Source organism: Hyperolius riggenbachi, chromosome 4, assembly GCF_040937935.1.
Source record: "Hyperolius riggenbachi isolate aHypRig1 chromosome 4, aHypRig1.pri, whole genome shotgun sequence".
Lineage (NCBI taxonomy): Eukaryota > Metazoa > Chordata > Amphibia > Anura > Hyperoliidae > Hyperolius > Hyperolius riggenbachi.
The window spans coordinates 491,709,481-491,853,659 of NC_090649.1; the positions used below are offsets into that span (position 1 = coordinate 491,709,481).

Consider the following 144,179-nt stretch of genomic DNA (forward strand, 5'->3'; position numbering starts at 1 on the left):
CGCGTCACCGCTCGATCACTGTGAGTGGTGACGTCACGGGCCGAGAGCGAGAGGACGCCGCCGTGCCTAACCCCGCCCCCTGTGAGCTCCAGGAAGGAGAGAGTTTGGAGCGCACGCCGCCCTGGAGACAGCGAAACTTCAGAAAGGACGACACATGCCAGAAAAGACTCATTTAGAGTCGCAGCAGGCATTGGTAAGCTTCTAGATGCAGGCTGTAACCAGACAACAGTCTTAAATAAGACACATAGGCAGGAAAAGCACAATTAGCACTCAGTCATAGCCTAAGTACAGCATAAACATATCCCATAGCCAAGCCTCCAAGACCAGCAGAACGGGGCATCAAGCTTAGCCCTAATTTATAGGACATGACAGGGGATCTTCACACAGGGAGGCAATGTGTGGGGACTGCAAGGAAACAGTCAGATAGGTGCAAAACAAAAGGTCAAAAATGTTCTGCAGGATTGCAGCCTCTGATCCTATGAGGTGAGGACAGAGAAAAAAAAGACAGTGAGCACCTCCTCTACTGCTGGTCCTATGGGGTAGGGGGGCGGGGCCACTACCCAATGTGCTGCCATGGAGGCATAAGGAAAGGTGAATTTCTTATCAGTGAGGGCCACACTGTAGTCACTTCAGTAGTAGTAGTCAGGACTGAGTCAGTCACTTACATACCTGATATTTAACTCTTTCAGGCAGAGAAAGAAAAAAAGGAACACAGCCTAGTTATTTGTGTGCTTGGCACTGTACATACCCATGTTTATATCACCATGTCACCTCGGGTATCCTTTCAAGTGTACCCCACGGGAACCTCGGGTCAAAAGTCAAATACTCACCAAAAGAGAGGGAGGCCTCTGGATCTGGTTTTCCACACAGTCTTTTGGCGCCGTGTTGCTGAATGTGAACCCCTCCCCCCCCAAAGGAACTTGACAAGTTCTTGTCAGATTCCAAGCTCATGACCCCTCATTTTCAAGCACAAGCATGGCCATACTGCGCCTGAACCAACATGCCCGCGCCTGCGCAGGAAGCCGCAGCTGACCGTGGTACTGCGCTCTCGAGGTTACAACATACAGGAGGCTTCCGGGCAACACTGGAGGGCCGGAGGATGGCCTGGATTTGAAGTCCAGTAATTGTATAGTTGGGAACTTGGGAGTAAAGTCCTTTTTACATATACAGGAAAAGGAGAAAAAAAACTTTCAGTCCTTTTTAGGGTCATCCACTTCACCCACTCGCAGACTTATGTAAATCTATTTACATAAGTCTGCATTTGAAGTCCATGGGATCCAGAGGCTTCTGTCTCCTTAGGTAAGTATTTGATTTTTCACCAGAGGTTCTCCTCTGGTCCCCTTTAAAGTGGACCTGAACTCTTGCACAGGACAGAAGGAAACATAGAGAAATCCACCCTGTATGTATTTAGAGAGTTTAGCCTGTCTAATGCGCCTCGGCTGTGCCTAATTGTGATGAAACCCTTCAATTCCTGTTCCCTTTGCTGCAGTTTACCATTCAGCCTCAGACCCTGAGGAATCCTGAAGGCATTCAGCACTGCAAGCAAAGTAACCTTTTGGATTGATTGGTGAGTCCATACACAGTACAATTTCCATACAATTGGTACAATCTGTGATCTCCTATAGAAATCAGGTATCTGCCACCAATTCGTTATTAGCGTGAGAATACGCAAATCTGACTCTAGCTAGTCCTGTAAGGAAAAGGGGTTATTTCAATAACCTTTCTAGAGATAGCAAAACATAGCAATATCGATAAAACGGTTATAGTAACTAGGGATGGCCGGTGAACGGTTCCCGGCGAACTTTGGTGGTTCGCGTTCGCGGAGAACCGCAAACTTTTCTGGAAGTTCGATTTGCCCACATAGTGCATCATGAGGGTCAACTTTGATCCTCTACATCACAGTCAGAAGGTACATTGTAGCCAATCAGGCTACACTCCCTCCTGGAGGCCCCCCCCTTATAAAAGGCAGGCAGCGTCAGGCATTGGTCTCACTCGTGTGCCTGCAGTAATTAGAGAAGGGAGAGCTGCTGAGCAGAGACCTATAGGGAAAGCTTAGTTACTTAGGCTCTTGTAGGCTTGTTAGCTTGCTCCTTGCTGATTCTTATTGCTAAAAAAAAAAGCATCCCACAACAGCTCTTTTGAGAGCTAATCTTGTTCTTGTGATCTATTTTTTTTGTGTGTGTGTGTGTCCCACAGACACTTGTGTTGCTCAGGCCCAGTGCACACCAAAACCGCTAGCAGATCCTCAAAACGCTAGCGGTTTTTGAAGCAGATTTCAGAGCGATTCTGGGCATGTTTAGAGATGTTTTCTAAACATGCCTAGTGTTTTGGGGAGCATTTTTTGCGTAGCAGATTACTAATATTGTTACAGTAAAGCTGTTACTGAACAGCCTCTGTTACAAAAATATGCCTGGAAAACCTATCTGATGTAGCGTTTTTCAGAGCGGTTTGGGTTTTTTCTATACTTTACATTGAGGCAGAAACGCTTCTGCGCCAATATTTTATTTGGAAATAAAGGTGCATTTTTTTCAGTTTTGCGTCCATCCCCAATTACAAGCCCATCATTTATAAAGTAACAGTACTATACCCTCTTAACATAAATATGTAGAAAGTTCAGTCACTAAGGTAACTATTTATTATTATTTTTTTTTTATTGTAAATTTTTTTTTTGTTGGTAACAATAGGTGTGGGAGGTAATGAGTTAATTTAAAATGTAAAAATATATGTATTTATGTATGAAAAATGCTTTTTATTGTAGTTTTACTATTTGGCCACAAGATGGCCACAGTATTTTTTTGTGAATGGTCCTGTAAGTGTAGTAAGTACGCTTACAGGAAGTGTAGTGAGGATGGGAAACTTTTTTTTACACAATGACCGCGCAGCTTCTCCTGGAAGCAGACGATCATTGCTGCGGGGACTTAGATCAAGAGCGGGAACTGTTTACGCCCTGGGCGGGGAAATGAAGTTAAAAGGGGCATAGATATACTGTACCCGGGCGGCGAAGTGGTTACGTTTTTACTCTTTCATTGTCTCTGCTCAATGACACCTTCATTGAAGTATTCCAGGGCTCAAATCTATGAATTATTGAACCCTTTGTATCTCTTTCCTGCTCTCAGAAGCCATTTACTGACAAGAAAGTGTTTTATGGCTTCAATTCCTTATCAGTAAAGGTTACGCTATAGCCTAACCCGGTTCCGACCCAGACAGGAACTGCCACTTACATACCTGATATTTAACTCTTTCAGGCAGAGAAAGGAAAAAAGGAACACAGCCTAGTTATTAGTGTGCTAGGCACTGTACATACACATGTCTATCTCATCATGTCACATGTCACTTCGGGTATCCTTTAAGGTAAGTTTCTGATTTTGATCCCGAGCTTTGGGTCAGGATCACTTTAAATGCTGCAGCTCCGAAGCTCTGCCATTGGCTGCCTACACACGGCTAAAAATACGCTTGTGCCGGGATTTGGCCATATTTTCACAGCTGGCTGAGTTGACCTTTCATAGTTTTACTCTTCTGGTAAAATTCCTTTGCGAGGCGGCAGCAGCAGCGGGTAGATTACTAAGTTTACTAAATTAGAAACTGTCCTTCTCAAGCACCTAAAGTATACTATAGTACTGGATCTTAATTCAGTCAATAATTGGGAGTCATTTTTTCTTTTCAATGCTTCAGCAATTGTGCACAGGCAGTGTATAATCTAGATCAAAATGCACAGTGCTTAATATGCAGGGATTTGCATGCAATAATCATGCAGCAGCTTGCACAGGGAGCATAGGTCTCACCAGTTAATACAGGCATAGTACTGATAGTGTGCTTAGATGATGCTGCACTGTTGCAGCCATGCGCAAGCAAGTCACAGATGACAGGCAAATCACTCAGTAATCAGGCAGGAGCTTACGCAGGAAGCATACCTCACACAGGAAGCATAGGTCTTAACAGCAAATACAGGTACAGTACTTATAGTTAGTGTTGGGCGAACAGTGTTCGCCACTGTTCGGGTTCTGCAGAACATCACCCTGTTCGGGTGATGTTCGAGTTCGGCCGAACACCTGATGGTGTTCGGCCAAACTGTTCGGCCATATGACCGAACTAAGAGCGCATGGCCGAACGTTCCCCGAACGTTCGGCTAGCGCTGTGATTGGCTGAACGGGTCACGTGGTTCGGACCCGAACACGCTCTGATTGGCCGAACGGGTCACGTGGTTCGGGTAATTAAGTACCCGATCCACATCATTTCTCCGCCATTTGTCTGTGGGTTCAGCTTTGGGTAGGCAGGCAGGGTAGTTCTCTCTCCAGCCAGGCTAGCCAGGGTCCCCCCAGTCATTGTGTCGCTGCTGGGAACAGTAGTACACCGCTCACCCACACTATATAGCATTGTGTTTACTGCCACTCTGTGTGTCTGCTGGGAACAGTAGTACACCGCTCACCCTGTATAGCATTGTGCTCTGTGTCGCTGCTGGGAATAGTAGTACACCGCTCACCCACCACTGTATAGCATTGTGTTTACTGCCACTCTGTGTCTCTGCTGGGAACAGTAGTACACCGCTCACCCACCCACCACTGTATAGCATTGTGCTCTGTGTCGCTGCTGGGAACAGTAGTACACTGCTCACCCACCCACCACTGTATAGCATTGTGCTCTGTGTCGCTGCTGGGAATAGTAGTACACCGCTCACCCACCACTGTATAGCATTGTGCTCTGTGTCGCTGCTGGGAACAGTAGTACACCGCTCACCCACCACTGTATAGCATTGTGCTCTGTGTCGCTGCTGGGAACAGTAGTACACCGCTCACCCACCACTGTATAGCATTGTGCTCTGTGTCGCTGCTGGGAACAGTAGTACACCGCTCACCCACACTATATGGCATTGTGTTTACTGCCACTCTGTGTCTCTGCTGGGAACAGTAGTACACCGCTCACCCACCACTGTATAGCATTGTGCTCTGTGTCGCTGCTGGGAATAGTAGTACACCGCTCACCCGCCACTGTATAGCATTGTGCTCTGTGTCGCTGCTGGGAATAGTAGTACACCGCTCACCCACCACTGTATAGCATTGTGCTCTGTGTCGCTGCTGGGAACAGTAGTACACCGCTCACCCACCACTGTATAGCATTGTGCTCTGTGTCGCTGCTGGGAACAGTAGTACACCGCTCACCCACACTATATAGCGGTCCCTTTTCCTGGAACCTCTCATCTGTATTACATTTATGACTGCATGCCGACAAAAAGCAAATTGCTATCCGCACGCTTCTTGTCCTCATGCAAGGCCTGGGTTGTTGTGTCTCAAAGCGTGGCCTTCTCCTCCTGCGCCACCCTCCTCCTGTTCCATCACGTGTGCTGCTGCTGGGTTAGCGTTACCGGTCCCTTTTCCTGGAACCTCTCATCTGTATTACATTTATGACTGCATGCCGACAAAAAGCAAATTGCTATCTGCACGCTTCTTGTCCGCATGCAAGGCCTGGGTTGTTGTGTCTCAAAGCGTGGCCTTCTCCTCCTGCGCCTCCTCCTGTTCCATCACGTGTGCTGCTGCTGGGTTAGCGTTACCGGTCCCTTTTCCTGGAACCTCTTATCTGTATTACATTTATGACTGCATGCCGACAAAATGCAAATTGCTATCCGCACGCTTCTTGTCCTTATGCAAGGCCTGGGTTGTGGTGTCTCAAAGCGTGGCCTTCTCCTCCTGCGCCACCCTCCTCCTGTTCCATCACGTGTGCTGCTGCTGGGTTAGCGTTACCGGTCCCTTTTCCTGGAACCTCTTATCTGTATTACATTTATGACTGCATGCCGACAAAAAGCATGTTACCTGTGCAAAGAAAACAGACATTTCCCGCATTTAAAAGACAGTTTTCCCTTTGAAACTTTAAAATCGATTTTCTCAAAAACTATAAGCTCTTTTTGCTAATTTTTTTCCCCTCTTGTACCCACTCCCAAGGTGCACATACCCTGTAAATTTGGGGTATGTAGCATGTAAGGAGGCTTTAAAAAACACGAAAGTTCGGGCCCTGATTGACTTCCATTATGTTCGGAGTTCGGTGCGAACACCCGAACATCGCGGCCATGTTCGGCCTGTTCGGCCCGAACCCGAACATCTAGATGTTCGCCCAACACTACTTATAGTGTGCTCCTCTTGTGCTCTTTACCGCCCAAGGCCACTGTCAGTAGCTGGCCCCTTCAGTATAGGTAGCCAGATGACCCCCCCCCCCCCCCCCTCCAGTTTAGACAGACTTGACCTCCCAGTTCCCTCCAGTATAGGTATCCTGATGATCCCCCCCCCCCTCCTAGTATAAAAAGCCAGATGACCCTCCCTCTTCCATATAGATAGCCAGCTGACCCTTTCCTTCCGCCTAGTATAGCTTGCTGCCCACCGCCCTTGATCCTGTGGTGCCCTAGGCCACTGCCTAGGCGGCCTTGGCCTAAATCCGGCCCTGCCTCTGTGCACATGTCTGTGCAACCTGGATGATAATGTAGCGTTGCAGCCATGCACAAGCAAGTCACAGATGACAAGCAATTCCTTCACTAATCAGGCAGCAGCTTGCACAGGAAGCATAGGGCTCACCAGGTAATGCAGGTACAGTACTGATAGTGTACTCCTCTGTCCACATAACCAGGCAGCAGCTTACACAGTAAGCATAGGTCTCACTGACTGGTGCTTTTAAGGTAACCCACGCAGGCCCAGAGTAGTGTGCAGATAGCGAGTAGGCTACAAGTGGCTGCCAGCCCCGCCCACCGACCACGGCTCATGTGTCTCTGACTGACGTATGATGCATGCACCGCCCACTTTCCACTATAGCCGAATACAGAATACCACAGGTGCCAAAAACAGGTTTACTATAACAGAAGTTCTATTATATCAGAGTTTACAATACCAGGCATTACTCCCATATGCTTATAATGGTGCTTGGCCAAGACCTGGACGTTTGGTTTACTATACCTGAATGTTTACTATACCAGAGTTTACCGAAACAAAATTATACTGTAGTGAGTGATAATAATCAGGGATTCAAACTGATACTAATTCAAGTTGGTGAGAAAATGTTTACTCCCAGAAGGAACAATTGTTTTTTTTTAACTTCTCTATAATTAAAGTATCTGTAGTTATATTTTTCCAAGTAAAAAAAAAAATTATAAGTTGAAATAAAAGTACACATTTACAAAACAAAACTGAAATGCTCCCAGGCTAAGCGAAGAAGGTAATTTGAGCGCTGACGTAAAATTGCAGTGCTGATTGCGGCTATGCCGGTGCTTGGGCGGTAATTTGAGTGCCCGATAATGATCGTGATTAGTCAGCGCAAATATCGGTGGAGGGCGAACTTAGTGGTGAGGGTGGCACTTATAGTGGTAGAGATTGCGGTACATCGGGTCTGTTAGGGTTAGGCATTGATAGATAGAGGCAGGGCCGTTTCTAGGGCAGTGCGGGCAGGGTGACCACCCTGAGCGCAGATCGGCAAGTAGAATAAGGGGGGCGCAGACCGGCAGGTAGAAGAAGAGGGGCGCAGGCAGAAGGACATAACCGCTAGGGAGCTGGTGACACGCGGTGCAGCCAAATGGAAGAAGAAAGAAGATTACCAGCTCGTTCACTTTCCTTGACTCCTCCCAGGCTTCCTGCGTCAGACGTCAAGTTATCACGTCACCCCTGCGTGATGACACCTGGTGTCCTGTAGCGGTACTGCAGGCTGTAAGTACGCGGCGCCCATGGAGGAGTCGGCTTTCTGGGCTCTCTTGCCTGTTTGTTTTCCTGGTCTTGCTTCCTCCTGGATGAGCGGCTGGTCACTGGTAGGTAGGCAGATCTACTTGTGACCTGTGGCTGTGTGACTGTCCCTAAAGAGTAAGGGTCAATGTTGCCAACTCATCCCTTTAATTACTGACACATATGAATTGTACAGGTTTTGTGGCTAGGTAGATGCAGTTAAGGCACTGATTATGTGCAAATAGCCGCAGAACCTGTATAACTTATATGTGTCAGTAATTAAAGGGATGAGTTGGCAACACTGGTAAGGGTTCTCAAGTCCACGAAGGGGGGGAGGGATGCAATTTTTACACCCTCGCCTTGGGTGCAATTTAGCCTAGAAACTGCCCTGGATAGAGGGTTCAAGTCACATTGGGGTCAGGTTAGGCAGTTGTAAGATATCGATAAAAATTGCTGATATTTTACTAAAGTAATTACATAGAGCAATATTGGTTATATTAGTGGTATTCTATTAGTGGGTATCCCTGGCACCCAAATGACAGCATGCCCTTTTTCCATGTATGCACCTTAGGGGTTTGGACTGGAGCAGCCCAGTGTGCAACAATGCAGGCTAGTGTGGACTCCCTGCCAGGCCCAGAAACCTGGATAAACCTTTTCAGAAAAAAATAGATATGCTCTTTAAAATTAAAACATATTACAATAACTTGCTTAACGAATTACTGCATAGGATCCTAATAAACTTTTTTTTTAAAGCATGTGTATGTGAATTTTTGTTCAGTTAACCTCCCTGGTATGATTATTTCCAGATTTTAGGGTCTTTTTAAAACGTTTCAGACCCTAAAATTAGGAAAAAATCATGTCGCCAGAGACTCCGCAGCAGCCCCTGCTCTCACTCACCTCCCTAGGCTCCAGTGCTGCAATGTTACCGCTGTCCTCCGGGTGGCACCGGAACTCCTTGGTGGGATCAATGACAGAGATCTCACCAGAGTGATTCAGAGCCTCCGAGGACAGGAAGGAGAATGGCTGCCGGCATCTGGATCCCCCGGGAGGTGAGTGAAAGCTCCAGCTGCGCGCTGTACTCTGCATGGAGCTCTTGGTGGCAAGCCCAATTACCGCCAGGGAGGTTAAAGATGTTATTGTGTGCTTGGTTACATGTGTGTTGTATTGTTTTTCTCTAAGAAGAATGTATACAGTATAGAGCTGGATCATCCACAACAGGGGCATTACTAGAAATCACTGGGCCCCCCTGCGAAACTTTGGATGGAGCCCCCTCCCACCAAGGGGACTGGGCGCTGTACACAAGAGCCTGATGCACACTGAATAGGGACTGTCTACAAATCTTTGTCTGCAAAACTTTGTAGGATTCCTTATCAGTGGCTGACCAGATGCAGTCATTAGAACAAATGTGCAGAGAGCAGAAAGCTTCTTCTCTCCTTGCCCATGGTTTTCAGTCTCTCAGGATGGGGCCCCCTGTGGCTTCTGGGCCTCCCTGCGACTGCATCCCTTGCAGGGTCTATTGTTACGCCCCTGATCCACAAGGCAAACCTTGGCACCTGCCTAGGGCCTGGAGAGAGTCTAGGGGCATGGTGGATGCTAGCCACCACCAAATCTTAGTAAAAAAAAACAAAAAAAAAAAAAAAAAAACAGGTGACCACCATCTCCTGAATCAAGAGAACAAAATGCATCCAAAGAGATGAACTCAAGCAGACCAAGTAAGTAAGTATGGCAAACCTCACAAGTTTACCTCGGGCTGCAAACAATCTAGAACTGGCCCTGGCGGTAGGCAAAATTATTCGCATCTCACTGACCATCTCCAGTCACTGAGCCGATAATGGTTCTCTGAACATTTTCAGTTTTGTGGCTATTTTTGTCTTTTTCTTCCATCATTTCCCATCTAGTCTTCTGACATTGTGACACCACTTGTGAAATTCTAATAACCTGAGAAACAAACAAGCAGAACTCAGAGTGGAGGAAGGTGACAGCTGCAGGTGGAAAGTGATTTTCTGGTTTATGAGCAGCAGCCCACTGGCGCCCACTGGGGTTACAGAAGCAGAATCACCTCTTTTTATCTTCTTCTGGTTCTATATTTTGCTGTGACAGTGACGAGCGTGTAGGCGTTGTGCAGAGGAGCCGCGTTACAACGCTGCCACCTAGTGGATGAAAACAGTTAGTGCTAGTGAATTTTTTCCAAGTAGCTTCGAAGAGCTACTCTAAACATACATTTTAGAACCAGAATCAGCTTTATTTACCATGTAGGAAGTTCTCCTACCCGGAATTATTGGTGGTACACTAAGCACTGGACATAGTGCAAAGGATGCCAGTGAGGACAACTTGTCTTCTTAAAGGACACCTGAATCTCCAAGGGTTAAAGTGGACCTGAACGCAGAACTCCTCTCTGCTCTAAAAGACACACAACAGCATAATAACCTTTAAACAAAAAACATTACTTTGTTACAGCTGATACAAATCCTGCAATAAATCTGCAGTGTGTCTACTTCCTCCTTTCATGGAGGCAGACATATTGTTTACAGCCTGTGCTTTCACATGGGCTTTATTTATTTATTTTAAGTATTTCTATAGCGCTGACATATTACACAGCGCTGTACAGAGTATATTGTCTTGTCACTACCTGTCCAAACTAATCCAAACTACTTGAACGCCATATACATGCAGAATTAAGCCATTATTTATCTGCTAACTCCCTACTTGATCAGTTCCAGTCTGGCTTTCGCTCTAACCACTCCACGGAAACAGCCCTTACCAAAGTGGCCAATGACCTCCTTACAGCCAAATCCAAAGGTCAATTTTCCATACTCATCCTTCTTGACCTGTCATCAGCATTTGATACTGTCGACCACACCTTACTCCTACAAATACTTTCAAATGTCGGAATAAAGGGCCTTGCTCTCACATGGTTATCTTCCTACCTCTCTGGAAGGTCCTTCACAGTCTCCTACTCAGATCAGATCTCTTCTCCTCATGCTTTGTCTGTCGGGGTTCCCCAAGGCTCTGTCCTTGGTCCCCTCCTCTTTTCCATCTACATGTACGGTCTTGGTGATTTAATCAACTCATTCGGGTTTCAATACCACCTCTATGCAGACGATACACAACTGTACCTCTCTGCCCCAGACCTTAACTCCCTCCTTAAACCTGTTCCTGACTGCTTGTCTGCTATATCCTCCTTCATGTCCTCTCGCTTCCTAAAACTTAATATGAGTAAAACGGAACTAATAACTTTTCCACCGTCTCTGGCCACCTCTCTGCCTGAAGTAACTATAAATGTTAATAACACTCCCATAACTTCAGTTCCCAAAGCTCGGTGGTGGGGTTGATATTCGACTCTTCTCTCTCTTTTATTCCTCATCTTAACTCCATAACCAGCTCCTGCCATCTCCAACTCAAAAATATATCTCGCATCCGTCCCTTTCTCACTCAAGACACAACCAAAATGTTAATACATGCTCTTATAATTTCTCGTCTGGACTACTGCAACGTACTACTCTGTGGACTACCTTCTAACAAACTGGCCCCGCTCCAGTCGGTACTGAACTCAGCTGCTCGTCTCATTCATCTTTCTTCTCGATCTTCCAGTGCTGACCCTCTCTGTCAGGCTCTTCACTGGCTGCCAATTAACCAGTGGATCCAGTTCAAACTCCTAACCCTAACCTACAAAGCTCTCCACTATCTCTCTCCCCCGTACATCTCCTCACTAGTCTCCAGATACAAACCCAATCGCAATCTCAGATCGGCACATGATCTTCTGTTGTCCTCCTCTAGAATCACCTCCTCACATTCCCGCTTACAAGATTTTTGCACGCGCTTCACCCCTTCTCTGGAATCCTCTCCCACAACGCATCCGTCACTCGCCAACCTTTGTTACTTTTAAACACTCTCTAAAAACTCATTTGTTCCGACAAGCATATGCGCTACCCTAGGCCACTTCCCTTTGTCCTAAGACCAAATTGCACTCCTACTAGTTATCCTAAAACACACTGCCTCTATATATTTTATTGTATAAACAAACACAGAACATTTATATCGCGCTTTTCTCCTGGCGGACTCAAAGCGGCAGAGCTGCAGCCACTAGGACACGCTCTATAGGCAGTCGTAGTGTTAGGGAGACTTGCCCAAGGTCTCCTACTGAATAGGTCCTGACTTACTGAACAGGCAGAGCCGAGATTCGAACCCTGGTCTCCTGTGTCAGAGGCAGAGCCCTTAACCATTACACTATCCAGCCATATACCCCTCCTCTTGTTTCCCCCCATTCCCTTTAGATTGTAAGCTGGCAAGGGCAGGGCTCTCTCCCCCTTTTGTGTCTTGGAAATCATTATACATTTTATTCATCATGTTACTTTTATCACTGTCATTACCAATTCTGTATTTTGTATTCTGTATGCTGTATCATTTTTTGTATTTTGTCACTAATTATGTATCTTGTATATTGGTGTACACCATTGTCTGTATTATTAATTACCCCATGTTTGTTTCTTACTTTGTACAGCGCCACGGAATATGTTGGCGCTTTATAAATCAATAATAATAATAATAACTTTCCCTCAGAGGGGCTCACAATCTAATCCCTACCATAGTCATATGTCTATGTATGTATCGTGTAGTGCATGTATCATAGTCTAGGGTCAATTTTAGGGGGGAGCTAATTAACTTATCTGTATGTTTTTTGGGATGTGGGAGGAAACCGGAGTGTCCGGAGGAAACCCACTGCAGACACGGGGAGAACATACAAACTCCTTGCAGATGTTGACCTGTCTGGGATGTGAAGCAGGGACCCAGCTCTGCAAGGCGAGAGCGCTAACCAATACGCCACCATGCTTATCTGCCTTAGGCAGTCACGTGACCCGGGGAAGAGATCAAATTACAACCTGTTAACATTTTAAAAGACACACTGTGCGCTGGCTCCAATGAATTACCTTCACTGGTTCACCCCCTCTGTGAATATTCAATAAATCGTTATCAGAGGTTGGCGCTCACAGTGCTTTATATGACACCCCACGGTTATCAATAGTTGTCCCCCTCCGCACCATATCAGATTACAATCTAATTGCAGTCAAATGAATGAAACACCCTCCACTTCAAATAAGATAATAGTTTCCGTCCAGCACATTATGATTCGCAAAAGTTCATACTAATTTACATAGATCAAGAGGAAATCACACATATATCATCCCCAAGGCTGATTCCACACAATAGTCCTACTATATGCTTCACCAGAGAAATCCCATATACAGTCCTTAATGCAGATTCCACACTATAGTCCTACTATATGCTTCACCAGAGAAATCCCATATACAGTCCTTAATGCAGATTCCACACTATAGTCCTACTATATGCTTCACCAGAGAAATCCCATATACAGTCCTTAATGCAGATTCCACACTATAGTCCTACTATATGCTTCACCAGAGAAATCCCATATACAGTCCTTAATGCAGATTCCACACTATAGTCCTACTATATGCTTCACCAGAGAAATCCCATATACAGTCCTTAATGCAGATTCCACACTATAGTCCTACTATATGCTTCACCAGAGAAATCCCATATACAGTCCTTAATGCAGATTCCACACTATAGTCCTACTATATGCTTCACCAGAGAAATCCCATATACAGTCCTTAATGCAGATTCCACTGGACAGGACAGCCTCCCCCACACCCTGGTGAGAAACACTCACCCTGTGGTAAGACCCTCTGATAGAGCTATTGGCGCCTTGGGACCGTTATCGGATCGTCCCCCCACCACACTCGCTATCTCCAAGAGCCTTTTCACCTTGCAGGTCTTCTTTTCAAATTTACCTCAATAAAAAGGCTTATGATAGTGTAATACTGTTTCTTTAATAAAAAATGTAAAATTGCAAAAACTGCTGTAAACTGTCAGTTTTCTATTTGTTCCTATGTAGCTGCAAAACCTTCGTTTCCGTTCCGCTGAGCGAAACGGTCCGGAAAATTGGGTCCTGCTGCATTTTACTGTTAGTTCGGCAGAACCGTACGGCCGGTTCCATTGGCGAACGCAGGTGTGAACCAGGCCTAAGGAAGAAACATGAGGTACATAATAGTATAAACAATGGCATACACCAATACATAAAACACAGAATTGATACAAAATACAGAATTGGTAATTTCAGTGACAAAAGTAACATGAGGAATACAATTAATTACAAATTCCAAGACACGGAAGAGTGATAGAGCCCTGCCCTTGCAAACGTAGTATCTAAAGGAATGGGGGGTAATAGATATGTATACAACCTAACCTGAAGTGAGTTTCATCACTTTTGGTTTTCTTTAACCTCTTGAGGACCGCAGTGTTAAACCCCCCTAAAGACCAGGCAATTTTTCAATAAATTGGCCACTGCAGCTTTAAGGCCAAGCTGCAGGGCGGCACAACACAGCACACAAGTGATCCCCCCCCCTTTTCCCCCCACCAACAGAGCTCTCTGTTGGTGGGGTCTGATCGCCCCCCCCCATGTTTGTTTGTTTGTATTTGTTTGTTTGTGTTTTTTTTTTCAAAAATGTCGTTTTTTTAAATGAATTGTAAACTTCCCTCCCTCCCCCCCCCGCTAGCCAATCCCTGTGATCAGCTGTCATAGGCTTCAGTCTATGACAGCCGATCACTGTCAGCTCTCCCAGGGGGACAGCTGTGTCACACGGCTGTCCCCAGTACAGCGCTGCTGCAGATCGCAGCGCTGTACATGTAAATAGGCAGCGCTGTACATGTAAATAGACAACGATTACGCCGTCTAACAGAGACTGAAGGCGGAGCTCCGCTCACCAAGCAGTAGATGCACGCACACCCTGCGCGCGATCTCCTGCAAAACACAGCCCCAGGACTTTACGCCAATTGGCGTTAGGCAGCCCTGGGGCTGCCGCCGCGGCCACGCCCATCGGCGTAACGCGGGCGTCAACAGGTTAAAATAATAAACACATGATGTACCAGCAAATGAATATTACCTACTTACCTCGCGTCAGTTCCTTGCAGAAGCTCAGCATTTTCTTCTTATAACAATTCCTTCCAGTTTTGACAAGATTTTGTCAGAATTTAAATATACCAGTTGCGGTTGAGGCTGCAGCCCTCCCTGTGTGCACCCAATCACACTGATCTTCCCCCCCCTGCCCTCTGAACGCCCACAGCACTCCTCAGACCCCCCCTGCCCACCCCCCAGACCCCTGTTTGCACCCAATCACCCCCCTAATCACCCATCAATCACTCCCTGTCACTATCTGTCAACGCTATTTTTTTAGGTTAGGTCCTAACTGCCCCCCCTGGGGGCTCCTGATCACCCCCCCCCACACCCTCAGATCCTCCCCAGACCTCCCCCCCCCCCGTGTATTGTATACATCTATTCTTTCCTGTAATCACTCACTGATCACCTTTCAATCACCTGTCAATCACCCATCAATCACCCCATGTCACTAACACCCATCAGATCAGACCCTAACCTTCCCCTTGCGGGCACCTGATCACCCCCCCACACCCTCAGATCACCCGCACACCCGCCCTCAGACCGCCTCCGAAGTGCATTGTTTACATCTGTTCTCCCCTCTAATCACCCATCAATCACTCCCTGTCACTATCTGTCAATGCTATTTTTTTAGGTTAGGTCCTAAACTGCCCCCTGGGGGCTCCTGATCACCCCCCCACACACACCCTTAGATCCTCCTCAGACCCCCCCCCCCCCCCATGTACTGTATACACCTATTCTTCCCTGTAATCACGCACTGATCACCTGTCAATCACCCATCAATCACCCCCTGTCACCACCTGTCACTAACACCCATCAGATCAGACCCTAACCTGCCCGCATTGTTTACATCTGTTCTTCCCTCTAATCACCCACTGAACACCCATCAATCACCCCGTCACCACCTGTCACTGCTACCCATCAGATCAGGCTCTAATATGCCCCTTGCGGGCACCCAATCACCCGCCCACACCCTCAGAACGCCCTAAGACCCGCCCTGATCACCTCGCCAGTGCATTTCTTGCATCTATTCTCCCCTCTATTCACACCCTGATCACCTATCAATCACCCAGTCACCCCCGTCACCACCTGTCACTGCTACCAATCAGATCAGACCCTAAACTGCCCCTTGCGGGCACCCAAACACCCACCCACACCCTCAGATCACCCTCAGACCCCGCCTGAACACCTCTCCAGTGCATTAATCACCCATCAATAACCCCCTGTCACTGCTACCCATCATACCCATCAGATCAGACCCTCATCTGCCCCTTTGCGGGCACCCAATCACCCGTCCACACCCTCGGATCGCCCTCAGGACCCCCCCCCCCCCCCCCCCGATCACCTCCCCAGTGCATTGCTTGCATCTATTCCCCCCTCTAATCACACCTTGAGACACCCATCAATCACCTCCTGTCACCACCTGTCACCCCTTAGCACACCTACCCATCAGATCAGGCCCTAATTTGCCCCATGTGGGCTCCTGATCACTCGGCCAAACCCTCAGATCCCCCTCAGACCCCCTTCCGATCACCTCCCCAGTGCATTGATTGCATCTATTCTCCCCTCTAATCGCCCCCTGAGACACCCATCAATCACCTCCCATATTCCGTTAGGTGTATGATGAGTTCATAGAAGATGAACAATAAAAATCTATTTCCGCTAACTTGTGACAAAAAATAGAATCTTCTATGAGCTCCCCATACTACTAACAGAATACCTTGGGGTGTCTTCTTTCTAAAATGGGGTCACTTGTGGGGTTCCTATACTGCCCTGGCATTTTAGGGCCCCTAAACCGCGAGGAGTAGTCTAGAAAACAAATGCCTCAAAATGACCTGTGAATAGGACGTTGGGCCCCTTAGCGCACCTAGGCTGCAAAAAAGCGTCACACATGTGGTATCGCCGTACTCAGGAGAAGTAGTATAATGTGTTTTGGGGTGTATTTTTACACATACCCATGCTGGGTGGGAGAAATCTCTATGTAAATTTTTTTTATTATTTTTTTTACACACAATTGTCATTTATGGAGATATTTCTCCCACCCAGCATGGTTATATGTAAAAATACACCACAAAACACATTGTACTACTTCTCCTGAGTATGGCAATACCACATGTGTGACACTTTTTTGCAGCTTAGGTGCGCTAAGGGGCCCAACGTCCTATTCACAGGTCATGGCCTTGGTGGGCAGCCCCAGGACCGCCTAACACTGATCGGCATAAAGTCCTGGGGCAGGCTTTTGCAAGAGATAGCGCATACTACTGCGTGCCCATCTCCGCTCCACCTTCAGCCTCCCATCGGAGACCGCTGCTAGGAGACTGTTAGCCGTCTAATTAGCTTGTACAGTGTTGCGAACCACGGCAGCGCTGTACTGGGGACAGCCGTGTGACACGGCTGTCCCCCTGGGGGAGCAGAAGTGATTGGTTTTTTTTATTCAAAAATAAACAAATAAATATTGATAAAAAAAAAAAAAAGAAACATTGGGGGAGCGATTAGACCCCACCAATAGAGAGCTCTGTTGGTGGGGAGCAAAGGGGGGGGGGGGGGGGGGGGGAATCACTTGTGTGCTGAGCTGTACCGCCCTGCAGCAGCGGGGCCTTAAAGCTGCAGTGGCCCTTATTGTGAAAAATGGCCTGGTCTTTAGGGGGGTTTAACACTGCGGTCCTCAAGAGGTTAACTACACGGGAGATAAGTATGACATGTGTATTTTTGACTTTATTTACTATTATTTTGACTTTTATTTTTCATTTATGCTTGCTTTAAAGAGACTCCGTAACAAAAATTGCATCCTGTTTTTTATCATCCTACAAGTTCCAAAAGCTATTCTAATGTGTTCTGGCTTACTGCAGCACTTTCTACTATCACCATCTCTGTAATAAATCAATGTATCTTTCCCCTGTCAGACTTGTCGGCCTGTGTCTGGAAGGCTGCCAAGTTCTTCAGTGTTGTGGTTCTGCTATGCACTCCCCCCTCAGGCCTGGAACCCACTGAAAACAGCAAACGCAAAACGCAATCGCTAGAGTTTTGTCTGAGCGGTTTGCAAGCGGATTCATGCGCGTTTGCGGTCGCGTTTTGCAACATTGTATTTTTTTGCTCAGCGGTTGTGTAGCGTTTTGCGTTTTGCGTTTTTATCCTGATTGGTCCTGTGAATTATTTTTAATTTTGTTACAGTGTGCTGAACCGCAAAACGCTAGCAAAACCGCTCAGTTTAAGTTTTGCTGAGCGTTTCTGCTAGCGTTTCAATACTTTACATTGAAGTGCTAACGCTCCCAAAATGCTGCAGGTCCTGCGTTTGCGTTTCTGGGAAACACAAACGCTCCTGTGGAAGTTGCCCCATCCATTAACATCAGCTGAGCGTTTTGGCAAAACGCTAGCGTATCGCAGCGCTGCCAAAATGCTCAAAAAAACGCTCTTGTGGGTTCCAGCCCTTCGGGGGGAAAGAAACACACAAATGATCTCTTGAGATTCAAAAAGAAGGGTGTATACAGCCTGCTTGTGTATGGATGTATTTTCTATGTGTGGACATGCTGTACATCAACCTACTTCCTGTTTTGGTGACCATTTTGTTTGTTTATAAACAAATTTTTTAAAGCTGTTTTTAACCACTTTTAATGCGGCGGGGAGCGGCGAAATTGTGACAGAGGGGAATAGGAGATGTCCCCTAACGCACTGGTATGTTTACTTTTGTGCGATTTTAACAATACAGATTCTCTTTAAAATAGAAGTGTAGTGCAATAATTCAGATTTAAAGAGAGTCTGAAGCGATTTAAAATACCAGTTTTTATTTAGCAGGCAGCTTCAGTGTTACAATCCAAACTGATTTGCTGATATTCCCGTGGCAAAACGAGGTCTTCACCCCCCCAAAATCCCTGCTATCCTTCCGGGTAGAGGCAGAGCTGTACACAGTAGCTCTGCCTCTACTGGAGTCAATCTTCACCGATCTCCGGCTCTCCCCCGCCCCCTCAGTCATCTTTCAGAGAGAAGGGCGGGGAGAGGCGAAGATCGGCGGAGAATGACTGTACTGCAGACAGAGCTACTGTGTAAAGCTCCGCCTCCCTCGGGCAGCAAAATCTCTTTAAAGGGACTCTGAGCAGTGCAGTAACTATGGAAAGATGCATATCATTTTAAAGCTCTCTTTCTCCTCTTTCCAATGATATATAAACCGCCGCCCTATGCCTTTTAGTTTTCGCTATTTTCGCTATAGAAATTGCAGCGGCCGTGATTTCGATCGCGAAAATAGAGAAAACTAAAATGCGTAGGGTGACGATTTAGGGGTCGTCAGAAAGAGGAGAAAGAGAGCTTTAAAATGATATCCATCTTTCCATAGTTACTTGTATTACACAGGGCGACTTTTTCTCAAAGTCAGCAGCTGCATTCAGCAGAAAAAGTCGTCCTGTGTAATACAAGTAACTATGGAAAGATGGATATCATTTTAAAGCTCTCTTTCTCCTCTTTCTGGCGACACCTAAATCGTCGCCCTACGCCTTTTAGTTTTCTCTATTTTCGCGATCGAAATCGCGGCCGCGGCAATTTCAATCACGAAAATAGCGAAAACTAAAAGGCGTAGGGCGGCGATTTATATATCATTGGAAAGAGGAGAAAGAGACCTTTAAAATGATATGCATCTTTCCATAGTTACTGCACTGCTCAGAGTCCCTTTAAGTGAACAAGAAAGATTTCCATGGCATGGACTGATGAAGAGCATAAACTGTGAAGCGGTTATATGTGTGTTGGGTTGGTATAGCTCTGTAAACTTTCCAGGCTACAGGCTCACACTATACACCAGCGGTTTTGGATGTGTGCCTGGCTTTTAGGCACATGAAGATATGAATTGCATATTCACCAGTGATTCATCATTGGAAATCTTTCTTGCTAATTAAAGCTGAATTATTGCAAAATACCTTCTGTTCTAAAAGGGAAATTGATATTCAGAATGGCTTATTCAGTAACAGGGCTTGTTGGTGTCTTTGAGATCTGTAAAATTTCCTAGTGGTTTTGGGTCACCACGAGCTATCTGCGTATTCTACTCTTTAACCTCTTATCATTCCGGGTACAGTATATCTAAGCCCCTGGAGACTGGGTTAGAGACAGCCAGCATCAATGAGATGAAGGTGGTCATTGAGAAAGTGAAACTTAAAACATACACACACCATTTCCTGTGTACTGTTCACAATATACAGGAATAACTGGGGGACATCTAGTGGCCAAATAATGAAATTACACCTACATACACCAAATTAAATAAAATATCCTATTAATTAACCCCTTACCCCCCCTCCCCCCATAGTTGCCGAAATAAAACACTAGACGCGCTCTATAGGCAGTAGCAGTGTTAGGGAGACTTGCCTAAGGTCTCCTACTGAATAGGTGCTGGCTTACTGAACAGGCAGAGCCGAGATTCGAACCCTGGTCTCCTGTGTCAGAGGCAGAGCCCTTAACCATTACACTATCCAGCCACCATAAAAAGTGACATTAAAAAATACATAAATAGTTACCTTAGGGACTCAACTTTTTTTTTAATATGTATGTCATGAGGGTATATTACTGTTATTTTTGCAAATAAGAGCTTGTAATTAGTGACAGTCTGACACAGAACTGAAAAACTACACCTTTATTTCTAAAAAAAATTGTTGCCATACATTGTACTGGGGACAGAATATAAACGTTGTAATAACCGGAACAAATGGGCAAATAAAATGTGTGGGTTTTATCAACAGTAGCACTTTTTATTTTAGCCACTTCAGCTCCCTTGCTACGCATATCTACGCCCTTGTAAACTTCACTTCAGGTTCAGGGGAGTAGATATGCGTATTGTTTACTTACCGCCACCGCTCACTATCATCGCGTGCCTCCCGTCCGCAGTCTACGCAATTCTGTCCCTCCGTGATCAGGGAATGAGTAACAGTTGTTACTAACCCCGATCACTGTGCCTGTAATTAATCTGGCAGCAGCGGAAGCTTTGATTAAAACAAAACTCCCATGGAAACACAGTGTATACACTTTGTTCCGTGTTTTACTTAGAAAACGGAAGTTATTGTAGCACCATCTTATAGCCAAAAAGTAAAAATACATCCAAATACACTTTCCCATAAACAAAAAAAATATATGTTTAATTCTTTTTAAACTCCTTACACCTCTACCTCATAGTTACCAAAATAAAACACTTAAAAAACTACAAAAAAGTTACCTTAGGAACTTTTTTTTTATATGTATGTCATGAGGGTATATTACTGTTGCTTTTGTAAATAAAGGCTTCTAACTATTATTATCATATAAAAAAACACTATATGGCCTCAATTCACAGAGCTTTATCAAACACTTTATCAAACGTTTCATAATTTACCTCATGGGTAAAATCTAATTTTGAATTCACTAAGATGTTATATATTTATCGAATGTTTTCGATAAAACGTTCAATAAATCTATAACACCTTAGTAAATTCAAAATTAGATTTTACCCATGAGGTAAATTATCAAACGTTTGATAAAGTGTTTGATAAAGCTCTGTGAATTGAGGCCTATATGGAGAGTGGCTTCTGTTTGGTTGGATGTAGGAGCGGGTTCTCCCCATGGCTGACTTTTTTTCTTCTTTTCTCCGTTCTTCTAGTATCTTCCCTAATCTCCTTATCTGTACCTCTTCTTCTCTTCCTTTCCTTTCTACTTTTGCTATTACTGCACTTGGCGACGGCGTACATTGTAGGTGTGGTTTGTAGCCTTTCTTTTTGGCTCTCAACTAATTCTTTCATTATCTAGTTGTGCTTGTATGATATTCTGCCTGGACCAAAACAGAATGTGTGCGATTTTTGCCGCTTTTTAGTGGTCCTTATACTATATTGTACTTTGCCACAAACGTGTATGTTTGAACTTCTATAATTGCCAAGTTGTATTGTTGCTGTTTTGGCTGTATGATGTTATCTTAATACAAAATTTAAATACAAAAAAAAACCACTAAACGGAAAAAAGACACCTTTATTTCCAAATAAAATATTATCGCCATACACTGTACTAGGGACAGAATTTAAATGTTGTATTAGCCAGGATGCATCAGCTGGGTTCCGGTGCACAGATCTGCCCTTTTGCAGAAAATGTCTCTGGCCTTTTCTGCATCAGATATAGCAAAGATAGAGGCCTTTTTCTGCAAGGTGGCAGAGCTACACACTCAATTCTGGCTGATATGGGGCTCAGGTGAATCTAATTATACAGACGACATACTGAGGCATTCACGTTGACAATGACAGGCCAGGATGGCCGAGAGGGTAGAGAGTCAGCTTCCTGGCCAAGAGTTTTTTTCCCCAAAAGCAGACACCATCTTAATATAGCTTTAAAATTTCTAAACTTTGGCAATGATGAAATGCCTTTAATGTTACATACGGTGTTTTTCGGACCATAAGATGCTCACCAATTTTACCACCTCCTTGTAGTATGAGGGTTTCCCTACACGATCTGCCAGAGCTGGGACAAGGTCCTCCAGCACCCAAAGCTGAGACACCAAAGTGTACCCCCCCCCCCCACATGCCTCCCACCCCAGCCGTCACACACTGATTGCTATTAGACTAAGAGGCCCCTCCCCATGCCTCCCACCCCAGCCGTCACACACTGATTGCTATTAGACTAAGAGGCCCCTCCCCATCCCTCCCACCCCAGCCGTCACACACTGATTGCTATTAGACTAAGAGGCCCCTCCCCATCCCTCCCACCCCAGCCGTCACACACTGATTGCTATTAGACTAAGAGGTGCCCCAGGGCCCCCAACACCTTAATCTCTAGTTATCTGGCTTGCAGTCACTGCCATGTATCCCCTGTTCCTATTTCTCTCTGCTTCAATCACAATAGGGGAATGATAGCTGATGAATTTGTGCACCCCCTCCTACACTGCGCCCTGAGGCTGGAGCCTCTCTTGCCTCTGCCTCGGCCCGGCCCTGCTCCCCCTCCTACACTGCGCCCTGAGGCTGGAGCCTCTCTTGCCTCTGCCTCAGCCCGGCCCTGCTCCCCCTCCTACATTGCGCCCTGAGACTGAAGCCTCTCTCGCCTCTGCCTCGGCCCGGCCCTGCTCCCCCTCCTACACTGCGCCCTAAGACTGAAGCCTCTCTCACCTCTGCCTCGGCCCTTCTCCCCCTCCTACACTGCGCCCTAAGACTGAAGCCTCTCTCGCCTCTGCCTTGGCCCAGCCCTGCTCCCCCTCCTACACTGCGCCCTAAGACTGAAGCCTCTCTCACCTCTGCCTCGGCCCGACCCTGCTCCCCCTCCTACATTGCGCCCTAAGACTGAAGCCTCTCTCGCCTCTGCCTTGGCCCAGCCCTGCTCCCCCTCCTACACTGCGCCCTAAGACTGAAGCCTCTCTCGCGTCTGCCTCGGCCCGACCCTGCTCCCCCTCCTACATTGCGCCCTAAGACTGAAGCCTCTCTCGCCTCTGCCTTGGCCCGGCCCTGCTCCCCCTCCTACACTGCGCTCTAAGACTGAAGCCTCTCTCGCCTCTGCCTCGGCCCGACCCTGCTCCCCCTCCTACACTGCGCCCTAAGACTGAAGCCTCTCTCACCTCTGCCTCGGCCCGACCTTGCTCCCCCTCCTACACTGCGCCCTAAGGCTGAAGCCTCTCTCGCCTCTGCCTTGGCCCGGCCCTGCAATCTGCTCATAGTATTCAATATCTGTTGACACTCATTCGACATGGAGCTGGTAAAATTGGTCAGTGATTGGCCAATCATAATTGAAAGTGTGTACAAGGTTATAAAGCAGACACACATAAGAGGGGAAATATGGTAACGCTTTCTGAGTGAGCCCGGCCTGTTAATGGCTTTCCATGTAGTTGAAAATAATCAGTAGTCATTGAGTCGCCCTTCTCTAATGTGTAATTGTACTAATGAATATTTTATTACCTTCTACCCAATTATGTCCAATTAACAATGTTAACAGCATTGGCTGGTGAATGATTAATGGCTGCGCTTACGGCCTGGAGCTTAAAGCGGATCCAAGATGAAAAACTAACTATAACAAGTAACTTGTCTATATATCTTATCTAAAGTTTAGATAGTTTACACAGCAAATCTAGCTGCAAACAGCTTCAGTAGAATATGATTATTTCTTCCTGTGCTACAATGACAGCAGCCATGTTGTTTGTAAACATTACACAGAGGCAGGCTTATCTGCATCTTGAACAAAAAAAACTAATCCCCCTCCTCCTCCCCCTCCCCTCTGCCTCTGAAATCTCTGGCTAGTAACACCTCCCCCTCCTCCTGCCCAAACTGAGCTCCCATGAGCCCTTGCTACTGTCTGAAAGTGCCTTGGCTCTCTGAAAACCTGTGGGCGTGGCTTGTTTATTTTATAGGAAATTAGAGTATTAAAACAAAAACAAAAATATTTGGCTTTAGGAAGGCCCTATAAACAATAGGAAAGGAACACAATTATGCAATGAGTAAAAGTTCATCTCGGATCCACTTTAAGGATTAATCAGGTTTAGCCGTTTGGAATGGAATCCCAGCCTAGAATCCTGCTAGTGGGCGGGCCTTGCAGCGCAACCAGGGAGGTGAGAATAGTGCGGGTCACAGACAGCGCTGGATACAGGCAACAATCCCACCAGGGTTACAGTGTATACAAGCGCTACATCATGGGAGGGGAGAGAACAATATGCCGCAGCCTGGTATTCAGACTGACATATATACAAACACAACAAATGGAGGGGAACAATTGAAGGGAGAGAGTTGCAGGCAAAGAACTCTGCAGTCTATTGGTCTGGACTCTGAACGATAGAATAACATTTGAAATAAACCTTAAGGCTGCTTTCACAGTGGGACGTTACAGGCGCACGTTAGAGCAGCCAGTAACGCACCCCACCGCACAGCAATGGAAAATCAATGGGCTGTTCACAGTACCCACGTTGCGTTACAATGTAACGCTGCGCCATAATATAACGTACTGCATGCAGTACTTTGTAAGCGGCAGAGCCGCGTTAGACTGTTTGCACATGCTCAGTAATGTTGGGGAGGAGCGGAGAGCGGCCGGGCACATGGCTAATTAATATTCACTGCACTCAGTGACGTGCAGTGTTTACTTCCTGGAGCGGCCGCTCTGTGCAGCGATTGGCCGGCGGGACCACGTGATGCCGCATGCGTCCAAGAGTACGCATCACGGCATCACAGACGCCAGAGTGAACTGCACAACGCGGCTCACTCTGACGTCCAAAGCAGGGAGCACCAGGCGTTGCGTTAGGGGCACGTTATGCGACCATAACGTCCCCTAAAACGCAACGTCCTGGTGTGAAACCAGCCTAACAGTATTTCTTTTTATTTTTCACCTTTAGCTAATATCAGCAACTAAAGTTTTTTAACCACCTTACTACCGCCGAACGCCAATTGGTGGCCCCAAGTGGCTCCCCCATGACCTTGTAACGCCGAAAGGCATCAAGTCCTGGGGCAGAGATTAAGGGCCCGTTTCCACTATCACGAATCCGCATGCGTTGCCCGCATGCGGATTCGCACAGTCAGTACAAGTGGATGGGACTGTTTCCACTTGTGCGTTTCCCCGCACGTTTTTCTGTGCAGAAAAAATCTGCAGGGTAGGGCCCTCAGAATTCGCCTGCGTGTGGAATGCAGGCGAATCGCACGCAATGTATTTAATAGGGAAATCGCATGCGTTTTCCCCATGCGTTTTTTGCCGCGATTTCGCATGCGATTTCGCATAGGTATTAATGTTAATTTACACAGGCAGTGACATGGTTAAATTCGCATACAGCCTTACCTATGCGAAATCGCATGCGAAATTGCGGCAAAAAACGCATGCGGAATCGCACCCGCATGCGATTTGCCTGCGGTGATTCGCCGGCGATTCCGCAACGCTATAGTGGAAACGGGCCCTAAGTCCCACTTATGTGACTGAGCTCTGCTCCATCAACAGTCTGCCAGCGGTGATCGCTGCTAGGAGACTGTTAGACAGCGAAACCTCCATCTATTTACATTGTACAACGCTGCAATCTATGGTGGCAGCGTTGCACTGGGGACAGCCCTGTCACTCGGCTGTCCCCTGGGGGGAAGGATCGCTCTGATAGGCTGATGCCTATGAGAGACGATCCTGCAGATTGGCTGTTGGGAGGAGGGAGGGAGGGAAAAGATAATTTAAAAAAGCCTGGCACTGGGGGGGTGGAGGAGCCCGGTTCACACTTGCGGTTGTCTGCCAAACGGACCGGATGACCTGACCGGATCCGGACCGGATCCGGATCGGAACCGTACGGTTCTGATCCGGATCCGATCCGGATCCGGTCAGGTTGCATCAGGTGTCCATCAGGATGCGATCCGGATCCGTTTGGCAGAAGTTACGTAAAACACCAAAAAAAAGTTGGGGTCTGGGAGGTCAGCAGAAGGGGGACCTGTGGAATCAGGCCCTCTGCTGTTTAGCACTCACCTCCACCTGCGACATGCTGCCAACATCTCCGGATCCGGATCCAGCTGTGCTGCTCCACTCCAAAATGCTTGCCCATGTGTCCCCAGCCAATATCGCCGCAAAAATCCGCATAGGAAGTGGGGTAGAACATCCGGATTTCTCAGCCAGTGTGTTGTGCGGCCTCCGGTTCCCATTTGTTTGTATTGGCCGGATGGTGCAGTCCGGCTCCGCCCCGGATACGGCTGCCGGAGGGGCCGGATGAAAAAATAGCGCATGTTGGAACGGAGGCCGGAGTCCGGATCCGGCCCGGATCCGGTCCGGCTCCGGTTCTGCAGAACGGACCCATGTGAACGGACGCATAGGCTTTAATTGCTATGCCGTGCGTCCGTTCCGTCCGTTCTGCAGGCGGTGCGGCTCCGGCACGGCGATTCCGGAGGGCCATCGCTAATGTGAACCGGGCCTAAGCCTACGGTCCTTCATCAAGAGACACTTAAGTCTACACAAAAAAAAATCAGTTTTACTCACCTGGGGCTCCCCTGCAGCTGTCCCGTGCCCTCGCAGTCACGATCGGATCCTCCTGTCCCCGCTGACAGCTACTTTCACTTTCCAGACAGGCCTGCTCACGCGTCTCCTTCTACATGTTCCCATCCGCAACAGCATCCTGCGCCTGTGCTATTGCAGACGGGACCATGTAGAAGGAGACGCGTGACCAGGCGGGGACAGGAGGATCCGATCGTGACTGCGAGGGCACGGGACAGCTGCAGGGGAACCCCAGGTGAGTAAAACTGTTTTTTTTTTGTAGACTTAAGGAACCCTTTAAAGTGGATCCGAGATAAACTTTTACTCATTGCATAATTGTGTTCCTTTCATATAGTTTATAGGGCATTCCTCAAGCCAAATACTTTTTTTGTTTTGTGTTAATACTCTAATTCCCAATAAACTAAACAAGCCTCGCCCACAGCTCCTTTTGTGCCATGGCACTGTAGCAAGGGCTTATGGGAGCTCAGTCTGGGCCGGAGGAGGAGGAGGTTACTAGCCAGAGATTTCAGAGGCAGAGGGGAGGAGGGAGGAGGAGAGGGGACTAAGGGCCCTTTTCCACCAGCGCGTTTGCGCTGGCTGAATCGCAAAACCGCAAACCGCTAGCGATTTTACAATCGCTACGGTTTGCTTTTTAACATAGGAATCGCGGTAGGTCATTTCCACTACCGCGATTCACTTTTGTCGGGAACGCGAACGCGCGGCGGAGCGATAATTGCCGCGATTTTGCTATGCAGTGCATAGCATAGCAAAATCGCGGCGGCGAACGTCGGGGAATCGCCGGTAATTGCGATTCAGCAATCGCTAGCGTTCAGCGTGAACGCTAGCGATTGCAAGTGGAAAAGGGCCCTGAATTTACACACAGGCAAGCTGATAGCATCTCCAGCCCTCAGCCTTTGACAAACAGACCATGGCTACCCTCATTGTATCACAGGAATAAATAATCATATACTGTTGAAGCTGTTTGCAGCTAGATATGCTGTGTAAACTATCTAAACTTTAGATAAGATATATAGACAAGTTACTTGTTGTAGTTAGTTTTTCATCTCGGATCCGCTTTAAGTGTTTGAAGGGAATTGCCAGAAAGGCTCAGTTCACATTTGTAAATGCCCACCGCAATCGCCTAGCGATCATGATTACTTTTTTCAGCAATTTTTTTTTTTGATGATTCTGTTTTGCAATTGTCATTATAGTGAATGAGAATGACACCGCAATCACCAGGTAATTGCTGCGCACAGCACGTTTGCAATCGGCTATAATCGCAAATCCAGTAGGGTTACTTATGCAGTGGTTGTGAAGCAGCGGTTTGTTGATCGCATTAGCAAAGCGTGAATTGTGGCAAAAAGCGTCCGAGTGTGCATGGGCCTCTGAAAAAGTGCAGTCTGTTCTGTTCAGCACTAAAGATACAGTGGAGTAGCTAAGAGGCTATGGGCCCCAGCAGGGGCATATCTGAGTTATATAGCGCCTATTGCAAACACTGAAATTGCACTCCCCCCCCCCCCCTTCCTAGTCAGAACCCCCTTACCCTCTAAAAACAGCATCCTTTCTTGTGTACATGTGTTACGGTTGCCTGTGTTTTTTGGGTCTGGATATTGCTGAAGATACTTTTTTTGATCTGAGTGACGGAGAGGCATGGGGGCAGGCATGGTGGCTCAGCACAGAAGCAGGTATGGGATGCAGAACAGGGGCAGACAAGGCGCCTATGGTGCTGTGGCGCCCATGGCACGAGCCATGCCTGTACCCCTCTAGATATGCCTCTGGGCCCCAGAGCAAGTTTTACATCCCCCCCCCCTCCAAGCTTTCTATACATAGAGATGAGCCGAAATTTTCGAAATTTCGAACTGCTTTTATTACGAAATTTAACATTACGACCCAAATTCGTAATTTCGTAATTAATTTTCAAATCGTAATTTACAATTTCGTAATCGAAATTTCACTCCCGTAATGACGAATTTCGTGTCTCCAACCGAAATTTTACTTTTTCAGGTTTGTAAGGGTTTCTATCCCTCTAGATGCCTAAAATGAATAGCACAGCCAGTCCTCCTCCTCCTCCTCCTCCTCCTCCTCCTCCTCCTCCTCCTCCTCCTCCTCCCTCTCTCCCTCTCTCCCTCTCTCCAGAGATCTGTAGTATTTCAAAACCATACTCACATTCATGACATGTCCAGGGATCAAACCCAGGCCAACCACATGGAAGACAGCTATGCTCACCACCATACCACCAAACACACACTAAATAGACTGCTAACCTAAATCTTACTTGTAGACAGTCATATGAGACACATGCTGGGTGCAGGGCTTTGTGATTGGACCATGGACCATGCGATAGAGTGAGGTGCAAAAATGAAATCATGCCTAGCAGAGGATGGTTTCACAATGCTAAATGCTAGGCTGGCTGTGGTGCAATTGGTTAGTGCGTCTGGCTGGTAACAGCAAGGTTACAGGTTCGATTCCATCCAGGCATGTCTTTTCCTTTTGAGTTCAACAGTTGTCCAAACACCGAGCACAAAGTTTTGCATGCGTAAAGTTTTACGCACGCAAAATACCCCATGGGGTTCAATGGCGCAGCGCGCGCACGCAAAAGGAAAAGACATGCCTGGATGGAATCAAACCTGTAACCTTGCTGTTACCAGCCAGACACACTAACCAATTGCACCACAGCCAGGCTAGCTGTGACCTAACTCTACATGGCTATCTGGGGCTCTGTTGGCTCTGTTTGGACAACTGTTGAACGCAAAAGGAAAAGACATGCTTGGATGGAATTGAACCTGTAACCTTGCTGTTACCAGCCAGACACACTAACCAATTGCACCACAGCCAGCCTAGCATTTAGCACTGTGAAACCATCCTCTGCTAGGCATGATTTCATTTTTGCACCTCACTCTATCGCATGGTCCAATCACAAAGCCCTGCACCCAGCATGTGTCTCATATGACTGTCTACAAGTAAGATTTAGGTTAGCAGTCTATTTAGTGTGTGTTTGGTGGTATGGTGGTGAGCATAGCTGTCTTCCATGTGGTTGGCCTGGGTTTGATCCCTGGACATGTCATGAATGTGAGTATGGTTTTGAAATACTACAAATCTCAGAGAGAGAGAGAGAGGGAGGAGGAGGAGGAGGAGGAGGAGGAGGAGGAGGAGGAGGAGGAGGAGGAGGAGGAGGAGGAGGAGGAGGAGGAGGTTGGTTATTCATTTTAGGCATCTAGAGGGATAGAAACCTTTGCAAACTTTAAAATACTAAATTTCGTAATCGTAATTACGAAAATTTGCGTAATTTGCGAAAATTACGAAATTTCGATTACTGCTAAAATCGTAATTGTAGTAATTTCGCGAAATTTCGGAAATTCGTAATTAGGTCATTACGCTCATCCCTATCTATACATTATAATTGATTAGAGATGGGCCGAACCTCCGATTTTAGGTTCGCGAACCTTCGCGAAAGGTTTGGTTCGCGGAAAAGTTTGCGAAACGCAATAGACTTCAATGGGGATGCGAACTTTGAAAAATAGAAAAAATTATGCTGGTCATAAAAGTGAAGGAAAAGATGTTTCAAGGGGTCTAACACCTGGAGGGGGGCATGGATGAGTGGGATAGACTCCAAAAGTCCCGGGGAAAAGTCTGGATTTGACGCAAAGCAGCGTTTTAAGGGCAGAAATCACATTGAATGCTAAAATGCAGGCCTAACGTGCTTTAAAACATCTTGCATGTGTATACATCAATCAGGGAGTGTAATTAGAGTTCTGCTTCACACTGACACACCAAACTCACTGTGTAACGCACCGCAAACAGCTGTTTGTGTAGTGACGGCAGTGCTGGACTGGTGCGCACCATGGTGAGAGTGCAGGCTGTGGCGGTTTTCAAGCCCATATGGTCACCGGGCTGTGGTAGCTCAATGACAGAACAACAACAGGTAGTTAGATGCAGTGAGCTGGGTTCACTCAACACAAAGCTAGGTATATGCAGTGATGAGGTGGGTTAAGTAAACACAACAGGTACTGGGGTATATGCAGTACTGGGTAGTACAATGTGCAGCTCCCTGTCACACACACAGGCAGTCAGTCACTGAATGTGCTGGGCTGCTGGCAGTGGCACAAACACAATATCAATTAGCAAGTCTGTGCATGCAACACAAGTGTCAGTTTGACACACAGAAAAAAAAAATGTACAGGTTGAGCTCTGAAAAGAGCTGTTGAGGGGTGCTATAAAAGCAATAATAATCAGTCAGGAGCAAGCAAAGCAGCTTAGAACCTAACTAATCTGTCCCTAGGAGAAAAAGTCTGCAGCATCTGTCCCATTCCTCTCTCTAGCAGGCACACGAGTGAGGCTACTGGCCGCCGGACCCTGCCTTATATAAGGGGGGGTGGGGCTCCAGGGCTTAGTGTAGCCTGAATGGCTACAATGTGCCTGCTGACTGTGATGCAGAGGGTCAAAGTTGACCCTCATAGTGCATTATGGGGCGAATCGAACTTCCGCAAAAGTTCGCCTGGTGCAGGCGAACGCGAACCCCCTAAGTTCGCCTGGAACCGTTCGGCCCATCTCTATAATTGATATGGCGCAACAGGGCCGGATTCACCATAAGGCACTGTAGGCACGTGCCTACATGTCTCTGATGATAGGAAGGCGGCTCACTCCCCTCCCCCCGTGCCTCCTTCCCTATGCAGAGCAATGAGCCAGAATACTTGCGGTGCAGGTCGGCGGGTGTTTGTAGGTGCATGGAGGGCGGAGTCTAGGGTGCCAGGACATCTGTGCCTATAGGCTCCTGTGAGGTAAATCTGGGCCTGGGCGCACCAAGACCTGCCAAGGACAACTAGTGCCAGAGGTGTGAGAAATGGATGGGGAACAGCTTGTTAATGATTACTATTCAAAGCATCTATAGAAAAGATTATTAGCGAGGACCCTACAGGGCCCCTCTAGCCCAAGTGCCCCGATGCGGTCACAACCTCTGCACCCCCTATTGCTATACCACTGTATATATATTTAGAGTAGACTTGAGGCAAACCTTGGGTTCAAAAAGTCATACTTCCCTAGGAAGAAGAGGGAAGCCTCCAAATTCTAGAGGCTTCCCACGGCATGGCCGAGCTCAGACCCCCCCCCCCCTTCCCCCCCAAAAAAATGAAAAAGCCTTGTCGGTAGGAAGCAGAGGTGGACAGGAGCACAGGGGCCCCATGCCCTCTAGGGCCCCTGCAGCATGATTATTCTGTAGGCACTTCTCTGCGTATTCCTCTCTCCAGGAGGAACAGTGATATTTGCTTGTGGCCCAGCCATACACAAGTATGGCATGTGTGCTACATTAAAGAACAAGTGACACCCATGCTAACCTAGACATAAAAAAAACACACATAAGTAGATAAATACTAGTTATATAACAGATGTATTGCACTGTCTTCATTATGATTCCTGTGAGTGTTATAAAGAAAAAACTGAGAATCCTATTCTAGGCAGTTTCCATCTTGGTTACCTTTCACCTCCAGAAACTTCCTCCCTCATTCTTTTTTCTAATTGTGTATTTGTCACCCGCTCTCCTCCCAGAGTCTTCAGACACTCCCACTGAGATCTATACTAGGAAGTGCACTGTCTTATGTCATTAGAAGGAGAAGGAAATAAATGGAAGAGGAGGAATATATTATAGATAAAAAAGACCCCCAGAATGCAACTGTTTGGCTCTGACTATTAAAGGGCCAGTGCTCCTAAGGTATGTGATAACTCCAAATCATAACAGCAGAAAAAGTTTTGAAAGTTTTGAATGCAGGATTAGCATCTTTATCACTTAATACACTCAGACCAGTTGCTGTTGAAATTTGATTTTTATGGTGACAATCCCACTTTAGCTCAGTGCCGAAATTAAGATCGGACGTGTTGGAAATAATTGATCTGGCAGGTAAATCTGCCAGAAAATTGTATGGTGTGTACCTAACATATAGACAGGTAAAGTATACTTCACCGGGGGGGGGTACATTTTACATTAGGGAGGACAGCACCGAGGGATCTGTTGCGTTTGTCACTTGTCCCGATATCGCTCGCAGTTACCACCATGCACCCGACCAACCACGATAGCCCAACATCTTGCAGCCTGTCCAATCTATACATGCAACCACTATCAGCCAGAAATTGGTCGCATCATTGATCGGGCTTGCTTTTTTGCTTTTGGCTCTACAGATTTTCATTCGATTTGATAATTATTGAATCAGATGGTCGATCAGCCACCAAGTCGAGAAATGAATAGCCAACTTTATTCTGTAATGCACAGATAGAAGCACATTATTTTATGTTTATGTTTCACTACTAAAAGCTTAAAGAGGAACTCCAGTGAAAATAATGTAATAAAAAAGTTCTGGTGAGACCAGAAAGTGTGCCGTGCAAAAGTGCCTAAAAGAAGAATAAAGTAAGCCCACTTGTGTCTAATGGCCAAGACCTAACGCGTATCGTGGTAGGCACCACTTTGTCAGAGGGCAACTTTCACTTCGTCAGAGGGCAACTTTCACTTGGTGCATTCTTTGGTCTCTTCCCTAACAGACAAGCAATAGGAAAACATTTGTATCTGGATTTGGACTCTAAAGGCTTGTACCCACGTTGTGCTTTTGTGCGCGATTCTTCCAGCGATTTGGAAGAAGTTCTTCCAACGACTTCCAATGATTTTTTTCAGCAACGAGCGATTGTTTCTGCAATCTCGCGACGTGTGTACAAATGCCCATTTAGGTGAACGATGCTTTGTGATGAACGGTGATAAGGACCATCATGGCGGATCGGATATTTAAGATCCCCGCCAACTCCCGCGCAAAGTGGTGCAATCGTTTGAACTCTTGTTTTACACCCGTTGTGTGTTTCCAGAGGCAGGAAGATAGATCGGGGAGCTCATGTCGTCGTGGGACGTCGCTGTGACTCCTACAGGTGAGTATTCAGCATAAAGGTGGCTATTAACGATCCAATTTCAAGCGGAAAATCGTTCGAGTGATCAGATAATTCTGATCGGAAGTGAAATTGTTCACTACACCATCACCGAACCAATCTTTGCTTCCTATCACAACTGTTTGGAGATTATTTACAGCCAATTTTTTGCTAGAAATTGTAGCATTAGTGAACACCTTTAGGCTGTAACAAATGCTATAAGTTATTTTGCAGCTTTTAGGTGGCTTTTAATATTAAACTTGCCAGAGAAGATGTTAGGGCTCATTCACACTAAGGGCTTGATACACTCATATCACGGCCGTTTCCGTGTGCATTTTTGCGTTTGCGCACGATTGCGAATTTGCTCGTGCAATCACGAATTATCATGCGCAATTGCGAATTTTCACGCGAAAACAAATTCGTGATTGCACGCGATAATTTGGGTTTTTGCGCGATCGCAAAAAATGCATGCGAAAACCGCCGTGATATAAGTTATCGCAGTTTACCCTTTTTTTAAGCACAGGCGATTTTCAAAATCGCCCTAAAACGCTTGTGCAATGATTCCCTATAAGAGAGTTCACAGTTTAGCGGTGCATTGCCAAACCGCTCAGCAAAGCGCTGCCTGTACCATTTTTGAGGCGATTTTGCCTCAATGGAAGGTATAGGAAAAAAAGCAGATGCTCACAAAATCGCCTTGTGCAGCGATTGCGTGAGCGTTTTTTTAGAATGAATACATTGGGCTTGAGTCACAAAAGCGTGCTAACTGTTAGCACGCCAGTAAAAAGACGCTTATCACGTGCAAACTGCCTCTTCGCGTGCTGATACGCACGTAAAGTTTAGTGCGCGTAAAGTAAAGTGCGGCTTCGCGTGCTAAGTAGTGTGATAAGCATACTTTGCACGTGAAGCAGCTGATTTTGCACGCAAAGTAGTGCACGTAAAACTTTACGCGTGCAAACTTTTACGTGTGATAAAATAGCACACGAACAGTAACAGCTTTGCCGTGCAAACTACCTAGCACCCTTTAGTGAATCAAGCCCATTGTATTTATTATTTTCCGGGTCAAAGAGTTCACTTCCTGACTTGCGTCAGGGAGTGAATTACAAAACCGGTCTGGAAAAGTGCTTTTACCAAAAACGCAGCGTGCAGTGGAGCGCCAAGAGGGTGGAAAAAAGGGCACAAATATGCAAAACGCTTGCGTTTTCTATTTTGGGTTTGAATGATGCCTTAGGCTGGAGTCCCCCTTTAAATCCCAGTAATAACAGAGGCTCACCTGTATAGTAACAAAACAAACAAATGGACAGACGGGAGAGAGTAGAGTCGTGTTGCTGTCTGGCTGCCTCAGGACAGGTCACTCCATTCTGAAGATTAAGGAACGCACAATGATAATGTAAACGTTGTCCTTTGTGCCCTGGTCCCCTGTGCCACCCACAGAGCCGCTCACTGTATGCACCTTCCCATAGGCAGAGCCCTCTGCAGTCAGTATCTCTGTCAGGTCAGAGGTTGGACGGTAGGGCCTGTCCTCTCCCTTGCTCATTAGTTAGGAGCTACATGTAATTAGCAGGGCTGGGCTGTGATTGGTGCTCCCAGGCAGACGGGGTAGCGATGACATCACCCTGGGGACAAGTTAAATTTCTGGAAAAAGGAAAGAACTGTTGCACTGCGACTACCAAACTGCAAGTGACTCTCCACATCACCGGACATAGAATGGAGGAGACCGGGATGAAAGCCTCCAAAAAGAAATGTCCAGATTATGAAATCTATTCCGATATCGCTGCGGTCACATCCACTGCTGGTGGGTAGAAAGAAAATCTATCTATCTATCTATCTATCTATCTATCTATCTATCTATCTATCTATCTATCTATCTGTCTGTCTGTCTGTCTGTCTGTCTGTCTGTCTGTCTGTCTGTCTGTCTGTCTGTCTGTCTGTCTGTCTGTCTGTCTGTCTGTCTGTCTGTCTGTCTATCATTATTCAATATCTATCTATCTATCTATCTATCTATCTATCTATCTATCTATCTATCTATCTATCTATCTATCTATCTATCTATCTATCTATCTATCTATCTATCTATCTATCTATCTATCTCACTATCTATCTATCTCACTATCTATCTATCTCACTATCTATCTATCTATCTCACTATCTATCTCACTATCTATCTCACTATCTATCTATCTATCTATCTATCTATCTATCTATCTATCTATCTATCTATCTATCTATCTATCTATCTATCTATCTATCTATCTATTGTGTATCTATATCTACCTATCTAACTGTCATTTATCTATCTGTCAATCAATCAGTTATCCAGTCTATACATGTGCATACTGTATGTGCCTGTTATCTATTTATTAAAGTGACCAATTTCTAGCAAAAAAATCGTTGGAGTGATCAATAATTCTGATTGGATGTGATCGGATTGGTTGTAAATAATCTCCATTGATGGGCACAATTGATTATGGACAATTATAAAAACAGTTATGCGATTGGATTTTCGTCGAACCAAAATTTGGATTTTCTTGTCGGTTTTGATAGATAGGAAGCAAAGATTGGTTCATTGATAGTTACATAGTTAGTTGGGTTGAAAAAAGGGTGGCCACTAACAGTCCAATTTCTAGTGAAAAATCATTTGAGCGATCAGAAATAGCAAAGCCCCCATAAGTACTAGAAACACCAAATTTTCAGGGGTTATTAAACTGAATCTTGTGAATAAGATGCAAAAAAAAGTTTTCAAAAAGACCTTATAGTTTTTGAGAAAATCAATGTTAAAGTCGGGTGGAATTTCTGCGATTTCCGGCGGAAATCCGCCTAACGCACTTGCATTACCGATTTCTGCATTCCGATGCGGAAATGCAATTTCCGATCGGAATTTCGGAAATTGCATTTCCGCGGAATCCGAATGAGCATCCCTACTCACCTGCAATATCATTGTTATGCTGTTTAGGCCTTGTTTATTATGCCTATGTAGGTGTTTAAATGACCACCCATCCCATAGCTAAGGAAAATGGCAGCTTGCTACCCTGCAGCAGGTGTCACTCCAGGCAGGTATCTGCTTGTTTTGCCTATGTCTAGAAACTGCCTTGTATCTCTCTCTCTCTCTCTTTCCTGTCTGGACTTGTACTGTGCGAGTTACTAATGTCAGTATATATGAGTTTGGAAGAGAATGTTGGATACTTGCACATAGCTGAGCAGTGAGGAGAGCAGGTTTGCTGGTAATCCGGATAATTGCTGTGAGCTCTGAGGACTCTTCCAGTAGGGTTGCCAACGTTGTGGCTGGAAAGTGGTGGTAAATATGGAGTATACTAGAATGGCATAACTAAGTAATTGGGCCCCCAGCAATACTTCAATGGGGCCCTTCAACATTTACCCCCCCCCCCAATCCCTCCCTCATGCCTGGGAGCCCATCGGCTGGGGGGTCATATAAGAAGTATGACCACCATGAACCCTTCCTATACCATGGATGCTTGTACCAGGCCTAAGAAGGGAATTCCCATTGGGCATGTAAATTATCATCCGCAAAATGTCTCCAGAATAACAGTAAACACTTTACTAAGTTTAAAAAAACTCAAAATACTTTATTTGGCTCGTCCCATTTAAAACAATACCATATACAGGTGAATCATGAAAAATTAAAATATGGTGCAAAAGTCCTTTTATTTCAGAAATTCCACTTAAAAGGGGAAACTAATATATGAGATAGGAACCTTATGCAGGTGTTTGGGATGGATTAGCTGATTAGAGGCCGACACTTTGAGCCAAGAATATTTAATCTTTACACAATATTCTAACGGTCTGAGATTTTGCATTTGGGGTTCTCATGAGCTGTAAGGGCCCGTTTCCACCATAGCGTTGCGTAATCGCCGGCATTCCACCGCGGACGAAATCGCATGCGGGTGCGATTCCGCATGCGTTTTTGCCGCGATTTCGCATAGGTAAGGCTGTATGCGAATTTAACCATGTCACTGCCTGAGTAAATTAACATTAATACCTATGCGAAATCGCATGCGATTTCGCGGCAAAAAACGCATGGTCACCCCGCATGCGATTTCCCTATTAGTTACATTAGCGGCGATTCGCGCACATTCCTTCTGCACACGAAATCTGACGGCCCTGCCGTGCAGATTTCTGCTGCACCAAAAAACGCTGCCGCAGCCGCACAAGTGGAAACAGCCCCATCCACTTACATTGCCTATGCGAATCCGCGTGCAGTGCCCGCATGCGGATTCGCTATAGTGGAAACGAGCCCTAAGGCATAATCATCAACATTATAACAAATAAAGACTTGAGATATCTAGCTTTGCATGCAATGAGTCTATTTCTTATATTAGTTTCACCTTTTAAGTTGAATTACTGAAATAAATAGACTTTTGCACGATATTCAAATTTTTCAAGTTTCCTCTGTAGGTCATATTTCCTCACTAGTTGGGCATGTAGCGTACCATTATCGGTAGCCTGTGCGTCTGTAGCGATTGCATGCGCTAAGTAAGATGCAAAGTTTGGGGACACCAGTCCTGTACATTGCTAGGTAACAACATTAGCAATGCATCTATACAGCACTGGGTCCCTGAGCTGTCGTCCTAGTGATTGCATCCCACGATACTAAGGCCAATTATAGATGACACAAGGGTTAATTAGTTAGGTAAGGCTTAACAATTCACTATATAAAAAAAACACTTTATATTTTAATGTCACTTTAACTTTATAAAAGAAAAAAAAAAACTTTAAAAACTTTTTTTTTAACTTCATGACTCGTGTGTGCGCGCGCGATCGCAGCAGTTTTTAGTGCTCAATTGTCGAGAAGTTCAATGTCCCATCTGCTGCCCACGACTGCCATTCGGGTACAATTAAAAGTCAGCCAAATGACATTGCCTTACACGCGGTGGCGTTACCAGGCGGTGAAAAACCATCTCCTGTCGCGTCTGAGCTGTGTTCAGCTGTAACACCATGTGGGGTCAACCTGTCCGACGCCCATACCGAGTTCTAGCAAGCACCTAGCCAGTGGATAGGAGCAGGTGACAGGCAGTGAATTCACCGCCTGTCAGAAACTCATGGAGGAGAGCCCTTAAAGAGAAACCGTGACCAAGAATTGAACTTTATCCCAATCAGTAGCTGATACCCCCTTTCCCATGAGAAATATTTTCCTTTTCACAAACGGATCATCAGGGGGCGCTGTATGGCTGATATTGTGGTGAAACTCCTCCCACAAGAAACTCTGAGGACCGTGGTACTCCTGGCAGTTTCCTGTCTGTGAATCTTGCTGCATTGTGGGAAATAGCTTTTTACAGCTGTTTCCAACTGCCAAAACAGCATGCAGCAGCTACTTCACCTGCCAACAGTAAAAATGTCACCATGTAATAAATGTCAGAATGTAAATCAGGGAGAGGAAAGATTTTACAATGGGCAATCACTGACTAAATCATTTATACATAATTATGGTAAAAATGAAGCACTTTTTATTATATTATTTTCACTGGAGTTCCTCTTTAAAGAGAACCTGAACTGAAAATAAAAAGTCAAAATAACCATGCACAGGTCATACTTACCTCCTGTGTAGTCTACTCCTCAATCTCTTTCTCCTCTCCTGCATCCCATTTGTCCACTGTGATCAATGGATTTCTCCGTCCTCCATTTAAAAAATGTCCATTACCTCATAACAGCTTCCTGGTCAGCACACTATTAAACTGTAATATCACCCACTTCAGCCATAGGGAATCATGGACATTACCTTGCACATTCAGTTGTTACTGACAGCTGCTGATATATAACTGACAGCAACTGGTATGTTTCAGTTCTGACAAAATATTGTCAGAACTGGAAGAGATCACTGTAAGAAGAAAATGGTTAGCTTCTGAGAGGAACTGACGGTGAGGTTAGTATGTAGTATTCATTTGCAGCGACGTCATGTGTTTATTTTAAATACTTTTCCACGCGTCAGGTTCCCTTTAAGGTAGGCATACACCATACAATTTTCTCTTTTTTTCTTTAGATATTTTAAATTAAATTTTATTGTTTGGATGTATTTTTGTTAACAAATTAAACCAATCCACCATACACCTCTAATTTTTTTTTTTTTTTTTTAAATTAGCAGAATTTTCCACCATGACCACAGGGTTGCCAACTCATCCCTTTAAATACTGACACATCTAAGTTATACAGGTTCTGGGGCTTCTCACAGATAATCAGTGCCTAAACTGCATCTAACTAGCCACAAGACATGTATAATTCATAAGCGTCCGTATTTAAAGGGATGAGTTGGCAACACTGCATGACCAATAGATTAAATTATTGAAAAAATTGTGAAATTCGATGTTTTCCAAATAAAAAAAATTACATTTGATTTTTCTATACTATACAATGATTATTTTTATCAAAAGAATAGGAACATTGAACATTTTGGATGAATCTTGTATGGCTACCGTTACACAACAAGGATTGCGGTTAGATTGAATAAGAGAATGATGGATCGTCAGCTTTGTGGTTGGTTGACTTTTAAACCTGGCACACACTTTCAAATATGATTGTACAATCACTGACCAATTTTACCATCCCCTAGTAGTATGAGGGGCAACAGATATTTAAGAGGAACTCCAGTGCAAATGATGTAATAAAAAAGTGCTTCATTTTTACAATAATTATGTATAAATGATTGTCAGTGTTTTCCCATTGTAAAATCTTTCCTCTCCCTGATTTACATTCTGACATTTATCACATGGTGACATTTTTACTGCTGGCAGGTGATGTCAGTGGAAGGAGATGCTGCTTGATTTTGTGGCAGTTGGACCCAGCTGTAAACAGCTGTTATTTCCCACAATGCAATGAGGTTCACAGACAGGAAATTGTCAGGACCATGGTAGGGGTTTCACCCCAATATCAGCCATACAGCGCTCCCTGATGGTCTGTTTGTGAAAAGGAATAGATTTCTCATGGGAAAGGGGTTATATCAGCTACTGATTGGGATGAAGTTCAATTCTTGATCACGGTTTCACTTTAAATACCATGTGCAGATTGTGTAAGTGAACCCTAATTCTACATGGAGGGGGTAAAATTGGTCAGTCATTGGCCAATCATAAATGAAAGTGTGTACCAGGCTTTCTTTATAATCAGAATGTTGCTTCAAGTCCCACCTCTTTCCCTAATGCTCCGCCCTCTGTCTTGTTCTCCAGCAATATAGGCTCCACTGCATATCCGCCATTCAATAACCTCATCCTTCTGCGAGGAGAGCCTGCAAATGATGGCTGTTTTTTCTCTTTCTATCCAGACATTCACAGCTCATACAAGACGTTTCCTGACGGTTCCGGGGTAGATAGTGGCAGACACATTCCTCCGCACTACCCCACCCCAACCAGACGGAGGCATCGCACCACCTTCAGCCAGGAACAGCTGGATCATCTGGAGACGGCCTTCAGCAAGAACCACTATCCCGATATCTACTGCCGGGAGGAACTGGCCAAGATCACCAAGCTGAACGAGGCCCGGATACAGGTGAGGGGCTATCACCGGGAGGAAAATAACTGTAGTGACTTTAAGGATATGGAGGCTGCCATGTTTATTTCCTTTTAAACAATACCAGTTACCTGGCTGTCCTGCTGATCTTTGTCATATCAGTAGTGTCTGAATCACACACATGAATTACGGCTAATCCAGTAGACTTCAGTCAGAAACAGTAGTTCTGCATGCTTGTTTAGGGTCTATGGCTGAAAGTATTAGCGGCAGAGGATCAGCAGGACAGCCAGGCAACTAGTATTGTTTAAAAGGAAATAAATGTGTCAGCCTCCATATCACTCTCACAACAGGTGTACTTCTGTCCAGGCCCTAAGCACTTTCCTAAATTGCCTTGAGGATGATTCGGTTCTGCCCCAGATACACTGATGTAGAGATTGCAGGGTGAAGCAGTTCATTTGTAGTAGCCGCATAATAGACCATAATGTATATTCAGTGGCGGCGCCACGCTGGGGCTTACCCAGGCTTAAGCCCCAGCTGGCAGATCATTAGCCCCCCTCAAAGCCCCCCCGCCGCCGCCGGCTGTGTCCGACCCGACCTGGCTGGCTGCACTGCAGTAGCGAGGGCTGCCTCGAGTCTGGGAGGAGGGCCTTGGGCTGGCACTGGCAGGCACCCACCCACCCCAGCAGGCAGCAGCGATCCCACGGACCCACCCACGACCACCCTGGCTGGCCGACATCTGTCCTGGGGGCCGGGCCGGGCGCAGGCTCAGCTGAGTGAGTCATGCAGAGCGCGGCCCGCCCCAGGGGTAACGTCGTGGTGGGTGGCAACTCGCCGGCGCCGCGTAGTATAGCGGCGCCGCGTTATAAAAGTGTCTGCTGCGTCAGAGACAGACTCTCTCTGCGGGGTGGCCGTGGCCGGGCTAGTCACGCTGCCTGTCACTGTGTGTCACACTGAGACACACCGACACACGGACAGGACAGCGGCAGCGGGGCTGGACCCTCTCTGGACCTCACCTGGCTGACACACACAGCCAGGCAGCAGCCAGCAGGAGCAGGAGTATATTGCAGCTATACAGCGCCGTGTCGGGTGCCCGATAGTAGCTGATGGACTACAGCAATTCATACATTAAATAGTACACAAGAACATAGCTACCAACTGTCCCTCTTTGGATGCCCTGTCCCTCTTTCCTCCTCATTTGTCCCTCTTTCAGGACTTTGTCCCTCTTTCTATGTATGTATATATATTTCTCTACTGAAAATGTGATTGATTCTAAACTTTATTCCCATCCTTTAAATTGATATATTACTAATTTTTAAACATTAATATGAAGGAAAATGAACAAGGATAGAAAGAACCAGTGTGGTTTAAGTTATAAAACAACATATTTTTCTTATGACATCTTTATGGTATGCGTGACTAGGGGTGTGCTGGGGCGTGATCAGGGGTGTGGCTTAAGTGTCCCTTTTTCTCATCTCAAAAAGTTGGACGGTATGCACAGGACAAATAACATTTATAGTGCGCTTTTTTCCACTCAAAGCACCGGAACTGCAGCCACTACTAGGGCACGCTCTATAGGCAATAGCAGTGTTAAGGAGTCTTGCCCAAGGTCTCCTACTGAATAGATGCAGCTTACTGGACAGGAAGAGCAGAGATCTGAACTCAGGTCTCCTATGTCAGAGGAAGAGCCCTTAAAGAGGAACTGTTGTGAAAATCTTAAAAGTAAGAACAGATTACAAATATTTTTACTATTGGCATCGTCTGGTGCCCAACTCACTGAGTGGCGCCATTACATGTACTGGCTGTGTCTAGCAACGTCACACTATTACAAACACCAGCGTGTGCCAATCAGTAATAGAGTGAGGCCTCTAACCCACATACCAAGATTTTGGGAACACGAGGCAATACCATTTGTTTTAAATATTTATATAGCGCCGACATATTACGCAGCGCTGTACAGAGTATATTGTCGTCACAAACTGTCCCTCAGAGGGGCTCACAATCTAGTCCCTACCATAGTCATATGTCGTGGAGTGCATGTATCATAGTTTAGGGCCAATTTGTTTTAGAGGGAAGCAAAATTGACTTATATGTATGTTTTTGGGATGTGGGAGGAAACCGGAGTGCCCAGAGGAAACCCATGCAGACATGGGGAGAACATACAAACTCCTTGCAGATGTTGACCTGGTTGGGATTCCAACCGGGGATCCAGCGCTGCAAGGCGAGAGCGCTAACCACTACACCACCGTGCTGCCATCCGCAGGGACATCAGAAATGTACATACTATATATGCAATTAGTCTCAGAAACTCATTACAACTGTCAGCTCATGTTCATTGGACAGCTAGGTTCCCGGTTCAAATCACAGCCACAGTATCACCTGCATGCAGTTTGTATGTTCTCATGTCTGTGTGGGTTTCCCCCGGGCACTCCAGTTTCCTCCCACATCACAAAAATATATAGATTATTGGCTTCCCTCTAAATTGGCCCTAGACTACGATGGACATTGGACTATAGTAGGAATTAGATTGCGAGTTCCTCTGAGGGACAGTTACTGACAAGAATCATATGCAGACGCGGGAATTTTAACGCACGTGGCTCCCGCTGGGAAACGTGGCGGTACATGCCACGTGTATGAGGCCCTGTTCTTTGCACTGTTGCACTGAGTACTCCTGTAAATGTTCTAAACATGCCTCACTTGAGCGTGATTCCTGCTCAAGGCAAACCGCTAGCACATTTAACACTATGGCAGTGTTCTCACTGTCGCGTTTGTGGTTAGCGCTAACCACAAACGTGTTACATGCAGCGGTTTGCCGGCGATTAGCGATCGCGATTAGCATGCGGTAATCGCCGGCATTTCGCGGTTTTAGGTGTGAACGGGGCCTAAATGTTGCCCAAACGTCGTTGACATTTCATTGCTTTATTTTGCAGGTTTGGTTCCAGAATCGAAGGGCGAAGCATCGCAAACATGAGAGAACGAACCAGAAATCCCTGACAGCGGGCAGCATGATCTGCAGCAGCCTGGTGCCGGGGGTGTGTGCCATGCCATCAGCATCTCGCCAGTACCAGTACCCCACCACTCTGAACCACATCCCCCGCTTCACCTCTATGGCACCCGCAGGGTACCAGCCCGCCTCCTCTGTCAGTCAGTTCATGTGTGCCAGCCCCCACCCACATCTGCCCGCTGCCACCCCACCCGCTCGCCAACACGATGACTGGTACAATTCCCTGAGGTCTATTAGCTCCCCCCCTGCCGGACTGTCTTCATCAATGATCACCCTGACTTCAATGACAGCCTTAGACCCGCCCAGTCCCTGGAGCTAAAACTATACTCACCTTGTGTGTAATCCTCTGTGGACATGTGTATATGATGTAATATAGAAGCCATGTAAAAATAAAGATAGAAACTCTTACAGGTCAGGTTCTGGTCTTATTTTATCATGTTTTCATGAAAGAACTAACGGTGAACTACATGAATGAGGAATCAAAGGGCATGACCTGTGAGGGATGTGCCATATTTATTTCCTTTTAAATAATGCAAAAAAATACATATATCCAGGCACATCACATCTAGTTAGGACATTAAATAAGTTATTAAGGAAAGGGAGGTGCTGAAGGGGGTGTGGCTAGAAAACAGCAAAAATCTATTAACCCTTCGCACTCTCGCATGCAAATGTTCAAACAAATGCATTCACAGATTCACTCATCCAGGCACAACTGTTATCCCTACAGCTAAGTTAAAAGCCGGGGTTTTAGTTCAAAGAAGAATGCATTCTTATTCTTAGTCACCTATACTGCGCAGAAGTACCCAGGTAAACATAGGTGTCCTAACTCTAGCCCTGTAACATGCATAGTGCAGACATGCAAACACATTCATTGCATCAAACCTATCAATGGATTAGGAGCACACATCCTGACGTCCTCTCCTGGGACAGATAGTGCATCTTACCAATCGCACAAGGGAGCTAACGTTATGTATCCATGTGCACCATGCACTTACACCAGGATAAGCTGTGTGCATGCTGACAAACACATACAGGGGAGGAGGGAGTGCACTGAACTAGACCCTAGCATTTTAAATAATGCATGTTGCCTGGCTGTTCTGCTGATCATCTGCCTCTAATACTTTGCCTGAACAAGCTTGAAGCTCATATTTGTGACTTAAAGGGAACCCGAGGTGAGAGAGATATGAAGGCTGTCATATTTCTTTTCTTGTAAACAACGCCAGTTGCCTGGAGGTCCTGTTGATCTTCTGGCATAGGTAGTGTCTGAGTCAAAACCTGGACCAAGCATATGGCTAATTCAGTAAAACTTGAGGCAGCTGAGTACCTGATTTGCTGCATGCTTGTTCAGGGTTTATGGCCAAAAGTATTAAAAACACAGGAGCAAGAGGACTGTCAGGCAACTGGTGTTGTTTCAACGGAAATAAATATGGCAGCCTCCATATTCCTCTAACCTCCGGATCCCTTTGACTGCATTTGCTGTATGCTTGTTCCAGGTATGTGATTCAGACACTACTAATGCAACAAGATCGTCAGAATGCCAGGAAACTGGTATTGTTTAGACAAAAAAATATAGATCACCCTTCATATTACCTCTTAGGTTAGCTGTCATTTAAAAAGGAACTATAACCCAGTATTAAGCTTCATTCCAATCAGTAGCTGATACCCTCTTTCTCATGAGAAATCTTTACCATTTCTAAAGTAGATAATTGGGGGGGGGGGGGGGGGGGGGGGGGGGGGGGGGGGGGAAGTCTGTAGAGCTGATATTGTAGTGAAACCCCTCCCACAGTGTGATGTCATGACCATGGTCCTGACAGTTTCCTGTCTGTGAACCTCATTGCATTGTGGGAAATAACAGCTTTTTATTTATTATGTCATTTTCACTACATGTCCTCTTTAAAGAGAACCAGAGACGAAGCACCCTCATGTATTTTACCATATGTATCAATGGGAACATGACAGTAAACACCTACTCTGCTCTTGGTTTTTCTTCTCTGGTAAATCTGCCTGTTATCAGCCCTGATGAGAATCCCCGACTGAGCATTCAGTCTAGCTTTCACCGGCAGGATTATAGCTGAGTCAGTCTTCTGTGATGTCTTTTCAACCCCAAGTCTGCCCCCTTGTGGCTCTGCTTTCCTGCTATTTATCCTCGAAGCAGCAAAGCAGAGCCAGGAGGGGGCGGGCTTGGGGTTGAAAAGACATCACAGAAGACTGACTCAGCTATAATCCTGCCGGTGAAAGCCAGACTGAATGCTCAGTCGGGGATTCTTATCAAGGCTGATAACAGGCAGATTTAGCAGAGAGTAATGAAACAAAAAGCAGGGTAGGTGTTTAATGTCATGTTCTTATTGATATATATGGTAAAATACATGAGGGTGCTTCGTCTCTGGTTCTCTTTAAATACATCACAAATTTGATCGATTAGCTTTCTGTCACTTCAAAGTTATCAGCATCAAAACCTCTGAATAGTGATCAGACTTATCTTCAGTCAGAAGTCTGACGAATGCCGAGGAAATTAGCAATGCTCGGCTCACAGTGTGCGCTGCCTGTAACAGCAGGGACGTAACAGATGGAGAAAGCAGCGCTGCACTTTATCTGCACATTGTGTTGCATATATTGAAGCATAGTCAATGAAAAGTATGCTTCACTGTAACTGTTAAAATACTTGTTTTGCGGTAAATTCTTACCATGCCACACTCCCTTATATCACAAAGCAATCACTGCTAGGGATGCTCATTTTGATACTGCGGAATTGAAATTTCTGCATTTCGCTAATTCCAATCGGATTTCCACAGAAACCTGATTTACTGTAACTGTCATTTTAGCCAAATCACAGAACTCGGGAAGCAGTGGACCAGAGACTGCAGATTTTATTCTGCAAAAACCAGATGACTGCAGTCATTTTAGACCAATCTCACTATTTGGATACTACGGAGTATTTTTGATCAGAGCTGTGCTTTTCAGCGCTGCTAGATTTGGGTGCAGCCGGCGCCTCCACAGACTCCAATAGGAATTACTTGTATCAGGCTCTCAGTGAGTAACGTCAGCGCGGTCAGAAGACAGAGCCAAAGTTGCTTTTAAAACACAATAATTCAGCCTCCAGCAATCGCTAGAAGCCGAATTATACCATTCCCCACCATCCATGGCGGCCTGGAGGGGGAATAGCAATTAACACGGCCGGGACTTGTGCAGCAGCAGGATCAGCCATATATTTCCTATCTCAAAAAATTAGCATATTTCATCCGACCAATAAAAGAAAAGGATTTTTAAAACAAAAAAAGTCAACCTTCAAATAATTATGTTCAGTTATGCACTCAATACTTGGTCGGGAATCCTTTTGCAGAAATGACTGCTTCAATGCGGCGTGGCATGGAGGCAATCAGCCTGTGGCACTGCTCAGGTGTTATGGAGGCCCAGGATGCTTCGATAGCGGCCTTAAAGTGACTCCGAGCTCATAAAAAAAATGAAAGTTGTACTCACCTGGGGCTCCTGAATGGCTGACAGGCTGCAGCCCGGGCGACACTCGGTAGAGTGTCGGGCTGCTCCTTCCGCGTATGACGCGGATTACGTCACACGCCGGCCGCCTCGCGTCATCACGGTGGCCGGCGTGAAAGTACTGCACATGCGCAGTACTTTCACGCCGGCCGCCGTGATGACGCGAGGCGGCCGGTGTGTGACGTCAGCCGCGTCATATGCGGAAGATGCAGCCCGACACTCTACCGAGTGTCGCCCGGGCTGCAGCCTGTCAGCCATTCAGGAGCGGGGAGAAGGAGAGGAGCCAGGACGCCGGCGTGGGACCTCCCGACCAGCACTGGGCTGGAGAAAGCCCCTGGTGAGTACAACTTTCTTTTTTTGGGTGAGCTCGGAGTCCCTTTAAGCTCATCCAGAGTGTTGGGTCTTGCGTCTCTCAACTTTCTCTTCACAATATCCCACAGATTCTCTATGGGGTTCAGGTCAGGAGAGTTGGCAGGCCAATTGAGCACAGTAATACCATGGTCAGTAAACCATTTACCAGTGGTTTTGGCACTGTGAGCAGGTGCCAGGTCGTGGTGAAAAATGAAATCTTCATCTCCATAAAGCTTTTCAGCAGATGGAAGTATGAAGTGCTCCAAAATTTCCTGATAGCTAGCTGCATTGACCCTGCCCTTGATAAAACACAGTGGACCAACACCAGCAGCTGACATGGCACCTCAGACCATCACTGACTGTGGGTACTACTTGACACTGGACTTCAGGCATTTTGGCATTTCCCTCTCCCCAGTCTTCAGCCAGACTCTGGCACCTTGATTTCCGAATGACATGTAAAAGTTGCTTTCATCCGAAAAAAGTACTTTGGACCACTGAGCAAAAGTCCAGTGCTGCTTCTCTGTAGCCCAGGTCAGGCGCTTCTGCCGCGGTTTCTGGTTCAAAAGTGGGTTCATGCTTCCATCTGCTGAAGAGCTTTATGGAGATGAAGATTTCATTTTTCAGCACAACCTGGCACCTGCTCACAGTGCCAAAACCACTGGTAAATGGTTTACTGACCATGGTATTACTGTGCTCAATTGGCCTGCCAACTCTCCTGACCTGCACCCCATAGAGAATTTGTGGGATATTGTGAAGAGAAAGTTGAGAGACGCAAGACCCAACACTCTGGATGAGCTTAAGGCCGCTATCGAAGCATCCTGGGCCTCCATAACACTTGAGCAGTGCCACAGGCTGATTGCCTCCATGCCACGCCGCATTGAAGCAGTCATTTCTGCAAAAGGATTCCCGACCAAGTATTGAGTGCATAACTGAATATAATTATTTGAAGGTTTACTTTTTTGTTTTAAAAACACATTTCTTTTATTGGTCGGATGAAATATGCTAATTTTTTTGAGATAGGATTTTTGGGTTTTCATGAGCTGTATGTCAAAATCATCAATATTAAAACAATAAAAGGCTTGAACTACTTCAGTTGTGTGTAATGAATCTAAAATATATGAAAGTTTAATGTTTATCAGTACATTACAGAAAATAATGAACTTTATCACAAGCTAATTTTTTTTAGAAGATCCTGCATATGAGTCACCCTGGAGAACAATAGCCCCAGCCTGAAGAAGTTATGTTTATTAGCACGGCAAGGGGTAGAGAAATGCCTTCCAGCATGTCCAAAACTAGCCTGATAATAAATTGCAATAATTGATATAAACTAGGCAATGCTTTCACTCAATGCTTTATCGAACTTTTCCCTAGAGAACTCCTCACTCCAAAAAAAAAAAAAAAAATTAAAGGTTTCAAATAAGGCAAAACAGATGGAAGTTTAAATTACAATTAGTTCCTGTTCAGAAGGGACCAGCTAATAAGTTCCTGTTTAGGCCTATTCTATTTATTCAGGATAGATTCTTTTGTACAAACACATACTGTAATAATATAAAAAAAAAAATAAAAATGAAACAACTGTTGTGAATGATAATTTTTTCAGATTAGAGGTTAAGATAAAAACACACAGCGGCCTAAAAGTTCTTGTGGATTTTCCCTGCCTCTCTGCAAGTGCTGACATCACTAACAAGATGGCAGCCCCCATGCAGGTCAAACCGGGCAGCAGAAATGTAAGGGAGAAACATACAGTAGCAGTGGGAACATAGCGTGGTCACCATATATGTTACTTCAAGAAAAAGATTTATTTAAAGTCTGCTTTCATTAAAGCGGACCTGAACTCAGAACTTCCCCTCTGCTCTTAAAGATACGCAACAACATAATAACCTTTAAAAGGACTACTGAAGTGAGAGGTATATGGAGGCTGCAATATTTATTTCCTTTTAAGCAATACCAGTTACCTGGCTATCCTGCTGATCCTCTGCCTCTAATACTATTAGCCATAGCCCCTGAACAAGCATGCAGCAGATCAGGTGTTGCTGACATTATTGTCAGATCTGACAAGATTAGCTGCATGCTTGTTTCTGGTGTGATCTGTCACTACTTCAGCCAAATAAATCAGCAGGACAGCCAGGCAACTGGTATTGTTTGAAAGGAAATAAATATGGCATCCACCATTTACCTCTCACTTCAGTTGCCCTTTAAAGAAACCATTTCTTTGTTACAGCTGATAGAATTCCTGCAATAAATCTGCAGTGTGTCTACTTCCTGCTTTCGTGGAACCAGACATAGGGTTAACATCCTGTGTTTACCAATTAGTAGCTCTGCAGAGGCTGCCTAGATTCCTGAGCTGACACGGCTGAGGGATCAAATTACAACTTGTGATTAGTCACAGATGAGGGGGAGTTAGACAGGACAAACTTTCTAAATACAAACTGCATTTCTCTGTTTTCCTTGTCCTCTGCAAGAGATCAGCTCTACTTAAAGGGAACCTAAACTGAGAGGGATATGGATGTTTCCTAATACCAGTTGCCTGACTCTTCTGCTGATCTCTTTGGCTGCAGTAGTGGCTGAATCACACACCTGAAACAAGCATGCAGGTAATCCAGTCGGACTTCAGTCAGAGCACCTGATCTGCATGCTTGTTGAGGGGCTGTGGCTGAAAGTATTAGAGACACAGATCCAGCAGAAGAGTTGGGCAACTGGTATTATTCTAAAAGGAAAAAGCCATATTCTCCTCAGTTTAGGTTCCCCTTTAAATGATTCATTTGAAAGCCTTCCTGTTCTTCCCTCAGTGTCCCTGGTCCAGCTCTGTCACCCCCATTACAGTGGTTGGACCAGTGTCACCCCCGCTGCGGTTATCTGACCAGCTGGTGGAATAAGTCTTCAGGATCCTCGGAAGGATTGGCGGTATGGAGCCACAGGTGCTTCCGGAGCATTCTGAGGACTCCCCTGCAGATTGAACGGAGGACAGTGCTGGAAGGAGGACACAGAGGAAGGTGAGTATTTGTTTTATTTGCTTATGGTGTCTTCAGACTTGCTTTAAGAAGAGCCCGAGGTGGGCTCAAGTAGGCTAACTGATGCAGAGGGCTGAGCGGATCAGGTAGCTGCAAAAAACCTCCGCTCCCCGTCACTCCTGTGGGCCACACTGGCCCATTCTCACTTTTGTGACCTCTGGTGGGTCTCATCCACCGTGCAGGGAGGCGGGGGAGCAGCTAGGGGTGTGGCCAGGGAGAGAGTGCTGCCCAATGGCAGCTCTGGAAACCCTGCAGGAATGCCCCTGGCGGGCATTTTGAACAGGGAATCCCTCTCCGTGTTTACCTCACAGATGGCGAAAAATAATGTCACCATTTTCGGGGGGCTATAGCGTGGCGGTGGGGGGCAGAGAGTGGTGGGGAGACACAGAGGCATGTCATGAGGCAGAGAACATGCCACTGTGTCCCATCTGCACCCCAAAAAAAACACCTCGGTTCCCTTTAAATCTGAATTCCAAGTCCACAATTTTTAATTGGTATTTAAAGGATAACATCAATAAGACAAAGCAACCCCCATACTGCTTCAGATCAATAACGTCATTACAATCAATTGGCTGAACATGGCTTACAAACCATTCAAGCAATCCCCATTAGCTGCTAGCTCCAGGCATCCAATAATTAACTCATGCTCATGTTTTTAATACTGGCTTGCATGTAAACTGTATACAGCTTTGACCACTCCCGGCCCTGGTCATTCCGCTTCATAGCAGACCTATGTGCTGGCATCTTTAGGGGCGACTTTCTCTGGCTTTATTTTGTCCAGATGTCTTTCTGTAATCTTTTTGCATTATTCAGATATACATTGTATCTAAATGGCCTGACGAAGGGTTACCAAACCTGGAACAAGTTGGCGTTGTCACCTAAGAAAACATACAAGTCTTATATATCTTTCTATAGCCCTAACCAGACTTGGGTTGTTTCTTACCATTGTAGGATGGATATACAGTGGTGGGAAAAACTATTTGCCCCCTTCCTGATTTCTTATTCTTTTGCATGTTTGTCACCCTTAAATGTTTCTGCTCATCAAAAACCGTTAACTATTAGTCAAAGATAACATAATTGAACACTAAATGCAGCTTTAAATGATGGTTTTTATTATTTAGTGAGGAAAAAAAATATACTCCAAATCTACATGGACCTGTGTAGATAATGGGCTAAAAGGATAGCCCGTCTGGTACCGTCCTCGGCCTGCCTACCTGGGACGAATCCCACTTGGTCTCGGTGGATCAGTTTTGGGAGGACTTTATTCAGACGTAGGGCTAATATTTTCCCAAGTAATTTAAGGTCGACGTTAATGAGCGATATAGGGCGAAATTGGTGTAGTGCATGGCAATCTTGCTCGACTTTGGGGATCATGGAGATGTGGGCTGTTAGCATAGAAGGAGGGGGGGATTTTCAAGTGATTGCCCCCCCTTGTTAAAAAATAACTTAACTGTGGTTTATCACACCTGAGTTCAATTTCTGTAGTCACCCCCAGGCCTGATTACTGCCACACCTGTTTCAATCAAGAAATCACTTAAATAGGAGCTATCTGACACAGAGAAGTAGACCAAAAGCACCTCAAAAGCTAGACATCAGGCCAAGATCCAAAGAAATTCAGGAACAAATGAGAACAAAAGTACTGTAATTGAGATCTATCAGTCTGGTAAAGGTTATAAAGCCATTTCTAAAGCTTTGGGACTCCAGCAAACCACGGAGAGAGCCATTATCCACAAATGGCAAAAACATGGAACAGTGATGAACCTTCCCAGGAGTGGCCAGCCGACCCAAATTACCCCAAGAGCGCAGAGAAAGCTCATCCGAAAGGCCACAAAAGACCCCAGGACAACATCTAAAGAACTGCAGGCTTCACTTGCCTCAATTAAGGTCAGTGTTCACGACTCCAGCATAAGAAAGAGACTGGGCAAAAACAGCCTGCATGGTAGATATCCAAGGCGCAAACCACTTTTAAGCAAAAAGAACATTAAGGCTTGTCTCAATTTTGCTTAAAAACATCTCAATGATTGGCAAGACTTTTGGGAAAATACCTTGTGGACCGACGAGACAAAAGTTGAACTTTTTGGAAGGTGCATGTCCCGTTACATCTGGCGTAGAAGTAACACAGCATTTCAGCACAGAAGAACATCATAACAGTAGTAAAATATGGTGGTGGTAGTGTGATGGTCTGGGGTTGTTTTGCTGCTTCAGGACCTGGAAGGCTTGCTGTGATAGATGGAACCATGAATTCTACTGTCTACCAAAAAACCCTGAAGGAGAATGTCCGGCCATCTGTTCGTCAACTCAAGCTGAAGCGATCTTGGGTGCTGCAGCAGGACAATGACCCAAAACACACCAGCAAGTCCGCCTCTGAATGGCTAAAGAAAAACAAAATGAAGACTTTGGAGTGGCCTAGTCAAAGTCCTGACCTGAATCCTATTGAGATGTTGTGGCATGACCTTAAAAAGGTGGTTCATGCTAGAAAACCCTCAAATAAAGCTGAATTACAACAATTCTGCAAAGATGAGTGGGCCAAAATTCCTCCAGAGCACTGTAAAAGACTTGTTGCAAGTTATCGCAAACACTTGATTGCAGTTATTGCTGCTAAGGGTGGCCCAACCAGTTATTAGGTTCAGGGGGCAATTTCTTTTTCACACAGGGCCATGTAGATTTGGAGTTTTTTTTTTCTCACTAAATAATAAAAACCATAACTTAAAACTGCATTTTGTGTTCAATTATGTTATCTTTGACTAATAGGTAACGGTTTTTGATGAGCAGAAACATTTAAGTGTGACAAACATGCAAAAGAATAATAAATCAGGAAGGGGGCAAATAGTTTTTCACACCACTGTATTTATTGAAGACGCTACTGTTGCATTTTTGCAATCTTTTAATTATTAAAGTTAAAGACCATTTTTTTCTACTTCTGCAATTGGTTTCCAGAGCGCTTTGTCATGTCTTATATCCATGTAATTCAACAATGGCTACCCAACCCAAAGCCAGACTCCCAAGGTTCCATTCCTTTAATATTTCCTCTAGCCAATTAGCTGGACCGCACTCGCCCAGTCTCACTTTTGTGACCTCTGGTTTCTCAGATATGCAGCAATCAGCAAGTTTTCTTGACAGCAGAACCGGATATCAGGTCTGCTTACAAAGGGCACCTGGAGGCAATTTATGTCAAAAAAACTATTTGCAAACACTGTGTTCTGCAATAAAATTGCAATTCTAAAGCCACCTCAGTTTGTCACTATTTTCCGTTGTAAGCCGGGACAATCGTTTAGGTGGAAGAGGAGGCGTGTACATGTAATTAAGGCGTCGGGACATTTGGGCGCATGATAAAGCCGGCTCATCCTGTTCCTGCAACAGTCCTGGTGGTGTTAATTACTATTCCCCCTCCAGGTCACTGTGGACTGTGGGGCAAGACGTAACTCCGCTGCCAGCAGAATTGGGCTGTTTTTATCGTCATTCTGACTCTGTCTGTTGACTGTGCCCAAATTACTGATTGAGCGTCGCTACAGCCTTAATTCACATAACAGCCTATAGCAGCGCATGGTGCGCCTAAATGTCCAGCGCTGTTTTTGCTCAACTCAGAGGAGGCATCAGCTGCAATGGGACGCCTATTACAATACACACCCACTGCAGCCAAAACTCCTCCCACTTCCAGCCTGCATCCGCCACACTCCCGTCTGTGTGCCGTGCTCACTGGGAAACCTTTTTGTGCAGGAGAGGGCATCTTGCACGTGCTCAGACCTGATATCCTCTTCTGCAATCAGATACTGCACTATGTTTTTTGGGGGGATTTTTCATAGTCACAGGTTTGCTTTTAAGAGACCCCAAGCTCAGAAACACATACTTACCAAAGGCTGCCCTCACTGTCTTCTGCCGGTGCCCTCCAGCTGATCGTGGCTGCACGAGCGGCTGCCTGCACAGGTGCAGCTGTATATGTGCAGGCGCAGTATAGCCACACTTGTGCCTGACAATAAGCTCCGCCCCGATCAGATTACAAACAAGCCCTTGTTGGTAATCTTTGGAGGGTCCGTGAGCGGCAACAGGGGGCCGGAGGATGGTGTGAGAAGCCTTATTAGGATCCAGAGGCCAGGCGCGGAGCTAGGGGGGGTCGGGGTAGGTCAAGTGCCCCCGGGCGCCGGGTCCCTAAGGGCGCCCAGCTGAGCTGATTTTTTTTTTTTTTTCTGCGGAGGGGAGCAGCGCAGAGAAGAGAAGAGGGAGAGCTATGCGGACGGTGGAGAAGGGGGCCATCTCCCCCCCTTCTCTCACCTTAGGGCTCTCCCTCCCTCCATCGCTGTCCCCTCCGTTATTGTCCGGGTGCTGGCGCAGCGGGCGGGACTCACCTCCGTCTCGCTCCAGCGCCGGCCGGAAGTTCGGATCCCGCAGCCGCTGCTCTGGTCTGGACTAGACCAGAGTAGCGGCAGATCCATCCGCGCTGCGACGAGACGGAGGTAAGTTCCGCCCGCCGCTGCCAGCACCCGGACATTAATGGAGGGGACAGCGAGGGAGAGAGAGCAGCTCTCCCTCTTCTCTGCGCTGCTCCCCTCCTGCTGGGGAGGCATGGAGGGGGACACCTGGCTACCTACTCTGGGCATATATACCCCTGGCTACATCTACTGGGCATATATACCCCCTGGCTACATCTACTGGGCACATATACCCCTGGCTACATCTACTGGGCACATATACCCCCTGGCTACATCTACTGGGCACATATACCCCCTGGCTACATCTACTGGGCACATATACCCCCTGGCTACATCTACTGGGCACATATACCCCTGGCTACATCTACTGGGCACATATACCCCTGGCTACATCTACTGGGCACATATACCCCTGGCTACATCTACTGGGCACATATACCCCTGGCTACATCTACTGGGCACATATACCCCCTGGCTACATCTACTGGGCACATATACCCCCTGGCTACATCTACTGGGCACATATACCCCCTGGCTACATCTACTGGGCACATATACCCCCTGGCTACATCTACTGGGCACATATACCCCTGGCTACATCTACTGGGCACATATACCCCTGGCTACATCTACTGGGCACATATACCCCCTGGCTACATCTACTGGGCACATATACCCCCTGGCTACATCTACTAGGCACATATACCCCTGGCTACATCTCTAGGCACATATACCCCTGGCTACATATACTGGGCACATATACCCCTGGCTACATCTACTGGGCACATATACCCCTGGCTACATCTACTGGGCATATATACCCCTGGCTACATCTACTGGGCATATATACCCCTGGCTACATCTACTGGGCATATATACCCCTGGCTACATCTACTGGGCATATATACCCCTGGCTACATCTACTGGGCATATATACCCCCTGGCTACATCTACTGGGCATATATACCCCCTGGCTACATCTACTGGGCATATATACCCCTGGCTACATCTACTGGGCATATATACCCCTGGCTACATCTACTGGGCATATATACCCCCTGGCTACATCTACTGGGCATATATACCCCCTGGCTACATCTACTGGGCATATCTACCCCCTGGCTACATCTACTGGGCATATCTACCCCCTGGCTACATCTACTGGGCATATCTACCCCCTGGCTACATCTACTGGGCATATATACCCCCTGGCTACATCTACTGGGCATATGTACCCCCTGGCTACATCTACTGGGCATATATACCCCTGGCTACATCTACTGGGCATATATACCCCCTGGCTACATCTACTGGGCATATATACCCCCTGGCTACATCTACTGGGCATATATACCCCCTGGCTACATCTACTGGGCATATATACCCCCTGGCTACATCTACTGGGCATATATACCCCCTGGCTACATATACTGGGCATATATATCCCCTGGCTACATGGACTGGGCATATATATCCCCTGGCTACATGGACTGGGCATATATATCCCCTGGCTACATATACTGGGCACATATACGCCTGACTATATATACTGGGCACATATTATTCTCCTGGCTACATATACTGGGCATATATACCCCTGGCTACATATACTGGGCACATATACCTCTGGCTACATATACTGGGCACACATATCCCTGCCTACATATACTGGGCACATATACCCCTGGCTACCTGTTCTGTGGACATCTCTACCCCTGGCTACCTGTTCTGGGGACATTATACCGCTGGCCACCTATTCTGGGGACATCTATACCGCTGGCCACCTATTCTGGGGACATCTATACTGCTGGCCACCTATTCTGGGGACAACTATAGACCTGGGGCTACCTATTTTTGGGGAACCACGTCAGATTGAGTGTATTTTGGAGAACTGCTGCCAGGTGAGAGGTGTCTACCATATTAAGGGGGCATTCTACCTATTTATGTGAAATGCTGTCTATTTATGTGACTCATGACTGCTGAATTTGTCTTGTTGGGGGCCTCATGGTTACTGAATTTGTCTTGTTGGGGGCCTCATGATTTGTTGGGGGCCTCAAGATCGCTGAATTTGTCTTGTTGGGGGCCTCATGATTGCTGAATTTGTCTTGTTGGGGGCCTCATGATTGCTAAATTTGTCTTGTTGGGGGCCTCATGATTGCTGAGTTGGTTATGTTGGGGGTCTCATGATTGCTGAATTTGTCTTGATGGGGGGGGCTCATGATTGCTGAATTTGTCTTGGAACATGCTGGAAGGTACATACTGAGGGAGGGTGGGTGAGCGTGAGCCTGCTAACCTCCATATACATTTGGCTCCACCCATAACCACGCCCACATTTATTATGTAACCACGCCCCTTTTTGGCGCGGCGCGCTACGCGCGCCGCAACCTTAACTTTGGGGGGCGCATTAATAATCTTTGTCCCCGGGCGCTGACAACCCTAGCTACGCCTCTGTCCAGAGGCTTCCCTCTTCGCGGATAAATATGTTGTTATGTACTTGAGTTTTGGCTCTGGTACACTTTAACTCGAGAACACAAAGATCACTGGATTGGAAAAGCTGCCTAGAAGGGGTAGCTGGACCCCAGTTCTTTTAGTAAGATATCGTTCCCATATGTAGGCGTGAAATACTGAGAGCGTATACTGTAATATAGCCGCAGCCCTCAATTCGTGTACAGGAAGAGACAAGACACAGAACATTTATATTGCACTTTTCTCCTAGTGGAGTCAAAGCACCACACCTGCAGCCACTAGGGCGCGCTCTATAGGCAGTAGCAGTGTTAGGGAGTCTCGCTCAAGGACTCCTTACTGAATAGTCGATGGCTTACTGAACAGAAAGAGGAGCCCTTAAAGAGAAACTGTAACAAAAAAAGTTCCCCTTAGGGGTACTCACCTCGGGAGGGGGAAGCCTCAGGGTCCCAATGGGACTTCCCCCTCCGCTGTAGCTGCAGGCAGTCCAGCGCTGGCTCCCCCGAAGTGTCCTGCAATCCTTCCTCGACAAGCCTGACAAGCGCTGATTTATTTACCTTCCCTGGCTCCTGCGGGGGCGCTGTTGCGGCTCTCCGGACGGAGATAGGCGGAAATAGCTGATCTCTGTCGGGTCCGCTCTACTGCGCAGGAGCAGGAGACTTGCGCTTGCGCAGTAATGCAGCCTGAGAGCGATCGGCTATTTCGCCTATCCCCGAGCGGAGAGCCGATACTGCGCCTGCACTGGAGCCGGGAAGGTAAATATTTACATCCCGCTGTTCAGGAAGCTTTATCGCCGCCGCTGTGGGACCGAGAAGGACAGGGGAAGGCCTCAATAGGATCCGGAGGCTTCCCCCACCCGAGGCGAGTACCCCCCAGGGGAGGTTTTTTGTTACAGGTTTTCTTTAGTAGTACACTATCAAGGTAGAGGGTAAAAAAAGGAGGACTCTAGTATGGCTGTTGCTGCAAGAAAAAGGCCGACAATTAAGGAAACCTTAAAAACCATGTATTTTCTATTAAAGTACATTATGTTCTTATATAAATTAAACCATTAAAAATGGCCACAAACTGCCCCAGTTGCGTCGCTGACCTATAAGACGGGACGACACGGGGAGAGGAGGCCACGGGACTATAAAACATACTGCAGATTTCTAGTTCACATTTAGGAGAAAATATGCCAAAATTTACAAAGTCTTTTATTCCATTGATTTTGCAAACTCTGCATAGTCAATATATCCATCGTTATTCTTATCGTCGTCCTTCAGGACGCCGTCGATGAGGTTTACCAGCTCTTCCTCGCTTATCGAGGGCGGGTGCTCGTTCCCCTCCTGCGAAAAAAACAGGAAAAAATAAATAAATGAGACTTTGATAAATAAGTAAATAAAAGGGAGGAATAAACACAGGAGAATCATGGAAACAACATTCACCTGAAGTGATCACAAACGGTTATTTGTGCCAGCAGGCATCTTTTATGTGCATAGTAGTTAGCGCTGGATAATAGCAACACCAGCTGCTTAGCAACAGCAGGAGTGAGTGACAGTTGGGGGTCTATTCACACGATGGGGCTGTCAGCCTCCCTAAATGGTTGCACCGTTAAAGAACACCTGAAGTGAAAATAAACTAATGAAAAACAATTGTATCTATCTTCCTTCTCCTAAGAATGACTTTTTAAGATAGTCCACAGTTTTATGTTTAAATCTACTTTTTAAGTTTTAACGGTTTTATTGTTTTTGCTCAATGACACATTCATTGATGTATGCCAGAGCTAAAATCTATAAACTATTGACCCTTTTATCTCTTTCCTGCTCTCAAAAGGCATGTTCTGCTAGGAAAGTGTTTTATAGTTGAAATTTCTTATCAGTGAGGGTCACACTGTAGTCACTTCCTGTCTGAGTCAGGACTGAGTCAGCCACTTACATACCTGATATTTAGCTCTTTCAGGCAGAGAAAGAAAAAAAGGAACACAGCCTAGGTATTTGTGTGCTAGGCACTGTACATACCCATGTCTATCATCATGTCACATGTCACCTCGGGTATCCTTTAAATGTGCAATGCAATTTTTCTGAACTTGAAGACTCGCATAGCAACATTCCCTTCATGGTGTGACAAGACCCTTAGTCTACGTACACACATGCGACAACAATCGTTCGTTGAGAACGACGAACGAGCTTTTAATTGATGAAAGAACGACCTAAGTAAAGTTAGTTTTTAAATGTGTGTAACGATCTGATCGTTAGAACGAACGTTACATCACGTAAAGCAACTATTGCGCCTGCGCATAAAAATGAGAAGTTTCAGGGAGAAATAGTGAAATGCGCATGTCAAGCCTAGTACGAACGACCGTTTGCAACGATGTACTACTTTTGCAAACGATCGTCGTTGGGAAAAATCCGCCGAGACAGAACTTCTTTTGTAGCGATTTGGCTCGTTCGTCGTTTGCCTTAATAGTCGGTGGTTCGTTTTTTGTAACGATCGTCGTTGGTAAAGATCGGGGAACGATCGTTACAAACGACTATAGTCGCATGTATGTACGCACCTTTATGGTGGCCATACACAGTACAATTAAAACGTTCAATTTTCCCATTTCTTCGACCAAAACGTTCAAAATACAGTGAAACTAACCTCCCTAGCGGTAAGCCCAACCTGAGCTCGGGGTATGAAAAATGAGCTGCGAGCGGTAAGCCTGAGCTCAGGTCGGGGTAGAGAATTACATTGTTTCCTGGCAGTGTAGGAGTCGCGTGAGTGCGATCGGCGATGCGCAGCGGGACTCCAGCCTCTGTCCCCGTCTGTCTGCAGCCGGGGATGAGCAGCACAAACCAAATTATATGCAATACTATGCAAAGAAAAAAATCTGATCCAAAATGTTGGAAAAATCTGGGGTGACCGTTTGTGAAATTGTATAGTGTATGGTAGGTCGTATAAAAAAAATACAATTAATCAACTTTTTCTTTTCATATTCGATTGTTTTTCTGGGATTTTGAGTGTTAGTGTATGGCACCTTGAAAATAATTTAAACAAATATTCGCCCAAAAATTGATCCAATTTCTCTAATCGAAAATAAAAAAATATAAATTGTACCCATTCACATGAAAAAGTTTTTTTCAATACAAAATTACTTCCGCCCGCAGCGATTGTCTAAAGGCATTTTTGTGTCACCATATTACCTTGCCACGGACATCTAAAAGACTTTTAGTACACAGTTTTGACTCGGTGATAACTTCCTACTTTACTCAAAAAATGCAAATAATTAAGTTATTAATTACTAAAGCTGCACATGGTGATTAAAGCGGGATTGTCAGCATAAAAATCAAATTTCAACAGCAACTGGTCTGATTGTATTAAGTGATAAAGACGCTAATCCTGCATTCAAAACTGTTTCTGCTGTTATGATTTGGAGTTATCACATACCTTAGGAGCACTGGCCCTTTAGTAGTCAATGCCAAATAGTTGCATGCTGGGGGGTTCTTTTTATCTAGAATATATTCCTCCTCTTCCATTTATTTCCCTGCCTATCTGAAACACGATCCTCTGCTCACTTGTGTTTACAAGCAAGGCTGAGGTGACTTAGTGATTGGAGGAGAAAAGAAAAAAGTTAAGGGCAGAAATGACATCAGGATTTAGCCTCAAACTGTGGGCAAAAGACATGGCCCCCACCAGGAACAGAATTCTCCTCATTTACTATACAATATTCACTGAAATCAAAACGTGGACAGTACAATACATGTGTTATGCAAGTAGATCAAGTATTATATATGTTTTTTTCCCTGGCATAGTATGGCTGATCCTACTGCTTTAACCCTTAGACTGACAGCTATTTTTTATGAAAGCTACACGCCAGTGACAGCTATGTGTGTATTGTGAGATTGTAAAGCAAATCACATAGCACCACGTTTACTGTTTGATTTGCATGCACTCCCATTCATTCCATCCAGTTGTAAAACGCAGGAAAAATGCAGCACGCACTGTCAGCGATTTCAGCGGACAATGGATGGCGGCACTCTGTACAGTGCACCGCGATAACCATGTCGATCACAATGCTCTTGCGACTGGCTACCCGCATGCGCTTCAAATGCTTAAAGTGAACCTCCAGACTAAAAATCTACTCCTCAGCATTGAAAAGGCTTGGTGTTTAATAGTTTCACAGCATTAGAACTTTGTTTTTATTACCTAAGCCTAATTTTTAGCTGCACAGAAGCTAAGATCCACCCCAGCAAAGAAAGCTGTCCGGGCATTTTTTCCCTGATGCTGTGCAAAGCATGATGGGATTTCTGATGATATTGTTCTTATTGCTTAGCAACTGGGAGTGGTGGTCAGGACACAGGACACTTGGAACTGTGTCTCATGCTCCCTGTCACCTCCTTTCAACCAAAAAGATGGCTGCCCTCATGAAAAAAGATGGCTGCCCTCATGAAATCACAAACATTTGTCTGTTCTTTTAAAACAGATTGGGTAAAAGATTATATTACCTATCTATTTTAATTAACATAACTAATGTAACTTAAAGTGAACCTCCAGACTAAAAATCTACTCAGCAGCACTGAAAAGGCTTGGTGTTTCTTTATCAGTTTCACAGCATCAGAACTTTGTTTTTCTTACCCAAGCCTCATTTTTAGCAGCACAGAAAAAAAACTGCCCGGGCATTTTTCCCTGATGCTGTGCAAAGCATGATGGGATTTCTGATGATGATGTTCTCCTTCTGCTGTTTTGGCACAATTTTTTTTTTTACTTTGAATTTGAGATTTGAAGCCTAGCGCCCGCAGCTGGGAGGGGTAATCAGGACACAGGACAGTTGGAACTGTCTCATGCTCCACGTCACCTCTTTTCAACCAAAAAGATGGCTGCCCCCATGAAATCACAAACATTTGCCAGTTCTTTTAAAACAGGGTGGGTAATAGATTAGATTACCTATCTATTTTAATTGACACAACTAATGTAACTTAATGACAGTATGTTTGTTTAGGCTGGAGTTCCCCTTAAATGCGCATGCAGTGTGGAAGGAGCCAAAAGGGTTTATGTAGCTAAACTTACTACACACTGATAAACCTTGGGGAAACGAGGGGATCGGTGGGCATGATGGGGATTAACCCTTATCCACCTTAGCGGTATGGACGAGCTCAGCTCGTCCATTACCGCCAGAGGGTGCCGCTCAGGCCCTCCTGGGCCGATTTTGATCAAATAAAAAGCAGCACACGCAGCCGGCACTTTGCCAGCCGCGTGTGCTGCCTGATCGTCGCCGATCTGCGGCGATCCGCCGCGAGCAGCGGCGAAAGAGGGTCCCCCCAGCCGCCCGAGCCCTGCGCAGCCGGAACAAATAGTTCCGGCCAGCGCTAAAGGCTGGATCGGAGGCGGCTGACGTCCATGACGTCACTCTGCTCGTCGCCATGGCGACGAGGTAAGCGAAACACGGAAGGCCGCTCATTGCGACTTTCCGTGTTACTTCTGGCCGCCGGAGGCGATCAGAAGAACGCATCCGGAGCGCCCTCTAGTGGGCTTTCATGCAGCCAACTTTCAGTTGGCTGCATGAAATAGTTTTTTTTTAATTAAAAAAAAACCTCCCGCAGCCGCCCTGGCGATCTTAATAGAACGCCAGGGTGGTTAAGCCTCATCTATACACGTAGATGAGGCTCCGATGTGCCTTATCAATCGATCGAGCCGCTGATGCGGCTCGATTGATAAGATCCGACAAGTCTGATCTCTTCACCGCCGATTCCCTGCTCGTTCCCCACGAGGGGACAATGGCAGGGAATCGAGTGGAAGATAAGCGACGAGGGCGGATCGAATGCGACGCGAGCGGTGAGGCGGCGGGTACGCGCGGGGATGCTGAAGAGGCGATCCGGCGGCTAATCGAGCTCCGTGTAGATGGGGCTTTAGACTACCAGCTATTTTTTTTACGAAACTTACATGCCTGTGCTAGCTATGTTTGTATTGTGTTTATTAAAATTACTTGCCCAAATCTACATATAGCAAAGTCCAAATTTATTCAGATTGTTATCAGAGGGAACCTAACCCGAAGGGAGAACAAAGCATTTCACTTGCCTGGGGCTTCTACCAGCCCCCCTGTAGCCACCTTGTCCCGAGAAGTCAATCAATGTTCCTCCGGTCCCCCGCCGCGGCTACGTTTCATTTTTCCCTGTCTGGCCAGTCGATGGCCACCCGCGTCCTTATTCACGCTCCTGTCACGCGCAGTGACATATAAATAAATAATAAAAACCTTTTCACCTGAGTTTTCTCCTTGGTGATAATTTTTCATTTCCCTTTAAAATAACTTTTCAGCATTTATGAGTTTGTGTATTTTCTTGCTTTCTGGGGGTTTAACCTTTTGGGGACCGCCGTTATGAGATCCTACGCCGCACTTGTGGCTGTTCTAGCCTGATCCGTTTCCGCGCCCGACATGATCATGCGCAGCGGAGAGGGGAGATTAAGCGGTCATATGACAGCTGGCATCTCCCCTCAGTGATCAGCAGCCATTGCGTATGGCTGATCACGTGATCACTACGATCACCGGCGGATTTGACAGCTGCGGCGGTAGAGAGGAAAGAAGAGGATTCACTCACCTCCCTGCCGTTCCCACGATGATCAGCGCTCCCCACTGCTCTTGCCGGCATCTCTGCTCGTTGTGACGTAAGTCCCGGGCCGCGGCTTGATGACGTCATCAAGCCGCAACCCGGGAGTTAGCGCCAGTACGAGTGGGGATGTCGGAGAGGGAAGGCTCTGGGTCCTAGCCTTCTCCGTCCACCAGCAATTGGTCGTGGACTGCTCTCTTCCGGGTTGGGGAGACTTCGGAAGCACTCGGGCTCCGTACTGCGCACGCGCAAGCCTCCTCCCTGGCGCAATCGTACAGTACAGAGACACTGGTCTTCGGGAGCCTGAGTGCTTATGAAGATTGCCAAAGTATCTGTATTTTAAAATTCGTTTTAGACTTGCTTTAAAAGGACATTTTATTGACAAGGGGCTGGATTCACGATAGCGTGATAACTGCTATCACAGCAGCTATCACGCTCTGCCGCTCGCAAATGTTTACATGCGAACAGCATTCGTTCACATAATAATCGAAGGTTATCTCATGCTCATGTGCGCTTTTCATGTGAAACGTGCACGTGATTGCGCGCAAACGTTTGTTTATCGGGCTTGATTCACTAAACCGTGATAGAACAAGTATCACACGTTATCAAAAGTTATCGCATGTTACGAAAGTTATCACACGTTGGGCTTGATTCACGGAACCGTGATAATTCATCACGGCCGCGCGCATTTTCTTGCGCAATCGCACATTTTTGCCCACGATTGTACGAGAAAATTCGCAATTGCGCGCGAAAATGCTAGTGTAGCCCGGTATCAAAGCTAACATGCTTTATCAGAGTAGCATAGCGAGCGCTACGAACTTATGCCTGCTAATCGGCAATGGCACTCGTCCTGCCCTGAGCCCCTGCGGGTTTGTAGCGCTCGCTGTGCTACTCTGATAAGGCGTGTTAACTTTAATAACGTGTCATTACATTTGATAACACGTGATATTTGTCTTATCACAGTTTAGTGAATCAAGCCTGATAAAGGAACATTTGCGCACGATCATGTGCGCGTTTCACGTCAAAAGTGCACGTGATCGCACGATAACCTTTATCACGTGAACTAATGCTGTTCGCGTGTAAACTTTTGCGAGCGGCAGAGTGCGTGATAACTGCTGTGATAGCAGTTATAACTCTTTAGTGAATCAAGCCCAAGGTGTGAAAATAACATGCGCCAATCGCACGCAAATTTGTGGCTAAACGTGCCCTCGTAAACTAGTGAAAATTGTGATCCTGTTTTTTCAGTGTGGGCGGGCCCTGAAGGACATTTCTGCACACGGACCTCTTTGTGCACGTGGCGGATGGCGACTGCCAGTTCCAGGCCGTCCAGTAAGCTGTTGCCGTCGTAGTCGTGCATCTTGAAGTAATGGAGCTGGATTTCCTGCGGAGACATCTCGGATTCCGGTTTGTTCACCACTCCTTCTAGGTGCTCCATGATGTGACTGCGGAAGACAGGAAGCCAATCAGAGATGATCTAACGTCACAGGAAACGTGCAACAAGATATAGAAGGAGGAGGACAGATCGGCACGATTTTCTACAATCAGCTGCCTGAAATGCTCATTTTTTAAACTCCCAGCTCCAAAGTAAACTGCACAGAGCTTGAAACGGGAGCAAACCAAATAATAATATATAGTTACATTCTATTGACCAAATTCCCAGTCTGTTTGCACTTTGCAATATAGCAATCCTGAAGTGAAAACAAAATGATGCCATAATTAATTGTATGCATTTTATTAAAAGGTAAATGGACCCTAAGACCGTCTCATAATTTTTTTTACTTATTTTAAATTAAAAGGATACCTTATCGTAGAAAAAGAATAAAAAAACGTGGGGAGCAGGCATGTTTAGTGGGTTCTCCTCAAGCCCACCGCTCCCCCCGTTCTCATCCGCCCCCCCCCTCCGGTACTGCCTAACGACCCCCAAACTTACTTCTTGGTTGGGGTGGTCGTGGCTGACTGCAAAGGCGCTGCTCAGTGGCCCGCTGCTGGGAGCGATCTGCGCATGAGCACTATGTCACAACTATGTAGTGCACATGCACAAATCGCTCCCAGCCACAGCTACGTAGTGCGCATGTGCAGAGCGCTCCTGGTCACGGGCGCGCAAAAGATGTGCACCGCCTGGCAGCACCTGCGCAGTCTGAGGGGGGGGGGGGGGGCGGAGGAGAACGAGGGGAGCGGTGGGCATGAGGGGAGCCCACTAAACACGCCTGCTCCCCACGTTTTTAAATTCTTTTTGCACTAAGGTATCCTTTAAGGGCTTCATTTTTAAGATTAAATAGGCTTAAAGGGTACCTGAAGTGATACACCCGTTACACTGAGGCAGCCCAAACTATAGTGGGCTTAACGCATATGTGAGCGTGGACAAGGTGCTGAGCAATGCAGACTGACCGCCCCCTCTGAACTCCAGAGCAAACAGCACCTATTCGGCGTGCAGCGTGGAGCATGGCAAGTCTATGCAGCCGCAGTGACTGGTACCAGTTGAACCACGGGACGCCGCGGTAAGCAGTATCAAGTCAGTATGAACTGAACCAGAAGGTCGGAGGACCCGAATCTAGTGACGGGTGAATCTAGTCAAGAACCACCTGAAATCGCACAAGTGCACACTCAAATCGCCTCACTGCAAAGATCAGCCGATCTGTATGTGTGTAGATTGGTGTATGTGTGCCTGTTTGCCTGGGGGAGAGGAGAGCTCGCCATAATTGCTGTGGCAGTGTTTTTAAGGGATGGGATTCTATAAGAATATGTGTTATACAAACAACTGATCAATAAAATTTATACTTTTACAGTCTGACTAGCTATTTAGCCCGCCCGTTAAATAACTGGCGCTAGGGCTGTGACGTGACCCCAGGGCGCACGGCTGTGTTCCATGCCACGCCCGCCAGAGCTCTAGGCCGTGTGCACCAATGGCCGGCCGCCCGCTCCCCTGGCCCCGTCCTCCTCCTGTCCCAACGGCTACACATGCGCAGTAGCTAAAAACACACCGACACAGGGACAGCAGGATAATGCAGGGACAGCGGGATTTTATTAAATACGATGAGTGGCGGTTTGACTACCTTACTTTGGAGAGTTATTAGATTAGCGCAGGTTGCGGCCCCGCCCCCTGTCTGCTTCTCTACAGCACTGCAACTAAAAAAGCTGCTAGAGAAGGTCTGCGAGAGGCTAATAAATCTGGATTAGGAGTAGATTTTATGACATTGGCCTCAATTCTGGTAGGGTTATCAAACAAATTACCTCATGTGAGGCGATTTACCTCATGAGGTAATGACATTTAGCAATTCTGGTAGGTTTTAGTCATGTTTTACCTCATGAGGTAAATGATGAGGTAATTTACCAAAAATAGCCATTCTCACGAAAATTAGGGGTTCTGTTAGGACATAATTTACCAATCAGACCTGCCTGTACCTGGAGGTAAAGTCAATTGGTTTGCATTTTGCAGTTTTTAGTGGAGTTCCTATTGCTGTTTTAGTGGAATTCCTATTCAGGCTGTGTAATAGAAAAGAATAGTAGAAATAAAATTAAATATTTACTGGATTTTTTTTTTATATGGAATGCCTATAAATATACTTTTTATAGGTTGCTACATAATCAAATACACCTCCCCCCTAAAAAAAAAAAAAAAAATCTTCTTCCAAAGACTATCCTAAATTATGGAAGACAATTAAAGACTACCATTACTTATTTACTGCATGCTTACCGCTGAAATACCTCGGGCTTGATTCACAAAGCGGTGCTAACTGTTAGCACGCCTGTGAAAACCCCCTTAGTACATCTAAACAAGCTTATCGCGCATAAAACTTTACGCGCGCAAAACTTTACGCGCGTACTGCACAGAGCGCAGGGCGCTCCGCGCGAAGTGCCCATTAAAGCCTATGGGACTTAGCGCGCGTAAAACTTTGCGCGCGCAAAGTTAGTGCGCTATCTGATTGAGAAATCCGGTGCTAACCTACTTAGCACCCTGGTTAGCGCGTCTAAAGACTTTAGACGTGCTAAGTAGGTTAGCACCGCTTTGTGAATCAAGCCCCTCATGTTTTACCTCACTTTATGCATTTACCTCATGTTCAGAAATGGAGAAAAAAAATCCTTCATTATTGCTAAAAAAATAAATATATATTTATATTTCATGAGGTATTTTACCTACAAAAAATATTTACCTCACACAGCTACCAGAATTGAGGCCATTGCAACCTTGAACTGAGCTAATCATAGTCAGGAAGTGCATTTCACTGGCCCAAATACAAGTTGCATACAATTTACATGCAACCAGAGCCAAGCCTTAAAGTGATCCTGAGTTCAGCTGTTTTTGGGGCATGTCTTGGGTCGTTCATGGTGCCCATCTTCTTCGCTCTGTTCCCACTCGCAAACTGTCATTGACTGGAGCCCACTAATCTGGGCTCCAATATCACATGACTCAAGATGGCCAATAGGAGCAGCATAGTGAGGGGAGGGAGCAATCAACAACTCGGGCCCGAGACTTGTTTCATGATGTGGATACAGGTTCACTTTATAGGTGATGTCATCAGCACAGTACAGGGGAATGCCTTGAGTAACCACATCATGCCATGGGCTGAAGGGAACAAATGCGCGTGTGCACGAGCACGCGCGCTCCCGCGCACGTCGGCACAGCAACCGGAGTTATAGCTGTACACTAATAGGATGTTCGTAAACGTCCATATTGCAGGAAGTGGTTAAATGGATACTGTTTTGGCAAGGGGGTAAATATAAGCTAAAATGCCAATACCTATAATTATAATATATAAAACCCCCAAGTACATGATTATGATAGGCTTTCTAATAACCAAAAAAAGGAAAATATGAATATGAATTTATTCAACAAACTATAATTAACCACTTTACCCCCGCTCGTACGAATTTCTCCGTCCCTTTTTCCACCCTTTAACCCCCAGGGACGGAGAAATCCGTACTTTCCGCGCTCCCGCCGCTGCCTGCGCTCCTGCTCGTAAACACGCCGCCCGCCGCTAGTAAACACGCCGCCGCCCGCCCGGAGATCAATGAACGGAAAAATCCATTCCCGTTCGTTGATCTAAGCCCCGCAATGATTCGCTGCTCTCCGATGGGCAGCGCGATCATTGTGAAAACAAAACACTCACAGCCTCCTTGTACTTCCTGCAGGTCGCAATAAACAAAAAGCTACTGTTGCCATCTTGTGGCCAAATAGTAAAACTACACCCTAAGCATTTTTTACATAGAAATAAATTAGTGTTACACAAAAAATTAACTCATTACCTCCCACACTCCCCATTCAATCCAAAAAAAATTAAAAAAAATTTATAATTAAAAAAAAATACATAAATAGTTACCTTAGGGACTGAACTTTTTAAATATTTATGTCAAGAGGGTATAACACTGTTACTTTATAAACTACGGGCTCGTAATTAGGGATGGACGCAAAACTGAAAAAAATGCACCTTTATTTCCAAATAAAATATTGTCGCCAAACATTGTGATAGGGACATAATTTAAACGGTTTTATAACCGGGACAAAAGGGCAAATACATTTCATGGGTTTTAATTACAGTAGCATGCATTATTTAAAACTATAATGGCCGAAAACTGGAAAATATTTTTTTTCCCACATTTTTCCTATTTTCCCATTAAAACACATTTAGAATAAAATAATTCTTGGCATAATGTCCCACCTAAAGAAAGCCTAATTGGTGGCGGAAAAAACAAGATATAGTTCATTTCATTGCGATAAGTAATGATAAAGTTATAGACGAATGAATGGAAGGAGCGCTGAAAGGTGAAAATTGCTCTGGTGCTCAGGGGGTAAAACCCCTCAGTGGTGAAGTGGTTAATAGCCAAACACTGATCTAAATCCATCGTCTTCCTCATCACCGTACTCACTCTTTATCCTGCACCATCTGCTTGTCGAAGCGCGCGCCCGTGTGGTGCTGGTCCTCCTCCACTCTGTGCTGGGCGTGTTCCTCTGCTACTGTGGCCACGATTATCACTGCAGATAGCAAGCAGCAGTACACATAGGCAGTCCTGTGGCCGGTCATTGTGCTCCTAGAGGAGGTGGAGACAAGAGGCGACACATGAGGGGGCGTGTCTGCCAGGACAATGCAACAATAAAACCTGCCATCATGTTTGTTTAAAGGGACTCCGAGCACCTCTCATGGGCATGCCTTTAAGACCCCGACCAGTACTGCAAAGTACTTAAAGATGCAAGACCTTCCTGTAGCTTATGCTCTCTTTCATTTGATGACTGAATGACTATTCTACACCAAATAGTTTTCGTTCGATTTCAATTTAAAAATCGCGGCTGCCATCTTGGCTATGTTATAACTTCCGGGTCACCCATGTTTTCTATGTTAGAGAAGTGCATCATTGAATGAAGCAGGAAGAGGAAGTGACACGCATGGCCATTGCAAGAGGCTCCTCCAGAGGGGTCATAGCATTACTTTGTTGGAAGTCATCTGGCTTAAAGGAGAACTGTAGTGAGAGGTGTATGGAGGCTGCCATATTGATTCACTTTTGAGCTATACCAGTTGCCTGGCAGCCCTGCTGAGCTATTTGGCTGCAGTAGTGTGAATCACACCAGAAACAAGCATGCAGCTAATCTTGTCAGATCTGACAAAAATGTCAGAAACACCCGATCTGCTGCATGCTTGTCCGGGGTTTGTAGCTAATACTATTAGAGACAGAATCAGCAGAACAGCCAGGCAACTGGTATTGCTTAAAAGGAAATAAATATGGCTGCCACCATATACCTCTCACTACAGTTCTCCTTTAAAGGTATGCCCATGAGAGGTGCTTGGAGTCCCTTTAAAGCAAATCTGTAGTGAGAGAGAAAAAAAAAAAAAAGTATGATACTTACCTATGGAGAGAGAAGGTTCTGGATCCTATGGATCCTTCCCTGCCCCCTCGTTCCAGTGCTGTCCCCCAGTGAAGGTACCCCACCTGCGGGGAGCCCTCGCAAGCACGTGTGTCACTGAGTACTCCCAAAGACGGGCAGCTGTGCGCGGTGCAAGCGCACTTGCTCTTACTTGAGCAGTACAGAGGCGGACGACTTTGAGAGCACTCCGGACACAAGCGTTTCAGAAGCATGTGCGGGCGCAGAACTCTCCCGGCGACATGGCCGGCTCTAGCGTGGGGCGAGGTGTGACAGGGCCAGAGCAGGGCTACGGGTAGATGGCGCCGCCCTAAGCCCTGCACTGAAGACTATTTGTGTCTGCAGTACAGGGCTTCGAGCGCCATCTTCCCATAGCCCTGCTCTCTGCCTGTCAGCGCGGGACTTTTGACTGGCTGCAGGCACATCATCGGGAAGCTGCACGTCGCCGGGAGAGGAGACTTCTGCCAGGTGAGTAAAGGCTTTTTATTTTAACAGGTTACATTATTTTGTAGTGAACCGCTGCCCACATTACGATAATTTTCTAGTGAAACATTGCTGCACTACGATTATTTTATGGTGAAACGCTGCCTCATTACTTTTATTTTATGGTGAAATGCTGGCCACATTACAATTATTTTCTGGTGCAAGATTTCCACGTTACGATTATTTTATGGTGAATCATTGCCACGTTACGATTTTATGGTGAATCATTGCTGCATTACGATTATTTTAAAGTGAAAGATTGCCGCATTACGATTATTTTATGGTGAAACACTGCTGCGCTGCTTGCATTTCATGTGTCGTAGGTAATGGTTCTTGCATTGCCGCCTCACTGTTATGTGTTACATTACAGTTAGCCCCGCCCACATGTCATGACCACACCCATTTTTGTGCCACACTAGCATTACTGGAGAAAATGTGCTCAAACATGATGCCCCCTTCACATTTCTGACTGTCCCCTCATATGTGCCTTTCTAGAACCGGCCCTGCCGGCGATGGGAATGCAATGGGGTGCGCCGTACGCCCCGGCTGGCGGAATTAAAGGCTAGGCGGCCTGGGATGATGGTGAGAGAATCTGAACACAATGCCAGCTGATACACTGGAGTTAGGCCCCGTTCACACTTGCGTTTTGGCAAGTAAACAGACCGGATCCTGACCTGATCCTGATCAGAACCGTACGGTTCCGATCCGGATCCGGTCCGTTTGTATCAGGCATGCATCAGGCTGCCATCCGGATCCGTGGACAAAAAATAGCGAAATTTAAAAAAAAAATGTTGGGGTCAGCAGAAGGTGCACGTGTAGAATCAGGTTCCTCCGCTGTAGGCCTCACCTCCACCTCGTCTGTCACTGCTGCTCCACTCCAGACATGCTTGGCCCATGTGTCCCCATCCGAAATGGCCGCTTGGATACGCATAGGAAGTGGGGTAGAACGTCAGGTTTTTGTAGGCAGTGTGTTCTGTGCCTTCCGTTCCCCATTGGTTTCTGTGTTCTGGATGGTGCTGTCAGGCTCAAGTCCGGGGTCCGGTCCGGGTGCGTGGGCCGGAGAGCTGGACCCAAAAAATAGCGCATGTTGGAAAAGAGTCCGGAGTCCGGATCCGATCCGGCTCCGTACTGTACGGAACGGACACGTGTAAACGTCCGCATAGCCTTTACATTGCTATGCGGAACGTACGTTCCGTTTGTACAGTATGCGGTCCGGATCAGATCCGGAAAATCCGGATAGCGAACGCTAATGTGAACTGGGCCTAATATATACAGTAATTCAGGTTCATGTTTTTCTTTGAGAAGAGTTGTCAGATACACATGGGGCTCTATTCACAAAACTTCTCATAAATGACTTATTTATCACCTACCGTGTTTCTCCGAAAATAAGACAGCGTCTTATATTAAATTTTGCACCAAAAGATGTGCTGGGGCTTATTTTCCTCTGCTGGCTCCACCTCTTGTGTACCACTGTGTTCCCCTTGTACCTTTAGTGTCCCCCTGTTGTCCCCCTCTATACCAGTGTCTTCTATCTCCTGTCCTCCTGTGTCCCCCTAGGTCATCCCAATCAGTAGCTGATACCCCCTTTCCCATGAGAAATCTATTCCTTTTGTCTAATAGATCATCAGGAGGCTCTGTATGGCTGATATTGTGGTGAAACCCCTCCCACAGTGTGATGTCATGACCATGGTCTTGACAGTTTGATGTCTGTGAGCCTCTTTGCATTGTGGGAAATAGCAGCTGTTTCCAACTGCCAAGCAACCGGTATCTCCCTCTGTGCATATGTATATCTATAAAAAAACAACAAACTTTTAGCCTATCGCATTGTTAGGAAAGGGGGGGGGGGGGGGGGTTATAGACAACGGCAGTTGGTGCTGTTAGTATTTTTCTCATGTCTGCCAGCAGTAAAGATGAAGACCTGCAGGCTGAATGTGGATCAAACAATATGAACAAATTTCAAGGCAAATATAAATCATTTCTTAATCCCTCTACTGTTTAACTTCTCACTTTGCAATGTATTTATTTATTTTTCCCTTTTCGCTAAAGTTCCTTTTTAAGTAAAGGAGGGCGTGTGCCTGTCTATATACCGTGATGAAACTGTCAGGCCTGTGTGGCAAGCACGCTGGTTTCAGGCCTTGCATCATTAAAGCAACAAAAATAACGAACCTATCTGCTGCATAATCATGCAGAGAGGGCGTTACATGAGTCTTTATAGTAAATCTGCCTTTCTTTACAAATATAAACACAGAGCAGGCTTACTGCTCACTATAGAGGTAATTCTTCCAGTTTTTGTTTACTTATACACAAATTAAAATGCCATATAATGGGGCTTATTAAAATAAACAAACTAAAAAAAAAGCAATTCACTTGCATTGTTTAATTTTACCCCATTCTAAAAGGGTGTTGTCCAGCCGCCATTCAGTCATGTTCGGCTCTTTGCGACCCCATGGAGCAAGTCAGACTCCTCTATCCTCTACTGCCTGTTGGAGCTTTTCCAAGCTCACGAAAAATTAAGCATGCCCCTAGGTAGTTATACTAAATAACTTCCTAAAGTGCCTTCATTTTAATAAGCAAGGTCATTTTGCTGTAATCTAATGTTAAAAAATGGCAATTAGATGTGTTTTCAAGAAGGGCAACTACAGAGGTTTGCAAGTTTAAAGTGAACCAGAGACAAAGCACCCTCATGTATTTACCATATATATCAGTGGGAACATTAGAGAAAACACCTACCCTGCTCTCTGTTTCATTCTTCACTGCTCAGTCTGCTTGTTATCAGCCCTGATAAAATCCCAGACTGAGCATTCAGTCTGGCTTTACTCAGGAATCATTATAGCTGAGTCTGTCTTTTTTGATGTCTTTTCAAGCCCAAGCTTGCCCCCTTCTGGCTCTGCTATAATAAATCAGCTATAATGATTCCTGAGCAAAGCAAGACTGAATGCTCAGTCGGGGACTTTATTAGGGCTAATAACAAGCAGGCTGAACAGTGAAGGATGAAGCAGAGAGCAGGGTAGGCGTTTTTTCGAATGCACCCACTGATATATATGGTAAAATACATCAGGGTGCTTTGTCTCTAGTTCCCTTTAAGGGAATAACTCCCATGTCATTTCTTTTCCATTTTACAACCATGATCTGATCTTGTACAGACACTCCCTGTTACCACTTCCTGTCAGTAGCAAAGTGACATCCCCTCTATCTTACTAGCTCTATATGCTAACAATTCTGGCATCTGTACTCTGATGTGAGGTCATACATTATTAGGCAAAGTGGCAAACTGCTGAACGATGGATGTCAGGTAGATATTGTTTACCAAGCCTTGGGGTGTATGCAATAAACTGCTTTCAGCAGAAATAAGCATGTAAAGTCTATGCATGATGGGTAGAGTGCATATATTGCATTTTGCTCCGCTCATTATGCGGTAAGGGTCCTTTTCCACTGCAAAACGTAAACGCATGCATTTGCGTTTTTGACCTATTTTGATGTGCGTTTTTATGCGTTTGCGTTTTTCTCACTGGCAAGTATTTGAAAATACTAGTGGTTAAATCAATACAAAAACGCATTTTTATGAGTTTTTCATGCGTTCCTATACTTAACATTGACAACGCAAAACACATCATAATCGCACAGACATGCATTTGCGTTTTTTTAAAAATCAGAACGCAGCAGTGGAAAAGGCCACCCAAGATTATTATGTTAAACAGGCTGCACTTCAGAATCAGCAAACGCATGCGTTTTGCGGTTTTAGTAAAAACGCAGCTAGTGGAAAAGGGGTCTAATTCAGAACGTACATTATTCTGCTTAACACAGTTTTTGCATACAGTCCATAGTCTCTTCCAACTGACTGATGGGGATTTAAAGAGAATCTGTACTGTAAAATTCTTACAATATAAAGCATACCATTCTATTCATTATGTTCTCCTGGGCCCCTCTGTGCTGTTTCTGCCACTCCCTGCTGCAATCCTGGCTTGTAATTGCCAGTTTTAGGCAGTGTTTACAAACAAAAAACATGGATGCTAACCAGCATGTGATAGGCTGAGAGAAGCTCAGTCTGTGACTCATTCAGAGCCTGGAGGGGGCATGTAGAGGGTGTGTACAGCTTCTACCCATCACAGCAGAGCAGCACATTCCTGCCTGAGCTGACAAAGCTGACAAAGGAAAGATTAGATTATAGAACAGAGATAATACAGCCACTGTGCAACTAAGAAAGGCTGCAGTAAGAGACCACATTAGAACAGGTATAGGAACTTATAGGATAGAAGAAATGAGGCTGAACATTTTGTTACAGAGTCTCTTTAAGCTTCAGGAATCAAATCTCAGCTGTTGTGAAACATTCCTTCGTTTATCTACGGAACATTGCAAAAATTAAGCACCTCATTCCTTCAGAGGATCGTCCAACCCTAGTTCATGCCTTCATCACATCAGGGCTACTGCAATGTCCTCTACAGGCCTTCCAAACAAAGACCTGCACCGCCTGGAATTAGTACAGAATGCCGATGCAAGGCTGTTAATTAGCCAACCCCGCCATTGCCACATAACACCAGCCCTGAGCTCACTCCACTGGCTACCGATAAAATGGAGAATTCTGTTTAGGATTGGCTTACTGACATTCAAATCCTTGCACAATCTGGGCCCTGGATACCTGAAGGACTTGTTGCAACTACATCACACCCCCCACAATCTTAGATCAAAAGGACGTAATAACTTGGTCACCCCCAAAGTCAAACTCAAAACCTTTGGAGACAGAGCCTTCTGTCATGCTGCCCCTACACTTTGGAACTCCTGCCTACCCAATCAAGACATCTCCATCCCTGGAAGCATTTAAGTCCAAACTGAAAACCCACCTCTTCAGTCTGGCATTTATGAACACCTGACTATTTCCTCTGTAACACAACCCAGCCCGCAACCCTGTATTGATCTGAGACATATCTACGCACTTTGAGTCCTACAGGAGAAAAGCGCTTTACAAATGTTATTGTATTGTAAATCAGCTGGATCTAATCTTGTTTCAAGCTCATACTTCAGCCAGGCACACTAGGCATTGACAGGATCCCATCTAATGAGTATAACTGGCATACTCACCTCCAACTTCTCATCCCGATGTTCTCTGTGACAGCGCATACGCTGTCCTTCCTTCTCTCCAGTTGTCAGCTCAGCAAAGGGGTGTGGCTACAGAAATGGCCTTCCTGCCAGTCCGCTAACTGTATCTGCTCTGCCAATCAGCTCTACTACCCTGTCTCTCCCACATTTTAGCCCTGTTATGCTGCCACACCTGATGGACAGTGCAGTCTGCAGCCTGTCACCCTGGTTGTTCCTACAGCAGCCTGGGTCCATGGCAGTCCTTTCTACAGCTAGTCATCCTGGTCCTAGCCAGTCCAGTATATGGTCTTTCCTCTTCATCCCATCTAGCTCTACTCTGGAAGGTTCACCCTCCTGTTCTCCCCATCCCCCATGAGAGGACAACTGAAGGTTGCGACCTGGTGGCCGCTAACAGCAAAGTCCATTGCCTTGTGGGGCAATGTTCCAGGGCTCACTTGCATCTCCCTCTAGGTATCGAATGGTGGTTTAGGGGTCCTGGCCTGTGGAAGAGTCTGGGGCCCCTGACTGTCTTATGAACCAGTGTTTGTGGTTTTAAAATTTCTTTTTTGCAGCTTCCAGGATGCGGTTGGTAAGTGAGTGGTTAGGGAGGGGACCGTGTGGGAGATGCGCCTACACGGGGCATCCCTGTAACCGATGCAATCTACAATTGCGTCCAACCGAAGCCTCCCACTTAAATGCTGCCTAATTTATGCAATTCCTGCTAGATTTGATACAGCAGACAAAGGGTGTATACCATTGCACCTGATTGGCTGACAGGCTGCCTGCTGATCAGATATAAGGTAGGAATGTGCTAGCTGGGAGTGTACATTCATGTTTGGCAATCAGCATTCAGTTTAGAGGCAGTGCAGATGATTCCCCTGGTGGTGAGAGGTCCAGGGCTCACCTGTACCTCCCTCTAGGTATCGCATGGTGATTTGAGGGTCCCGGCCTGTGGGAGACCCTGACTGTTGTGTGAACCAGTGTTTGTGGTTTTAAATTTCTCTTTTTGCAGCTTCCAGGACCAGTGTTTTTGACACTCTGGAGAAGACCAGACACCACGTATATTGACCTCCTAGGGAATCCCCACCTTCTCCATCAGTGGTGAGAGCTACAGGGACCTGAAAGCTGTAATGGTGTATATTGTGGCAACTGCTAAATTGAGAATTCTTTCCTTTTGTTGGAAACCAGGGCTGTGGAGTCGGTACAAAAATCCACCGACTCCTCTAATTTGCATATTACAATCTGGTTGATTGAAAGTATGTAACATGAAATTCGTATCTTAACTGCCAACGCTTAGGAATTTTAAAAGGCAACTGAAGTGAGAAGGATATGTAGACTACTATATTTATTCCCTTTAGACTAAAACTAGTCCTTGGTAAGAGTACTTGTAAAAGGTACAAACCGGAACAAAGAACATCTATCAGGCCCTAGGCAATGTAAGTGTGGGTACATGTAAGAGTGATGTGCAGGTACTCTGCAGGGGAATGAGGGGATTCTTCCTCTATTACACATTCTTCATGTACAATCTGAACCAGGTTTATGGGTGATAGACAACACCTCTGTGTTCAATGTGCACAGCATTCTCAGTGGATTCCCTGCAGCTCTGTAGAGAGTGCATATGTAGAGTATAGTAATACTGTGTAACAAAGTAAACCTGAGACAGATGAAATTAAAGTTTTATACATACCTGGGGCCTCCTCCAGCCCCCTTCCGGCTAATCAGTCCCTCGCTGTCCTCCGACACCTGGATCTTCTGCTATGAGTCCAGGTACTTGAGCCAGTCGGGCGTAGTGCGCATGCACACACTCCGCCGCCAGGAGCATACTACACCTGCGCAGCACTATTGCGCAGGTGTAGTATGCTCCTGGCTGTGGAAGCGGCATGCGGCCGGACTGCGCTGACTGGCTGAATTACCGGGACTCATAGCAGAAGATCCAGGTGGTGGAGGAGGACAGCGAGGGACCGACTGGCCTGAAGGGGGCTGGAGGAAGCCCCAGGTATGTATAAAACTTTTCTTTTCATCCATCTCAGGTACCCTTTAATTCGTAGTCACCAAACCAAATTTTACCATATCAAATTATTTGATTTCATGAGCAAGGAGAGTGCATAGATTTGCATAAATCAGCATCAACGCAGAATTATTTCCATCTCATTGACCATCTCTATTAGTGACATGGCTACACATCAGGCTTTATTCTTACAGCATAGATGTTATTTAGTATATATAAGAGATTCCTGTGTACACATCATATATACAGTCAAATCAGATCTGTATATCTGACTTTAAAAATACGGGGACTGCTTTATTGAAGCAGCACAAGTAACTAATTTTGACTGGGTTATTTCATTTTTGTGGACTAAGCACAGCTATTACTGTATGTATAAATTATTTATGATGACTATTATCTGAGAAACAGAACATTTTATCATATTTTCTATTTTAATTACAGTTTAAATTCATTAGGAGTCGGAGGCGGTGCATTTTATCCCGACTCCGACTCCAGGCACCCAAAATTGCCCCGACTCCGACTCCGACTCCACAGCCCTGTTAGAAACTTATCTCACTCACCTGAGGCTACCAGAAATACAGGGCGAAAACCAAACAATACATGGAGTCAGAGAAAGTAAAAAGTTCAAGGACAACTGAAGTGAGAGGTATATGGAGGCTGCTAGATTTCCCTTTAAACAATACCAGTTGCCTGGCTATCCTACTGATCCTCCGCCTCTAATACTTTTAGCCATAGACACAGAACAAGCATGCAGCAGATCAGGTGTTTCTGACATTATTGCCAGATCTGACAAGATTAGCTGCATGCTTGTTTCAGGTGTGTGAATCAGACACTACTGCAGCCAGAGAGATCAGCAGGGCTGACAGGTAAATGGTATTGTTTAAAAGGAAAATAAATATGGCAATTTCCATATACCTCTCACTTCAGATGTCATTTAAGTTGAAAATAAGCCTGCGACTATGCAAATTTTCGAAATAAAATGTGTGTATTATGTCAAGGTGAAAGTTTTGTATTACCTTTTTTATGTGTTGGAAAAGTGTTAATACTTTACCAAGAACAATAAGTTTACTTTACAGTACACACTGCAAAGCAGAGCAGAGTGTGAGCAGTGGTAAATCTTTAGCATAACAAAGAGAGACTGGAGAGCTGGAGATAGGGCAGTTGCAGATTAGCCAGAGAACAATAAGCTCAGCTGAGCCGTGTCATAAGCGATTGTTTGCGGACACATAAATAGACACGCGTCCCAAGAGTTCCGCTCACAGGAATATAGATATAACGTCCCCAATTAGAACTTCAGTCTGACCAGAATAGATCCCCACCCTGGACTAAGGCGAACGCTGGCAGAAAACAGTCACCGGTACAGAGACACCCGGCATGAATCACCAGGAAATGGCTGTACGAGGGGCGCCCATGTTTACCGATTACACAGTATAGATATTTGTATGCAACAGAAAACGAAGCTGGACCTTCTACTCAAGGGTGCGTACACACTTCCAACGGATGTCGCCTTGATCCCCTCTGGCGGCATTGCTGGGCCACGCTGCACACACCCCTCAGCCGTGCAGCTAGCGACGCGCTGTGTCGTTATGTGGGAGGAGCAGCGGGTGAAGGGGGGGCAGAGCAAACAATGGGATCGGAGTCGCAGGAGGCGAGTAGATCCGCACGGTGGATCGCTTGTCGGTCGCCGGTTGCCATACACTCGCTTGATTGTCAGATAAGGCAATTGTTATCAGCCGCCTCAACTGACTTAAAGAGGAACTCGAGTAAAAATAATGTAATAAAAAGCCAAGCTTACCTCGGGTAATGTCTTTTCCAGTAGTCCGAGTGACAGCACCCCTCCTATGAGACTTGTCTCCCTCCCAAACTTTGGACAGGAAGCTAGAAGATACAAATTTGCATAACAGGCAGGCAGGAGTAGTATATAAAGATGTTACTCACAAAAGGTATTCAGTTATAAAAAAAAGACACGGACACCAAATGCTGCTGAAACGATTAATTTAATTATGCCCTTTATTAGGGTGGGCCGGAGGGGTGCTGTCACTCGGACTACTGGAAAAGACATTACCCGAGGTAAGCTTGGCTTTCCCAGAACGTCCTCCTGACAGCACCCCTCCTATGAGACGATAAACAAGAACATTATAAGTTAGGGAGGGACTACTGCCTGCAACACCTTTCTTCCGAATGCTAGATCAGTATTGGCTAATAAGTTTAGTCTATAATGTTTGACAAACGTATTTTGGCTGGACCAGGTGGCCGCTCTGCAAATCTGCTCTATCGAGGCGCCTGCCCTCTCTGCCCAAGATGTTGATACACTTCTTGTGGAGTGAGCTTTAATTGAGGTCGGTAAAGGCCTCCCTTGAGTCTGATAAGCCGCGGTGATAGTTTGTCTGATCCATCTTGCAATTGATGTCTTAGAGGCTTGCCTCCCCTTGAATTTCCCCGCAAACAGCACCAACAAGGCATCTGATCTTCTCCAAGATGCAGTCCTTTCAAGATAATGAAGGATACACCTTCTAACATCCAAACAATGAAGCTTCCTCTCCTTTTCATTAGTTGGTTTATCACAGAATGATGGCAGAAAGATCTCCTGAGATCGATGAAACTTTGAAGTCACTTTAGGAAGGAATGCAAAGTCTGGACGTAGAGTAATCCTATCCTCCGAGATGGTACAATAAGGTGGCTTAATGGATAAGGCCTGAAGTTCGCTGACTCTCCTGGCTGTGGTGATTGCCAGAAGAAAGGCCGTTTTCAACGTCAGAAATTTATCTGGAATCTGATCCAGAGGCTCAAAGGGATGTTCACAAAGACTCTGTAACACCACATTCAAGTCCCAAGGGGGCACCTTAGATATCACCACAGGCCTGAGACGTTTAATTCCCTGAAAAAAACGAAGAAAAAACTCCTCCTGAGCTAATCTTCTCTCTAAATATACACTCAAAGCTGCTGTCTGAACTTTAAGAGTGCTGGAACTTAACCCCATCTGAAATCCATCCTGAAGAAATTCCAGAGCTGAGGCGGAAAGTCTAGAATCCTTCTCTTTCCTTGTACACCATTCACAGTAAATTTTCCATGTCTTCTGATAAATCTGCCTCGTCACCTTCTTGCGGGATTGTATTAACGTTTCAGAAAGTTTATCCGAAAACCCCTTTGATTTCAGGATTCCCCACTCAATCTCCATGCTGAAAGGTGAAGACGCTTGAAGTCCGGGTGAAGAACTGGGCCCTGCGACAACAAATCTGTTCTGACTGGTAACATTATTGGTTGACACATCGCTAAATTCTGTAACAGAGCAAACCACGGTCTTTTCGGCCAGAAAGGTACTATGAGAATTACTTGTGCTCTGTCCTGCATAATCTTGTTCAGAACCCTTGATATCAGAGGTATTGGGGGAAATGCATACATCAGGTTCAACCGCCACTCTATCGAGAAAGCGTCTATTTCCCACGGATTGTCCTTTGGATACAGGGAGCAAAACTTTAGACACTTTGAATTTTGTCTCCTTGCGAATAAGTCTACTGCAGGGGTGCCCCATGCCTGGCTGATCTGAACAAATACTTCTGGATTCAGAGACCATTCATCTTGTAATATCGCTGACCTGCTGAGATAGTCTGCCACAACATTGCAAGTCCCCTTCAAATGAACTGCTCTGACGGATGTTAAGTTGCTCTCTGCCCAATGCAGAATCCTTGCTGTCTGAGACCACAACCGACGACTTCTTGTTCCTCCCTGATGATTCAGGTAAGCCACTACACTGCTGTTGTCGGACCTGATCAGGACATGACACTGATTGATTTGATCCTTGAAGAATTGAAGGCTTCTCCATACTGCTTCCAGTTCTCTGCTGTTGGAGGATCTTATTGCCATAGCCCTGGACCACTGCCCTTGTGCTGGTAGAGAGTCCATGTGAGCGCCCCACCCCCACGTACTGGCATCCGTCGTTATGATTCTTTGTACTGGAAAAAACCACATGCGGCCTTCCGATAGGTGAGACAGCATACTGATGGACCTTGATTTCTGAAAAGAAAGAACAGAATTAAGTACTGCCGAAACTTTTCTTTCCGGGAGAAATACTCTTTGCTGGCGGGAGGAAAAAATAAACCCCAGATATTCCATAGATTGGCTGGGTATTAGCGCCGATTTTGACCAGTTAATTAACCAGCCTAAAGACTCTAGACTATCAATGCATATCTTAACCTGATCACTTACAGACTGTAAAGAATTACCCCAAATCAATAAATCATCTAGGTAAGCAATGATGTTAATGGACCTACACCTCAAGACTGCCAAAACTTCTGCCATCACCTTTGTGAACAGCCAAGGTGATGAAGCTAGCCCAAAAGGTAACACATTAAATTGGAAATGTCTTACCTCTTCTTGTAGGTGAATTGCAAATCTTAGGAATTGCTGGGACTCTAGATGAACTGGTACATGCAGGTAGGCATCTTTGAGGTCCAGAGAAGCTAGAAAACAGTCTTTTTGCAACAGGGTTATTACAGACTTCACATTGTCCATTCGAAACTTCCTGTATTTTACGGCCCTGTTCAACCCCTTTAAATTTAGAATAAATCTGAAGGCTCCCTGAGGCTTTTTTATCAGAAAAACTGGTGAGTAGAACCCTTGGCCTCTCTGGCAGGATGGTACCTCTCGGATCACTCTTTTTTCCAGAAGGGAAGCAACCTCCTCCTGTAATGCCTTCCTTTGGTCTGGTGATTTTGGCTGTGGAGTTACCACATACTGCAGGGGTGGGGGATACTCGAATTCTATCTTGTAACCTTCCAACACTATTTTCAAGAGCCACTGACTTGTGAACCGCTGGCACCATGTTTCGTAGTAGTGGGAAAGCCTTCCCCCTACTGGAATACTGGCGTCATTGCTTATTGGGTTGGTTGGACCGGGGAAAAAGAGCCTTCCCTTTTTGGTTTCTATTTGGAATCCACTTCTTTTTAGGTGGGATCTTTGCCTCAGGTTCCTTGTTGCCGCTGCGAGCTGGGCCCCTGTACTGAAAAGCTCTCTTTTTGGTCGGAAAATTTTTCTTATAATCTGAGGTTCTCTCTAGCGTCTGGTCTAGCTTTGAACCAAATAACAGTTCACCTTCACAGGGCAAACCACACAACTTGGAGCGAGACGAATTGTCCCCCTGCCATGTTTTTACCCATATACCTCTCCTTGCCGAGTTGACAAGGGCAGTTGTTCTGGCCGTTAATTTAACCGTATCATCCGCTGCATCAGTTAAGTAATTAGTAGCGTTAAACAAATCTGGAAAGTCCTCTAAAATTTCTTCTCTGGGCACCCCCGAAGCTATCTTAGACTGAGTCTGCGTGAGCCAAGCTTTAAGGGATCGTCCCACTGCCGTGGATGCCACTGCTGGTTTAAATGTTAAAGATGCTGACTCCCAAGCTCTACGCAACAGATTGTCCATCTTTTTATCAATGGGGTCTTTTAAATTCCCAAAGTTCTCAAACTGCAAATCGGATTTTCTCGACACCCTTGAAAACGACGGGTCCAGTTTGGGAACCGGACCCCAGAATTTTTGATCTTCCGGACTGAAAGGATAACGACGAGAAAGAGACTTGGGCCAAAATGCCCTCCTTTCAGGGTCATCCCACTCCTTCCCAATCATTGACTTTAGAGAGGAATGGACTGGGATGAAACAATTCTGGGGTTCCGCCAAACTCACGTACATCTGATCCAAGGGGGTCAAAGATTTCCGCTCCACTGTTATCCCCATAGTATTTTGCATTGCCGACAACAAGTCTTTCATTAAGTTGGGTGCGAAAGCAAACTTCTGAGTAACCTCTGGGTTTTCCTCCTCCTCCCCAGAAATCTCCTCCAAAGATGAAATCTCTCCTTCCTCTCCAGATAAATCTGAATCCCCTGATTCATTATCCTTTCTTTTACGTTTAGCTGCAACTTGATGAGGTGAAGCCTCTAACTGACTGTGCCCCTCAATCACCGGGGCTGGTAAGGGAGCAGGCACAGTATCAGCAGCAGAAGTAGAAGGAACTGTAGATTCCGCCATTGCTGAATCCTTTATCTCTTTAATGGCCGAGGCCATCTCAGACCGCATCCATCCCATCAAGTCCTTAAATACCACTGGGGATTCCTCCTTTACCACCTTCTCTCTACAAGACTGGCACAGTTTCTTCGTAGAGGAAGAATAGAAGCGAGAGTTGCACATAACACAGCGTTTCTCAGTTCTACCAGAAGATTGTCCCCCTTGACCTTGCTGAGACACAGCCTTGTCTTTGTCTTTATCACCTTTTGGGGCTTTAGGCTAAAAAGAAATAAAGACAGACTGTCAGCCTTACAAGGTGGACCTATGATTACAAATCAACTCCCTCAAAGTCTGAAAAATTACAGCTCACCAGAGAGGGGATAGCGCCAGACTCCGCAGAAGTCAGAGGAGAAGGGCCTACAGCGTCCTCCATGATCACCGACAGCAATGGTGATCGTGGCTAACATTCACATATATATACCCCTGTTAATTACCTGCAGCTGAAGTCAATCTTAACACCGCCGCGGCCCCTGCCGCTATGCCGTCAGCTGACTCGTCATGCGGGACGCATGCGCATGACGTCACTTCCACCCGGAACTTCCGGTTTCGCGCTCCTGCCGCCATAAAGCTTCCGCATCTCTAGGAGAAGCCTCCTCCACGCTGTGCGCTGGACCAGCTGAGTCCCCTGCTCAGCCTTACTATGCCCGCGCTGCACGCTGCACTCGCCGCCTGACGTAGTAGCACCTGGAGACCTCTCAAAGCGTCCCGTCCGGGACAGGAAAAACAACTGAATACCTTTTGTGAGTAACATCTTTATATACTACTCCTGCCTGCCTGTTATGCAAATTTGTATCTTCTAGCTTCCTGTCCAAAGTTTGGGAGGGAGACAAGTCTCATAGGAGGGGTGCTGTCAGGAGGACGTTCTGGGAAAAAGTGCTTCATTTTTACAATAATTATGTATAAATGATTTAGTCAGTGTTTGCCCATTGTAAAATCTTTCCTCTCCCTCATCTATGTTCTGACATTTATCACATGGTGACATTTCTACAGCTGGCAGGTGATGTCAGAGGAAGGAGATGCTGCTTTCTTTTTTGGCAGTTGGAAACAGCTGTTATTTTCCACAATCCAACAAGGCTCCCAACAGGGTGATGTCAGCACCATGGTCCTTACATCACATGTGGGAGAGGTTTCCCCACAATATCAGCCATACAGCGCCCCCTGATGATCCGTTTGTGAAAAGGAAAAGATTTCTCATGGGAAAGGGGGTATCACCTACTGATTGGGATGAAGTTCCATTCTTGCTTACGGTTTCTCTTTAAGTCAGGCGTGTGTACAAGGCTTTAGATGTCAGGATACTTTAGCACAGTGTCCCTCCATCATCAGACAACTATTTCACAATCCAGTCCATGTTAGCTGGATCCCATATGCTCTCCAACCCCAGTAAACCAACCGCAATGCTAAATAGGCAAGAGCGTCCCTTCATATTATGTCTATTGCAACTGACAAAATCATTGCATTACGATGCAAAGGCAACTGTAGTCCTCCGGCGAACACTTTCATTCCAGCGCAGGAGACTTGGGCGCAGCAGGGAGTAACGTCGGCGTCATCAAAAGATGGAGTTACTTTTAAAACACAATAATTTGTCCACCAGCAATCGCTGGAAGCCGAATTATATCATTCCCCCACTATCCATGGCGGCCTGGAGGGGGAATAGTATTTAATACGGCCGGGACTTGTGCAGAAGCAGGCTCAGCCATATACCGGCTCTATCCTGCGCCCAAGTCTCCCGCGCCGATTCCTCTCGTACGCGTCCTATGGGGCTATCACATTGATTGGGGTGCGGTGAGCCGGGGTCAGCATGCTGTGTGTTTACAGGATAGCGTGCGCATTTACAGCGACAGAGAGGCAGGCGTTCATGGTACTGTATAATCGCATTGTTAACGTGAGATTGAAGAATAATTGCAACATACTATTCATGGGGTGAAAGGAAGCTAAAAGTTTGCTTCAACGACATGCAGTACCATATTATATCCTCTATAATAAAACCCGTGTCCCTGTGCTGTGTGCTCTGTGTAGCTGGCTCCATGCTTTTTGCTACTGCGCATGTGCGCAGCACGGACCCAGACTCACAGAGACAGGAGGACGGGCCAGGGAGACAGGAGTGCATGTGAGTGGGCGACCGGGTGTGCGGCGGGTGCGCAGTAACATGCGTCAGCGAGAAACAGACGTTTTTAAACGGGCTTGGGTCTGCTAGTTTATTGATAATCACACAACCAGGGCTGTGGAGTCGGTACAAAAATCTTCCGACTCCGACTCCTCAGTTTATGAAACCACGACTCTGCCTCCAACTCCGACTCCGGGTACCCAAAATGGCCCCGACTCAGACTCCTCGACTCCGACTCCGGGTACCATGGCCCCGACTCAGACTCCGACTCCTTAGTCTAATACTTACCAGGGCTGTGGATTTTGTACAAAAATCATCCGACTCCCGACTCCTCAGTTTATGAAATCAATGACTCTGCCTCCAACTCAGACTCCCCAAAATTGCTCCGACTTCGACTCCACAGCCCTGCACACAACTGTATATTTATTATGCTTTTATTTTGTAAACTAGTAGACCTAAGCCTGTTTAAAAACTGTCTCTAGGTCTATCTGTCACCACCAAGTCAGTGCTCATGAGCGTGCACCTGACGCAAGTGCTTGCACCCAACCGCCTGCCCGAGTACCTGGCCCCGTCCTCCTATCCCAACGGCTGTCCGTGCTACGCACATGCGCAGTAGCTAAAAGCCCAGACCCGGGGACGCAGGGACAGGGGGACGCAGGGACAGGGGGACGCAGGGACAGGGGGACGCAGGGACAGGGGGACGCAGGGACAGGGGGACGCAGGGACAGGGGGACGCAGGGACAGGAGGACGCAGGGACAGGGGGACGCAGGGACAGGGGGACGCAGGGACAGGGGGACGCAGGGACAGGGGGACGCAGGGACAGGGGGACGCAGGGACAGGGGGACGCAGGGACAGTTAGGTTTTATGAAGTAGGATTAGGGCTGGACTGTAGGATTCAGGAGCAAGCAAAGTCTTTGGAGCCAAAGAAAGCAAAGTAGGTGCCAGCTGTAATAATGAAGTAGCTCTGGCTACCAGCTCCAGGGATTTGTACTTGTGTAACTACCAGTGACGTTTTGGCCATGGCGGTCGTTATCAGCCGAGTTCTGACCAGTGTGTATGTACCTTTTATTTAATTATTTTTATTGCGAGTCATTTCTTGCTTGGTGGGGACTTTAAAGGAAACCGGAGACATTTAACATTGAAGCTTTCATACTTACCTGGGGCTTCCTCCAGCCCCATGCAGGCCATGCGCTCCATCGCCTTCCTCCTGGGCCCCTCCGCTGTCTCCCCAGGTATATTTCCCGGAATGCTTCACCACGGGTACCCCTGTCATGCTCCTGTGACCAGGGCAGTTCTGCACCTGAGCAGTACTAACTGCGCAAAACGCTGACGGCGGTGGGAGGGCAATAGGGTGCGTGTGTGGCCGGCCCATGTATGCGCAGTAAAGCATGACTGGCTGCAGCTGGGGGAATATCCGGCGGACACAGCTGAGGATCGGAGGGGTTCAGGAGGAAGGCGATGGAGCGCATGGCCTGCATGGGGCTGGAGGAAGCCCCAAGTATAAAGCTCAGTGATCTCCCCAGGCTCTTTTAGCCTGGGTGTTCCACCCCGCTAGTTTTGATGAGCTACCGGCTAATATCGGCTCACTTCCTCCTATGCTGTAAGCATAATTGTGCAGAGAAGCGTCTGCCCTGCATTCTCTCATCTCGCCCACTCGGCTACCTTTTCATGCCACCCGGCTGGAAAAAATGTCTGGGGAGAACACTGAATCTGCTACGTTAAACATCTCAGGTACACTTGAAAAGCATTTTTTGAATAAGGTTTAAAAATAGCTACTTGGAGCATGAAACAAAGTTAATGGGATACGGCCCAGAGTGTTTTGCTACAGCACTGGAGACAATGGTTAAGTGAGAAACATGTCTGAACGGATCCCGTGCATAACATACAACCTGTTGGCATGTCCGTTTATCTGCTTGTCTCTGTTCCAGAAAATGGTCTGTAAGGCCCCGTTCAGATCTAAGCGGGAATCGCGAGATTCCCGCAAACCGCTAGTCCTATTATACTCTATGGCAGTGTTCTCTCTGCCACGATCGCTGGGCGTTTTGCGATTAGCTGAGTGATGATCAACTCCTTTGTGCATGCCGCTCCCCCGTCTGCCTCGCTGGCCGGGAAATCGGTCAGGAATCAGCCTGTGGTGTATGAGCAGCCAACAGATCTCTGTCTGATCAGATTCGTACAGAGAGAGATCTGTCTATTGGTCTCTCCCGCCCTCTTCACCCTCAGGGATCTAGTGCTGGCAGCCCTCGATCACCACATGCAGCAATATTTACAATCTGCCCTCCTGCACAGCAGCTGTATCCGCTTTCCGATCGGCTCAGGCAGAGATAGCCGAGCGCGAGTTGCCTGCTCAGTAGAGTGGACCCGATCACGCTCGGCTATTTCTGCCTGAACTGATTGGAAAGCTGATACTGCGGCTGCACAGGAGGGCCGATTGTAAATATTGCCGCACGTAGTGTTGGAGGGCTGCCAGCACCGGATCCCTGAGGGTGCGGAGGATGGGGGTAGCCTCATTAAGAACCAGTGGCTTCCCCCTCCAGAGGCACATACCCCCAGGGGCAGTTTATTTTTTTTTTTGTACAGATTTCCTTTAAAAAACTACGCATTATCTCTACAGTCAGAGCAGTCATACTGCAGTGGCAGCTCTCCTGAAAACGAATGAGAGGCCATAAAACGTCTGTGTGGCTGTGCAAACACTATTGACAGCAGGATAGTGTTATAAATTCCCGTAGGTCATCATTTCTCTGTGTGGGGGATGAATGAACAGCAGGAATGCATTTGTGCCATTATATCTGGATGAATTACAGACCTGGATCTTTGACCCTTAATATGAAAAAAAGAATCAGTTTCTCCAGGAAAGTCCTAGTTAGGATTAATTCTGCAGATACTATTCTTGATCTCATACGTTTATTGTCACTTCAGGTGTGCTTCAAAGCAAACCTGATCTAAAGTTTCCTTCACTTTATCTCATCTCTGAAACGTTCTATGGATCTAAATATCATTATTTTACTGATAAACATTGCCAAGCCACAGGGAAGATCATGTAGTAATATAAAGGTAAATTTCTATTGAAGTGGACCTGAACTCTTGCACAGGACAGAAGGAAAACACAGAGAAATACACCCTGTATGTATTTAGAGAGTTTAGCCTGTCTAATTCCTCGATTTGTATCTAATCACAAGTTGTAATTTGATCTCTCAGCCGTGTCAACTCAGGAATCTCCTCTGACGCGGCAGATAAGCTAATCTGTAAACACATGATGTCCGCTTTCATGAAAGCAGGAAGTAGACACACTGTAGATTTATTGCATGATATGGATCAGCTTTAACACACGTTTTTTCTTTAAAGGTTATTATGCTGTTGCTTATCTTTTAGAGCAGAGAGGAAGTTCTGAGTTCAGATCCGCTTTAAAAGCAATAAAAACAAAACCCACACAGAGCTCCCCACACTTGCCTGAACTGGAACTTTAAGAAATACATTAGTCACAGGGCTGTGCCCACTGTGAGCTGCAGTATAATGCACTGACAGCGTCTGCGCTGACTCTACTGACGGTAACGTAGTTCAAAGCATAACGTCAGCATAGAGAGGGGATTAGATGACATTACACGCTGCATTACACTGTGAAAGGTATATTCTTACCACACAGCTGCCAACCTGGGGACACCAACTAAACTAGTTCACTAACCAGACAGTTGCCCCTTAAAGCACACCTGAACTGAGATTGAGGCTGCCATATTTATTTCCTTTGAAACAATGCATATTGCCTGGCAGCTCAGCTGATCCTCTGCCACAAGCATGCAGATCAGGTGCTCTGGCTGAAGTGTAACTGGGCCAGCAGAATGTTTGTTTCAGGTGTGTGATTCAGACACTACTGCAGTCAAATAGATCATCAGGGCTGCCAGGCAACTGGTATTGTTTAAAAAGGAAATCAATGTCGACCTCCATATCCCTCTCAGTTTAGGTGTCCTTTAAAGGATACCGGAGGTGACGTGTGACATGATGAGATAGACATGTGTATGTACAGTGGCTAGCACACTAATAACTATGCTGTGTTCCTTTTTTTCTGTCTCTGCCTGAAATAGTTAAACATCAGGTATGTAAGTGGCAGTTCCTGTCTGAGTCAGGGCTGGGTCAGACTACAGTGTGACCCTCACTGATAAGAAATTACAACTATAACACACTTTTCTAACAGAAAATGGCTTCTGAGAGCAGGAAAAAGCTAAAAAAAGGTCAATAATTCATAGATTTTAGCTCTGGCATACTTAAATGAACGTGTCATTGAGCAAAAACAATTGGAATATCTTAAAAAGTCATTTTTAGGAGAAGGAGGATAGATACAATTGTTTCTTATTAGTTTATTTTCACCTCGGGTGTCCTTTAAGGAGTAACACATGGAAGTCCATGCTTGTAGCAATGGCAGGGGATATCACTCAATTTAAAAATTGGTTCTAGGTCTCTCTCACTGCCGCCACATGTCAGTGCGCATGCGCATGCGCCCGCTCGGCTCCCTGGCCCCGTCCCAATGGCTACACATGCCCAGTAGCCAAAAACCACGGACACAGGGACAGGAGGACGACGCAGGGACAGTTGGGGTTTTATTATATAGGTTGCTTTTCTCAGTCCCCGCACACTGAATCAGGTACTTTGGCACGCACCCACTATTTGTCACCGCAGCATATTATCAGGCACCTGAGTCACCCAAATTACCACTTAAAGTGGATCCGAGAAACTTTTACTCATTGCATAATTGTGTTCCTTTCCTATAGTTTATAGGGCATTCCTCAAGCCAAATACTTTTTTGTTTTTGTTTTCATACTCTAATTCCCTATAAACTAAACAAGCCACGCCCACAATTTTCACAGTGCCTTGGCATTTTCAGACAGTAGCAAGGGCTCATGGGAGCTCAGTCTGGGCAGGAGGAGGGAGAGGTGTTACTAGCCAGAGATTTCAGATGCAGAGGGGAGGAGGGGGGGGGGGGGGATTAGGTTTTCACAGGCTGAGTGCTGGAGATGCAGATAAGCTTGCCTGTGTGTAATGTTTACAAACAACATGGCTGCTGTCGTATCACAGGAAGAAATAATCATATTCTATTGAAGCTGTTTGCAGCTAGATTTGCTGTGTAAACTATCCAAACTTTAGATAAGGTATATAGACAAGTTACTTGTTATAGTTAGTTTTTCATCTCGGATCCGCTTTAAAGCCACTAATTGCATTAACATAGCAGAGAAGAATATGGTGGCACCTTTAGAAGCCGATAATGGGTTAGGTACTGCATAGGGGGAAGAGTTAGGCATAGGCTGGGGGTTGTTGGGGTTAGATTAGGCATAGGTTGGTGGGGGGTGGTTAGGCATGGGCTGGGGGGGGGGGGGGGTCAATTGGGTCAAGGCATAAGCTTGACAGAGTCAGTTAGGGTTAGGCACCAATTGGAAGGGGTTGGTTAGGGTTCAGCACAGGCTGGGGTCGTTTGGGGTTAGGCATGGATTGAGGGGTGTTGGTCAGGATTAGGCACCAGTTGGAAGGTGGGTTGTTAGGCATAAGCTGGGGAGGAGAGGAGGCAGAGCCACTTAGAGTTCAGCATTGGTTGGAGAGGGGGGGGGGGGGGGGGTCAGTTAGGTTCAGACATCTATTGGAGGGCCGCTTTAAGAGGGTTTAAGTGAGAATAGGGTCAGGTTAGGCAATAGTAAGATATCAGTATAAATGTACCAATACTTTACTATCATAACTACGCAATAGAATATCTACATAATTTTACATATATTTACTAGTGGCTATTTCCAGCACGCTAATTACTGCAGCCCCCTTTTCCCATGTACGTTACCCCCTTCCCCCCCCCCCCCCCCCCCAGGGTCTGCACCCACCAATACATAGACTGGCATGCCTTCTCCTCTGTCTTTTCCAAACACATTATTGACAACATGCTTTTATAACAAGCTATAAAGAAATCCTCATTATGTTTCACAAAACAAATGTTCACTTCATTGGGAAGAATTAAGATCTGGATGATAAATGGGTATTAATATGCAATGCACCCGGTATGCCAAGGAGGTATACAAGTACTGGAGACCACAGTGTAAAGGTGTTATTCCATAGAAATACAAACAATGCAAAAGCAAAGAAATAATATTTGTCTCAATCGAGAATATCTACAAAGCTTGTCTCAGTTCTTGAAAAAAAGATAAGAGAGAAATCAGAGTAGTAGCAGTTCCAAAAATTGGATGACATTTAGGACACCTCCAGAAGGGCAAACCTGTGTCCCAAAACGCACCAAGAATTTATTGTTATGAAAGCTTATAAATAATTATTTGTCTTGGACAATGTCCCGGGATAGTGAGGTAACCAAAGTCAGAAAATAATTCTCTTAAGAAAGAACATGTAAAACACTTTAAGCCAAATTGTAACACTGAGACCTGTTTATATTTTACTCTTCCTGAAAACTGAAGGATGTTAAAATGTGAGAGATGTGTGTACTTCTGGTGTTGCTTATTTAGACTTGGAGAAGAGGTCTTCATGTCTGCGTTTAGCATACACTTTTTTTTTTTTTTATTAAAGTTAACTTTCTTTGTGAAGACTGCGAGGGCTGTGCACTTTTTCCCCATATAAAGTCCCACACACTCTTGTCCCATTATTTCTGATGATTAGTATGTATTTATATAGCGCTGACATCTTCCGCAGCGCTGTACTATTTAAGTGTTTATATAGTGCCGACTTATTACGCAGCACTGTACAGAGTATATATTGTTTTGTCACTAACTGTCCCTCAGAGGGGCTCACAATCTAATTCCACCATAGTCCTATGTCTATGTATGTATTGTGTAGTGTATAAGTGTATGTATCTTAGTCTAGGGCCAAATTAGGGGGAAGCCAATTAACTTATCTGTATTTTTTTGGGATGTGGGAGGAAACCAACGTGCCTGGAGGAAAACGGACACGGTGAGAACATACAAACTCCTTGCAGAGCGCTGTACAGAGTATATAGTCATGTCCCTTGTCTGTCCCTCAGAGGGGCTCACAATCTAATCCCTGCTAGAGTCATATGTCTATGTATGTATCATCTAGTGCATGTATCATAGTCTAGGGAAGGGGTCAGGAACCTTTTTGGCTGAGAGAGTCATAAACACCACATATTTTAAAATGTAATTCTGTGAGAGCCATACAAGGTTTCAAACCGGGACAGTGCGCATGCGCAGCAGAGGGCTCGCGTCCCCCTGTTGCCATGGTGATGTGTATACAGTTGATTCGCCGGGCAGCAGAAGTGTCAAAGACACGTCTTCAGCTTCTTTTGGATTTCATCGACATCAGCAATTTCCCTGCGTGCCAGGCAGGAGAAATACTGACTAACAGCTTGTACAATTAGCTAGCTTACTCACTTTGTAGGACGAGATCCCCACACTTTGGCCCAATAGGCTGCTTGTCAAGTGACATGCAGCCTATTGGGCCAATCAAAGTGCGGGCATCTCATTCTACAAAGTCAATGGACCAGACAGGGTCCAGAGTGGGACAACTGGAGCAGCCGTTAGTTTTTTTTTTTTGGGGGGGGAGCGCAAGTAAGTTATTAGTGCTACAGCAGTGAAAATGTTACTTGCGATGCCACACTAAGCTGCGCTGCTTGAGCAGTGTAGCTCAGTGAATCATCCCCTACTGATCTGTATGTGAGCCAGATGTAGCCATCAAAAAAGCCACATCTGGCTTGCGAGCCATAGGTTCCCTACCCCTGGTCTAGGGGCAATTTAGGGGGATGCCCATTAACTCATATGTATGTTTTGGGAATGCCCTGAAATTGGGCATTAAAGCAAATCTGTGAGATTTATTTATTTTTTACCTTAGGGCTGGCTCACACGGGTGGTAATGGCGACATTTTTGTCAGCTGACAAACGAGTAGTTGTATGGAAGCGGTTTTTACACAACGGTGACAGAAGTTGGCGCCGTTCTCGTAAATCTCCTGGTCTCGTCTTGGATGCTACGTGTAGAGTTCAGTGACTGCTGCGCTTGCACCTCCTCCTAAGGGCTCAAATCGCTACAACGGAACGACGGGAACCGCCAGCAGTCTGTCTGAGTGAGCCCTAACATACTAACCTAAGTACCAGGAAGCATGTGAATGCTCCACAGATCATTTGTGAGCCCCCCACCGCTGGACCCTCTTCATCTACATGGTTGTTCTCCCGTTCATAGACGAGTGTGACCATACTACACATGAGCAAATATGCTCTGCACACACCTCGGAGCGCAAAGTGCACAGAGGACAAAGACATGCAGCAGCATTCCTGGTAGTGCGCATGCACAGTATGGTCACACTTGTACATGAATGGGAACTTGGCCATGAAAGCATATTCATCAACCTTCTTCAATACGTTTAGAGGGCCCCAGCGTTGGAATGGAGGGCCACAGGGTGATCGTGGAAGACTATGGACTGAGGTAAGTATATCACGTTATTACTTGTATATGTTACAGCCATAACCCGAGGTCTGGCCACTTCGGAATCTGCCGGTCAAAACTAGAAGTGGCCGTCTCACTGCGGCCTAGTGTTGTCCGGATCATGAACGATTCGAATCTTTGATCCGAATCTATTTTGTGAGTCGAATCATCAAAATGAGTGATTCGGATCGCAAAAGGGGCGGGGCCAGGAGTGACACGCCCCCTCAGCGGGCAGCGGGGTCCTGGAAGCAGAGCTGGGATGGATCGCTCTGTTGGAGGGGAGCCAGCCTTGCAAGGAGACAGGTAGATGAGAGAGAGGGGACATGGGTGCCACTGCCAGATGTGTGTAGAGCACACATACTGGCTATAATGTGCTGCTGATTATAGGCTGTCTGTTCCGTAGTTGTGCACAGTGAACACATTGGAAGCTTTTGGCTCAGCACAGCACAGCTCAGTAACTTTGCAGGCACTGATTGCAGGGCAATATGATCAGCTGCACTTCACTTCTGGGAATGCTTTGGGGAATGCTTTCTTTCACTGTGCGACGTTTGCATTCAAAGTACACAGATGAACATATAAGTGAAATACATGTAAAGCATATGACTTCAGCATGTGGGTATTGTGTGCAAGCAAACATTTCTGCTCTCTGCTCGTCCCTCCTCCCTTCTCTGTCCACTCCCTGCCCCTCTGTCCATCTTCTCCCCTTCTCTGTGTGTCCACCCCCCTCCCCTTCTCCTGTCCACAGCAGGGAAAGACCTGTCCTGCTAGTCATTTCACCCCGAATGTGCCGGTAGTAAAATGATCCGAGATTCGGATCAAAGATCCGGATCTTTTCAATGATCCGATTTCAATCGAAGATCCGAACTTCCCATCTCTACTGCGGCCAATGTGCGAAATCAATCAATTCCTGGCGGATCCGCTTCTTTATCTCTGGCTCCTCCCCCTGCCCCCTTCCTATTGGCTTCTGGCAGCCCGGGGACACGTGTGCACCCACAGTCATTCATTGCGGCGGGGAAGCAGAGCGGGAAGGGACATTGCTTCTGCCAGCACCCGCTCTGCAGGAACGAACGGCAGGTATCCCTGCTTCCCTTCCACGGCGAACGACATGACTCTTGGTGTACGCGTGTCCCCGGCTGACAGAGCTGAATATAATGGGAGCAGGGGGGGAGGAGCCAGAGCTGGAGCCACCAGGATTCGATTCATTTCGGGCATTGGCCGCAGTAAGACGGCCTCTTATATTTTTGACTGTCCAGAACCCGAAGTGGCCAGACTTCTGGCCGTAACATATACACTTCATGTAAGCCTTCAGTACACTGGCTACTAGACTCCAGTCCAGGCCTAATATATCAGTACTCTATAAATAATACTACTTAGCACCAATCGTTTCTGGGCCCTAGTCTAGTGGAGGCGAGCCAGCCGGAAACCTCATACACTAATGGCCGCCTCCTGCTCGTGGCAACCTGACCACGACCACTTATTTGTAAGAAATAGGGGACCCAGCGGGAAACATTAATGCAAAAAATTGCACAGCAGGACCCTTGTCGGTGGGCTTCGGGCACAGCACTTACTTTGGCTGCCCCATCCACTCATGCAACTTTACTAAATCTATTCGGTTGGTGCAGACAGTGTTCCCTGCTAAGTCCGCAACTGGGATTTTATTATTATTATTTATATAGCAAAAACATTTTCTGTAGCGCTGTGCATAGTATGAAACAAATATTGTGGAGCAAAGATACGTGAGAAATTCAAAACGTATGTATCTATGCTGGAGGCGGCCGGGGATAACCTCAACTAGACTGAGGCCAATTTCTGATCTGGGCATTCCTTGCTAAAGATGATTGTAAAGCTAGGTTCACAAAGTGACGTTATTGCCCTGTGTTATTAAAGGATAGCCGAGGTGACATGTGACATGATGAGATAGACATGGGTATGTACAGTGCCAAGCACACAAATAACTAGGCTGTGTTCCTTTTTTTCTTTCTCTGCCTGAAAGAGTTAAACATCAGTTATGCAAGTGACTGACTCAGGGCTCGTTAACATTGCTTTCCGCTCGCTTCAGTGTTCACGTTGGGTGGTTTTTTTTTTTGTCCCAACTATCCCCCCCCCCCCCCCCCCCGATTCCCGGCGCTTGGGTGGGCGTTACGTTTTTGTGAAAAGCGCTTTTCCCGAGCGTTTTTTTTTTTTTTTCACTCCCTGACGCAAGTCAGGAAGTGAACTCTTTGACCCAGAAAATAATAAATGCAATGTATTTATTCTTTAACTGCAATCGCCACACAAAGCGATTTTGTGAGTGTTTAGTGCTCTTCCTATACCTTCCATTATAGCAGAAAAGAGAAGTGCACCCTCCAACGGTGCTGGAGAGAAGAGCGCACTTCTCTTGCACAGACTGGCCGCGAATGGCTGAAGTGACGGGACCTGGTACCGGACCTGGAGAAGGCTGAGGAAGGCGGCGTGGGAGGTATCCGTGGGGAGGGGGCTGGAGGAAGCCCTGGGTATGTATAAAACTTTTATTATTTCTAAGCTCTGGTACACTTTAACTCTAAACACAGACGTTAACAGATACAGGAAAGCACACTTTTCATTGCATCACTGTATCTACTGTATGCGACGGTAATGCAGCGTTAGTGTGCATCACGTTGTAATTTTGCGTTGCCACTTTAACGTCACATCGCAACATCCCATTGTGAACCTTGCCTTAAACCACAAGATGTTTGTTCTGTTCAATCTGCAAGAAGGGTAAGTAATTGGTGGTAAACCACTACTCTGCACAAGACACGAACAGAGGCATAACTACAGGGGAGCAGCACCTGGACCCCAGAGCTGTAGGGGGACCCCCAACTAGTACTTCACTTGTTCTAATAAATAGATCCATCCTTCAGATCAGGAGTTTTTCTGGCTACACTTGTTATGGGTGCCTGCGCTTGTTTCATGTCCCTTGCAAGATGGGTCCCCAGGCTGCGAGGGTCACCAGGGGTAGGCGAGGTAAAGGGTGGGATTCTTAGGGGGGGGGCCCAACAATTTGTAGTTACAATCGATTTGTAGTTACACCCCTGGACTTGAATGATAGTTTGATACCTTGACTAACTTCAACGCAAAGTTCCACTTAAACCCCAATGCTGCATACAACACCCCCAGCAGTACGATCATCCCTCCCAATAGGGACCCTCAAGACACACCCCTGATCACACCCCTAGTCATGAATACCATAAAGATTTCTTTAAAAAAATATGATGTTTTATAACTCAAACCACACTGGTCCTTTCTATCCTGGTTCATTTTCCTTCATATTAAAGAAACTCTGTAACTCTGTAAAAAAGTTCCCCTAGGGGGTACTCACCTCGGTAGGATCCGGAGGCTTCCCCCGTCCCCCTGTGTCCCATGGCGGTCTCGCTATGGCCATCTGAACAGCGGGGATGCAAATATTTACCTTCCCGGTTCCAGCGCAGGCGCAGTATCGGCTCTCCGCCTCGGAGATAGGCGTAAATACCCGATCGCTGTCGGTCTGCTCTGCTGTGCAGCAGGCGCAAGTCTCCTGCGCCGGCGTAGTAGATCGGACCTGACGGAGGTCGGCTATTTACGCCTATCTCCGCGCTGAAAGCCGCAACAGTGCCCCCGCTGGAGCCAGGAAAGGTTGTTGTCGGCTGTGCGTTCCGTGGGATGCAGTGAGCCCGCCGTGGGATGGAGGAGGACAGGGGAAGCCTAGATAGGATCCCGGTGCTTCCCCCTAGGAGGGGAGTACCGCCCCAGGGAACTTTCTTTAGTTACAGAGTCTCTTTAACATTTGAAAATTAGAAATATATCAATTTAAAGGTTGGGAATAAAGTTTAGAGTCAAACACACTTTTCAGTAGAGAAATACAAATATATACATAAAAAAAAGTCCTGAAAGAAGAACAAATGAGGAGGAAAGAGGGACAGGGCTCCCAAAGAGGGACTGTCCCTCCAAAACAGGGACAGCTGGAGCTGGGAGCTATGGTACTATTAGTAGTGCGTACGTACAAAAAGGGCGCCTGGACAAAAAGGGCGCGGGGTGTAAACTCTAAATAATAATTAATCATTAATAGGGTTTATAAATATAGTGTGCTATATTTCGTTTACAAATAATGTTTAACAAAATTATAAATCATTAAATAATGTTTATGAAATCGGAAATTGTGAAAACGTTAATCTTCCCTGTTTCAAAAGTTAAACTTATAATTACGTTTATAAAAAAACCAATAATATATGTTTAATTGTTATAATTGTATATTATTGTGAATAACCGTCATTTATGGTTTGTTCTTATAATAAAATCTGAAAATATTGTTTATAAAGATGATATAAATATAACTACGTTCGTAATAAGTGTTGTAATACATTAGTAATTATTACTAAAATTTTACTAAAACTATACCTAAGCCTACTCTTACACAGAACCCTACCTGTACCTATCCCTAACCCCTAGACTCCCCTGTTGGTGCCTAAACCTAAGACCCCCCTATTGGTGCCTAAACCTAAGACCCCCCTGTTGGTGCCTAAACCTAAGACCCCCCTGTTGGTGCCTAAACCTAAGACCCCCCTGTTGGTGCCTAAACCTAAGACCCCCCTGTTGGTGCCTAAACCTAAGACCCCCCTGTTGGTGCCTAAACCTAAGACCCCCTGTTGGTGCCTAAACCTAAGACCCCCCTGTTGGTGCCTAAACCTAAGACCCCCCTGTTGGTGCCTAAACCTAAGACCCCCCTGTTGGTGCCTAAACCTAAGACCCCCCTGTTAATGCCTAAACCTAAGACCCCCCTGTTGGTGCCTAAACCTAAGACCCCCCTGTTGGTGCCTAAACCTAAGACCCCCTGTTGGTGCCTAAACCTAAGACCCCCCTGTTGGTGCCTAAACCTAAGACCCCCCTGTTGGTGCCTAAACCTAAGACCCCCCTGTTGGTGCCTAAACCTAAGACCCCCCTGTTGGTGCCTAAACCTAAGACCCCCCTGTTAATGCCTAAACCTAAGACCCCCCTGTTGGTGCCTAAACCTAAGACCCCCCTGTTGTTGCCTAAGTACCCCTCCCTGTACCTACCCCTAACCCCTAGACCCCCCTATTGGTGCCTAAACCTAAGACCCCCCTGTTGGTGCCTAAACCTAAGACCCCCCTTTATTATGTGGATAATAATGTTTTACTAATTGTGGATTCAAAAAATATTTTGCAATTTACGTTACGTACTGATCGCTTTATTTTGTGAATAATAATGTTTTACAAACAGTAAGGGATAAAACTTTAAATAATGTTTTAATTATTTAAATAAGATAAATATGTTTAGTATTTTCATAAACGTTATTCGGCACGGGTGCATTTTATAAACGTAAATCACCACAAGTTCAGTTATAAATCATTAAACATCGCCGGGCGCCGTTTGTAAACTTTATTTAGCTCCTGGCGCCGTTTATAAACTTTATTTAGCTCCGGCGCCCTTTTTTCCTACTCGGCGCCCATTAAACGCTATTTATTATGGGAGTGAATGGCGGCGCCCTTTTTGTCCACTAGTGGCATGCGCCCTTTTTTCCCAGCTCCATTAGTAGTAGTGATAATGATGATCCAGATGTTGATGTCTGACAGATGAGCAGATAGCAGGGAAGCACCCGGGGCTGCTGTATATCAGGGGCAGCCATACATCAGCAGTATATATTCTATTGTATATCCAGTATAATAATGTTTCTCCATCAGTCTCCCCCCACCCCCAGAGCTCACACAGATACAAAGTATCGACCCCAGCCCGGCAGCCCCGCCCCCCAGAACTCCCGGGAACTCACGTGCCCGGCGCCCCCGTCCCTCCTGCTGTGCCCGGGCTGTAGTGACGGCTGATCCCGCTCTCCTCCTGCTCTCCCCCGGCTCCGCCGCTCACTCCAGCCTCGCTGATCCGCTTCCCAGGCGAGAGAGATCCACCACCGAGCGCAGGGATGGATGGATTGGCCGGCCTGGGGAGATGGTGTTCGGCGCATGCGCAGTGGGCGCTGCTGAGGCTCATTGCGCCATAGCTGTGTTTCCTGCGCTGGGGAGACGTGTTGCTCTCTCAGTAGAAGAGATAAAGAGATGACAGCTGTTACTAGGAGGCGGGCAGTGCCAGCACATGCTCTCTGTATGAGTGTAGGTCAGCTGCCATCACACCAAGCTTTAATAAAGTTGTGAGCATGTTCTTTTTCAAACACATCTGAGTGACTCAACTCCGACTTCTCAGTTTAAAGGGACTCCAAGTTGAGGAAACTAGAAAGATTTATACATACCTGGGGTTTCCTCCAGCCCCATATGCTCTGATCGCTCCTACGCCGCCGTCCTCAGTCTTCTGCAGCGCCGGTACCAGGTCACCACACTTCCGTCAGTCGGAGCCAGTCTACGCAGGAGACGTGTACTCTTTGCGTATCTCACTAGAGGGCGCACTTCTCTTACGCCAGACTGGCTCCGACTGACGGAAGTACGGGGACCCGGTACTGGAAGACGGCAGCGTGGGAGCGATCGGAGCGTATGGGGCTGGAGGAAACCCTAGGTATGTATAAATCTTTTGGTTTTGGAGAGCTCTGGTACACTTTAAACCTTAAATTTTCCCTTTTCTTTTTACATTTAAAAGTTTAGCAGAGGGTTTTATTAGCAGAGAGCAAACAAAAAGCTTTTTTATGAGCGTTTGGGGGGGGGGGGGGGGAGTATAGGACAACATGCGTGAAAGCGTGAAAGAGTTTAGAGAAGTCACAGATGCTATATTCACACATTCCTCCGGATAAAATAATGGGCAGCTAGAAGGGGAGGGGGAGCATGGCGGTTCCACAGCTATTAGAAACCAGGAAACAAGAGTGCTGCTTAATTCCCTTTATGTTGCCCATACATATAGCGATTCTGGTGGCCAAACGACCAAGAGACAGATCTTTTTTCTGATCGGAACAGAGAGGGATCTGTGTTCTCGATCTTTCAGGAATTGGCCTAGTAACACCGCCTCGTTGCCCCCTGGAGCAGTCACCCCTAGTGCCCCACCCCACCCCCAGGTGCCCGTGTATGAACACTTTACCCGTCGGTGTCTGCCGCTGTCTCCATCCTCTTCCTCTCACAAGCGCTCCATGTGGTTGCCGGCATAACGTGTGTGATGTCACACACTCGCCCACGTGCAATACGTAGGCAGCCATGTTGGGTGGGTGTGTGTGTGAGGAAGAGGACAGAGACAGAGGTGGGCATCGTCGGTAAAGAGCTCATGCACCAGCACCGAGGGGCACATTTTACACTAGGGGGGACATCGCCTGGGGTTCTGTCACTTTTGTCGCTCATCTTGATATCGCACGATGTTACTGCCGCGCACCCGACGAAGCCCATCAACCCGAGATCTTGCAGCATGTCCGATCAGATACATGGAACCAATTTCAACCTGAAATTGGTTACATCGTTGGATCGGGCATGCTCTCGGCGGCACCAAATATACATCCGATTCGATTATAAGCATCTAATGGGAGGCAGGAAATTTGGGCGCATGAGGCAGGTGGACAAAAAGGGCGCCGCCATTCACTCCCATAATAAATATCGTTAAATGGGCGCCCAACAGGAAAAAAGGGCGCCGGAGAAAAAGAACGTTTTACAAGCGGCGCCCGGAGACTTTTAATGTTTTGTAACTGCTTCTCATGATTACACATTATTTAATGATTTATAATTTTTTAAACATTATTTTTAAACGAAAAACAGCGCAATATTTTTTTTACCACAATGCTTATCACAGGGGGGTCTTAGGTTTAGGCACCACCAGGGGGGTCTTAGGTTTAGGCAGCACAAGGGGGGTCTTAGGTTTAGGCACCACCAGGGGGGTCTTAGGTTTAGGCACCACCAGGGGGGTCTAGGGGTTAGGGATAGGTACAGGGAGGGTTCTGTGTGAGAGTAGGGTTAGGTATAGTTTTAGTAACATTCTTATTACTCTTTTATAAAACGTTATTATACATTTCACTTTTTAAACAGGGAAGATTAACGTTTTTACAATTGCCGATTTCATACACATTATTTAATGATTTATAACTTTATAAAACATTATTTTTAAATGAAATATAGCACAATTGTTTTTTAAACGTTATTCATGCTTATCGTTTAAAACCCTGCGCCCTTTTTTCCCGACGCCCTTTTTTAACGTACGCCATCTAATGGGATGGCCGATCGGCTGCCCAGTCACCTCTGGCCACCTATATAGTGCTGGCAGCAGGGGCAGTGTATAATATAACAGCTATAGGGATCAGAGCAGAATGCAGTCTATGACCACATCTCCTTATCTCTGCACTGTTTCCTGTGCTTTCCCTCGGCACATTCTTTCTAGATTTGCACGATCTGCAGCAGACTGTGTGGACAGATTGGACCGCAGTAGCTAATTATTAATCACATGTAGGTCTTCAGAGCAGAGAAAGCTAAAATAAACATAACCTTTGCTATTAATCCAGGACAACAGATGAAAAAGTGCAGGGGGTGGGGGGGGCTACATCTGCGCTCTGCAATGGGACAAGAGCAGCACATCATTGTCAGCAGTGCTGGGCCGAAATTACGCATGAGCGTAATTACGCATCGTAATTCAATGTAAATTTACGCATAAGCGTTACGCGTAACTTACGGTCTTACGCGTAATTATTTACGCGTAAGACCGTAAGTGGTATCGTAATTACACTGTCTACCGTAATTGCTAGGCATGCGTAATTTTACGAACACTTACGCGTAATTTTACGCGTAATTACTAACGTAAAAACTCCCCTTTTCTAAGAGTATCCAATCAGTCAATAGTATCTTCTCCCGCCCTTCAGTATAAGCGTACGTTTTGACGCATACGAATGATATGTACGCAATAACTGTCACATTGACGGCTATTGCGTACATATCGTCCGCATGCGTCAAAAAATACGCATTAATGGGTATTACGGCACTACGCGTAACATCGTAGTGTAAGCGCCTACATTACAGTATCCTTACGCGTAACTGCGTAAGTTTACGCGTAATTACAGTGATGTACCGTAGATAATTACCTACGCCGTAACCGTAATTGCGTAATACGTAATAGCGTAAAATTACGCGTAATGATCCGTAAGCGTAGATTTTTCCATTACGACCAGCACTGATTGTCAGTATTTGCTAGTGCAGTGCAGGCCACCTTCGTTTTGAAGCAGACTTAAAGGGACCCTAAGCAGTAGATAGACATGAAATCGGTACTTACCTGGGGCTTCCTCCAGCCCACCGTAGGCCGCAACCGCGAGGTCCCTCAGCGTCCTCCTTGCTCCTCTCCCGGTCCCACACCTCCCTGTGACATGTTGTAAGTTTCCTGTTTAAAAATCAATAAAATTCTTGAAATAGAAATCAATATACGCAGTACAAAGGTTTGTAAAGAAAATAAATAAACACTGCAGACAGGGCCGGCTTTTTTTTGCTGCCTGAGGCAAACTTCGGAGGATTGCACAGCGCCCGATAATTTACTCTGATTAATTTCATTTTCTCAGTCAGCAAGGGACCATATGCAACACACTAGCTGACTGGCTGCAAGTCTGTAACAAACTAACTGCTCACCCTCAGCCAGTTGGCTGTCCTCCATTCCTCCTCAGTCAGGACAGCAGTGCCACCTCCTCCCATCTGCTGTGCAAGTCAAATGAAACACTGCTGCTCTCCTGCCTCCCCCTTCAATCACTGTCAGACTCCTCACACAGCACAACAAGCTGCTGTTCCCCAATGATGCTATCCTGCCTCCCCCCTCCTCCTCACTCACTGTCAGACTCCTCACACAGCACAACAAGCTGCTTTTCCCCAATGCTGCTCTCCTGCCTCCCCCCTCCTCACTCACTGTCAGACTCCTCACACAGCACAACAAGCTGCTTTTCCCCAGTGCTGCTCTCCTGCCTGTTAAGCTTGGAGGTGTAATCTCCACAGTCAGCATACAACACATAAGCTGACGTGAAGGAGGTACACACACCAGCACAAGGGATCAGGATATCCCCAGTTTAGTGGAGGAGAGGACTGACTCCAATAGGAGATTGTGGTGCACAGAGCCGGTGCAGATCCGAACAGCCACAAACAACACTTTCGTAATAACGTCTCAGCGCAAAGTAGCGCTGAGCGCATAAACCAGGACTGAGGAGATCAGAACAAATAGACAGAATGAACGCTTGCTAGCTAGCGGCTACTTAGCGACAGCAAGCGTCCTAAACCAGACAGACTGGAATGAGGCAGCCAATGCGTTGCGGCGATGGCGTGCCTCACAAAGACAGGACAGGATAGTCAGAAAATAGCAGGATAAAGATAGATGAACGTAACACAGATAATTATACAATAAGTATGTTTTCCTAGCGTATTACAATTACAGCTATCAATGAAACTATTCGTAACGTCTGACTAACATATGTATATATCGGCAATGAACCGATATATGACATAAGCAGGAACTCTGACTAAGACTGGAGTAATACAGGGAACAGGACTCAGAAGCAGGGGCGTAGCAATAGGGGGTGCAGAGGTAGCGACCGCACCGGGGCCCTTGGTCCAGAGGGGCCCCGAAGGGTCCACCCTCTATCACAGTATTAGCTCTCTATTGGTCCTGTGCTGGTAATAATCACTTCTATAGATGCTTTGAATAGTAGCAATCCTTAACACACTGTTCCCAATCCCCTTCTTGCACCTCTGACACTGTGGTTGTCCTTGGCAAGTTTTGGTGCGCTGTATCAATTGCTATGTATAAAGTTCTTGGGGGGGCCCCATGTAAAACCTGCACCAGGGCCCACAGCTCCTTAGCTACGCCACTGCTCAGAAGGATTCGCTATCTCTTCGCAGAGATGAACGCAATCCACAAACAGGACCAGGAACAGGATAACTAGCTCAGCGTGCTGGAACGCTGACTAACGGAACACAGGATATAAACAGTTCGTGTACGTATATATCAGCGACACTGATGTATCAACGTAACACGAATACAAGGAAAATAACAAAATGCGCAAGTATGCGTATATATTGGCGATGAACCAATATATGACACAAGACAAGCAAGTAACAACTTCTAGAACAAGAGCAGAACTAGGAGGACTCGCTGACCCCTTCGCAGGAGTCAGCGCAGTCCACACGGACCAGGAACGAGGTGGGGCACGAGCAGAGTAACAGATAGAATCTGAGACTATGGTAGCCCATAAGACATTGCAGGAAGCAGTTCTTTATACTGAGGTCATCCAATGGGAGCAGACCTGCAGATTCCCACACAAGTGAATGGTAATTAATCACAGGCTGATAGCAGGAAAAGGCAGACAATGATATGCAGCCTGCAGGAAAGGGACTGCCCCTCCACTGCAGCAGACAATGTTTGTTTACACAAGAACATGTTAAACTGTCATTAATTTCAGAGTGACTGCAGATGGAATCAGCAACTAGTTTAAGTGCAAACCAAACTATGCAAGAAAATGCATGTAATGACATCAGAACTGCTTGGGTTACAATACCACTGCAGCCAGCAGTAAACGCTGCAGACATGATCATAACATGCCTCCCCCCTCCTCACTCACTGTCAGACTCCTCACACAGCACAACAAGCTGCTGTTCCCCAATGATGACCTCTTCACCTCGCTCTCCTCTCACTTCTCCTCCTACTCTGACTGCATGCTGTTAGTGTAAACACAGTACAAACATGCTGCCCCTGTAATCTCTGCACCTGATGCAAATGTTTCACCTTGCTTCATGACAGAACCGGCCCTGGCTGCAGATCAGTGTCAGACTGGGAGGTGGAAAAACTGAGGAAATCCACCTGCTGGCCAAGCAGCAGTAACCCTGTGTTATCACTCCCAATAGAAACCTGCAGAAAGTCTTCACTGTGAGCAGCAACACCTGATTACTGCTGCTTGGCCAACAAGCAGGGCCGGGCCGAGGCATAGGCTGGAGAGGCTCCAGCCTCAGGGCGCAGTGTAGGAGGGGGCGCACAATTCATTCAGCTGTCATTCCTAATTGTGTATGAAGCAGAAAGAAATAAGAAAAGGGGATACATAGCAGTGACTGCAAGCCAGAGAACTAGATATTAAGGTGTTGGAGAGGTTGTGGGCCCTGTGGCCCTCTTAGTCTAATAGCAATCAGTGTGTGACGGCTGGGGTGGGAGGGATGGAGGGGCCTCTTAGTCTAATAGCAATCAGTGTGTGACAGCTGGGGTGGGAGGGATGGAGGGGCGCACTTTGGTGTCTCAGCCTTGGGTGCTGAAGGACCTTGTCCCTGCTCTGCCAACAAGTGGACTTGCTCAGCTTTTCCAGCGCCCAGTCCGACACTACTGCAGATCTTGCTGACCTTTCTGTCCACGCCCCACTCAAACGTCAGCCTGAAGCCACACCCCCTTCTAGGATAGGCTTATTGAGGAGGCAGGCATGGGTTCTAGAGATGGGAAGTTCGGATCTTTTCAATGATCCGGATGATTCGAATCGGATCATTGAAGAGATCCGGATCTTTGATCCGAATCTCGGAACATTTTACTACCGGAAGCATTCGGGGGTGAAATGACTAGCAGGACAGGTCTGTGGACAAGAGAGGGGGAGGGCGGGGGGGGGGGGGGGGGGGGGTGGACACACAGAGAAGGGGAGAAGATGGACAGAGGGCAGGGAGTGGACAGAGAAGGGAGGAGGGACGAGCAGAGAGCAGAAATGTTTGCACACAATACCCACATGCTGAAGTCATATGCTTTACATATATTTCACCTATATGGTCATCTGTATACTTTGAAAGAAAAGGTCGCACAGTGAAAGAAAGTATTCCCAGAAGATAAGTGCAGCTGTTTAGTGCCGAGAGCAGGAGGATCATATTGCCTTTCAATCACACTGTCTGCAAAGTTACTGAGCTGTGCTGAGCCAAAAGCTTCCCATGTGTTCACTGTGCACAACTACGGAACAGACAGCCTGTAATGAGCAGCACGTTATAGCCAGTATGTGTGCTCTACACATATCTGGCAGTGGCACCCATGTCCCCTCTCTCTCATCTACCTGTGGCTGCAAGGCTGGCTCCCCTGAGTCCCCTCCAACAGAGCGATCCATCTCAGCCCTGCTTCCAGGACCCCGCTGAGAGGGGGCGTGTCGCTCCTGGCCCCGCCCCTTTTGCGATCCGAATCACTCATTTTCATGATTCGGATGATCGACTCATAAAATAGATTCGGATCAAAGATCCGAATCGTTCATGATCCGGACAACACTAATGGGTTCAGCTGAAGGGAGTTATCAGTCTACCTTCCTGTCCATGTGACTGAAGGAGGAGGGCTACAGACTGGCCAGGAGTGAGCAGGTCTCTGTAGGTCTGAAGAGGAAGATGTAAATGTACAAATTGGGGTGTATATCATTAGGTTTTCTGTTAGTTTAGTCCGAGAAAAGCTGATATTTAGATTATTGGTAAATCCTGTTAATAATATTATCTGGGGCCCACCCATGTGGATATCTAGCAATGATTGTTTTAACATGGGCAGCACAGTGGCATAGTGGTTAGCACTCTTGCTTTGCGGCCCTCCAGTTCAAATCCCAACTAGGGCACTATCTGCATGGAGTTTGTATGTTCCCCCTGTGTCTGCATGGTTTTCCTCCAGGCACTCTGGTTTCCTCCCACACCCCAAAACATACAGATAAGTTAATTGGGCTCCTCTGAGGAACAGTTAGTGACAAGACTATGTACTCCGTACAGCACTGCGGAACATGTCATTGCCATGTAACTACTTAATAATAAAGGTACCGTCAGTACTTACTCTCTGATGTACCCAGACGCACGTCTTTCCCTCTTTCTACTCTCGCCTGACTCTCTTTTTCTCTTTCTTTTCCATTTCCTTTTTACTCTTGATTTTCAGTTGACGTATGAAATGCTGCGTTTGCTGCTTACGGTATATATTTATAGCACACCTAAACTGACAGGGATATGGAGGCTGATATATTTCTTTTTAAAGTGGATCCGAGGTGAACTTTTACTCATTGCATAATTGTGTTCCTTTCCTATTGTTTATAGGGCATTCCTCAAGCCAAATACTTTTTTGTTTTTGTTTTAATACTCTAATTCCCTTTAAACGAAACAAGCCACGCCCACAGGTTTTCAGAGAGCCAAGGCATTTTCAGACAGTAGCAAGGGATCATGGGAGCTGAGTCTGGGCAGGAGGAGGTATTACTAGCCAGAGATTTCAGAGGCAGAGGGGAGGAGGGAGGAGGGGATTAGGTTTTTTTGCTCAAGATGCAGATAAGCAAGCCTGTGTGTAATGTTTACAAACAACATGGCTGCTGTCATTGTATCAAAGGAAGAAATAATCATAAACAGTTGAAGATGTTTGCAGCTAGATTTGCTGTGTAAACTATCTAAACTTTAGATAAGATATATAGACAAGTTACTTGTTATAGTTAGTTTTTCATCTCGGATCCACTTTAAGCAATACAGATTGCCTGGCAGTCCTGCTGATCCTCTGCCTCTAATACTTTTAGTCACAGCCCCTGAACAAGCATGCGGATCTGAAGTCAGCCAGGATTAGCCACATACTTGCTTCAAGTGTGTAATTCAGACATTACTAACCAGACAGATCAGCAAGATAGCCAGGCAACTGGTACTGATTAAAAGGTAATAAGTATGGCAGCCTCCATATACCTCTCACTTCAGTTGTCATTTAAAGCAGAGTTCCCCAACCCTGTCCTCAAGGCCCACCAACAGTACATGTTCTGCAGGAAACCACAAACAGTCACAGGTGGGGTAATTAGTGTCTCAGCAGAGCTGATTACCCAGTGGCGTAGCTAAGGAGCTGTGGGCCCCGATGCAAGTTTTACATTGGGGCCCCCAAGCACTCTATACATAACAATTGATACGGCGCACCAAAACCTGCCAATGGCAACTACAGTGTCAGAGGTGCAAGAAGGGGATGGGGAGCAGCTTGTTAATGATTACCACTATTCAAAGCATCTATAGAAGTGATTATTATGAGCACATGACCAATAGAGAGCTAATACTGTAGTTGAGGGAGGGCCTTTCAGAACCCCTCTGGCCCAAGAGCCCCTATGTGGTCACAACCTCTGCACCCCCTATTGCTACGCCCATGTGATGACCTACCTCTGTGGATTTCTACAAAACATGCACTGTTGGTGGGCCTTGAGGACAGGGTTGGGGAACACTGCTCTCAAGGGACCCCTAAGCGGGTTCTAAAATTAGAATTTCCACTTACCTGGGGCTTCCTCCAGCCCACTGTAGGCCATGAGGTCCCCCGGTATCCTTCTGGCTCCTCTCCTGGTCCCACTTGTCGGCTCTGTTATGGGACGACTTCTGCCTGAAGTTGTGTCAGGGCTGCTTCCTATTTGGCCGATACGCGTCATCACGCAATGTTAGAGAACTGCGCATGCGCAGGACACTCGTGCCGGCCGGCGTGATGACGCGTTTCGGCCCAGCAGGAAGCAGCCCTGACAACTTCAGGCAGAAGTCGTCCCATAACAGAGCCGCCAGCGGGACCGGGAGAGGAGCCAGGACGGTGCCGGGGGACCTCAAGGCCACAGGCTGGAGGAAGCCCCAGGTACGTGGAAATTCTGATTTTAGAACCCGCTCAGGGTCCCTATAAAGCATGCCTGTACTGACATAGCACCTTAAGCGAAGTTCTAGTCTTTTCACTCACCTAACGTTTTTTTCATGTTTCAGGTCTGGTTTAGGATGGGACAACAGTTCAGATTAGCTGACACAGCTCACATCTGGTACATACCCTGGAGGTGCAGGAAAAGGAAACATCTGCAACTCTACAATGGCTCCAATAAAACTTCCATGTTACTTATTAGCAAAACAGGACAGCTGAGTAAGACAGGACGGTATAAAGTGTATAGGGGGGGGGGGGGGGGGGGGGGCGGGGTACTTACATTGCAGGGGGAAGGGTCTTGATCCTAAAGAGGCTTCTGCTGTACTCCTCAGCAGAGGGGATCCAGCTCTGGGACCCCCAAACAACTACTAGTCAGGTGCTTGTTGGCGGTGGATGCAGACGCACTATGGGCTCCTCACTCAAGCTCCGGCGGAAGATGCCTCGCAGAATCCTCCCTCTTGATGAACACCTACCGCCCCTCCCCCAGGTGGTGCCTAATGCGTACATGCAGTGGCGTAGCTAAGGAGCTGTGGGCCCAGATGCAAGTTTTACAATGGGACCCCCCAAGCACTCTATACATAACAATTTATACGGCGCACCAAAATCTGTCAATGGCAACTACAGTGTCAGAGGTGCAAGAAGGGGATGGGGAACAGTTTGTTAATGATTACCACTATTCAAAGTATCTACAGAAGTCATTATTATGAGCATAGGCCCAATAGAGAGCTAATTCTGTAGTTAAGGGAGGGCCCTTCGGGGCCCCTCTGGCCCAAGGGCCCCGATGCGGTCGCAACCTCTGCACCCCCTATTGCTATGCCCCTGCGTACATGCAAAAAGGGCGTTGGGAAGAAAGGGCGCTGGGTGTAAACAGTAAGTGGCAATAACGTTTATAAAAAAATTTTGTTGTTGTATTTCATTTACAAATAATGTTTTACAAATTAAAAAAACATTTAATAAGGTGTATGAAATCGCAAATTGTGAAAACGATAATCTTTCCTGTTTTAAAAGTGAAACTTATAATTACGTTTGTTAAAAAAACGATAATATATGTTTAATTGTTATAATTTTATATTATTGTGAATAACCTTCATTTATCGTTTCTTCAAATAATAAAATCTGAAAATATTGTTTATAATGATGAAAATAAAAATATAAGTACGTTTGTAATAACTGTTGTAAAACATTACTAAATATTACTAACATTTGACTACAACTAAACCTAACCCTACTCTCACACATAACCCTCCCTGTACCTATCCCTAACCCCTAGACCCCCTGATGGTGTCTAACCCTAACCACCCCTTGGTGGTGCCTAACCCTAAAACCCCCCTGGTGGTGCCTAACACTTAAGACCCCCCTGGTGGTGCCTAACCCTAAGACCCCCCCTGGTGGTGCCTAACCCTAAGACCCCCCCTGGTGGTGCCTAACCCTAAGACCCCCCTGGTGGTGCCTAACCCTAAGACCCCCCTGGTGGTGCCTAACCCTAAGACCCCCCCTGGTGGTGCCTAACCCTAAGACCCCCCTGGTGGTGCCTAACCCTAAGACCCCCCCTGGTGGTGCCTAACCCTAAGACCCCCCTGGTGGTGCCTAACCCTAAGACCCCCCTGGTGGTGCCTAACCCTAAGACCCCCCTGGTGGTGCCTAACCCTAAATCCCCACTGGTGGTGCCTAAACCTAAAACCCCCCTTAGTGATCGCTTTATTGTGTGGAGAATAATGTTTTACAAATAGTGACTGTAAAAAATATATTGCAACTTACGTTATGTACTGATCGCTTTATTTTGTGAATAATAATGTTTTACAAACAGTAAGAGATAACATTTTAAATAATGTTTTAGTTAAATACGATAAATATGTTTAGTATTTTTGTAAATGTTATTCGTCACGGGCACATTTAGCACCCACACTGACCTTTACCTCCCCAAGCATCAAAAGTGACCTCTCCCTCCCCCAGAACCCACGGAGACCTACTCTTCCCCAGCAACCAAACTGACCTCTCCCTCCCCCAGCAGCAACTCTACCATCCATATCAGCACCCACACTGACCTCCCACCCCCTGCACACACAGCAATCTCACCAATATCCAGCACCCACATTACACTCAGCCAGTAACCCCCACTATAGCAAGCACCCAGTACTTTCACCAACCACCCACATGATATCCAGTATTTATCACGATTGATTGATTGATTGATTGATTGATTAGGGCCCCTTTTTCAAATTTGAGCACCTCCCCCTTATAGATCCTCTGCACAGCCCAGGTCCAAATGTATTATACATAACCCCTGAAATAAGAACACCTCTGAAGACAATGGGGGGGGGGGGGGGGGAAGTTTTGGGTCCCCTATGTATGCGGCTGGATAGCAATACAGTATTCATGCCATAGACGTGTTCCCACCAGTGCTGAAATACTGACTCTATTTCCTGCCTCTACACCCGTCTGACTGCTTCACCCTCCCGGAGGCCGGAGCCTCATCCAGGGCCTGCCATCCCAACAAGTCTCTTCTTGTGCTTTACTGCTTGTTTGTTTTGGATCAGGTAGAGTCAGAGCGATTGTCTTCCCAGCTCCTTTCCTTCCAGCTTATACCTAATCAAACCCTGCTAAATCCTGACTCCCTTCTAGATAAATTAGTCCCATTGTCACTGACCTCCTCCGAGAGGCACAAGCGCCTTTCTCACGATATTAAATCATTGGAAGTAAAAACCAGTGGGTGATCAATTTACGGTTCACCTGAATCTGAAAGACGTTCCCCTAATCCACAGACGGGGAGAGGAGGCCGGCATTCCAGCTCTGGGCCTGAGGTTTGAATGACAAATTAGAAATAACTAATTTTCTTTAAGGTTTTGACTTAGGCCTGACCTGCGGAGCTCAGTGAAAGTATGTGTCATTCAGAGCGCAGACAATGGGGAGAAAAGTTCACTGTTCTAAATAAGCTACTCTCATTACAGCTATCTCTAGCTGGCATTTCTAATGCTACAATACAGGAGTAGGAGAGATGACGTCAAGAATTCAACAATAAACTGAGCTTTCTGTCTTAGTTAAGCAGGCACTCCGGACAACAAGAACAGCCATGGGCACTTTAAAGCAAACCTGAAAATGCATTAAAAAAAGGACTTACATCGGACTGGCACCGCACCAATCTGTACTGAACTCAGCTGTTCGTCTCATTCATCTCTCCTCTCACTCCTCCTCTGCTGCTCCTCTCTGTCAAGCTCTTCACTGGCTGCAAATTACCCAGAGGATCCACATCAAACTCCTAACGCTAACCTACAAAGCTCTCCACAATCTCTCTCCCCTGTACATCTCCTCACTAGTTTCACGATACCACCCGAACCGCAATCTCAGATCCACTCATGACCTTCTATTGTCCTCTAGAATCACCTCCTCACATTCACATATACAAGATTTCTCACATGCCTCACCGCTCCTCTGGAATCCCCTCCCACAACACATCCGTTACTCTACAACATTTGATGTCTTTAAAGAGACTTTGTAACAAAAAAAGTTCCCCTGGGGGTACTCACCTGGGGAGGGGGAAGCCTCAGGGCCCCAATGAGGCTTCCCCCTCCCCTGTAGCTGCAGGCAATCCAGCGCTGGCTCCCCCGAAGCATGCCGCAATCCTTCCTCGACAAGCCTGACAAGGCTTGCTATATTTACCTTCCCTGGCTCCAGCGGGTGGCGCTGTTGCGGCTTTCAGTATGGAGATAGGCAGAAATAGCTGATCTCTGTCGGGTTCGCTCTACTACGCAGGTGCAGGCAGGTGTGCCTCTAGTCATTTTGTCACTCCAGGCGAGAAAACCTGTGGCGCCCCCCCAAGCCCCTCCCCACCAGGAAAATAATCATAATGCAGCATCGTTTCACCAGAAAATGATCATAATGCGGCAGTGTTTCATCAGAAAATAATAGTAATTATCGTAATTCAGAATCGTAATTCATCAGAAAATAATCGTAATGTGGCAGTGTTTCACCAGAAAATACACTTATTGCAGCAGCATTTCACCAGAAATTAATCATAGGGCAGCAGCGTTTCACCAGAAAATAATCGTAATGGGGCAGCGTTGTCAGAAAATAATCGTAATGTGGAAGCGTTTCACCAGAAAATACACGTAAACAAACATAAAGCTGAGCATAAAATGGAAGAGAGTGCAGAGGAATAGAGAGGGGTAGAGACAGCATAAGATGGAAGAGGGGGCAGAGGAACAGAGAGGGGAGAGGGAGAGACAGCACAGCACTAAAGCACAGGTTTACAGCTTTACCAGCCTACAGCCTAACCAGCTTTCAAAGAAAACTCTAGTATCAAAAGAGCAGGGCACATTCTAGCAGTTATAACAGTACTGGGAGTCTGCACACAGGACAGGAAGTGTTCTTAGCAGCCTGCCTGCATACCTTCTCTTCTGCCTGTGCATGCAGCTTATCATCTCTGGAGTAGTGATGGGTCGTTCGCGAACGAGCCGGCTCCAAGAGCCGGCTCTTTGCTGCGAACGACAAGAGCCAGTTCTCAGTTTTGAAAGAGCCGATGCCTCAGCCGCCCCACAGAGCTCTGCTTTGCTCTGCAATAAAGGGTGCTGAGGCATGTTGGGAGATGTAGTCCTCCTCTTGCAGCTTGTAGGAGTGTATGGGGCAGAGCAGAGCAGTAGCAGGAGGCATTGCCCCAGTCAGAGAAGCAGTCTGGAATTGTCATGGAGATGGGGGCGGGGCTTTTACTCCGATTTTGAGTGGTGTTTAGTGATATTTAATGAAGAGCCGATTCAGAGCCGTAAGAGCCGGCTCTTTATTGGGAGCCGATTCAGAAGAGCCGATTCTCTGAAAAGAGCCGGAATTCCCATCACTACTCTGGAGCAGAAACTTCCCTTCTCCCGGGCTGTGTTGCTGTCTTGTGCGGGGGCGGGGCTCCAACACGGACACATCACATTCTTCTCTCTGTGACTGCATCTGTCCCCTGGCTGTCTCGCTCCAGTGTCTGTGTGCAGCCAGTGACACAGGTGGGGGGTCAGACTGTCGGGGGCATAAGCTGGCTGGCCGCTGGCTCCTAGTTTGACTGGCGTGGGGCGGAGTTAAAGGCTGGGCCACACTTTACCTGTGTGGCTACTGAGAAGAAGGGGCACGGCTTTAAAGAAGGAGCCTGGCAGAGAAGAGCAGTATTGATTGCTCTATTGGCTGGGGAGAAGTGGAGGTGGAGGCACTGCTGAGCACATGGTAGCGTGCTGAGCACCGGGGACTAAAAAAAAAAAAACATGGTCACGTAGCAGCGGCGGGGGAATGCGCCTCACCACCTCATGGCGCCCCAGGCAACCGCCTATACTTGCCTGGTGGGTGAGACGCCCCTGGGTGCAGGAGACTTGCAGGTGCAGGAGACTTGCAGGTGCAGGAGACTTGCAGATGCAGGAGACTTGCGCCTGCGCAGTAGAGCGGCCCAGCAGCGATCGGCTATTTCCGCCTATCTCTGAGCCGAGAGCCAATACTGCATCTGCGCTGAAGCCGGGAAGGTAAATATTTACATCCCTGCTGTTCGGAGGGCTGCAGCGAGACCGCCGCGGGACACAGGAGGACGGGGGAAACCTCAATAGGATCCGGAGGCTTCCCCCACCCGAGGTGAGTACCCCCCAGGAGAGATTTTCTTCATTACAGGTTTTCTTTAAATGTGCCCACAAAACTCACTTTTCCTGTCTTGCATACGCTGTACTGTAGGCCATTCCCCTGTGACCTGAGGCCAAGTTGTACTTCCCACTAGATAACCTAAAACACACTGCCTCTAGGTATAAATATTACATACTCTTGTTCCTCCCTTGTTCCTTTAGATTGTAAGCTCCTGAGGGCAGTGCTCTCTCACCCTTGCCTTGGAATTTGTTACACATTTTATTTATGTTTCTTCTGTCACTGTCATTACCTATTCTGTATTTTGTACCAATTCTGTATTTTGTACTAACTCTGTATTTTAGATATTGGTGTACACCATTGTCTGTATTTTATGCCTTCTGAACTCAAATCTCACACACAGAATAGCTAAATAGCTCATCTGGGACCCAGGCCTAAATAAATATGTACTTATCCTGTGGACTACCGCAGGTAGTTTTTGCTTTAACATACCTTAATTCTTTTGACCAGCACATGTTTTTTGCACTACCTCGTTTAATGTCTTTGTCTGCTTGTCATTGCATGCTTTGATGTACTATGCTCTAGGCTGATGTGTACCACAAACAATTCCGAGTGTGGCAACTGCTGCACTTGGCGAAATAAATTCTGATTCTGATTCTGATGTACCCCATGTTTGCTTCTTACTTTGTACAGCGCCACAGAATATGTTGGTGCTTTGTAAATCAATAATAATAATAAGGCTCTAGATCCCACAAAGCCTTTTCGTTTCCTCTTTCCGTGTTCTCGTCCCACCGCTCTGTCTGGACTCCTGTCTGCGCTGTCCGGACTCCTTGGCAAGCTTCAGAAGCATTAGTGACCCCGAGTACTACCAAAAATGGGCGCATTCATACAGCGCATGCGCAAGCAGGGACTCATGCGAGCGCAGTACCGATCTGCTTCAGAAATACTCAGGGATGCAAGCACTTCAAAAGTCTGCACAAGAAACCCCAAAGAGTTATTTGGCCGAGCTGCTCTAATAACTTCACTGGGGACAGCGGGGAAACGCAGGGGTGCAGGGTGGATCCAGAAGGCTCTGTGGGATTCTGAGCCTTCCCTCTGCTTAGGTAAGTATCTAATAGGGCTATCACATAGCTCCCAATTGTCCCTCTTTTGAAGGGACAGTCCCTCTTTCTCCCTCAGTTGTCCCTCTTTCAGGACTTTGTCCCTCTTTCCTCCTCATTTGTTACTCTTTCAGGACTTTGTCCCTCTGTCTACGTAAATATATATATTTCTTTACTTAAAATGTGTTTGATTGAGGATAGAAAGGACCAGTGTGGTTTGAATTATGAAAACAACATGTTTTTCTTATGAAATCTTTATGGCATGCGTGACTAGGGATGTGACAGGGGCGTGATCAGGGGTGTGGCAGGGGTGTAGCTTAACCACTTGCCGACCGCCTACTTCATATTGGCGGCGGCAAAGTGGCAGCCCCAGGACCACGTAACGCAGATTGGCGTCAGGTCCTGGGGCACTCTCTGGCCGGGGATCGCGCGCTGGGATGCGCGCGCATCCACCGGCAATAGGCTCCGCCCACCCGCGACGTCAACCCGCCGGCCAATCGGAAGCGCCGGCGGGTTGTTAACCCGACGATCCCCGGATAGGAAGCGTATAATACGCTTTGTAATGTTTACAAAGTGTATTATACAGGCTGCCTCCCGCCCTGGTGCTCCCAGTGTCCGAGGGACCACCAGGGCAGGCTGCAGCCACCCTAGTCTGCACCCAAACACACTGATCTGCCCCCCCTGCCCCCTGATCGCCCACAGTACCCCTCAGACCCCCCCCCTGCCCACCCCCCAGACCACCATTTGCACACAATCACCCCCCTAATCACCCATCAATCACTCCCTGTCACTATCTGTCAACGCTATTTTCTTTTTTAGTCCCTAAACTGCCCCCTGCTCCCTCCTGATCACCCCCCACCCCTCCCCAGACCCCCCCAGACCCTCCCCCCCTGTGTACTGTATGCATCTATCCCCCCTGATCACCTGTCAATCACCCGTCAATCACCCGTCAATCACCCGTCAATCACCCGTCAATCACCCCCTGTCACTGCCACCCATCAATCAGCCCCTAACCTGCCCCTTGCGGGCAATCTGATCACCCACCCACACCAATAGATCGCCCGCAGATCCGACATCAGATCACCTCCCAAATCCATCGTTTACATCTATTCTCTCCTCTAAACACCCACTAATTACCCATCAATCACCCATCAATCACCCCCTATCACCACCTGTCACTGTTACCCATCAGATTAGACCCTTGCGGGCACCCAATCGCCCACACGCTCAGATTGCCCTCAACCCCCCCCCCTTATCGATTCGCCAGTGCATTATTTACATCCGTTCTTCCCTGTAATAACCCACTGATCACCTGTCAATCACCCCCTGTCACTGCCACCCATCAATCACCCCCTGTCACTGCCACCCATCAATCAGCCCCTAACCTGCCCCTTGCGGGCAATCTGATCACCCACCCACACCAATAGATCGCCCGCAGATCCGACATCAGATCACCTCCCAAATCCATCGTTTACATCTATTCTCTCCTCTAAACACCCACTAATTACCCATCAATCACCCATCAATCACCCCCTATCACCACCTGTCACTGTTACCCATCAGATTAGACCCTTGCGGGCACCCAATCGCCCGCCCACACGCTCAGATTGCCCTCAAACCCCCCCTTATCGATTCGCCAGTGCTTTATTTACATCCGTTCTTCCCTGTAATAACCCACTGATCACCTGTCAATCACCCCCTGTCACTGCCACCCATCAATCACCCCCTGTCACTGCCACCCATCAATCAGCCCCTAACCTGCCCCTTGCGGGCAATCTGATCACCCACCCACACCAATAGATCGCCCGCAGATCCGACATCAGATCACCTCCCAAGTGCAGTGTTTACATCTCTTCTCTCCTCTAAACACCCACTAATTACCCATCAATCACCCCCTATCACCACCTGTCACTGTTACCCATCAGATTAGACCCTAATCTGCCCCTTGCGGGCACCCAATCACCCGCCCACACCTCAGAACGCCCTCAGACCCCAGCCCTGATCACCTCGCTAGTGCATTGCTTGCATCTATTTCCCCCCTCTAATCACACCTTGAGACACCCATAAATCACCTCCTGTCACCCCCTAGCACACCTACCCATCAGATCAGGCCCTAATTTGCCCCATGTGGGCTCCTGATCACTCGGCCAAACCCTCAGATCCCCTTCAGACCCCCTTCCGATCACCTCCCCAGTGCATTGATTGCATCTATTTTCCCCTCTAACCGCCCCCTGAGACACCCATCAATCACCTCCTGTCACCCCCCTAGCACTCCTATCCATCAGATCAGGCCCAATACATCCTGTCATCTAAGAGGCCACCCTGCTTATGACCGTTTCCACAAAATTTGCCCCCTCATAGACCACCTGTCATCAAAATTTGCAGATGCTTATACCCCTGAACAGTCATTTTGAGAAATTTGGTTTCCAGACTACTCACAGTTTTGGGCCCGTAAAATGCCAGGGCAGTATAGGAACCCCACAAGTGACCCCATTTTAGAAAGAAGACACCCCAAGGTATTCTGTTAGGTGTATGATGAGTTCATAGAAGATTTTATTTTTTGTCAAAAGTTAGCGGAAATTGGATTTTTATTGTTTTTTTCACAAAGTGTCATTTTTCACTAACTTGTGACAAAAAATAAAATCTTCTATGAACTCACCATACCCCTAACGGAATAACTTGGGGTGTCGTCTTTCTAAAATGGGGTCACTTGTGGGGTTCCTATACTGCCCTGGCATTTTAGGGGCCCTAAACCGTGGGGAGTAGTCTAGAAAACAAATGCCTCAAAATGAGCTGTGAATAGGACGTTGGGCCCCTTAGCGCACCTAGGCTGCAAAAAAGTGTCACACATGTAGTATCGCCATACTCAGGAGAAGTAGTATAATGTGTTTTGTGGTGTATTTTTACACATACCCATGCTGGGTGGGAGAAATCTCTCTGTAAATAGACAATTGTGTGTAAAAAAAATCAAAAATGTGTCATTTACAGAGATATTTCTCCCACCCAGCATGGTTATATGTAAAAATACACCACAAAACACATTATACTACTTCTTCTGAGTACGGCGATACCACATGTGTGACACTTTTTTGCAGCCTAACTGTGCTAAGGGGCCCAAAGTCCAATGAGTACCTTTAGGATTTCACAGGTCATTTTGAGACATTTGGGTTCAAGACTACTCCTCACGGTTTAGGGCCCCTAAAATGCCAGGGCAGTATTGGAACCCCACAAATGACCCCATTCTAGAAAGAAGACACCCCAAGGTATTCCGTTAGGAGTATGGTGAGTTCATAGAAGATTTTATTTTTTGTCACAAGTTAGCGGAAATTGATATGTATTTTTTTTTTCTTTCACAAAGTGTCATTTTCCGCTAACTTGTGACAAAAAAAAAATCTTCTATGAACTCACCATACCCCTAACGGAATACCTTGGGGTGTCTTCTTTCTAAAATGGGGTCACTTGTGGGGTTCCTATACTGCCCTGGCATTTTAGGGGCCCTAAACCGTGAGGAGTAGTCTAGAATCCAAATGCCTCAAAATGACCTGTGAATAGGACGTTAGGCCCCTTAGCGCACCTAGGTTGCAAAAAAGTGTCACACATGTGGTATCGCCGTACTCAGAAGAAGTAGTATAATGTGTTTTGAGGTGTATTTTTATACATACCCATGCTGGGTGGGAGAAATCTCTCTGTAAATGGACAATTGTGTGTAAAAAAAATCAAATAATTGTCATTTACAGAGATATTTCACCCACCTAGCATCTGTATGTGTAAAAATACACCCCAAAACACATTATACTACTTCTCCTGAGTACGGCGGTACCACATGTGTGGCATTTTTTTGCACCCTAAGTGCGCTAAGGGGCCCAAAGTCCAATGAGTACCTTTAAGATTTCACAGGTCATTTTGCGACATTTGGTTTCAAGACTACTCCTCACGGTTTAGGGCCCCTAAAATGCCAGGGCAGTATAGGAACCCCACAAATGACCCCATTTTAGAAAGAAGACACCCCAAGGTATTCCGTTAGGAGTATGGTGAGTTCATAGAAGATTTTATTTTTGTCACAAGTTAGCAGAAAATGACACTTTGTGAAAAAAAACAATTAAAATCAATTTCCGCTAACTTGTGACAAAAAAAAAAAATCTTCTATGAACTCACGATCCTCCTAATGGAATACCTTGGGGTGTCTTCTTTCTAAAATGGGGTAATTTGTGGGATTCCTATACTGTCCTGGCATTTTAGGGTCCCTAAACCGTGAGGAGCAGTCTTGAAACGAAATTTCTCAAAATGACCTGTGAAATCCTAAAGGTACTCATTGGACTTTGGGCCCCTTAGCGCAGTTAGGGTGCAAAAAAGTGCCACACATGTGGTATCGCCGTACTCAGGAGAAGTAGTATAATGTGTTTTGGGGTGTATTTTTCCACATACCCATGCTGAGTGGGAGAAATAGCTCTATAAATTGACAATTGTGTGTAAAAAAAATAAAACAATTGTCATTTACGGAGATATTTCTCCCACCCAGCATGGGTATGTGTAAAAATACACCCCAAAACACATTATACTACTTCTCCTGAGTACGGCAATACCACATGTGTGGCACTTTTTTGCAGCCTAACTGCGCTAAGGGGCCCAAAGTCCAATGACCATCTTTAGGCTTTACAGGGGTGCTTACAATTAGGCACCCCCCAAAATGCCAGGACAGTGAACACACCCCACAAATGACCCCATTTTGGAAAGTAGACACTTCAAGGTATTCAGAGAGTAGCATAGTGAGTCCGTGGCAGATTTCATTTTTTTTTGTCGCAAGTTAGAAGAAATGGAAACTTTTTTTTTTTTTTTTTCTGTTACAAAGTGTCATTTTCCGCTAACTTGTGACAAAAAATAAAATCTTCTATGAACTCACCATGCCTCTCACTGAATACTTTGGGATGTCTTCTTTCCAAAATAGGGTCATTTGGGGGGTATTTGTACTATCCTGGAATTTTAGCCCCTCATGAAACCTGACAGGTGCGCAGAAAAGTCAGAGATGCTTGAAAATGGGAAAATTCACTTTTGGCACCATAGTTTGTAAACGCTATAACTTTTACCCAAACCAATAAATATACACTGAATGTTTTTTTTTTTATCAAAGACATGTAGCAGAATAACTTTCGCGCTCAAATGTATAGGAAATTTTACTTTATTTGAAAAATGTCAGCACAGAAAGTTAAAAAAGTAATTTTTTTGACAAAATTCATGTCTTTTTTGATGAATATAATAAAAAGTAAAACTCGCAGCAGCAATCAAATAGCACCGAAAGAAAGCTGTATTAGTGACAAGAAAAGGAGGTAAAATTCATTTAGGTGGTAGGTTGTATGACTGAGCAATAAACCGTGAAAGCTGCAGTGGTCCGAATGGAAAAAAAGGCTCTGGTCCTTAAGGGGTTTTATGACTGCAGTCCTTAAGTGGTTAAGTGTCCCTCTTTCTCATCTCAAAAAGTTAGGAGGAATGCTATCATATTGATTGCAGTGCTGTGCGGTGGCTACCGACGCAGTAACCCACTGCATGCGATGTGTTAGCAGTACATTGTGCTTAAGTAGTACTGTATGCCCCACTGTATGGCTGCACCCTTAACATGCGGTTTGACCTTTCGGAACTGTTACGGTATAAATGAAGAATGATCACATCGCAACAGCAAGTAACAAGTGTGAAAGGGGCATACGGCTTTTTTTTTTAATATAACGTCACTTCCGGTTTGCTTTAAAGGGAACGTGAACCGAGTAAAAATATTTGAAAATAAACACATCAAGTACCTGAAGATGAATATTACATACTAACCTCACTGTCAGTTCCTCTCAGAAGCTCACCATTTTCTTCTTACAGTGACCCCCAGAGCAGGGACAAGGTCCTCCAGCACCCAAGGCTGAGACACCAAAGTGCGCCCCTCCATCCCTCCCACCCCAGCCGTCACAGACTGATTGCTATTAGACTAAGAGGTGCCCCAGGGCCCACAACCTCCCCAACACCTTAATATCTAGTTATCTGGCTTGCAGTCACTGCTATGTATCCCCTTTTCTTATTTCTTTCTGCTTTATACACAATTAGAAATGACAGCTGAATGAATTGTGTGCCCCCTCCTACACTGCGCCCTGAGGCTGGAGCCTCTCCAGCCTATGCCTCGGCCCGGCCCTGGTGACCCCTTCCAGTTCTGACAAGATCAGAACTGAAATATATCAGTTGCTGTCAGTTATGTATCAGTTGCAGTCAGTTATAACTGAAAGGACAACCGATGCGTAAGGTAATGTCCATGTTGCCCTATAACTCAAGCGGGCGATATTACTACAGTTTAACAGTGTGCTGACGAGGAAGCTGTTATGGGGTAATGGTCATTTTTCAAGTGGAGGACGGAGAATTCCATTGATCACAGTGGACAAACAGGACGCATGAGAGGAGAAAGAGATTGAGTAGTAGACTACAAGGGAGGTAAGTATGACTTGTGCATGTTTATTTTGACTTTTCATTTTCAGTTCAGGTTTGCTTTAAGTGATGAATTTTTGTAGATATATTTTGTAGCATATTTTGTCTAATTAGCTCAATCGAATGACCTAGGTAGCCCCTGCGTTGCTGGTGTAACGGTCTGCTACATACTATAAAGTTTGGAGCCAGACAAACACATTTTCAGTAGAAAAAGACATATATTTAGATAAATCTGTACATCAATCCGGAAAGAGGGAGAAAGAGGGACAGCGGGATTTGGTTTCCAGAGTGGGACTGTCCCTCCGACGAAAAGGGACAGTTGAGAGCTATGGAGAGGCCTGCATACCATAAAGATTTCATAAGAAAAACATGTTGTTTTCATAATTCAAACCACACTGGTGCTTTCTATCCTGGTTCATTTTCCTTCATATTAACATTTGAAAATTATAAATACTGTATATCAATTTAAAGGATGGGAATAAAATTTAGAATCAATCAAACACATTTTAAGTAGAGAAATACATATATATATACGTAGACAGAGGGACAAATGAGGAGGAAAGAGGGACAAAGTCCTGAAAGAGGGACAACTGAGCTGACAATAGCAGAATGCTGCTGTCCCAGGCAGGCAGACGTCACTCATGAAGCTTCAGACTGGTTTTACACCGCCGCCATGCTCCGCCCACATTGCACCGCAAAAAACTTAATTCATATGACCCTGCATCAGAGTGCGGCGACAGGATCATATGCATAGCGCCGCCCCTCATCGTGTGTCGTACTTCCTGCTGGACAGGAAGTAAGTCACTGTGATCCCTGGGTTTCCCCGTCGTATTGTTGTTCCTCATGCACAGTTGTCCTTTAAGTGTGCTAAGCCCCATTGCCCTGCATTGTCGTTGTGTTACCCTGCGGTAAAACAGAGTGAAGCAACGCACACTTGCAATGCAAGCGTAAAATGGGCCTCAGAGTGGGTGGAGCTTCAGATAGAGCTGCCTATGACAAGTTTATGTTGTTAAAGGACAATTGAAAGTGAGAAGAATATGAAGGCTGCCATATTTATCTTTTTATAAGATCTGACAATGTCAAACACCTGATCTGCTGCATGCTTGTTCAGGGGCTATAACTAAAAGTATTAGAGGCAGAGGATCCGCAGGACAGCCAGGCAGCTGGTATTGCTTAACCCCTTCGGGACTGGCTGCCTAAACTCCCCCCCTTAAGGACCAGGCTATTTTACATGCGGGGGTGGGGGGGAGAGTTTGCATTTGGGGGGGGGGGGGGGGTCAGGTAGCCGGATCCCCAGTGTGGCTTGCTGGGCATGGTGTGTCCCCTGTAGCTTGCAGCCTTTACTCACCTCTCAGGCTCCAGCGATGAGCAGCTGTGGACCCCTCCGCTCCGGCCGGCAACCCTGCTCGTACTTCCGCTAAGTTCCGGGTCGCGGCTTGTTAACGTCATCCTCTTCTTCCCCCCACCCCCGCATCACTAACAATGATCACTATGATCCGCCGGGGATCACGGGATCAGCAGCCATACGCGATGGCTTCTGATCACTGAGGGGAGATGCCAGCTGTCATACGACAGCTTAATCTCCCCTCTCCGGTGCGCACGATCGGATCGGTACTCGGGAGCGGAAATGGCGGGCGGCGTAAATCCTACACAGCGTCAGGCTAGCACAGCCACAAGTGCGGCGTAGACTACACGCAACGCCCAATAGGTTACAAAACAAATGAATATGGCAGCCTCCATATATCCCTCTCACTACAGTTGACCTTTAAAAAAAATAGCCTATGGATTGTCTGCTTGTAAAGAGAAATAGCAGTGAATATTTCTCGGCATGCCATGTCGTCAGTAGTCGTTCTGAAGTACCTGAGGCGGGTTTGTTAAAATAAGAGATCGATTTAATCCTCTGGCAGAACTTTGATTTTATGCTAAACAGATTAGTCGACCAATTAGCAGCTGTAATTGCTTTTTCCACGATTGTGCAGTCCATTCGCATTGTGAGTGAATTGACGTTCGGAGCATAAGGTGTTTAGCTGCGGAGGAGGCGAAACAGATTAACTCGCGGAATACTATTACTTTTCTTCAGCAAAACGTCAATATAACGGGACAGAAAACAAGAAGTGACGCTTAACTAATTGCTAATGTCCTTCGAAGTTCAGCTGTCACCTTGTTATTAACCGATAGAATGTTAATCAGCGAAGATTTACATTTCACCATAAAAGAATGTTATACTGCGCAATAAAAATGTAACCGACGCTGTATTCATCATGAGGCTTAAACCAGTTGCTGTGACGACATTAGTCGCCATTTATATGCCTAATTGTAAGGCTTGGTGGTATAATTATAGGAGTCCGCGTGTATGTCCCAGGCTGGAGGTCTCGCTCTTCACCTAGCTATCCCTGCCTGGCACACCACTAACTGACACCTACACTGTCCCTGCCTGGCACACCACTAACTGACACCTACACTGTCCCTGCCTGGCACACCACTAGCTGACACCTACACTGTCCCTGCCTGGCACACCACTAGCTGACACCTACACTGTCCCTGCCTGGCACACCACTAGCTGACACCTACACTGTCCCTGCCTGGCACACCACTAGCTGACACCTACACTGTCCCTGCCTGGCACACCACTAGCTGACACCTACACTGTCCCTGCCTGGCACACCACTAGCTGACACCTACACTGTCCCTGCCTGGCACACCACTAGCTGACACCTACACTGTCCCTGCCTGGCACACCACTAGCTGACACCTACACTGTCCCTGCCTGGTACACCACTAACTGACACCTACACTGTCCCTGCCTGGTACACCACTAGCTGACACCTACACTGTCCCTGCCTGGCACACCACTAGCTGACACCTACACTGTCCCTGCCTGGCACACCACTAGCTGACACCTACACTGTCCCTGCCTGGCACACCACTAGCTGACACCTACACTGTCCCTGCCTGGTACACCACTAACTGACACCTACACTGTCCCTGCCTGGTACTCCACTAACTGACATCTACACTGTCCCTGCCTGGCAGTGGCACACCACTAGCTGACACCTACACTGTCCCTGCCTGGCACACCACTAACTGACACCTACACTGTCCCTGCCTGGCACACCACTAGCTGACACCTACACTGTCCCTGCCTGGCACACCACTAGCTGACACCTACACTGTCCCTGCCTGGCACACCACTAGCTGACACCTACACTGTCCCTGCCTGGCACACCACTAGCTGACACCTACACTGTCCCTGCCTGGCACACCACTAGCTGACACCTACACTGTCCCTGCCTGGCACACCACTAGCTGACACCTACACTGTCCCTGCCTGGCACACCACTAGCTGACACCTACACTGTCCCTGCCTGGCACATCACTAGCTGACACCTACACTGTCCCTGCCTGGCACACCACTAGCTGACACCTACACTGTCCCTGCCTGGCACACCACTAGCTGACACCTACACTGTCCCTGCCTGGCACACCACTAGCTGACACCTACACTGTCCCTGCCTGGCACACCACTAGCTGACACCTACACTGTCCCTGCCTGGCACACCACTAGCTGACATCTACACTGTCCCTGCCTGACACACCACTAGCTGACACCTACACTGTCCCTGCCTGGCACACCACTAGCTGACACCTACACTGTCCCTGCCTGGCACACCACTAGCTGACACCTACACTGTCCCTGCCTGGCACACCACTAACTGACATCTACACTGTCCCTGCCTGGTACTCCACTAACTGACATCTACACTGTCCCTGCCTGGCACACCACAAGCCGGCCCTAATTAGGACTTAGGCGAGCAAGGCATACAAGCTGACGTAGAAGGCAGATATACCATCAGGAGCGACTACTGAGGCTAGTAACACAGTTCAGCAGTATCACATACAAAGTTCAGGTAATAAGTTATCCAGGTATGATAAATCTTCATACAAAGTTATTCAATAGCAATAGTAATTTGATCAGAGTTAGGAAATAGTACAAGCAGACTTGCATGCCGTATAGCAACAGGTGATAATTGAGGCATGTATAACACAGTTCCTTTTAGGCTGCTTTCACAGTAAGATGTTACAGGCGCACGTTAGAGCAGCCTGTAACGCAGCCCAACTCACAGTAATCAAAAATCAATGGGCTGTTCACAGTGCCCACGTTGCGTTACAGTGTAATGCTGGACGTTCAATGAAAGTGCAGCAAGCTGTGCATTATAGTGGTTTTAGCTGCGTTAGACTGTTTGCACATGCTCAGTAAGGGGAGAGTCGCTATTGTTCCTAGCCACATGGCTAATTAATATTCACTGCACTGTAGTGTTGTCCAGATCATGAACGATTCGGATCTTTGATCCGGATCTTTTTTGTGAGTCAAATCATCACAATGAAGGATTCGGTTCACAGTGGATGTCTGGAAGAAACAGGAACTGCAGCTTCTGTGCACAAGCACAATCTTCCGCGTACGTTAAAAAGGGGCGCTGGGAAAAAAGGGCGCCGGGTTTTTAACGATAAGCATGGATAACGTTTAAAAATGTATTGTACTGTATTTCGTTTAAAATTAATGTTTTTTAAAGTTATAAATCATTAAATAATGTGCATTAAATCGGCAATTGTAAAAACGTTAATCTTTCGTTTAAATACTGAAACGTATAATAACGTTAAAAAAAATAAATTACTAAGTAACCCTCCCTGTACCTACCCCTAACCCCTAGACCCCCCTGTTGATGCCTAAACCTAAGACCCCCCCTGTTGGTGCCTAAGTAACCCTCCCTGTACCTACCCCTAACCCCTAGACCCCCCTGTTAGTGCCTAAACCTAAGACCCCCCTGTTGGTGCCTAAACCTAAGACCCCCCTGTTGGTGCTTAAACCTAAGACCCCCCTGTTGGTGCCTAAACCTAAGACCCCCCTGTTGGTGCCTAAACCTAAGACCCCCCTGTTGGTGCCTAAACCTAAGACCCCCCTTTTGGTGCCTAAACCTAAGACCCCCTGTTGGTGCCTAAACCTAAGACCCCCCCTGTTGGTGCCTAAACCTAAGACCCCCCTGTTGGTGCCTAAACCTAAGACCCCCCTGTTGGTTTTTTCGTTTAAAAATAATGTAAAAAATGTACTGTTTTTCGTTTAAAAATAATGTTTGAAAAAAATATTGTACTGTTTTTCGTTTAAAAATAATATTTAAAAATGTATAAATCATTAAATAATGTGTAATCATGAGAAGCAGTAATAAAACATTAAGGGCTCGATTCACAAAGCGGTGAAAAGACTTTAGGCGTGATAAGCCGTGCAAAGCTGAGTTATCACCGATTTGTGCTGCTCTTCGCGCGAAGCTCCCGCGCGCAAAGTTTTGCGCGCGTAGCGCACCGCGCTGCGCGCGCAAAGTCCCATAGGGCTCAATGGACGCTGCGCGCGAAGCATGGTACACTGCGCGCGCAGCGCGGTGCGCTACGCGCGCAAAACTTTGCGCGCGGGAGATCGCGCGAGTTTCTTCTTATCACGCCTAAACTGAGTTTAGGCGTGATAAAGGGCTTTTCACAGGCGTGCAAACACTTTGCACCGCTTTGTGAATCAAGCCCTAAGTCTCCGGGCGCCGCTTTTAAAACGTTATTTTTCACCGGCGCCCTTTTTTCCTATCGGGCGCCCATTAAACGATATTTATTATAGGAGTGAATGGCGGCGCCCGATTTGTCCACTAGCCTCAGGCGCCCGAATTTACTGTTTCCCAATCTTCCTGCTGCATCTCTCCCTTCCCCATTAGCACCCTCATTCTCCTGCACCTCTCACTCTGCTGCACCCCTGCTTCCTGCTTCCCTAGTAAAATGATTCAAAGATTCGGTTCAAAGATCCGGATCTTTTCACTGATCTGAATCATCCGAATCATTGAAAAGATCCGGACTTCCCAGGATAGAACCTAAACGGCGCACCAAGAGCGGCATAACGTGGCTCAATCTGACGTTCAACTTCAACACCACCATGCGTTGCGTTAGGGGCACGTTATGCGACCATAACGTCCCCTAAAACGCAACGTCCAAGTGTGAAAGAGGCCTTAGTCTACATGCAAAGTTATGCAATAATGCAACAGACAGCAGAAGTCCCATTTGATATGTGACAGGTAAGTTATGTGAGGCTATATGCACACTGTAAGTCGACTGATAAGGAAAGTAGACTTATACTTATCGTCTAATTCAAGTGGCATACAAAGACTATCCGGCAACAGTCCCAGGTCGGTCCAGGCGGCAAGCAATGGATATCCAGTAACTAGGAGAGTTCGGTCCATGCAGCAAGCAAAGGGTTATCAAGGAATCAAGCAGAGGTCAGTCCAGGTGGCAAGCAAAGGCTTATCCAGGAATCAAGCAGAGGTTAAACACAACAGAGTAGTCAAATACAAGCCGAGGTCAATATCCAGATTATCAATAACGATCAGAATGTGCACCCAGCAACTATCCAAAGCTATGCTTATCACGGGCGATGACTGGGAGCACTCTGCAGGATTAAATACAGAACAGCATCCAATCAGTGGCCAGCCACACTTCACACAACCAATCATACGGCAAGGCCCTGCCTAGGTGTCAGCTGAACCTTTGCGGAGGGCGTACTGGCTGGGGACACGCCCTCCGCCTATCAGGAAGTGCGGCCTGTGAGTCACCGGCAGTGTCACCAACAGGGAACAAGCACCGAGACCCGGAAGTGGCAGATTCAGCCCGGGTCTCGGCGGAATCAGCCCTCACAGGTACATTCCTTATACTAATAAAGCAAGATGGTAAGTGGGCGGTTGTGCAAGCAGAAATTAGAAGGATATGGAGGTTGCCATATTTATTTACTTTTAACCAATACCAGTTGCCTGACTGTCCTGCTGAACCAACCACTCCAATGCCCAACCCTAACCAACCACTCCAATGCGCAACCCTAACCAACCAATCCGATACCCAACCCTAACCAACCAATCCGATGCCCAACCCTAACCAACCACTCCGTTGCCCAACCCTAACCAACCAATTCAATGCCGAACCCTAACCAACCAATCCAATGCCTAAAACTAAACAACCACTCCGATGCTGAACCCTAACCAACCACTCCGATGCCCAACCCTAACCAACCAATCCAATGTCTAACACTAAACAACCACTCCGATGCCGAACCCTAACCAACCACTCCGATGCCCAACCCTAACAAACCACTCTGATGCCAAACCCTAACCAACCACTCCGATGCCGAACCCTAACCAACCACTCCGTTGCCCAATCAGGAAGTGCGGCCTGTCAGCCACAGGCAGGGTCATCACCAGCGGGGAACAAGCGCTGAGACCCAGAAGTGGCAGACTTAGCCCGGGTCTCGGCGGAATCAGCCCTCACAGGTACATTCCTTATACTAATAAAGCAAGATGGTAAGTGGGTGGTTGTGCAAGCAGAAGTTAGAAGGATATGGAGGTTGCCATATTTATTTACTTTTAACCAATACCAGTTGCCTGACTGTCCTGCTGAACCAACCACTCCAATGCCCAACCCTAACCAACCACTCCAATGCGCAACCCTAACCAACCAATCCGATACCCAACCCTAACCAACCAATCCGATGCCCAACCCTAACCAACCACTCCGTTGCCCAACCCTAACCAACCAATTCGATGCCGAACCCTAACCAACCAATCCAATGCCTAAAACTAAACAACCACTCCAATGCCAAACCCTAACCAACCACTCCGATGCCCAACCCTAACCAACCAATCCAATGTCTAACACAAAACAACCACTCCGACGCCGAACCCTAACCAACCACTCCGATGCCCAACCCTAACTAACCAATCCAATGTCTAACACTAAACAACCACTCCGATGCCGAACCCTAACCAACCACTCCGATGCCCAACCCTAACCAACCAATCCAATGTCTAACACTAAACAACCACTCCGATGCCGAACCCTAACCAACATCTCCGATGCTCAACCCTAACAAACCACTCCAATGCCAAACCCTAACCAACCACTCCGTTGCCCAATCAGGAAGTGCGGCCTGTGAGTCACCGACAGGGTCATCACCAGCGGGGAACAAGCGCCGAGACCCGGAAGTGGCAGACTTAGTCCCGGGTCTCGGCGGAATCAGCCCTCACAAATACATTCCTTATACTAATAAAGCAAGATGGTAAGTGGGCGGTTGTGCAAGCAGAAGTTAGAAGGATATGGAGGTTGCCATATTTATTTACTTTTAACCAATACCAGTGGCCTGGCTGTCCTGCTGAACCAACCACTCTGATGCCCAAACCTAACCAACCACTCTGATGCCCAACCCTAACCAACCACTCCGATGCCCAACCCTAGCCAACCACTCCGATGCCGAACCCTAACCAACCAATCCAATGCCAAACCCTAACCAACCACTCAGATGCCGAACCCTAACCAACCACTCCAATGCCAAACCCTAACCAACAACCCCGATGCCCAAACTAAACCACTAACTAACCACTCCGATGCCGAACCCTAACCAACCACTTCAATGCTGAGCCCTAACCAACCACTCCCACGCCAAACCCTAACCAACCACTCCCATGCCCAACCCTAACCAACCACTCCAGTGCCTAACCTTAACCAACCACTCCGAAGCCGAACCCTAACCAGTAACCAACCACTCCAATGCTGAGCCCTAACCAACCATTCCTATGCCGAACCCTAACCAACCTCTCCCATGCCCAACCCTAACCACCACTCCCCAGCCGAACCCTAACCAACCACCCTAATGCCTATCCATAACCAACCACTCTAATTCTGAAGCCTAACCAACCACTCCGATGCCGAACCCTAACCAACCACTACCATGCCCAAACCTAACTAACCACTCCAATGCCGAACCCTAACCAACCACTCCGATGCCGAACCCTAACCAACCAATCCGATGCCTAACCCTAACCAACCACTCCGATGCCAAACCCTAACCAACCACTCCAACCCTAACCAACCACTCCCATGCCTAACCTTAACCAACCACTCCAATGCCGAACCATAACCAACCACTCTGATGCCGAACCCTAACCAACCACTCCGATGCTGAGCCCTAATCAACCACTCCGATGCCGAACCCTAACCAACCACTCCGATGCCGAACCCTAACCAACCACTCCCATGCCCAACCCTAACCAACCACTCCGATGCCTCTCCCTAACCAACCACTCCGATGCCCAACCCTAACCAACCACTCCGATGCCTCTCCCTAACCAACCACTCAGATGCCAAACCCTAACCAACCAATCCAATGCATAACCAACCAATCCTATGCCGAACCCTAACCAACCACTCCGATGCCGAACCCTAACCAACTAATCCAATGCCGAACCCTAACCAACCAATCCGATGCCGAACCCTAACCAACCACTCCGATGCCAAACCCTAACCAACCAATCCGATGCCTAACCAACCAATCCGATGCCGAACCCTAACCAACCAATCCCATGCCGAACCCTAACCAACCACTCCGATGCCGAACCCTAACCAACCACTTTGATGCCGAACCCTAACCAACCACTCCAGTGCCGAACCCTAACCAACCACTCCGATGCCAAACCCTAACCAACCAATCCGATACCTAACCAACCAATCCCATGCCGAACCCTAACCAACCACTCCAATGCCGAACCCTAACCAACCAATCCGATGCCGAACTCTAACCAACCACTCCCATGCCAAACCCTAACCAACCACTCCAACCCTAACCAACCACTCCCATGCCTAACCTTAAACAACCACTCCAATGCCGAACCATAACCAACCACTCCGATGACGAACCCTAACCAACCACTCCGATGCTGAGCCCTAAACAACCACTCCGATGCCGAACTCTAACCAACCACTCCCATGCCCAACCCTAACCAACCACTCCCATGCCCAACTCTAACCAACCAATCCGATACCGAACCCTAACCAACCACTCCCATGCCCAACCCTAACCAACCACTCTGATGCCCAACTCTAACCAACCAATCCGATGCCGAACCCTAACCAACCACTCCGTTGCCCAACCCTAACCAACCACTCTGATGCCCAACCCTAACCAACCACTCCAATGCCCAACCCTAACCAACCACTCTGATGCCCAACCCTAACCAACCAATACAATGCCGAACCCTAACCAACCAATCTGAGGCCTAACCAACCAATCCCATGCCGAACCCTAACCAACCACTCCGATGCCGAACCCTAACCAACCACTCCAATGCTGAGCCCTGATTGCTTCCCCCCTTCCCAATCCCTGCCGATATCTGTGTCGCCTTTCCCGCTACCCTCTGCTACTTATCAGGCACCGGCTGCAATCATATTTTTTTCAGGGTCTGAGACGCCTGACATTGCCACCATGCGGCACCCATTTTACCATAGCGCCACCATGCGGCACACAAATCGCCTGCTTCGGACCTGGACATCCCTTCCTCACAGAGTAGAGCAGCATCTCGTTGCAGAGCTTGTTTTTCTGTATAGAAGTTGAATAAAGTTTCCCTTATAATACCGTGGAAAACAAAACTTTGCTTTCTTAAAACAGAAGGTATTTGCGATAATTCAGGTTGGAGTAAGCAAATTATGTCTCCCACAATGCAGCACTGCTGAAATATGCAAATTATCCATTGTTGTTTCAAGTCCTACCCCATAGAGCCACATTAGTCCATGCCATGCACTGATGAGGATCAAACAATCCGAAACAGTCTGTATGCATGTTGGATTATTGTGGATTTGTAATATTAACAAGCTAACACATCATTGCATTCCACCGTAACTGGAGGTGTGGCTAGCTTCCAGGGACAACGATGGATAATTTGCATATTCAGCAGTGATGCATTATTATCGCAAATACCTTCTGTTTTAAGAAAGCAAACTTTTGTTTTGCATAGCATTTTAGTACGAGAGCTTTTTGGTCCATTGTAGCCCCTTACACCAGTGTTCCCCAACCCTGTCCTCGAGGCCCACCAGCAGTACATGTTTTGTGGAAATCCACACAGGTGTGTAATCAGCTGTGCTGAGACACTAATTACCCCACCTGTGCATGTTTGTGGTTTCCTGCAAAACATGCACCGTGGTTGGTCCTTGAGGACAGGGTTGGGGAACTCTGCCTTACACACTCCTGGGAGTTCTGGATCACCATGAGCTTGCTGGGTACTCTGTAACTTAAAATACTGCAGTTTGTCCTATATTAGTGTTTTAACTACCTAAAGAACGCGTCACGCCAATGGGTGCGACCGCGGTGGCAGCCCCAGGACCGCCTAACGCCAAGTGATGTCAGGTCCTGGAGCTAGCTTGTACAGGAGATCGCGCCCATGCTCCGCCTTTAGTCTCCCAGCAGCAATCGCCGCTCGGGAGACTGTTAGACGGCGAAACCGCCGTGTATCCCACATGTACAGCGCTGCGATCAGCAGCAGCGCTGTACTGGGGACAGTCGTGTGACACGGCTGTCCCCCTGGGGGACAAGAGAGCGATCAGCTCTCATAGGCTGAAGCCTATGACAACCGATCGCCGTGATTGGCCGGCTGGGGGGAGGGAGTGAGGAAAAAAACAACAGCAAATAAATAGGCATTTTTCTTAATACAAAAAGTTTAAACCCTGGGGGAGCGATCAGACCCCACCAATAGAGAGCTGTTGGTGGGGAGAAAAGGGGGGGGGGGGTCACTTGTGTGCTGAGTTGTGCGGCCCTGCAGCGAACCCTTAAAGCTGCAGTGGCCATTTTCGTAAAAAACATGGCCTGGTCTTTAGGGGGGTTTTGCACTGTGGTCCTCAAGTGGTTAATGTAAAAGAAGAATATTCACTAAAATGAGTTGATTGTGTTATACAGGTTTATAGAAAGGCATCACTTTCACACGTATTCTGTTGGCTTGTGTTCTCCAGTTTTTTGTTTTCCTTCCAGTATAGATAGCCCTTCACTGCCCTCTGCTGGGTTTCCTTTATATTGCATATACAGTAGTATTTCAACCCATGCTTCAATGAATAAAGAAAAAGTATATAAGCAATGCCATTTTCATGAAATAAGTGCGTATAAGCATACAGTATTTCAGTGCTTCACTTTTTTTTGCAGTTTTAACGTTTTAAAAAAGGACTGTTTCTGCTTGCTAAGAATGCCCACAGATGAAAGCTTGTTTTTCGCAGGCAGGTGATAGGCAGTGAAAAACTCTCACAACTGTTTGCTGCTTACTGATAACTGCTCACTGCTGCCTAGCAACTGCTTCCTGATAACTGCTCACTGCTGCCTAGCAACTGCTTCCTGATAACTGCTCACTGCTGCCTAGCAACTGCTTCCTGATAACTGCTCACTGCTGCCTAGCAACTGCTTGCTGCTTCCTGGTAACTGCTCACTGCTGCCTAGCAACTGCTTCCTGATAACTGCTCACTGCTGCCTAGCAACTGCCTGCTCCTTCCTGATAACTGCTCACTGCTGCCTAGCAACTGCTTACTGATAACTGCTCACTGCTGCCTAGCAACTGCCTGCTCCTTCCTGATAACTGCTCACTGCTGCCTAGCAACTGCTTCCTGATAACTGCTCACTGCTGCCTAGCAACATCTTGCTGCTGCCTGATAACTGCTCATTGCTGCCTGGCAACTGCTTGCTGAGCACACAGTTCAACTGGAACAGAGACCTGAGGCTGGTTTCAAGCAGGGGCCCATATGCAATTCACTTTTTATGCTCGGTTTTCTCCAAGTTTACATTTTTGTGAATAAAATACCTTATAAAAGGAACCCGAGGTGAGATGGATATGGAAGCCATATGCCATATTTATTTCCTTTTGAACAATACCAGTTGCCTGGCAGCCCTGCTGATCTTTCTGGTCAGTGGGGTCTAAATCACACACCTGAAACAAGTATGCAGCTAATCCTGTTAGATTTGTCATAGACATCTTACCTGCTGCATGCTTGTTCAGGGTCTATGGCTACAACATCAACATCAGCAGGACAGCCAGGCAACATGTATTATTTAAACACATGTCAGCCTCCATAACCCTCCCACCTCGAGTTCCCTTTAAACTTCCAGCAAGCAAGAAAATGCTCAAAATAATTTATTTTTATTCTATTTCTAAAAGCAAGAGGTTTTGAATCAGGATGATACAATTTATCGGTTAACTTAGAGGTAAATAAAAAGTAAGCTTTCAACTAATAATAAGCCTTCTTCAGACTTTGGTTTCTATAAATTATCTTCAGTGGTATTCATGAATTATTGACACTGTGATTTTTCATATACAAACCCGTTTAAAAATTGCACTTTTGCACAGTAAACATTTTACAAGAAAGAGCAGAAAACTAGCAAAAGCAAAAACGTGCACATGATAAATGGCATGCTTTTTCCACAAGGACAAATATGAACCCTCCCTCAAGCTCCAATTTATACCCCCAGATTTCCAATTGTCAGTAACGATGAATAGGAGACTATGCCAATACTTACACTATTTTCATATTTGATGCAACCATACCACAGAAATTCCCTTTGGAAAACTTAGTCATGTGACCCAGAGATCCATTCATGAAGGCATTCAGCTGCAAAGAGACCGGGTGTTCCCCAGCCCCAGAGCAGCCCTGTCTGCTGAGCACAGTGCCATCCCACCTACCTCCTGCTTCTTACAGATGAACTCTTTGTGACCAGCACTGCTGCTATAGTAGGTTCTTATCACTGTGTTGCAGATTCAGTGCAGGCCACAGACAGGTAATCTTTCACCAGCAGAGGGAGTAGGTGAAGTGGGACAGGTGATCTGTGACAATAGGTAAAATCTGGACAGTGTCCCTTCCCTTGCTATCTTGCTTGTGGGTGATGATAGGACAGGAGGAGGATGGTGAGCTTTATCTCCAGTAAAACTACACTGTCATCTTAACTGGTAATGGGACTACGGTATAAGATTACCAATCCCTTGGGGAGCATTGGGGGGGGGGGGGGGGGACTGATGACTACATAGCTTTGTACTGGGCAAAGTAGTACAATGCCGGCAGAAGATCTGATTGAGATCAAGTGTAACAAGGGATATCATTACTACTACAGTAGTGCCACTTGTGTGTGAGAACTTATTATTATTATTGTTGATTTATAAAGCGCCAACATATTCCATAGCGCTGTACAAAGTAAGAAACAAACATGGGGTATAGACAATGGTGCACAGCAATATACAGGATACAGAATTGGTACAAAATTGGTAATTGCGGTGACAAAAGTAGCATGGTGAATAAAATGTGTAACAAATTCCAAGACGCAAAATGGTGAGAGCCCTGCCCTTCTGAGCTTACAATCTAAAGAATTGGAGGGGGGGGGGGGGGGGTAGTATACTATATTCATACCTAGAGGCAGTGAGTTTTAGGATATCTAGTAGGAGTGCTACTTGGCCAGAGGTCAAAGAGGAATTGGCCTAAGTTAGAACGTGTTGGAAAAAGCGAGTCTTGAGGGAGAGTTTAAAGATATCAGAGGTTGGAGAGTGACGGATGTGTTGTGGAAGGGCATTCCAAAGGAAGGGTGAAGCACATGAGAAATCTTGCATACATGAATGCGAGGAGATGATTCTAGAGGACAATAGAAGGTCACGTACAGATCAGGGATTAGGGTTCGGGTGGTATCTGGAAACCAGTGAGGAGATGTACAGGGCAGAGAGATTGTGGAGAGCTTTGTAGGTTAGATAAATACATGTGTTACTGCATGATACTGCTTTGTGAATCAGACTCATGTAAACCTAACTGTCCAATTTCTGTGACTGGAAATGCACTTTATTTTTGGGGGGAAGGGGGGGGGGGACAGAGCTTAGTACAGGAAAGGGCAGAGCGTAGTGCAGGAAAGGGCAGAGCTTAGTACAGGAAAGGGCAGAGCTTAGTACAGGAAAGAGCAGAGCTTAGTACAGGAAAGGGCAGAACTTAGTACAGGAAAGAGCAGAGCTTAGTACAGGAAAGAGCAGAGCTTAGTACAGGAAAGGGCAGAGCTTAGTACAGGAAAGGGCTGAGCTTAGGACAGGAAAGGGCAGAGCTTAGTGCAGGAAAGGGCAGAGCTTAGTGCAGGAAGGGGCAGAGCTTAGTACAGGAAAGGGCAGAGCTTAGTACAGGAAAGGGCAGAGCTTAGTGCAGGAAGGGGCAGTTTTAGCTTAAAGCTTGTACAGTTTAACCCTACTTGAGTAATATGTAGAAACAGGCGGCATTGCAGTCCGGAAGTATTCGTTTGGATAGACTCCAGGGACGTAACTAGAGGGGAGCAGCCTCTGCGACTGCAGGGGGGCCCCGAGCTGTAAGGGGGCCCCAAGCTGTACCTCTTCACCTCCTCCGATAAATTGGTCATCCTTCAGATCAGGTGTTTTGTGGCTACACTAAGCTAATTACGATTACACAAAATATCACATACATTTTAATTCAATTGATTTTGTGTAATCATTTGTAATTTCGCATGAATTTACGCGTCATTTTCAGCCGGAAATCGCGGAAATTCCACCCGACTTTAACATCGATTATCTCAAAAACTATAAGGTCTTTTTGAAAACTTTTTTTGCAACTTGTTCAGAAGATTCTGTTTAATAAACCCTGAAAATTTGGTGTTTCTAGGACTTAAGGGGGCTTTGCTATTAACCGATAAAGTCGGTGGATTTTTACTGTAATGTAAAATGCAGAAAATCTGCATCTACCTATTTTCTGCATTTTACATTACAGTAAAAATCCCCCGACTTTAGTGGTGAATAACAAAGCCCCCGTAAGTCCTAGAAACACCACATTTTCAGGGTTTATAAAACAGAATCTTCTGAACAAGATGCAAAAAAAGTTTTCAAAAAGACCTTATAGTTTTTGAGATAATCGATGTTAAATTCGGGTGGAATTTCCGCGATTTCCGACGGACATTCCGCATTGGAATGCGGAAATTGGTAGCGGAAAGTGGAATCGGTAATTGGAAATGGCGGAATGCAGATTTACCGCGGAATCGGAAATTGGCATTTCCGACCATCCCTAAAGGGAAGTAAGGAGGGAGAAGGCTGGCTGGGACAGCCAGCAAACTTGCGGTGCGGTTTGGCAGGGGGTTTGTAGGATCATGGAAGGCGGAGTCTAGGGTGTCAGGACATCTGTGCCTATAGGCTCCTGTGAGGTAAATCAGGGCCTGATAATTATGATTACATGCAAAATGAATTAAGATTTTCCCCAAAATGTTGCATTGTGATCACGATGCGTAATTGGGAATTATTTATGATGCGTCATTATGCATTGGCGTAGTTCACTATGTGAGGGTCACCAAGGGGTAGGCAAGGAAAAGGGTGGAATTATGTGGGGGCCTCATTAAGGGTTCGCTGGGGAAGCCTAAGATTTGTAGTTACACCCCTGATAGACTCGGACATTGTAAGTTCTTATTAAAGTATTAAAGAGAACCCGAGGTGTGTTTAAAGAATGTTATCTGCATACAGAGGCTGGATCTGCCTATACAGCCCAGCCTCTGTTGCTATCCCAAACCCCACTAAGGTCCCCCTGCACTCTGCAATCCCTCATAAATCACAGCCGTGCTGTGAGGCTGTGTTTACATCTGTAGTGTCAGTCTCAGCTGCTCCCCCGCCTCCTGCATAGCTCCGGTCCCTGCCCCCGTCCCTTCCCTCCAATCAGCAGGGAGGGAAGGGATGCAGGCGGGGACTGGAGTTCTGCAGGAGGCGGGGAGAGCAGCAGACTGACACTATAGAGATAAACACAGCCAGCTCTGACAAGCTGTTTGTCAGCAGCGTGGCTGTGATTTATGAGGGATTGCAGAGTGCAGGGGGACCTTAGGGGGGTTTGGGATAGCAACAGAGGCTGGGCTGTATAGGCAGATCCAGCCTCTGTATGCAGATAATATTCTTCAAACCCACCTCGGGTTCTCTTTAAAGTATTAAATAGGAGATGAACACCTTACCGCAGACACAGCCAGAGATCCAGAAGGATCCGGTGACCGGAATACCGTGCCGGATTGCTATGGACTCTCACGTAAACACGGACTGAACCGGAGCCAAACAGTGGTAACCAGAGATTATACAGTTTATTCTCCTGACTCCAGCCAGGCCTTGAATAAATCAGATAAAGCGCAATAAGGAGAACACTCTATCTGGCAATAACAGCTGAGGATGACACTGTTTATGCGGTGGATGCGCTGTACAGACAGAGGGGGTTTATCCTGCTTTACTTTGGCTTTCTTCTGCTATTTCTGCTCTTCCTCAGCTGTCATGGAGCAGAATTCAGCCCGAGCCGCCACTGTCCTCTTCAGAGACTGAATATCAGAGGGGAACCCTTACCACATCGTTCCCAACGCATCAGCAAGGGACGGGAATAAAACGAGGGTCAGCCATGTGGTGTACAGTGCAGAACAAGATCATCCACCAGGCAACCTAGGCAGGTGCCTGGGGCCTAGTGGATGTCAAGGGATCCACCTGCCAAATTCTCTGGCCTCTCCACTTCAGCTTATCAAATTGACCACAAAGGGCCCCAAGTCTACTACCTTACCTGGGGCCCCATTGTATCTTAATCCATGTGTGGTTCAGTGCAGTAACCAGACTCACTCTTACAGAAGTTGTAACTCTGGGTGTTTCCAGTCCTACCCCATAGGGCCACATTAATCCATGCCATGCACTGATGAGGATCACCCAATCTGAAACAGTCTGTGTACATGTTGGATTAGAGTGGCTTTGTACAGTTAACAAGCTGACACATCATTGCATTCCAGCAGTTTTGGAGGCGTGGCTAGCTTTAACCACTTCAGCCTTCAGTGTCGTTTCACCTTATGCATCTGAGCAACTTTCACCTCCCATTCATTCGCCAATAACTTTATCACTACTTATCACAATTAATTGATCTATATCTTGTTTTTTCCGCCACCATTTAGGCTCTCTTTGGGTGGTACATTTTGCTAAGAATTATTTTTTTCTAAATGCATTTTAACGGGAATATTAAAGAGAATCTGTACTCTAAAATTGTTACAATAAAAAGCATACCATTCCATACCATACCATACCAATAAAAGCATTCATTATGTTCTCCTGGGCCCCTCTTTGCTGTTTCTGCCACTTCCTGCTGCAATCCCGGCTTGTAATCGCCAGTTTTAGGCAGTGTTTACAAACAAAAAGCATGGCTGCTAACCAGCATGTGATAGGCTGAGAGAAGCTCAGTCTGCGACTCATACAGAGCCTGAAGGGGGCATGGAGAGGGTGTGTATAGCTTCTACCTATCACAGCAGAGCAGCACATTCCTGCCTGAGCTGACAAAGGAAAGAAGATTAGATCATATAACAGAGATAATACAGCCACTGTGCAACTAGGAAAGGGTGCAGTAAGACAGACCACATTAGAACAGGTATAGGAACTTACAGGATAGAAGAAATAAGGCTGAAAATTTTGTTACAGAGTCTCTAAGAAAAAAACTTAAAAAATTCATTATTTCTCAGTTTTCAGCCATTATTGCTTTAAAATAATACATGCTACCATAATTAAAACCCATGTATTTTATTTGCCCATTTGTCCCTGTTATTACACCATTTAAATTATGTCCCTATCACAATGTATGGCGACAATATTTTATTTGGAAATAAAGGCGCATTTTTTCCAATTTGCATCCATCACTATTTACAAGCTTATAATTTAAAAAATTATAGTAATATACTCTCTTGACAAGCATATTAACAACATTACCCTTAGGTAACTATTTATGTTTTTTTTTTTTTTTTTAATTGTAATTTTTTTTTAATTTTCATAAAAATTTTTATTTGGGGTCTTTTGGAGTGGGGAGGTAAACAGGTAATTTTAAATGTAATTGATTGTGTACTGCGCTCAAGGTCCACCCCACCCTACGCCTGTGGATCACAGACTTCACAGACCTCACCAACAGATTCCAGGTCGTGAAGCTAGGAACTATACTCTCACAACCTAGGACCACCAACACAGGTCACGTGCCCCACAAGGATGCATACTATCAGTGGTGTAGCTAGAGATCATAGGGCCCCATAGCAAAACTTTCATGGGGCCCTCGGATATAGCAATGCCACCTGCCCCTACCCTACAGATATGACTTTGTTGGTCAATTCACATCCGTATGCAATCAACACTGCACATAGTTCATGGGCACTGAGACAAAGTCAAAGGGTGGAGAAACACAAGAAAGTTAATGGTGAATACATTAAGTACCCACTGGGCCCCCTCTGCTGCAGGGCCCCATAGCAGATGCTATGGCTGCTATGACTATTGCTACGCCCTTGCATACTATTGCCATTCCTATTCTCCCTATACACAAACAACTGCAGATCCATGGAAAACTCGGTCAAAGTGATCAAATTTGCCGACGACACCACCATTGTGGGTCTCATCACCAAAAATAATGAGCGGGAGTAACGCCACCAGGTGGACAGGATCTGCCACTGGTGCAGGGAGAACGGCCTGGTCCTAAACACCGCAAAAACTGTTGAGATGATCGTTGATTTTAGGAAGCACGCCCCCCCCCTCCAATCTGCATCGACAACCCAGAAGTTGAAGGAGTCCCTCGTGCACGCCTTCTGGGCACTACCATCTCCAACGACCTAACTTGGAGAACAAGCACCACCTCCATCCAGAGGAAAGCCCAACAGAGACTATTCTTCCTCCGCCAACTGAGGAAGTTTGGTGTGTCCCAGAAGCTCCTGACGAGTTTCTACTCCACCACAATCAAATCTCCAACCTGGTCTGGTATGCTGGTTCCTCTGCCAGCGACAGGCACAAACTACAGAGGGTCATAAGATCAGCGGAGAGAATCATTGGCAAACCACTCCCCCCTCTGGTCCTCCTCTACAACTCCAGACTGCGATCCAGGGCAGTGAGGATCGCCAACGACCCCTCACATCCAGGCTACCACTTCTTCAGTCAGCTCCCTTTGGGCAGAAGATTCCGGACCATTGCCACCAAGACCTCAAGGCACAGAAACAGCTACTTCCCCTCAGCCGTCAATTCACTGAACTCTATTCCTATCCGTTGATCATTCTCATTCTACACGCTATCCCCCTACACTATCCCCCTACACTATCCCCCTACATGCAGGCTTTACCTGTACAAGACCATGATAGAAACTGTTGCACTGTGCACTTTGTACAATCTGTGATTTAACTCTATGTGTTACATTTTCTAGCAAATGGTAATTGTTGGAATTGTTGCAGCCGATCCCCAATAGGTTAAAGAGACTCAGAGAAGAAAAACTAAGAACAGCCGATACTTACCGGGGCTTCCTCCAGCCCCATAAATACATGTGAGTCCCTCTGCATCCTCCCATGGTCTCCTGTTCAGCCACGATCAGCCCTGGTCACTTACTCAGTCGCGTCAGTCCGTGTCTACTGCGCATGCACAGTAGGTCCACACATGCGCAGAA

At 46.5% G+C, this 144,179-nt stretch overlaps 1 protein-coding gene across 2 annotated transcripts; it reads right to left on the bottom strand.

Annotated features, from left to right (window-relative positions):
* Positions 1-58,625: 58,625 nt before the first annotated feature.
* MCFD2 (multiple coagulation factor deficiency 2, ER cargo receptor complex subunit) lies at positions 58,626-104,465 on the bottom strand. Of its 2 annotated transcripts, none has more exons than XM_068279720.1 (4): positions 104,374-104,465; positions 70,070-70,231; positions 65,487-65,646; positions 58,626-58,969 (listed from the first exon to the last, which is right to left on the bottom strand). In XM_068279720.1, exons 2-4 carry the CDS (start codon positions 70,222-70,224, stop codon positions 58,838-58,840), a joined length of 447 nt encoding a protein of 148 aa, XP_068135821.1. In that variant the 5' UTR covers positions 70,225-70,231; positions 104,374-104,465; the 3' UTR covers positions 58,626-58,837. The 2 variants fall into 2 exon arrangements, with proteins under 2 accessions (XP_068135821.1, XP_068135820.1); XM_068279719.1 differs by lacking the exon at positions 104,374-104,465 and adding an exon at positions 100,970-101,199.
* Between the last annotated feature and the right edge of the window lie 39,714 nt (positions 104,466-144,179).

Bases quoted from the DNA above. Each gene is read 5' to 3' on its own strand.
- MCFD2 (XM_068279719.1), bottom strand. From the start codon at position 101,184: ATGAGCCTCAGCAGCGCCCACTGCGCATGCGCCGAACACCATCTCCCC. The intron at 70,232-100,969 runs GTGAGTTCCCGG...CACCTCCTCTAG, and splicing joins GGGACGGGGGCGCCGGGCAC to GAGCACAATGACCGGCCACA. The intron at 65,647-70,069 runs GTGAGTACGGTG...TGTCTTCCGCAG, and splicing joins CAGATGGTGCAGGATAAAGA to TCACATCATGGAGCACCTAG.